This window comes from Oncorhynchus gorbuscha, unplaced genomic scaffold (genome assembly GCF_021184085.1).
Source record: "Oncorhynchus gorbuscha isolate QuinsamMale2020 ecotype Even-year unplaced genomic scaffold, OgorEven_v1.0 Un_scaffold_969, whole genome shotgun sequence".
Classification (NCBI taxonomy): domain Eukaryota; kingdom Metazoa; phylum Chordata; class Actinopteri; order Salmoniformes; family Salmonidae; genus Oncorhynchus; species Oncorhynchus gorbuscha.
The window spans coordinates 93,289-237,467 of NW_025745709.1; the positions used below are offsets into that span (position 1 = coordinate 93,289).

General features: G+C 42.8%; 5 protein-coding genes, 1 long non-coding RNA gene and 2 pseudogenes across 6 annotated transcripts; 4 read left to right on the top strand and 4 right to left on the bottom strand.

The window, feature by feature from the left end:
* Window positions 1-5,237: 5,237 nt before the first annotated feature.
* LOC124019441 lies at window positions 5,238-5,993 on the bottom strand. The gene is made up of 2 exons (XR_006835780.1): window positions 5,608-5,993; window positions 5,238-5,547 (listed from the first exon to the last, which is right to left on the bottom strand). It is a non-coding gene; the product is annotated as an uncharacterized LOC124019441 (long non-coding RNA).
* A 79-nt stretch (window positions 5,994-6,072) lies between these two features.
* On the bottom strand, window positions 6,073-9,077 carry LOC124019447 (zinc finger protein 189-like; the record flags this gene model as incomplete). The annotated part of the gene is made up of 2 exons (XM_046334791.1): window positions 8,620-9,077; window positions 6,073-6,542 (listed from the first exon to the last, which is right to left on the bottom strand). Coding segments are annotated over exons 1-2 (780 nt in total), but the record flags the coding sequence as incomplete, so codon positions are not given.
* Window positions 9,078-14,939: 5,862 nt separating this feature from the next.
* LOC124019450 (zinc finger protein 501-like) lies at window positions 14,940-20,424 on the bottom strand. The gene is made up of 2 exons (XM_046334797.1): window positions 19,990-20,424; window positions 14,940-16,189 (listed from the first exon to the last, which is right to left on the bottom strand). Exons 1-2 carry the CDS (start codon window positions 20,300-20,302, stop codon window positions 15,273-15,275), a joined length of 1,230 nt encoding a protein of 409 aa, XP_046190753.1. The 5' UTR covers window positions 20,303-20,424; the 3' UTR covers window positions 14,940-15,272.
* Window positions 20,425-27,694: 7,270 nt separating this feature from the next.
* Window positions 27,695-35,897, top strand: LOC124019445 (zinc finger protein 135-like). Its single transcript, XM_046334790.1, has 3 exons — window positions 27,695-27,755; window positions 30,572-30,749; window positions 34,596-35,897. Exons 1-3 carry the CDS (start codon window positions 27,753-27,755, stop codon window positions 35,492-35,494), a joined length of 1,080 nt encoding a protein of 359 aa, XP_046190746.1. The 5' UTR covers window positions 27,695-27,752; the 3' UTR covers window positions 35,495-35,897.
* A 9,501-nt stretch (window positions 35,898-45,398) lies between these two features.
* LOC124019451 (zinc finger protein 501-like) lies at window positions 45,399-88,211 on the top strand. Its single transcript, XM_046334798.1, has 4 exons — window positions 45,399-45,417; window positions 45,553-45,730; window positions 80,433-81,150; window positions 87,863-88,211. Exons 1-4 carry the CDS (start codon window positions 45,415-45,417, stop codon window positions 88,209-88,211), a joined length of 1,248 nt encoding a protein of 415 aa, XP_046190754.1. The 5' UTR covers window positions 45,399-45,414.
* A 2,534-nt stretch (window positions 88,212-90,745) lies between these two features.
* LOC124019446 lies at window positions 90,746-116,107 on the top strand (annotated as a pseudogene).
* A 10,830-nt stretch (window positions 116,108-126,937) lies between these two features.
* LOC124019452 lies at window positions 126,938-132,671 on the bottom strand. Its single transcript, XM_046334799.1, has 5 exons — window positions 132,156-132,671; window positions 131,155-131,252; window positions 130,692-130,869; window positions 129,201-129,315; window positions 126,938-127,067 (listed from the first exon to the last, which is right to left on the bottom strand). The coding sequence occupies exons 1-5, from the start codon at window positions 132,364-132,366 to the stop codon at window positions 126,938-126,940; spliced, it is 732 nt and encodes a 243-aa protein (XP_046190755.1). The 5' UTR covers window positions 132,367-132,671.
* A 6,697-nt stretch (window positions 132,672-139,368) lies between these two features.
* The window catches only part of LOC124019444, a 12,347-nt pseudogene continuing 7,536 nt past the window's right edge, over window positions 139,369-144,179 (top strand).

Consider the following 144,179-nt stretch of genomic DNA (forward strand, 5'->3'; position numbering starts at 1 on the left):
ACCTGGTTAAATAAAGGTGTTCTCAACTAGCCTACCTGGTTAAATAAAGGTGTTCTCAACTAGCCTACCTGGTTAAATAAAGGTGTTCTCAACTAGCCTACCTGGTTAAATAAAGGTGTTCAACTAGCCTACCTGGTTAAATAAAGGTGTTCTCAACTAGCCTACCTGGTTAAATAAAGGTGTTCTCAACTAGCCTACCTGGTTAAATAAAGGTGTTCTCAACTAGCCTACCTGGTTAAATAAAGGTGTTCTCAACTAGCCTACCTGGTTAAATAAAGGTGTTCTCAACTAGCCTACCTGGTTAAATAAAGGTGTTCTCAACTAGCCTACCTGGTTAAATAAAGGTGTTCTCAACTAGCCTCCCTGGTTAAATAAAGGTGTTCTCAACTAGCCTACCTGGTTAAATAAAGGTGTTCTCAACTAGCCTACCTGGTTAAATAAAGGTGTTCTCAACTAGCCTCCCTGGTTAAATAAAGGTGTTCTCAACTAGCCTACCTGGTTAAATAAAGGTGTTCTCAACTAGCCTACCTGGTTAAATAAAGGTGTTCTCAACTAGCCTCCCTGGTTAAATAAAGGTGTTCTCAACTAGCCTACCTGGTTAAATAAAGGTGTTCTCAACTAGCCTACCTGGTTAAATAAAGGTGTTCTCAACTAGCCTACCTGGTTAAATAAAGGTGTTCTCAACTAGCCTACCTGGTTAAATAAAGGTGTTCTCAACTAGCCTACCTGGTTAAATAAAGGAGTTCTCAACTAGCCTACCTGGTTAAATAAAGGTGTTCTCAACTAGCCTACCTGGTTAAATAAAGGTGTTCTCAACTAGCCTACCTGGTTAAATAAAGGTGTTCTCAACTAGCCTACCTGGTTAAATAAAGGTGTTCTCAACTAGCCTACCTGGTTAAATAAAGGTGTTCTCAACTAGCCTACCTGGTTAAATAAAGGTGTTCTCAACTAGCCTACCTGGTTAAATAAAGGTGGTGGAAAAAAATAAAGAATTTGAGAATGGTTAAATACCGGCGTCTCCAGCCCCCATCCCGTAGCTGTTTACCAAAACAAGCTTTGGGCCAGTAACTGAAACGTCGCTGGTTCGATTCCCTGAGCCAACTAGGTGAAACATCTGTCGATGTGCCCGTGAGCAAGTCACTTAACAATAATTGCCCCTGTCAGTGGTTCTGGATAAGAGCCTCTGCTAAATGACTCAAATGTTGTTTTTTTAAGTGTCATGGCGGCCATTTTGTTGTTGTTTGACAAGGTTTTGCTCCAGTTTTTAAGATAGTACTCACTGGTGTTAATCAGATCTCCAGTCTCGTCCTCTTTCACTCTGGAAGCTTCTTCATCGCCTTTCACTGTGACATCCTTCTCTTCCTCCTCTTCTTTCACGACAATATTAAGCCACAGACCCTGTTTCTCGGTCCAGCAGACGTCCTCTTCTTTAGCAGGCGGGGAGTACCTTGGTGAGCTCATGGTCAGGGATTTTAGCTAGCTAGTTAGCATTAGCGACTGGCCTTGTGCTAAGTTAGCTAACTAACAATGTAAATACGGGGTGGGGGAATTGGTTGACTAGTAGATACGACAGACGTGTGTTTAAAACACAATGACTAATATACACCGAAAACGTCTAAAGAGCTCCAATATGTTGGCTAGTAAGATACGGAGATGGCTGATTAGCTGTTGAAGAAGCGTCCCGTCCACTACGTTTAATGCCACGTCACACTCCGGCAGCATCGCCTGTAAAAACGCATATCGCCATCTGCTGACTGGAGTGAGACGGGTAATGCAGTTTAAGGAAATATTTCATTTAATTTTTCATGTTGGTCTTTTGATCAATCACATGTAATATTTTAAGAATGATATTTTTCAGAGCTGATTTGTTAGGTCCCCCCAAAATATCTGAAATGGTCTCTGCCTTTGTAAACAGCCTACTGATCCTGCATGGTGTAACAATACATCATGTAGCTGTATATAATGAACAGACTAATATATGCCATTTAGCAGACGCTTTTATCCAAAGCGACTTACAGTCATGTGTGCATACATTCTACATATGGGTGGTCCCGGGAATCGAACCCACTACCCTGGCGTTAAAAGCGCCATGCTCTACCAACTGAGCTACAGAAGGACCAGACTAGGTCTATACTGGTCCTACATGGTGTAACAATACATCATGTAGATGTATATAATGAACAGACGAGGTCTATACTGCTCCTACATGGTGTAACAATACATCATGTAGATGTATATAATGAACAGACTAGGTCTATACTGCTCCTACATGGTGTAACAATACATCATGTATATAATGAACAGACTAGGTCTATACTGCTCCTACATGGTGTAACAATACATCATGTATATAATGAACAGACTAGGTCTATACTGCTCCTACATGGTGTAACAATACATCATGTAGATGTATATAATGAACAGACTAGGTCTATACTGCTCCTACATGGTGTAACAATACATCATGTATATAATGAACAGACTAGGTCTATACTGCTCCTACATGGTGTAACAATACATCATGTAGATGTATATAATGAACAGACTAGGGCTATACTGCTCCTGCATGGTGTAACAATACATACAGCCACTGCAAAATGTTCAGTTTCTCTGGTTTTACTATTTATAGGTTCGTGTTTGGGTAAAATGATTTTTTAGTTTTATTCTATAAACTACTGACAACATTTCTCCCAAATTACAAATAAAAATATTCTAATTCAGAGCATTTATTTGCAGAAAATGATAACTAGTCAAAATAACAAAAATAAAGATGCAGTGTTGTCAGACTATATAATAACGCAAAGAAAATAAGTTCATATTCATTTTTAAAACAACACAATACTAATGTTTTCACTTAGGAAGAGTTCGGAAATCAATATATATTTTTTCTCCAATATTTGGTGGAATAACCCTGATTTTCAATCACAGCTTACATGCGTCTTGGCATCCAGGTCGCAATTGTAAATGAGAACTTGTTCTCAACTTGCCTACCTGGTTAAATAAAGGTGTAATAAAAATAATAATGCTCTCCACCAGTCTTTCACATTGATGTTGGGTGACTTTATGCCTCTCCAGGTGTAAACATTCAAGCAACTCGGCTTTGTTTGATGGCGTGTGACCATCTTCCTCTTGATCACATTCCAGAGGTTTTCAATGGGGTTCAGGTCAGGAAATTGGGCTGGCTATGACAGGGTCTTGATCTGGTGGTTTTCAATGGGGTTCAGGTCTGGAGATTGGTCTGGCTATGACAGGGTCTTGATCTGGTGGTTTTCAGTGGGGTTCAGGTCTGGAGATTGGGCTGGCTATGACAGGGTCTTGATCTGATGGTTTTCAGTGGGGTTCAGGTCAGGAGATTGGGCTGGCTATGACAGGGTCTTGATCTGGTGGTTTTCAATGGGGTTCAGGTCAGGAGATTGGGCTGGCTATGACAGGGTCTTGATCTGGTGGTTTTCAGTGGGGTTCAGGTCAGGAGATTGGGCTGGCTATGACAGGGTCTTGATCTGGTGGTTTTCAGTGGGGTTCAGGTCAGGAGATTGGGCTGGCTATGACAGGGTCTTGATCTGGTGGTTTTCAGTGGGGTTCAGGTCAGGAGATTGGGCTGGCTATGACAGGGTCTTGATCTGGTGGTTTTCAATGGGGTTCAGGTCAGGAGATTGGGCTGGCTATGACAGGGTCTTGATCTGGTGGGTTTCAATGGGGTTCAGGTCAGGAGATTGGGCTGGCTATGACAGGGTCTTGATCTGGTGGTTTTCAGTGGGGTTCAGGTCAGGAGATTGGGCTGGCTATGACAGGGTCTTGATCTGGTGGTCCTCCATCCACACCTTGATTGACCTGGCTGTGTGGCATGGAGCATTGTCCTGCTGGAAAAACAACCCCTCAGAGTTGGGGAACATTGTCAGAGCAGAAGGAAGCAAGTTTTCTTCCAGGACAACCTTGTACGTGGCTTGATTCATGCGTCCTTCACAAAGATAAATCTGCTCGATTCCAGCCTTGCAGAAGCACCCCCAGATCCTCCACCAAATTTCACAGTGGGTGTGAGACCTGGAGAGGCCTACAAGCCAGTGTCTCGCAACCACTGTGAAATTTTGAGGATGATGAGTGATTATCTGGGGGTGCTTCTGCAAGGCTATTGTAATTGAACTTCAGTTCATGAAAAAAACTCACGGGGTTACGTGTTATGAAGTTAGCCACAACAGTGGAATTTGCGGTTTGCCTTCAAGATGAAAGTCCTTCGTTGAAAGTGACGCAGAAGGTTACAATTAGTGGAATCGTGCCATATTTAGACTAGATAATGTCAAACAAGGTTGGATTGCGGACTAATGAAATGGGGTATCAGTCGACTCAGTATCCAAATACTTTTTTCTCAGACTCCAACATCCACGTTGCATAGTTTTTCCTATGGAAAATGTTTCAATATTTATAGGTTGACAATAAATGTGGCTCAATTCACAGTGGTTTGAGTCCCGCAATAAGAGCTACGACACGAATGTTCTCTGGGTGTCACTGAGTAGACTGATGCCCCATGTCATTGATCCACATCCATAGGTAAGGCTGTACAGTGAAATAAGTATGTCCCCAATGCAATTATAAAGTCTAATACATCCAGTGTGATTAAAACAGATTTTTGTCAAATTAAGAAATAGTATTTTGTTGACTTCATATAACATTCTAACTTCGTTTAGCATGATCTATTCAATTACGGCACAATTCCACTATTTGTATTCATTTGCATCACTGTCAATTACATACTTTTATTTTGAAGGTTAACCGCAAAGTCCACTATTTAGCTAATCCTTACTGTGGCTCGCTTCACATAGATGGGTCCGACCACCATTAATCAAATAAAAACTGTCTTATAAATTAGGGTTGTTTTTAGATGATGACACCTAGCTATATAGTTAGCTTGCTAACTATAGCTACTGAAACAGATGTCGTTTTGCTATGTTTTGGGGGGGGAACATTGTTAGCATCCATGAGCGAGCTAGCTTTTTTTAATGACCTGCACTGTTGGTACGCGAGAGAACTTTACCAGCATCATAGCATATGAAATACGAGTGATCATGTAATCAATGTGTAATAACTACGGGGAAAAAATGCGTTAAATTATTATGTGACGTGCAGTCATATTCAGGTCCTGATTGTTCAACAAGCTTATTTGACACGTAAGTGTTTTTTTGACACGCAAAGACCCCAACGGCGTTCCACATCCCCAACACACACAGAAAAGCACACAGAGCCAGAGTAAAAAAAGAAGACTATTTAATCACAGAGATAGTGTAGTGTACACAGAGAGAGTGTAGTGTACACAGAGAGTGTAGTGTACACAGAGAGAGTGTACATAGAATCTACATAAAAACTGACACACTCCATATTCAATTAATATCTTGTGATTTAAAAACATAAAACATACAAATGTATTTTTGAGTAGGTTTTCTCCAATTTGATTTCATATGGAAAAAAGAGCATAAACAAAACCACAAAGCACCACTTTTCAGTATAAGATGAGAAGTGTGTTACCTCGTGAATTGAGGATGAGAAGTGTGTTACCTCGTGAATTGAGGATGAGAAGTGTGTTACCTCGTGAATTGAGGATGAGAAGTGTGTTACCTCAATGTGCGTGTTACCTCATGAATTGTAAGTATGTGAAAAATCACTCTCCACATTGGGAGCATGAGTAAAGCTTCTCCCCTGTGTGTGTAACCTTAGTCTTTCAGGTGCCTGAACTGGGTAAATATCTTTCTACACTGGGAGCATTCGTAACATTTCATGTGTGGATTCTTTCATGTGATTTCAGTTGGCGTAACCAGGTAAATTTAATTCCACACTGGGAGCAGCGGAAAGGCATTTCCCCGGTGTGTCTTTGCTCATGATTCTTCAGAAAGCGTAATGAGGTAAAATTCTTTCCACACTGGGAGCAGTGATGTGGCTCTTCTTCTTTGTGTGTCCTCTCGTGTGATTTCAGGTTACCTAACCGGTTAAAACTCTTTCCACACTGGGAACACCTGTGTGGATTCTCTCATGTATTTTCAAACTGGGTAAAACTCTTTCCACACTGGGAACATTGGTAGGCTTCTCTCCGGTGTGTGTTCTCTCATGCTCTTTCAGTTGCCTTACCCAGCTGAAACGCTTTTCGCAATATAAACAGTAGTAAGGCTTTTCCCCTGTGTGTACTCTTTGATGTTCTTTCAGGTTACTTAACCGCTTAAAAGTATTACCACATTGAGGGCATTTGTGAGGCTTATCTCCTGTGTGCATTCTCTCATGTGATTTCAAGCAACTTAACTGTGAACATCTCTTTCCACACTGGGAGCATTGGTAAGGCTTCTCTCCGGTGTGAATTCTATTATGTATTTTCAGGCTCCCTAACTGGGTAAAACTCTTTCCACACTGGGAACATTGGTAGGGCTTCTCTCCAGTGTGTATTCTTTCATGCACCTTCAGTGTCCGTAACTGGGTAAAAGTCTTTCCACAGTGGGAACAGTGGTGTCGTCTTGCTGGTTCAGACGTCTCTTGCTCTGGATCTTCTGAGTCTGGTGTCTCTCCTACCAAAGACAAACCGTGTGTTTAATTTAACAGTGAGATCAGGGTCGTATTCACTCATAACTAAAACGAAACAGTGTTCACGAATGAATACGACCCTGAATGAAACCTTCACATGATAAAAACTGTCTTCCTATTAGGTTTAATCCAAATCAGATCCTTCAATAAACCTGAGGCCAAGTTCCATAGGTGTTTTTCTGGTGCTCATTATGAAAAAATGAGTCAGTAGCCAACAATCAGACAATAGAAAGGTGGAGTCAATTAGGCCTATTTCATAGGTTCTCATTGGTCAGCATTTGGCTCCTGTTCTGTCTTTCGATGTCCAAATCATTAATTAAACACAGTCCTCGATTAACACAGTCCTCGTCATATTAGCAGCCCAGGCATCTTTAGATCTCTTTCTAAGTTCCTGACAGAGATGTTTAACAATGGTGTTTTCCTGGGAGTTGCATTTTGGCAAATGTTTTAAAAGGATGTTTTTGTTGGCTGCTTCAATACAGGAGTTGCATGTTCTGTTAATATTAATGACCATAATCCCAATCTAAATATGATTTCTGTAATGGCCACATTCATAATTAAGTAGGAAATTGCATGCATTTTGGCCCTTACAGAGTAGGAGGGCAAGTCTCAAAGGTTTTTCAGTCGATCATATTTCATGGCTTTTTGAAAGAGCTCTTGGAGCTTGTTTCTCCACTCACAGCTGTCCCCCGGTGTTAGTTATAACATGGATAGGCATATCGAAGGCAAGGCTTGGCTGAACACAAAGCAGAAACATTTAAGATTGTGATTTTCATTGTTACATCAGAGAGGAAAACAACCGTTATGGACGTTACAGACGGACAGACATTCCGATCTTAAATATTTCTTGATTCAAATCTATCATAACACATTTGGAATATTTTTAAGTAGATGGGCAAAACAAGTGACCTAAGAGACTGAGCGTCTTCGTCAATGCCAGGCGGGCCTGATCCAGTGTCTCAGAAACGGCCTCCTGGGCTTTTCACGCCTGACAGTGTCTAGGGTTTGAGGCAAAGGAGGGTCTGACCTGGTACTAGATGGGTGTACCTAATAAATTAGCCGGTGAGTGTCTCGTAATCGTTCATGTTCTCTCTAAATAAGTTTTGTTGTACAATTAAAAGGTCAAATCCACTGCATGTCAAACAGTCAGCAATAATCTAATGAATTCAGGGCTTGTGAAATTATACCTAGGATAAATATATGCCTTCCACAACCATATGTTTAAATAGTTTAACCTGCTTTTATGCAATAATCTCAATTATAGAAAAATAAATACTACAGGACTATTTCACAGATAGTTGATAAACACCCAACATCTTTCTAAAACAAATAGTACTGACATGTATGAGACACTTATTTCAGCATATGAGAGAGAGAGAGAGAGAGAGAGAGAGAGAGAGAGAAGAGAGAGAGAGAGAGAGAGAGAGAGAGAGAGAGAGAACGAGAGAATGAGAGAACACGAGAACGAGAGAACGAGAACGAGAGAGAACGTTAAAAGGGCTAATTTGTGATTTTGCCACTGGGGCTCTTCAGTTACTTCCCCAGAGTCAGAGAAACTTGTGGATACCATTTGTATGTCTCTGTGTCCTGTATGGAGGAAGTTAGAGGTAGTTTTGAAAGCCAATTGCTAACTAGCGTTAGCACAATGGCTGGAAGTCGACAGGTATCTGCTAGCATATACCCATAGACTTCCAGTCATTTTTGTTAAAGTTCGTTAGCAATCTCGCAAAAAAAGCGTGTAACATGTAACATCCATAAAGCTTCTATTTGTTTGTTTTTTTCTCCAACATGCCAATATTTAGAATTCAGATTTCCTGGGTATACACCCAGGGGTACTACAGACAAACACATCAAACGTTTAATTTATATTTTGTATTACAATTCTGTGAGACGTTAAAGTTGTGATTTTCCGTGCAAATGTAATGTCTATAACGCTGGAATCGCCCATAACTTCGGGAGAATGACCCTTTAAAATCACATCAGTTCAACAGAAATACATATTCAGGGACATCGATTCAACAATTGCAGAAAAGTGCCCCATTTTTTAAAGACACTACTCACTGGTGTTAATCAGATCTCCATTCTGCTCTTCTTCCTCCTCCAATGTGACAGTAATCTCCGCATCCTCCTTCACTCCAAAAACGTCTTCCTCCTCTTTCACTGTAAAAACTGCACCCTCTTGTTTATCTTCCCCCTCCTCTTTCACTGAAACGTCTTTCACTGTAACAGCCTCATCCTTTACTTCTTGTTTAACAGTGACAGCCTCCTCTTCCCTTTCCTCTTTCACGAGAGCGTTTCTCTCCGTCCAGCAGTCCTCCTCTTCAACAGAGGTGTGGTAGCTTTTTGAACTCATGGTCGGGGATGTTAGCATTAGCGATTAGCCTAGTGCTACTGCTACCTTAACCAGACAGCTAGCTGACGTACATATGATATTAAAAGGGGTAACTAGTAGATACGACAGACGTGTGTTTAAAACAGAGTGGCGAATAAACACCGAAAGCATATAAAGAGCTCAAATGTTCCTGCTACCGAGGTCGCAGTTGTGGTTGAACAAACTTCCCGTCCATTAGATTATACGTCACATAGGCACCATTGCCTGAAAGACTCCATTAGCCATCTGCTGACTAGAGTGGGTAACGCAGTTTAGGAAATGAATATGTATTTGATTTATTTTAATTTATTTCGTAAAAGAATAATGTTAAATGAAAACGTACAAACAGAAGCATGTGTTAATCGGTGCCGGTCTTGAGTGACGGCTCCCGAGTGGTACAGCGATCTAAGGCACTCACTCTAGACCAGCACCGATTAACACATGCTTGTGTTTGCACGTTTTCATTTAACATGATTCTTTGGCCGGGGTAGACCGTCATTGTAAAACAATAATTTGTTCTTAACTGACTTGCCTAGTTAAAGAAAGGTTCAATTAAACCATTATAATAATTTAGAAAATCAGTCAAACAAACAGATAATATCACAATAAGCAGAGATGTTTATACTGCTCCTACATGGTGTAACAATACATCATGTATATAATGAACAGACTAGGTCTATACTGCTCCTGCATGGTGTAACAATACATCATGTAGATGTATATAATGAACAGACTAGGTCTATACTGCTCCTACATGGTGTAACAATACATCATGTAGATGTATATAATGAACAGACTAGGTCTATACTGCTCCTACATGGTGTAACAATACATCATGTAGATGTATATAATGAACAGACTAGGTCTATACTGCTCCTACATGGTGTAACAATACATCATGTAGATGTATATAATGAACAGACTAGGTCTATACTGCTCCTACATGGTGTAACAATACATCATGTAGATGTTCAGTGCATTCGGAAAGTATTCAGTATTCAAAGTAATCAGACTCCTTGACTTTTTTTCCCTCCACATTACGTTACAGCCGTATTCTAAAATGGATCAAATATTTATTATTTGATTTATTTATTTATTTATCTACACACAATACCTCATAATGACATCACAATACCCCATAATGACATCACAATACCCCATAATGAGAAAGCGAAAAACAGGTTTTTAGAAATGTTTGATGACAGATTTGCACACTCTTTGAATTCTCTCAACCAGCTTCATATCATGTACTTAAACCTACCCCTAAACCCTTACACTAAACCGAGTTCATATCCTGTACCCAGCCCCTAAACCAGGTTCATATACTGTAATCATTCCTACCCCCTAAACCGGGTTTATATCCTGTACCCAATCCTACCCCTAAACCAGGTTCATATCCTGTATCCAACCCCTAAACCAGGTTCATATCCTGTATCCAACCCCTAAACCAGGTTCATATCCTGTATCCAACCCCTAAACCAGGTTCATATCCTGTAACCAACCCAACCCCTAAACCAGGTTCATATCCTGTAATCAACCCCTAAACCAGGTTCATATCCTGTATCCAACCCCTAAACCAGGTTCATATCCTGTATCCAACCCCTAAACCAGGTTCATATCCTGTATCCAACCCCTAAACCAGGTTCATATCCTGTAACCAACCCCTAAACCAGGTTCATATCCTGTATCCAACCCCTAAACCAGGTTCATATCCTGTACACAACCCCTAAACCAGGTTCATATCCTGTATCCAACCCCTAAACCAGGTTCATATCCTGTACCCAACCCCTAAACCAGGTTCATATCCTGTATCCAACCCCTAAACCAGGTTAATATCCTGTATCCAACCCCTAAACCAGGTTCATATCCTGTATCCAACCCCTAAACCAGGTTCATATCCTGTACCCAACCCCTAAACCAGGTTCATATCCTGTACCCAATCCTACCCCTAAACCAGGTTCATATCCTGTACACAACCCCTAAACCAGGTTCATATCCTGTATCCAACCCCTAAACCAGGTTCATATCCTGTACCCAACCCCTAAACCAGGTTCATATCCTGTACCCAACCCTACCCTCTAAACCAGGTTAATATCCTGTATCCAACCCTACCCCCTAAACCAGGTACATAGACAACAAAAAACCATGAACTACAATGCCCTCACCCTTCTCCAACCACAAACATGATCTGGAAACCCAGAAGACGGAACAAAGCCCTGAGCTGTCCCTACAAGACCTGATCTGGAAACAGAGAAGAAGGATAGAGGAGGGAACAAGATCCTGAGCTGTCCCTACAAGACCTGATCTGGAAACAGAGAAGAAGGATAGAGGAGGGAACAAGATCCTGAGCTGTCCCTACAAGACCTGATCTGGAAACAGAGAAGAAGGATAGAGGAGGGAACAAGCCCTGAGCTGTCCCTACAAGACCTGATCTGGAAACAGAGAAGAAGGATACAGGAGGGAACAAAGCCCTGAGCTGTCCCTACAAGACCTGATCTGGAAACAGAGAAGAAGGATAGAGGGGGGAACAAGATCCTGAGCTGTCCCTACAAGACCTGATCTGGAAACAGAGAAGAAGGATAGAGGAGGGAACAATGCCCTGAGCTGTCCCTACAAGACCTGATCTGGAAACAGAGAAGAAGGATAGAGGAGGGAACAAAGCCCTGAGCTGTCCCTACAAGACCTGATCTGGAAACAGAGAAGAAGGATAGAGGAGGGAACAAAGCCCTGAGCTGTCCCTACAAGACCTGATCTGGAAACAGAGAAGAAGGATAGAGGAGGGAACAAAGCCCTGAGCTGTCCCAAAGTTCATCGTATCTCAGGAAAACGGATTATGGAAAAATAAACACAAAGACTGCATGGGGGGCTTTAAAGCCACATTCTCTAAGATACATATCCATCACATATGTAAACAGTAGATCACCCTTAACAACATATAGCTTTACCTAGCAGGGTCTTGTAGATGACCTGGAGCCAGTGAGTTTCACAACATATAGCTTTACCTAGCAGGGTCTTGTAGATGACCTGGAGCCAGTGGGCTTCACAACATATAGCTTTACCTAGCAGGGTCTTGTAGATGACCTGGAGCCAGTGAGTTTCACAACATATAGCTTTACCTAGCAGGGTCTCGTAGATGACCTGGAGCCAGTGGGCTTCACAACATATAGCTTTACCTAGCAGGGTCTTGTAGATGACCTGGAGCCAGTGGGCTTCACAACATATAGCTTTACCTAGCAGGGTCTTGTAGATGACCTGGAGCCAGTGGGCTTAACAACATATAGCTTTACCTAGCAGGGTCTTGTAGATGACCTGGAGCCAGTGGGCTTCACAACATATAGCTTTACCTAGCAGGGTCTCGTAGATGACCTGGAGCCAGTGGGCTTCACAACATACAGCTTTACCTAGCAGGGTCTTGTAGATGACCTGGAGCCAGTGGGCTTCACAACATATAGCTTTACCTAGCAGGGTCTTGTAGATGACCTGGAGCCAGTGGGCTTCACAACATACAGCTTTACCTAGCAGGGTCTTGTAGATGACCTGGAGCCAGTGGCTTCACAACATACAGCTTTACCTAGCAGGGTCTTGTAGATGACCTGGAGCCAGTGGGCTTCACAACATATAGCTTTACCTAGCAGGGTCTTGTAGATGACCTGGAGCCAGTGGGCTTCACAACATACAGCTTTACCTAGCAGGGTCTTGTAGATGACCTGGAGCCAGTGGGCTTCACAACATATAGCTTTACCTAGCAGGGTCTTGTAGATGACCTGGAGCCAGTGGGCTTCACAACATATAGCTTTACCTAGCAGGGTCTTGTAGATGACCTGGAGCCAGTGGGCTTAACAACATATAGCTTTACCTAGCAGGGTCTTGTAGATGACCTGGAACCAGTGGGCTTAACAACATATAGCTTTACCTAGCAGGGTCTTGTAGATGACCTGGAGCCAGTGGGCTTAACAACATATAGCTTTACCTAGCAGGGTCTTGTAGATGACCTGGAGCCAGTGGGCTTCACAACATATAGCTTTACCTAGCAGGGTCTTGTAGATGACCTGGAGCCAGTGGGCTTAACAACATATAGCTTTACCTAGCAGGGTCTTGTAGATGACCTGGAGCCAGTGGGCTTCACAACATATAGCTTTACCTAGCAGGGTCTTGTAGATGACCTGGAGCCAGTGGGCTTCACAACATACAGCTTTACCTAGCAGGGTCTTGTAGATGACCTGGAGCCAGTGGGCTTCACAACATATAGCTTTACCTAGCAGGGTCTCGTAGATGACCTGGAGCCAGTGGGCTTCACAACATATAGCTTTACCTAGCAGGGTCTCATAGATGACCTGGAGCCAGTGGGCTTCACAACATATAACACTCGATTTAAAAAACCCACAAAAAACCGAGTCAGAGTTTTAAAAAAAAGACTATTTAATCACAGTTTGTGTACATAATCTACATAAAAACTGCCACACTCCATATTCAATTCATGTTTTGGGATTTTAAAAAACAAAACATATTAATGTATTTTGAGTAGGTTTTCTCCAATTTGATTTCATATGGAAATAAGAGCATAAACAAAATGACAAACCACCAATTTTCAGTAAAAGATGAGAACAAGTCTGGGAGCAATGTGTCTGTTACGTCATGAATTGTAATTATGTGTGAAATATCGCTCTCCACACTGGGAGTATCTTCCATTCCTCTCAATTTTTTTTAGAGAAGGCTGTTGCGCAGCAACTCACTGCCTTCCTGAAGACAAACAATGTATACGAAATGCTTCAGTCTGGTTTTAGACCCCATCATAGCACTGAGACGGCACTTGTGAAGGTGGTAAATGACATTTTAATGGCATCGGACCGAGGCTCTGCATCTGTCCTCGTGCTCCTAGACCTTAGTGCTGCTTTTGATACCATCGATCACCACATTCTTTTGGAGAGATTGGAAACCCAAATTGGTCTACACGGACATGTTCTGGCCTGGTTTAGATCTTATCTGTCGGAAAGATATCAGTTTGTCTCTGTGAATGGTTTGTCCTCTGACAAATCAACTGTAAATTTCGGTGTTCCTCAAGGTTCCGTTTTAGGACCACTATTGTTTTCACTATATATTTTACCTCTTGGGGATTTCAATGAAACATGGTGAAGCCCCAAAATTGCCCTCGCTAGAAGCATGTGTTTCAGACATAAGGAAGTGGATGGCTGCAAACTTTCTACTATTAAACTCGGACAAAACAGAGATGCTTGTTCTAGGTCCCAAGAAGCAAAGATATCTTCTGTTGAATCTGACAATTAATCTTAATGGTTGTACAGTCGTCTCAAATAAAACTGTGAAGGACCTCGTTGTTACTCTGGACCCTGATCTCTCTTTTGAAGAACATATCAAGACCATTTCGAGGACAGCTTTTTTCCATCTACGTAACATTGCAAAAATCAGAAACTTTCTGTCCAAAAATGATGCAGAAAAATTAATCCATGCTTTTGTCACTTCTAGGTTAGACTACTGCAATGCTCTATTTTCCGGCTACCCAGGACTACCTGACATGATGACTCCTTGCTGTCCCCAGTCCACCTGGCCATGCTGCTGCTCCAGTTTCAACTGTTCTGCCTTACTATTATTCGACCATGCTGGTCATTTATGAACATTTGAACATCTTGGCCACGTTCTGTTATAATCTCCACCCGGCACAGCCAGAAGAGGACTGGCCACCCCACATATGCTTTCTCTAATTCTCTCTTTCTTTCTCTCTCTCGGAGGACCTGAGCCCTAGGACCGTGCCCCAGGACTACCTGACATGATGACTCCTTGCTGTCCCCAGTCCACCTGACTGTGCTGCTGCTCCAGTTTCAACTGTTCTGCCTTATTATTATTCGACCATGCTGGTCATTTATGAACATTTGAACATCTTGGCCATGTTCTGTTATAATCTCCACCCGGCACAGCCAGAAGAGGACTGGCCACCCCACATAGCCTGGTTCCTCTCTAGGTTTTGGCCTTTCTAGGGAGTTTTTCCTAGCCACCGTGCTTTTACACCTGCATTGTTTGCTGTTTGGGGTTTTAGGCTGGGTTTCTGTACAGCACTTTGAGATATCAGATGATGTACGAAGGGCTATATAAATACATTTGATTTGATTTGATTTGAGTATGGGTAAGGCTTCTCCGCTGAGAGGGTAACCTCTGTCTTTCAGGTGCCTAAACTAGGTAAATATCTTTCTACACTGAGAGCATTCATAACATTTCTCTCTCGTGTGGGATTCTTTCATGTGATTTCAGTTGCCTTAACCAGGTAAATGTCATTCCACACTGGGAGCAGCGGAAAGGCTTTGCTCATGAATCTTCAGGAAGCCTGATGAGGTTAAACTATTTCCACACAGATCAGTGATGTGGCTTCTCTCCTGTGTGTCCACTCATGAGATTTCAGGTTACTTAAGCGGTTAAATCGCCTTCCACACTGGGAGCATTGGTAGGGCTTCTCTCCGGTGTGTGTTCTCTCATGCTCTTTTTGTTGCCTTAACGTGCTAAAACTCTTTTCACATTGGAAACAGTGGTAAGGCTTTTCCCCTGTGTGCACTCTTTCATGTTCCTTCAGGTTACTTAGCCGCTTAAAAGTATTACCACATAGAGGGCATTTGTGAGGCTTATCTCCGGTGTGTATTATCTCATGTGATTTCAGGCAACTTAACCGCTTACATCTCTTTCCACACTGGGAGCATTGGTAAGGCTTTTCTCCTGTGTGTATTCTATTATGTATTTTCAGGCTCCCTAGCTGGGTAAAACTCTTTCCACACTGGGAACATTGGTAGGGCTTCTCTCCGGTGTGTGTTCTCTCATGTGCTTTCAGTTGCCTTGACCAGCTAAAACGCTCTTCACAATGGATACAGTGGTAAGGCTTTTCTCCTGTGTGTACTCTTTTATGGTCCTTCAGGTTACTTAACCGCTTGAAAGTATTACCACATTGGGGGCATTTGTGAGGCTTATCTCCTGTGTGTATTATCTCATGCGATTTCAGGCAACTTAACTGTGAAAATCTCTTTCCACACTGGGAGCATTGGTAAGGCTTCTCTCCTGTGTGTATTCTATTGTGTATTTTCAGGCTCTCTAACAGGGCAAAACTCTTTCCACATTGGGAACATTGGTAGGGCCTCTCTCCAGTGTGTATTCTTCCATGCACCTTCAGTGTCCGTAACTGGGTAAAACTTTTTCCACACTGGGAACAGTGGTGTCGTCTTGCTGGTTCAGACGTCTCCGGTTCCTCTGAGTCTGGTCTCTCTCCTGGCAAAGACAGAGTGTTTATTTTAACAGAGAGATCAAGGTTGCATTCACTAGAAACTAAACACAAGCAAACAGGCCGAAATGGGGAGGGACGACTAGCGGAACTTGTCCAATAAGAAATGCTTGTTTCTGCTTTCTATTGCAAAACATTTTGCTACGGTGTGCACAAATGAATATGGCCCTGAATTAAACCGCCATATGATAAAACTGTATTCCTGTGAGGTTGAATATCAGATCCCTCAATAACCTGAGGCCAAGTTAATCACTAGGACAAAGACAAGCAGTACAACAGCTGGAAACAAAGTGTCATCTAGAAAAGTAAGCCGCCTCCCTCCCCCCACACTCTTTGTAGCTTTAAAGGAGGACTGAACGCAGCAATTCCACATGTGTTTTCTGGTGCTCATTATGAAACATGTGATTTGGGTCTTGGGGATGTGGTTGAGGGTGTAATTTCAATGTGGGAGTGTTATGTTGAAAATCATACCCTGGCAGTTACTGTTGCTCCAAATTCACCATAACAACAAGATAGCCACTACCACTTCCTTAAACAGGGAATTTAGCTAGCTAGCAAGGCACTGATAAACAGTGAATTTAGCTAGCTAGCAAGGCACTGATAAACAGGGAATTTAGCTAGCTAGCAAGGCACTGATAAACAGGGAAATTAGTTAGCTAGCAAGGCACTGATAAACAGCGTGTAGCAGCTTGTGCTTTATTAACAGTAGTTTGACAGCTAGCTGGTGATGTTATAAATGTGTTCTCAGAAACCGTCGATACTTACTGTATGCACTGCACTGACTAGTTTTCCATGCACATTTTTTAACATAAGAAATACTGCACCAAACACCTTAGCTGGTTATCTTTAGACCATGTTAATGTACATTATCTAATCTCAGTGTTTTAAACTAATTTTGGTTGATTTATCTAATGGTTAACTTTAACCTAATGTGCTTGTTCAATTTGCAAACGTGTTAAAGATTGATAGTGTCTAGGCTAGTCGCTAATGCTACCTAACTTGCTAACTAACATCCCTGACATTACATTTAAGTCATTTAGCAGACGCTCTTATCCAGAGCGACATGAGCTCACTAAACTTCTCCTCCCTTTCGACCATGTTTGTGTACATTAGCTAATCTGTGTTTTATGTGTACATTGTGTACTTTAGCTAATCTGTGTTGTGGACGCCACACCCTTCGTTATGGACGCCGCACCCTTCGTTACGGACGCCGCACCCTTCGTTACGGACGCCGCACCCTTCGTTACGGACGCCGCACCCTTCGTTACGGACGCCGCACCCTTCGTTACGGACGCCGCACCCTTCGTTACGGACGCCGCACCCTTCGTTACGGACGCCGCACCCTTCGTTACGGCCCTTCGTTACGGACGCCGCACCCTTCGTTACGGACGCCGCACCCTTCGTTACGGACGCCGCACCCTTCGTTGTGGACGCCGCACCCTTCGTTGTGGACGCCGCACCCTTCGTTGTGGACGCCGCACCCTTCGTTGTGGACGCCGCACCCTTCGTTGTGGACGCCGCACCCTTCGTTGTGGACGCTACACCCTTCGTTGTGGACGCCGCACCCTTCGTTGTGGACGCCGCACCCTTCGACGGACGCAGCACCCTTCGTTTCTTCGATTGTGGACGCCGCACACATTTGTTGTGGACGTTTGGACGCCGCACCCTTCGTTGTGGACGCCGCACCCTTCGGTTTGCACCCTTCGTTACGGACGCTACACCCTCGTTACGGACGCTACACCCTCGTTACGGACGCTACACCCTTCGTTACGGACGCTACACCCTTCGTTACGGACGCTACACCCTTCGTTACGGACGCTACACCACCGTTCGGTTCACAAAATTCTTGATTGCGGACGCTACAGACAGTGTTGCGGACGCTACATTTAAAGCGGACGCAGACACCCTTCGTTGCGGATAATGAATTCGTTAGGACGACACCCTTCGTTGCGGACCTACAGACTTTGCGGACGCTACACCCTTTTGCGGACGCGTCACACCCTTCGGGGCGGACGCTACAGTTTTGCGGACGCTACACCCTGTTGCGGACGCTTTTCGGACGCTACACAGTTGCGGACGCTACACCCTGGTGTGCGGACAAACACCCAGTGCGGACGCTACACCCTTCGTTGCGGACGCTACACCCTTCGTTGCGGACGCTACACCCTTCGTTGCGGACGCTACACCCTTCGCTGTGGACGCTACACCCTTCGTTGTGGACGTTACAGACAGACGGACATTCAGATCTTAAATATTTCTTGATTAAAATCTATCATAACACATTTGTTTACATTTGGTGCGTTCAGTAGTAGTACCTTAGGTTTGCATAATTATAGGTAGGGCTCGGCTACATGGCCTAAAAATCACATTAAAAACATTTAACTTATGGGTGTTTTATTATATCACTGGCCAGTTTATTAGGTACACCACCATGTTCACAAAAATTGTTCCTACAGACAGTGTGGCCGTGGCTTACTAGCAGCGTAGCCTAGTGGTTAGAGCGTTGGACTAGTAACCGGAAGGTTGCGAGTTCAAACCCCCGAGCTGACAAGGTACAAATCTGTCGTTCTGCCCCTGAACAGGCAGTTAACCCACTGTTCCCAGGCCGTCATTGAAAATAAGAATATGTTCTTAACTGACTTGCCTGGTTAAATAAAGGTAAAATAAATAAAAATAAAGCAGGCAGACAGGCATCAATGAATTCGTTAGGATGGGAAAACAAGTGACCTAAGAGACTTTGAGCGTCGTTTGGTCGTCAGTACCATGGGGGCCGGATCCAGTGTCTCAGAAACAGCCGCCCTTCCTGGGCTTCTCACGCATGACAGTATCTAGGGTTTACAATAAAATGGTGTGACAAACAAAAACAAAATCCAGTCAGCGGCAGTCGGCGAAAAGAGTTCGTTGATGACTAGTCAAAGTGGGTGGCAGGTAGCCTCATGGTTAGAGCCTTGGACCAGTAACCCAGGTATAAGTGGGTGGCAGGTAGCCTCATGGTTAGAGCGTTGGACTAGTAACCCAGGTGTAAGTGGGTGGCAGGTAGCCTAGTGGTTAGAGCGTTGGACTAGTAACCCAGGTGTAAGTGGGTGGCAGGTAGCCTAGTGGTTAGAGCGTTGGACTAGTAACCCAGGTGTAAGTGGGCGGCAGGTAGCCTAGTGGTTAGAGCGTTGGACTAGTAACAGAAAGGTTGCAAGATCGAATCCCAGAGTAGAAAAGGTAAAAATCTGTCATTCTGCACCTGAACAAGTCAGTTAACCTACTGTTCCCCGGTAGGCCGTCATTGTAAATAAGAGTTTGTTCTTAACTGACTTGCCTCGTTGATGAGGTCAAAGGAGAATGGCAAGAATCGTGCAAGCTAATAGGCGGGCGACAAAGAACAGCATCTCAGAATGCGCAACTTGTCATGGATAGACTATTGCAGCAGACAACCACACTGGGTTCTATTCCTATCAGCTAAAAACAGGAAGACGATGCTAGCAAACACCCACAGACTTGATGTGAAATGGCTAGCTAGTTAGCGGTGTTCGCGCTAAATAGCGTTTCAATCAGTGACGTCACTCAGTTTCAATTGGAAATTAACTTAATTTGTGCATTTCTCAAGTTGACCTTCCCACATAATCGACCACAGACCTATGTTAATTTTCCCCAAAAAATTTCAGGGACATCGGTTCAGCAGAAAGAGATATTCAGGGATCGGTTCAGAAAGAGATATTCAGGGACATCGGTTCAACAGAAAGAGATATTGACATCGGTTCAACAACCAGAGTTTTTGTTTAAAGACAGTACTCACTGGTGTTAATCAGATCTCCATTCTGCTCTCCCTCCTCCAATGTGACAGTAATCTCCGCATCCTCCTTCACTCCAAAAACGTCTTCCTCTTCTTTCACCGTGACAGTCGTCTCCTCTTTCACTGTAAAAACTGCACCCTCTTGTTTATCTTCCTCCTCCTCTTTCACTGAAACGTCTTTCACTGTAACAGCCTCGTCCTTTACTTCTTGTTTAACAGTGACAGCCTCCTCTTCCCTTTCCTCTTTCACGAGAGCGTTTCTCTCCGTCCAGCAGTCCTCCTCTTCAGCAGAGGGGTGGTAGCTTTTTGAAGTCATTGTTGGGGATGTTAGCTAGTTAGCATTAGCGACTAACCTATAGCTACTGCTACCTTAACCAGACAGCTAGCTGACCAACACCAACGTAAATGTGATATTAAAAGAGGTAACTAGTAGATACGACAGACGTGTGTTTAAAACAGTGGCTAATAATGACCAAAAACGTACAAAGAGCTCAAATGTTCCGCTACGCTGGCTAGCAAAGCTACTGAGGTCGCAGTTGTGGTTGAACAAACTTCCCGTCCATTAGATTATACGTCACACAGGCGGCATTGCCTGGAATACGTCATTCGCTTTCTGCTGACTAGAGTGGGTAACGCAGTTTAGGAAAATACAATGCATTTTATTTTCAGACAAAATGTTAATTTGTCATTTATTTATGGAAATAAATAAATGGAAATGTACAAACAGAAGCATGTGTTAATAGGTGCATATATTGAGTGAAAGCTCCCGAGTGGCGCAGCGGTCTAATGCACTGCATCTCAGTGCTCTAGTTCCTGGTTCGATCCCGGGCTGTATCACAATCGGCCATGATCAGGAGTCCCATAAGGCGGCACACAATTGGCCCAGGTCAGGGCAGGGTTTGGCTGGGGTAGGCTGTCATTGGAAAACAAGAATTTGTTCTTAACGGACTTTTGCACAGTCAAATTAAACCATAATAAAACATTTGGAAATCAGTCAAACAAACAGATAATATCACAATAAGCAGAGATGGTAGGTCTATACTGCTCCTACATGGTGTAACAATACATCATGTATATAATGAACAGACTAGATCTATACTGCTCCTACATGGTGTAACAATACATCATGTAGATGTATATAATGAACAGACTAGGTCTACACTGCTCCTGTATGGTGTAACAATACATCATGTAGATGTATATAATGAACAGACTAGGTCTACACTGCTCCTACATGGTGTAACAATACATAATATAGATGTATATAATGAACAAACTATAGTTTTGGCAAGTCGGTTAGGACATCTACTTTGTGCATGACACAAGTAATTTTTACAACAATTGTTTACAGACAGATTATTTCACTGTATCACGATTCCAGAAATTTACATACACTAAGTTGACTGTGCCGTTAAACAGCTGGGAAAATTCCAGAAAATTATGTCATCGCTTTAGAAGCTTCTGATAGGCTAATTGACATCATTTGAGTCAATTGGAGGTCTACCTGTGGATGTATTTCAAGGCCTACCTTCAAACTCAGTGCCTCTTTGCTTGACATCATGGGAAAATCAAAAGAAATCAGCCAAGTCCTCAGCAAAAAAATTGTAGACCTCCACAAGTCTGGTTCATCCTTGGGAGCAATTTCCAAATGCCTGAAGGTACCACGTTCATCTGTACAAACAATAGTACGCAAGCATAAACAGCATGGGACCACGCAGCCATCATACTGCTCAGGAAGGAGATCGGTCCTGTCTCCTAGAGCTGAACGTACTTTGGTGCAAAAGGTGCAAATCAATCCCAGAACAACAGCAATGGATCTTATGAAGATGCTGGAGGGAACAGGTACAAAAGTATCTATATCCACAGTAAAACAAGTCCTATATCAACCGAGTCCTATATTACCTGAAAGGCTGCTCAGCAAGGAAGAAGCCACTGTTCCAAAACCACCATAAAAAAAAGCGAGACTACGGTTTGCAACTGGACATGGGGACAAAGATCGTACTTATTGGTGAAATGTCCTCTGGTCTGATGAAACTGTTTGGCCATAATGTCCATCGTTATGTTTGGAGGAAAACGGGGGAGGCTTGCAAACCGAAGAACACCATTCCAACCGTGAAGCACGGGGGTGGCAGCATCATGTTGTGGGGGTGCTTTGCTGCAGGAGGGACTGGTGCACAACACAAAATAGATGGCATCATGAGGTAGGAAAATGATGTGGATATATTGAAGAAACATCAAGACATCAGTATTGTTAAAGCTTTGTCGCAAATGGGTCTTCCAAATGGACAATGACCCCAAGCATACTTCCAAAGATGTGGCAAAATGGCTTCATGTCTTAAGGACAACAAAGTCCAGGACAACAAAGTCAAGACAACAAAGCCCTGACCTCAATCCTATAGAACATTTGTAGACAAAACTGAAAAAGTGTGTGCGAGCGAGGAGGCCTACAAACCTAACTCAGTTACACCAGCTCTGTCAGGAAGAATGGGCCAACATTCACCCAACTTATTGTAGGAAGCTTGTGGAAAGCTACCTGACCCAAGTCTTTTCTTGCAAAAAATATCTATGGCTAACGATTTGATGTTTTCAATGAGATCAGTATCTTTAAGAAGTGTGTTGTTTAATTTCCAATATCCTCCATCTACCTGTTGATTTTTTAGTAGCTTGTAAATTCAGGGAAATCAAGTGATGATCAGAAAAGGAAGCCAACTGATAATCTACATCTATAACAAATTGTAACATAAAGGGGGAAATTAGGAATAAATCTATTCTAGATTGACGTGACATAGTTTTGTTGGTCCCTTTGCATCCGGAGTGAAATAAAACCAGGCATCATCGACACAGAGAACCATGCATAATGTAGTGATGATATTGCTATTTTGAAGGCTTTGACTCGTTCTAGGAGGAAAACGATCAACAGATGCATCCGGTGTTTCATTAAAATCCCCTGAAATAATTAGAAAAGCCTCTAGAGTATTTGTTGCTTAAATCCTGTACTTTCCTGGTAAATTAGGTAAAAGGGGTCTTATCTGGAGCTCTTGAGTTATTATTATGTCCGTATACATTACAGATGATGAAAATAGCATTGTCGAGTTTAACAGTTACTGTGACCCATCTCCCATCCTGTGAAAATGTGGATTCTAGAACGTCACCTTTAAACTGTGAAGATGTGGATTCTAGAACGTCACCTTTAAACTGTGAAAATGTGGATTCTAGAACGTCACCTTTAAACTGTGAAGATGTGGATTCTAGAACGTCACCTTTAAACTGTGAAGATGTGGATTCTAGAACGTCACCTTTAAACTGTGAAGATGTGGATTCTAGAACGTCACCTTTAAACTGTGAAGATGTGGATTCTAGAACGTCACCTTTAAACTGTGAAGATGTGGATTCTAGAACGTCACCTTTAAACTGTGATGTGGATTCTAGAACGTCACCTTTAAACTTGTGAATAAGTGTCAAAACACCAGCAGAATGATTTGATCCATGACTGAAATAGGCCATGTGTCTCCCCGTTGTGATTTACAACATTTCAAATCACTTTCACCTGAATGAGTTTCCTGAAGAAGGACAACGTCTGCGTTTACAATATAAAAATAAGGCTTTCCTTTTTGTAAGATCTCTCAAACCCCTGGCATTCCGACTAACGATATTGAGTGAGTTGAAAACAAACTGTATAAAAAAAAAGAAATAACACAAACTAGATAACAGAAGTAGTAATGTGGACAATAAAACAAACAGTGAACCTTTAGAGGATTTTACTCCGACGGAAAACTACGCTCAGCTGAGGTAGCGGTGGTTAACCGTATAACAAATCTATTTACTTCCTTTTTTGGGGGCAAATGTTCATCAGTTGTAGTTCGAACAGTACATTTACTTGTGGCAGTACAATAACTGTACTCTTGGCAGTACTCACAGTTCCAGTTTGGTTCATGTCAACAGAGTTACCCAGTAATCATTCTTCCTTCGATAATCGCGTGGGGGCCCTTGAACCCAGCCTTCTTTCCCTCTTGTCGCGCCTTCTGTATAAGCGGCCAACGTTTCTCCCTGCGGAGCTTCTTCTCGTCCAGAAACGTGTTCCCCTTGGCCATTCTCCAGATGATGTCCCTGTAATGGCGCAGAGTTAAGCGCAATATGATATTGCGAGGGGGTCCATCAGATCTTCGTTTCCCATGTCGATGTACCACATCAATCACATCTCTTAGCCTGTCTTTGATGCACAAAGCCACCCTTCCCAGGATATTAATGACTGCATCCCTAATATCCTCTCTCTCTTTTACACCTTGGATTTTCAGATTCTACCTGCGAGAGTACATTTGACGTTCAGCTACATTCTCACACAGCTCATTATTTTGGGATTGCAGTTTCTTCCAACTCATTCTCTAGGAACGTTATATTTTCCTTGTTCTCGCTCACAATTATGAGTAGCGGACTATGATGGACACTTTGGAGAGCGTGGTGTCTATTTTAGTTGACAAGGGACTGGATTGCAGAGAAAAGTTCAGACATGGAAATGGCCTCTTTTTTTCACCGGTGGATTTTTAATTGGGGTCTGAGGTAAAGAGGTTGCAAGGGTTTCATCCTGGTCAGTTTTGTTCTTTCTCTTACTTGAGTTCGCGGCTTCTTGTGTATCCATGCTGATCTGGTTCTCGTTGTGGCTAACTAGCATGTCTGCCGTCTTGTGTGAGCCTTGGATATTCCGTTTACTATTGTCTTTCTGTCGTGTTCTTCCCATTCAACTTTACAAAAACGAACTCTAAACTTATCCTATGTTGCTAAACAAGTTATAGTTCGTTTCTTTCTAAATTGATAGCCAATATTAGACTGTTAACCACCTAACCCTCAATGTTGCCTGGACGAGCGAGATAACGCTCCCCTGTGATGCTTCTTGCGTGACGTATATTTCTAGTGGACGGTACGGGAGGTTTCTTCAACAGCGACAGCAGATTCAACTACGTGGTAGTTCGCAATCGAAAATAAACCGAAACTGTAGTATGATCTAAAATAAAAAAAAACGCGCGACAACGGCAGCAGATTGCAGAGGAGCAACAGCAAGACCACATCTGCCAACAGATAGTGCAGCAGTGCAAAAAGGGATGGCCCAGAATTGCCTCTACTGCTGAAGCCCTATTGGGTGCACCAAAGGGATGGCCCAGAACTGCCTCTACTGCTGAAGCCCTATTGGGTGCACCAAAGGGATGGCCCAGAACTGCCTCTACTGCTGAAGCCCTATTGGGTGGACTAAAGGGATGGCCCAGAACTGCCTCAACTGCTGAAGCCCTATTGGGTGCACCAAAGTGACTTCCACTGTAATGGAGACCTTCTCATGAAAGGACAACGGATAGTGTAGTGGCCAATCAGTTCAAAAATGACACGTCCGAGAACTTTTGAATTCAATGATAGACTTTTAATACACCCTCGTATCGTAAGTCGGAGAGCCCCGCAGGACCCACGGGACTCACAACCTCCAGAGCTCTCGCTCTCCTTTTTATCTCCTTGGATACATTATCAGTTCATCCCCCAATGCAAATCCCCTTACATTCCAATCTGACCGTCCTGCTTGTTCAGCCCAGTAACCCCCACATCTGCTTTCGGCCAGATTATATGATGTCAAGACCTTTCCTTTGACCTAAAGATAATAATTTACATCCCCCCCTTCCTGTGGCCTGTGCTCAGACCCTGTGATTAACTCTGTGTCCCTATTGTATGTGTCCTTCATCTCATGTAGCTTTAGGGTTCCCATCTGTTCTGGTCCCCTGCTCTTCATATGGTTTGTCCAAGGTCCAACAGACTTGTGTTTCCCCTGTGATGTGACCGATGCCTGCAATCCATCAGTTAGTCACCTGGCTGACCCCGTCCCCAGGCAATCCATCAGTTAGTCACCTGGCTGACCCCGTCTTTAGGCAATCCATCAGTTAGTCACCTGGCCGACCCCGTCCCCAGGCAATCCATCAGTTAGTTACCTGGCTGACCCCGTCCCCAGGCCATCCATCAGTTAGTCACCTGGCTGACCCCGTCCCCAGGCAATCCATCAGTTAGTCATTTGGCTGACCCCGTCCTTAGGCAATCCATCAGTTAGTCATTTGGCTGACCCCGTCCTTAGGCAATCCATCAGTTAGTCACCTGGCTGACCCCGTCCTTAGGCAATCCATCAGTTAGTCATTTGACCCCATCCCCGAGGCAATCCCGTCCTTAGGCAATCCATCAGTTAGTCACCTGGCTGACCCCGTCTTTAGGCAACCTCTTTGATCCTTGAATGTTCAGCTAGCCTAAGCGTCTATGTGTCTGCATTTTTAGTGTCCCCTATAACCTTTAACTTCTTCCTGCCCTATACAATACAAAATGCATTTTACCAGAACATGGAATGCACCCATAAGTGTACCTTTTCTCTTTTGTTATCAAATCATGTATATAATTCTACCACAATAGTTACATGGCCAAATGCAGACTGAGGGCCCAACAGTCAGTGTGGTGGCTTGGTCTGAGTACTCAGATTGCCAAGCTTGTGGCCTAGTGTGAGGTCTGTACAAAATGTCAACCTTGTCATCCGGAGCCAATGATGGCAACGGAGCTGCCAAAACGGCCAAGGCAAAAGGATAAGGGCGGAGATGTTCTATTGGAAAAATTACACTTATCTGCTAGTGGTAGATTACTACTCAAGATACATTAAAATAGCAAAGACACCCATAACCACATCAGCTGGTGTCAATGGATTAAAGTACATTTTTTCCAGGCAAGGGGTCGCTGAGGTCCTGGTTAATTGAAGCGTTTAAGACCAACCTTGTGTATATTCATCTTTGTGTTTTGAACGTACTTTTGTTTACCTCATCTAGTTAATTTAAACGTGATTTGCTTGTTAAGCATATACATATTAGCATATGTGTTACATTGATACTTAATCGCCCGGAACATGAGCTCACTAAGCAAGACGGAGAACAGTCTGGTGAAAGGAGAGGAAGAAGCTTTCAGAATGAAAACGGAGGAAGAGGACGCTATCACATTGAAAGAAGAAGAGTATGATATTACAGTGAAAGAGGAAGATGGGAAAGAGGTTGTCAAAGTGGAAGGGGAGGAGGTAGAAGCATTCAGAATTAAAAAGGAGGAAGATGCCGTAACATTGAAAGAAGAGGAAGAACCTTTTGGAGTAAAAGAGGAAGAGGAGGCTATCTCAATTAAAGAGGAGGAGGAGGACGTTTTGGGAGTGAAAGAGGAGGAGACTGAAGATCAGATTAACCCCAGTGAGTATTGTCTTAAAAACAGGGGCACAAACTATGCAGTTGTTGAAATAATGTGGTGTTTCAAAGGGGCATTCTACTGAAGTTCTACACTCGGAATTGTTTAAGGGCCAATCTGCCATTGGTACAAATTTTTAGGACTTTAAATGATTTTGATTGAATTCCCACGTGGTCTATATTAAAGTGCACTTGATCTAATATAACAGGCTTTTAAAATGTAATTTCTACTTAAAATATCACAGGGACGTAAAAGGAACCCATTTTGTGGAACGAAACTTTTACATGGAATCAATCACAAACATTATTTTAAAAAAAAAGCATAATTAACGTGGTCAATTTAGGTCCTTTTTTAGACATATTAATACCTAATGTAAGACCCTGTGATTGTAATAGAAGATCATACGTTTACCATCTGTTTGATGTTCTCATTCACACAGGAGAGAGACACGACTATCGTGGATCCTCTGGGAGCCTCAACAACATCCTGATGCTGACGAGGCAGAGAAGAGTCTCTACAGATCAGAACACCAGATGGTGCAGCTTGGCATGAGAAGGAAAACAACGTGGCTGTTGTTGAAAGTGAACTGTGTTCACGTGTGATCAACGGTGTATTCATGTGCCGATTGTTGTTGACAAAGTTTCTTAAACGGAACAAAACGGGGTTACAATATACCTGAATTTGTCCAATGGAAACTCTTGTTTGCAACTGCTGGATTAATGATTACCCACTATATCAGCTAGAAGCAGGCAAGAGTATGCAAGGTGGTATTGAATGTGTCACTGTCACTGACCTGTGTGCACCTACGTTGTAAACTTCATTCATAGGCTAGGTTGTAGCAACCTCATGATGGGGGTATATGGAACATTTGAGAATCATGTAGTAGCCTAAACCTATCGCTGTTACATTGAACAGGGTGAATCGAATATGAATGACAGTTGAATGACAGTCATCCAACATGCTGTAGTAGAAATAAGGCCATGCTCATGAAAAACAAAATGGTCCTCCCTCATCTGAAACGGCACTGACCGCCACAGTTTGGGTGGTGGACCATTCTTTCTACACTTGGGAAACTGTTGAGCTGAAAACACCAGCAGTGTTGCAGTTCTTGACACAAACCGGTGCGCTTGGCACCTACTACCATACCCCGTTCAAAGGCACTTAAATATTTTGTCTTCCCAATTCACCCCCTGAATGGCACACATGCACAATCTATGTCTCATTTGTCTCAAGGCTTAAAATTCCTTATTTAACCTGTCTCCCTTCCCCTTCATCTACACTGATTGAATTGGATTTAACTACTGACATCAATAAGGGATCGTAGCTTTAGCCTGAATTAATCTAGTCAGTCTAAGTCATGGAAGGAGCAGGTGTTCTTAAGGTTTTGTATACTCAGTGTATAGCACTACAGATAATCAAGTGCTATTTGGCTTTAAGGGAATAGTATGGTAACATCGAGATAAAAACGAATGTGAAAAATGAACAGAGAAAATGTGTATTAACACACTACCTATTAATAGATGTATTTGTTCATCATCCACATATTCATATTAAGATCTACGTCTGTGTACAGGAAATTCTTAAATCAAATATTATTAGTTCTAACACGTGAGTGAAAATATATCAGTTTATTGTTAAATTATTATGACTTTATTTCCAATACAAAAAGTGTAGTAACTATTGTTTCCAAAATGCGTTACCCACTCCAGCCAGCAGATGGCGATGAGCGTCTTTCAGGTGATGCTTCTTGAGTGACGTATAATGGACTGGACGGGACGCTTCTTCAGGAACAACAACACGGCTACTCTTTCAACCACCTCGGTAGCTTGCTAGCCAACATAAAACTGAAAGATTGATTATTTAGACCATGTTAATGTACATTATCTAATCTCAGTGTTTTAAACAAATTTCGGTTGACTTATCTAATGGTTAACTTTAACCTAATGTGCTTGTTCAATTTGCAAACGTGTTAAAGATTGATAGTGTCTAGGCTAGTCGCTAATGCTACCTAACTTGCTAACTAACATCCCTGACCATGAGCTCACTAAACTTCTCCTCCCTTTCGACCATGTTTGTGTACATTAGCTAATCTGTGTTTTAAACACATTTCTGTTGACGGATCAACTGGTCAACTTAATTTGCAAACGTGTTAAAGATTGATACTGAGGTTAGCACTAGGCTAGTCGCTAATGCTAACTAACTATCCCTGACCATGAGCTCACTAAACTACCCCTCCCCTGCTAAAGAAGAGGAGGTCTGCTGGACAGAGAAAGAAGCTCTGGGACTGAACATTGTCGTGGAAGAAGAAGAAGAAGAGGAGGGTGTTGCAGTGAAAAGAGAGGAAGAAGCTTTCAGAATTATAAAAGAAGAGGAGGATATTACAGTGAAAAGTAAGGAAGAATCTTTCAGAATGATAAAAGAAGAGGAGGATATTACAGTGAAAAGAGAGGAAGAATCTTTCAGAATGATAAAAGAAGAGGAGGATATTACAGTGAAAAGAGAGGAAGAATCTTTCAGAATGATAAAAGAAGAGGAGGATATTACAGTGAAAAGAGAGGAAGAATCTTTCAGAATGATAAAAGAAGAGGAGGATATTACAGTGAAAAGAGAGGAAGAAGCTTTTAGAGAGGAAGAGGATGCTGTCTCAAAGGTGAAGGAGGAAGATGTTTTGGGAGTGAAAGAAGAGGAGACAGAAGATCCGATTGACACCAGTGAGTATTGTCTTTAACAGGGGCACAAACTATGCAGTTGTTGAACTAATGTGGGGTTTTTAATGGGCATTCCTACTGTAGGAATTGTTAAATGGTCGATCTGCCATTGGTTCATATACTTTTGGGACTTTTCAATTAGATGTATTGAATTCTCCATGTGGTCGACATTAAAGTTCTCCTCATCTAGTATAACAGTCTTTTAAAATTCAATATTGGTGCATATGTTCTACTTAAAATATAAAAAAGGCACCCATTTTGTGGAACAACCCTTTTACATTTGCATCACAAATATTTTTTTAGGAAATCAAGATGAAAGTGGCCATTTTAGGCCCTTTTTATTAATGCCTCTTGTAAGACTCTGTGATCGCAATAGAAGATCATAGGTTTACCATCTGTTTGATGTTCTCATTCACACAGGAGAGAGACATGACTATTATGGATCCTCTGCGGAGCCTCAACAACATCCTGATGCTGACGAGGCAGAGAAGAGTCTCTCCAGATCAGAACACCAGATGGTACAGCTTGGTCTGGTCTAGCATACAGCTTGCTCTCTCTGGGTCTGGGATGGGTTTCTGTAAAGCACTTCATGACATCAGCATCCATAATGATATGTGTCTGTGTCGCCTCTTTATGGTTACCAGGACAATGCTAGCACTTCCTCCCTCCCGGAGTCCCCGTGTCGTACCTCTCCCGGTAGCACCTTACTGCTGGGTATGAAGAGGTTGTCTGTGCTGCTGGCGGACTGCAGGAAAACAACAGGGCTGAGTGGAACAGTGAGAGGTGGAGAAGAGAAGAAAGGATCAGATTTGACACATCAAAGTAAGTGCTGTAGTTTAGTTTGAGCAAATAAAATAGATCTGCCCACTGGTATCTGTTACCAGGACAACCAGCAGAGTTCTGTTAGTTGACAGGAAGATAGACTGGTGGATATGGATGTTATGAATATCGTAACACTGAAAAAGGATTCTGCCAATGAAAAGAGAGAAACCAAAAGACCATATAAAACCTTGATGAACGTTAGCTTTAGAGAGAAAGTTTCAAGATGATCTGATGTAAGGTTCATGTTTTACAAAACCTTTTCCTAAAAACATTATGGATTTTACATTGCCTGTCCCAGTCAACCACCCTCCTATATCTTTACAAGACTCTACGCAGAAGACACAATACTTCTGGCCCTTATTTGGACACTGTGTTAACTAACCTCCAGACGAACTTCAATGCCATTCATTTATCCTTCCGTGGCCTCCGACTGCTCTTAAATACAAGTAAAACTAAATGCATGCTCTTCAACCGATTGCTGCCTGCACCTGCCCGCCCGTCCAGCATCACTACTCTGGACGGTTCTGACTTAGAATATGTGGACAACTATAAATACCTAGGTGTCTGGTTAGACTGTAAACTCTCCTTCCAGACTAACATCAAACATCTCCAATCCAAAATTAAATCTAGAATTGGCTTCCTATTTCGCAACAAAGAATCCTTCCCCCATGCTGCCAAACATACCCTCCTCGTAAAACTGACCATCCTACCGATCCTCGACTTGCGATGTCATCTACAAAAGAGCCTCCAACACTCAACAAACTGGATGCAGTCTATCACATTGCCATCCGTTTTGTCACCAAAGCCATATACTGCCCACCACTGCGACCTGTACGCTCTCGTTGGTTTGCCCTCGCTTCATACTCGTCGCCAAACCCACTGGCTCCAGGTCATCTACAAGTCTCTGCTAGGTAAAGCCCAACCGTATCTCAGCTCGCTGGTCACCATAGCAGCACCCACCCATAGCAGGCACTCCAGCAGTTATATCTCACTGGTCACCCCCAAAGCCAATTCCTCCTTTGGCCGCCTCTCCTTCCAGTTCTCTGCTGCCAATGACTGGAACGAACTAGAAATATCACTGAAACTGGAGACGCTTATCTCCCTCACTAGCTTTAAGCACCAGCTTTCAGATCAGCTCACAGATCATTGCACCTGTACATAGCCCGTCTACTACCTCATCCCCATACTGTATTTATTTATTTATCTTACTCCTTTGCACCACAGTATTTCTACTTTGCACATACATCTACCATTCCAGTGTTTAATTGCTATACTGTATTTACTTCGCCAGCATGGCCTATTTATTGCCTTACCTCCCTTATCTCACCTCATTTGCACACATTGTACATAGACTTGTTTTTCTACTGTATTATTGACTGTATGTTTGTTTACTCCATGTGTAACTCTGTTGTTGTATGTGTCAAACTGCTTTTCTTTATCTTGGCCAGGTCGCAGTTGTAAATTAGAACTTGTACTCAACTTGCCTACCTGGTGAAATAAAATTTAAAAAATCTAAAAAATAAAATCTGATCTACAGAACTTGTTAAAAATGGCAAATATATATATTTAAAACAAGCTCTGTAAGATTTTTCTAAAAGCCATGAATTATGATTAAATGAAAAGCATTTCTATCTATATATAATAGCTACAGTACACTATATCTAGATTCTTCAAATATTATAGAATCTTAAAGGAGGGCTGTAAAGGGAGGACTGTAGCATCTAATGATGAAACGTCTACTGATGAAACATGATGGAGTCTTAAAAGAGGACTGTAGCATCTAATGATGAAACATTATGGAGTCTTAAAGGAGGACTGTAGCATCTAATGATGAAACATTATGGAGTCTTAAAGGAGGACTGTACCATCTAATGATGAAACATACTACTTGCCGTCGTGGGGATTCGAACCGGAGACCTTTCGGTTACTGGCCCAACATTCTTAACCGTTAGTCTACAAATGTTCCAACTTCAATTCGTTATTTCTCAATGATGCTTTAAAGGAGAAGTTTCCAGAATCTAGAATATCAATTTTAACATAATCACTAGTTAACTACACATAGTTGTACTGCGTTGCATATAATAAATGTGGTGCCTGGTAATTTATTATAGAATCACAGCCTACTTCGCCAAACAGGTGATGATTTAACAAAAGCGCATACGCTTTTGGGCCGCCTGGCTCATTGCGAACTGTGTGAAGACCATTTCTTTGTCTGACTGAGTGATTTGGCTGGCAATACTATAGTGCCTATAAGAACATCCAATAATCAAAAGTATATGAAATACAAACAGTTTAGAGAGAAATAATATCATAATTCATATAATAACTACAACCTAAAACTTCTTAACTGGGAATATTGAAGACTCATGTTAAAAGGAACCACCAGCTTTCATATGTTCTCATGTTGTTTACATACTCATCTCATATGTATATACTGTACTCGATACCATCTACTGTATGCCGCTCTGTACCATCACTCATTCATATATCTTTATGTACATATTCTTTATCCCCTTACACTTGTGTGTATAAGACAGTAGTTTTGGAATTGTTAGTTAGATTACTTGTTGGTTATTACTGCATTGTCGGAACTAGAAGCACAAGCATTTCGCTACACTCGCATTAACATCTGCTAACCATGTGTATGTGACAAATAAAATTTGATTTGATTTGATGTTCTGAGCAAGGAACTTAAACTTTAGCTTTTTTACATGGCACATATTGCACTTTTACTTTCTTCTCCAACACTTTGTTTTTGCATTATTTAAACCAAATTGAACATGTTTCATTATTTATTTGAGACTAAATGGATTTTTATAAATGTATTATATTAAGTGAAAATAAGTGTTCATTCAGTATTGTTGTAATTGTTACAAATCTGCGTTGAAAAATCCAAATCGGTCGACCTCTACTTTACATGTTGCGTTTATATTTTTGTTCAGTAGAATTACTATCAGATGTGCTATATATAGTTACTAACAGATGTACTATATATAGTTACTATCAGTTTTAGGAACATATGATGATGTCATAGTGAATTCATGTGACTGACCAAGCCCTTTCAGACTTTATAATATGGCTATATATATATATAGATGTACTATATATAGTTACTAACAGTTTTAGGACATTTCCCAAAAATATTTCACCTTATTTTTTTACTTTACCCAAAATGTTGTGACTTCAGTGACAGTCAAAGTGTTGAAAATGTGTTAACGTCTAAATGAATTGGGCCATTTAAATAGCGTGTCGAAACCCTTCCACGTAAATACATGTTTTGGATTTTCACATAAAATGACTTCTTTACTTATTTTAGGTTCAAGGAAGTGTGTAGGTCGCATTCTGTTCATACAACTATGAATGTTATATATTTTATATATATTTATTTATTTTATATTTATTATACAACTATGAAGGTTATTTATTCAGAACCACCTGCTCGATTGGAATCCAGTGATGTCTGTGTCTTCAGTGTCACAGAACTGTAGAACATAGAATCCAATTATGTCTTGAGTGATCTAGAACTGTCTAGTTCTTTGTGTTCTGACTTCTAAAACAGAAAGAATAATAAGTAATGTAAACATATTATCAGTGTCCTAGAACTGTTTAGTTTTTTTTGTGTTCTGACTTGTAAAAACAGTATTTATAAAATAAGTAATGTAAACATATTATCAGTAATTACCAGGAAGCTCTACAACATAATTTGTTTTAACATCACAACAAGATTGTTAATACTGGCTATAGGTTATTGAGGGATCTGATTAGGATTTTCCCTCATTGCAAGGCTATTTTATCATGTGGAGGTTTCATTCAGGTCTATTTAAATAAACAATCTGTTTTTGGCAGGAGAGAGACCAGACTCGGAGGAACCAGAGCCAGGTATGTCCAAACCAGCAAGACGACACCAGTGCTCCCAGTGTGGAAAGAGTTTTAACCAGAAAGGACACCTGAACCAACATGAGAAAATACACACAGGGGAGAAGCCTTACCACTGCTCCCAGTGTGGAACGGGTTGTAACGGGTTAAGGGACCTGAAACAACATGAGAGGATACACACAGGGGAGAAACCTTACCTCTGCTCCCAGTGTGGAAATACTTTTACCCTGTTATGTAACCTGAAAACACACGAGAGAATACACACAGGGGAGAAGCCTTACCACTGCTCTCAGTGTGGAAAGAGTTTTAACCAGAAAGGACACCTGAAGCAACATGGGAGAATACACACATGGGAGAAGCCTTACCACTGTTCCCAGTTTGGAACCGGTTGTAACCAGTTAAGGGACCTGAAAGGACCTGAGAGATTACACAAAGGTGAGAAGCCTTACCATTGCTCCCGGTGTGGAAAGAGTTTTACAACGATAGGGACACTGAAAATTCACGAGAGAATACATACAGGAGAAAAGCTGTACCACTGCTCCCAGTGTGGAAAGAGTTTTACAACATTATGGAGCCTGAAAATACACGAGAGAATGCATACAGGAGAAAAGCCGTACCACTGCTCCAAGTGTGGAAAGCGTTTTGCCCACTTAAGTAATCAGAAAAAACACGAGGGAATACACACAGGGGAGAAGCCTTACCGCTGCTCCCAGTGTGGAAAGAGATTTAGCGAGTTAGGAAGCCTGATGTCTCATGAGCGAATACACACAGGGGAGAAGCCTTACAAATGCTCAGACTGTGGGAAGACATATTACTCATCACGGTCACTTAAAAGACATGTGAGAGTCCACACAGGGGAGAAAACATGAATTGAATATGGAGTATGTCAGTTTAAATAAAGAGTAGATCAGATTCCTTGTGTTTAAATGGTCAGATAATCAAGTGATATTTGGATGTGATGCATTTGCTCCATTGTTTACATTTGCATTGTGGCCCACTGATGATTTAATTAACTGAAATGTATCACTGACTCTGTAATGTAAATTGTTAATTGTATGTGTCCACATATCTGAGTATGTGACTAACCTTGTGAAACTCCTATTATAATCTCCTGTTCCTGGGAGTATCGTCCTGCGTTGCAAACCAGCTGCACCTTGTCACGCCTTGGTCATTGTATTTTGTGTTTTTGTTATATGTTTGGGTAGGCCAGGGTGTGACATGGGTTTATATGTTGTTTTTCGTATTGGGGTTTGTAGTGGGATCGCGGCTGATTAGGGGTGTTGTGTAGGCTTGACTGCCTGAGGCGATTCTCAATCAGAGTCAGGTGATTCTCGTTGTCTCTGATTGGGAACCGTATTTAGGTAGCCTGAGTTTTGCTTTGTATTTTGTGGGTGATTGTTCCTGTCTCTGTGTTGTTTCACCAGATAGGCTGTAATTAGATTTCACGTTCCGTTTGTTGTTTTTGTATTGAGTTATTTCATGTATCGTTCCGTTTTCATTCATTAAAGATCATGAGTAACAAACACGCTGCATTTCGGTCCGACTCTCTTTCGACAAACGAAGAACGCCGTTACACACCTGTGTCCTTGTATGAATAAAGTCCCTCCCAGGAACAGGAAACTATAAAGATATGTGCTAATCACCCAATGCTTCAGGAACTCAGACTGTCTACACTGCGCCGTGTAACTCTGTTATTCTCTCTGAGCTCAGAAATAAAGAATCTTGGTTTGACTTGGACTCCAGCAGATCCTTATTTTATAATATCCACCACAACTCTCCCACAGATTGCTGTTTATCATTGTCTCAATGAAGAGTTCTTTGTTTTATTTTTCTGGGGTCATTTACAAGCCTCCCACTGGTTGAATTAACTTTGTTTCCACGTCATTTCAACAAAACAAATCCATGTAATGGTGTTTGATGTATGTGATTTAAACTTTGAAAAGTGTTTGTCAGAACCAACCTTCTGGACATGTGTAATATTTAAGAAATCGGGGACTCGCTGATCTCTCTCTCTCTCTCCGGCCTCTAGGTCGTCTGTCTCTCTCTCTCTCTCTCTCTCTCTCTCCGGCCTCTAGGTCGTCTGTCTGTCTCTCTCTCTCTCTCTCTCTCTCTCTCTCTCTCTCTCTCTCTCTCTCTCTCTCTCTCTCTCTCTCTCTCTCTCTCTCTCCCTGATTCACCAAAGGTTCTTGTTCTCTACAGTTTAACATAAACAGTATTTCCCTCCCCTCTAAAAACATACTTTTGGATTAAAAACGTGTCATTAAAAAAGATGCCTAAAGTAGCCAGTGTATCTTGTCATGTTATATACATCATAACCCAGGGTGGTCAAATTGTTGTTAGAATGTTATATACATCATAACCCAGGGGTGGTCAAATTGTTGTTAGAATGTTATATACATCATAACCCAGGGGTGGTCAAATTGTTGATCAAATGTTTCATATAAAATCTTGTGAACAGGCAGTGGCTCGGGTGGTTGATGTCCTTGATGATCTTTATGGCCTTCCTGTGACATCGGGTGGTGTAGGTGTCCTGGAGGGCAGGTAGTTTGCCCCGGTGATGCGTTGTGCAGACCTCACTACCCTCTGGAGAGCCTTACGGTTGAGGGCGGAGCAGTTGCCGTACCAGGCGGTGATACAGCCCGCCAGGATGCTCTCGATTGTGCATCTGTAGAAGTTTGTGAGTGCTTTTGGTGACAAGCCGAATTTCTTCAGCCTCCTGAGGTTGAAGAGGCGCTGCTGCGCCTTCTTCACGACGCTGTCAGTGTGAGTGGACCAATTCAGTTTGTCTGTGATGTGTATGCCGAGGAACTTAAAACTTGCTACCCTCTCCACTACTGTTCCATCGATGTGGATAGGGGGGTGTTCCCTCTGCTGTTTCCTGAAGTCCACAATCATCTCCTTAGTTTTGTTGACGTTGAGTGTGAGGTTATTTTCCTGACACCACACTCCGAGGGCCCTCACCTCCTCCCTGTAGGCCGTCTCGTCGTTGTTGGTAATCAAGCCTACCACTGTTGTGTCGTCCGCAAACTTGATGATTGAGTTGGAGGCGTGCATGGCCACGCAGTCGTGGGTGAACAGGGAGTACAGGAGAGGGCTCAGAACGCACCCTTGTGGGGCCCCGTGTTGAGGATCAGCGGGGAGGAGATGTTGTTGCCTACCCTCACCACCTGGGGGCGGCCCGTCAGGAAGTCCAGTACCCAGTTGCACAGGGCGGGGTCGAGACCCAGGGTCTCGAGCTTGATGACGAGCTTGGAGGGTACTATGTTGTTGAATGCCGAGCTGTAGTTGATGAACAGCATTCTCACATAGGTATTCCTCTTGTCCAGATGGGTTAGGGCAGTGTGCAGTGTGGTTGAGATTGCGTCGTCTGTGGACCTATTTGGGCGGTAAGCAAATTGGAGTGGGTCTAGGGTGTCAGGTAGGGTGGAGGTGATATGGTCCTTGACTAGTCTCTCAAAGCACTTCCTGATGACGGAAGTGAGTGCTACGGGGCGGTAGTCGTTTAGCTCAGTTACCTTAGCTTTCTTGGGAACGGGAACAATGATGGCCCTCTTGAAGCATGTGGGAACAGCAGACTGGTATAGGGATTGATTGAATATGTCCGTAAACACACCGGCCAGCTGGTCTGCGCATGCTCTGAGGGTGCGGCTGGGGATGCCATCTGGGCCTGCAGCCTTGCGAGGGTTAACACGTTTAAATGTCTTACTCACCTCGGCTGCAGTGAAGGAGAGACCGCATGTTTTCGTTGCAGGCCGTGTCAGTGGCACTGTATTGTCCTCAAAGCGGGCAAAAAAGTTATTTAGTCTGCCTGGGAGCAAACTATCCTGGTCCGTGACTGGGCTGGGTTTCTTCTTGTCGTCCGTGATTGACTTTTAGCAGATGTTATTGGTCACATACACATGGTTAGCAGATGTTATTGGTCACATCCACATGGTTTGCAGATGTTATTGGTCACATACACATGGTTAGCAGATGTTATTGGTCACATGGTTAGCAGATGTTATTGGTCACATACACATGGTTAGCAGATGTTATTGGTCACATACACATGGTTAGCAGATGTTATTGGTCACGTACACATGGTTAGCAGATGTTATTGGTCACATACACATGGTTAGCAGATGTTATTGGTCACGTACACATGGTTAGCAGATGTTATTGGTCACATACACATGGTTAGCAGATGTTATTGGTCACGTACACATGGTTAGCAGATGTTATTGGTCACATACACATGGTTAGCAGATGTTATTGGTCACGTACACATGGTTAGCAGATGTTATTGGTCACATACACATGGTTAGCAGATGTTATTGTTCACATACACATGGTTAGCAGATGTTATTGGTCACATACACATGGTTGGCAGATGTTATTGGTCACATACACATGGTTAGCAGATGTTATTGGTCACATACACATGGTTGGCAGATGTTATTGGTCACATACACATGGTTAGCAGATGTTATTGGTCACATACACATGGTTAGCAGATGTTATTGGTCACATACACATGGTTATCAGATGTTATTGGTCACATACACATGGTTATCAAATGTTATTGGTCACATACACATGGTTAGCAGATGTTATTGGTCACATACACATGGTTAGCAGATGTTATTGGTCACATACACATGGTTAGCAGATGTTATTGGTCACATACACATGGTTAGCAGATGTTATTGGTCACATACACATGGTTAGCAGATATTATTGGCCACATACACATGGTTAGCAGATGTTATTGGTCACATACACGTGGTTAGCAGATGTTATTGGTCGCATACACATGGTTAGCAGATGGTATTGGTCACATACACATAGTTAGCAGATGTTAATGCGAGTGTTGCGAAATGCTTGTGTTTCTAGTTCCGACAATGCAGCAATAACCATATCTGACCCAGTACTGCTTTCTTCTTTTTTAAATCCCATAGCCATTTGTGTGATGTGGATACTTTTGTTTCACGGTAGATTTGTTTAAGACTACCAAGAAAACTCTGGGCGTGCCACTGATTCAGCCCCCTGCAGTAAAAGGTTATTAATGGGGGTAAAATTACCTTTTTCTTGTTTTGTGTTCTATATCCTGCCAATCATGTATTCCTCGTGTTGTCACGTGTCTCTCTCTCTCCGGCCCCGTTACGCACACCTGCTCGTCATCAGACTCACCTGGACTCCATTACCTCCCTGATTACCTTCTCTCTCTCTCTCTCTCTCTCTCTCTCTCTCTCTCTCTCTCTCTCTCTCTCTCTCTCTCTCTCTCTCTCTCTCTCTCTCTCTCTCTCTCTCTCTCTCTCTCTCTCTCTCTCTCTCTCTCTCTCTCTCTCTCTCTCTATATATATATATATATATATATATATACATGATATATACATGATATCATTCTGCCAGGGAGACATAGACTACTTTGTAGTTAACATTTAATTGACAAGGTTTTTGGGAAAGCTTTTCCATCAACCAGAAGATAGTTGTCATTAGCATCATCGCTAACAGCTACACATAGTGGATCATTAGCATCATCTCTAACAGCTACACATAGTGGATCATTAGCATCATCGCTAACAGCTACACATAGTGGATCATTAGCATCATCGCTAACAGCTACACATAGTGGATCATTAGCATCATCACTAACAGCTACACATAGTGGATCATTAGCATCATCACTAACAGCTACACATAGTGGATCATTAGCATCATCGCTAAAAGCTACACATAGTGGATCATTAGCATCATCTCTAACAGCTCCACATAGTGGATCATTAGCATCATCGCTAACAGCTACACATAGTGGATCATTAGCATCATCACTATCAGCTACACATAGTGGATCATTAGCATCATCGCTAACAGCTACACATAGTGGATCATTAGCATCATCACTAACAGCTACACATAGTGGATCATTAGCATCATCGCTAACAGCTACTCATAGTGGATCATTAGCATCATCGCTAATAGCTACACATAGTGGATCATTAGCATCATCGCTAACAGCTACACATAGTGGATCATTAGCATCATCACTAACAGCTACACATAGTGGATCATTAGCATCATCACTAACAGCTACTCATAGTGGATCATTAGCATCATCGCTAACAGCTACACATAGTGGATCATTAGCATCATCGCTAACAGCTACACATAGTGGTAGACAAATGTACTCAGACAAGGGCATTTCTGGGCTGTTTCCTCTTCAGAAACTTGAAGGAAAATAATGACCGCTTTGCAGGCAGAGGGTTTAGAATAGTATCAATTTTGGTTAAGGGCTTGTCAGTGAGCATTTCACAGTAAGGTCTACACTTGTTGTATTCAGCATTTCACAGTAAGGTCTACACTTGTTGTATTCAGCATTTTACAGTAAGGTCTACACTTGTTGTATTGATGTGACAAATATAATTTGATTTGAACTAAATATGGAGTATGTCAGTTTCAATGTTACGGTCTTTGATTACCTTTTTCAAACTCAGGCTGTGTGTGTGTGTGTGTGTGTGTGTGTGTGTGTGTGTGTGTGTGTGTGTGTGTGTGTGTGTGTGTGTGTGTGTGTGTGTGTGTGTGTGTGTGTGTGTGTGTGTGTGTGTGTGTGTGTGTGTGTGTGTTTATCGCCATCATTCCTTGGTCTTTCCTTGTGGTCCTGGAGCTCAGTTGGTAGAGTATGGTGCTTGTAAAACCAGGGCAGTGGGTTTGATTCCTGGGACCACCCATATGTAAAGTGTTTGCACACGACTGCAAATCACTTCGGATAAAAGTGTCTGCTAAATGGCAGATATATCCACTGATTATACCAAACATTTGGAACACCTTCCTAATATGGAGTTGGACCCTCCCCTTTCTCCCCCAGAACAGCTTCAATTCGTCGAGGCATGGACTCTACAAGGTGTCGATAGCTTTCCACAGGAATGCTGGCCCATGTTGACTCCAATGCTTCCCACAATTGTGTCAAGTTGGCTGGATGTCCTTTGGGTGCAGTGGAGGCTCCTCAGAGGAGGAAGGGGAGAACTGTCGTCCTCAGTTATTTTACAAAAAATAAAAATTGTAAAACATTTCAAAAGTTATCCTTTTTAGATAAAACTATACTAAATATAATCACGTAACCAATTACTTGATTAAAACAGACTATTTTGCGTCCTCCTCTGGGTACATTGACTTCAATACAAAACCTAGGAGGTTTATGGTTCTCAAGGCTTCCATAGACTTACACAGTTATTATGACAACTTCCGGAGGACATCCTCCAACCTATCAGAGCTCTTGCAGCATGAACTGACATGTTGACTTACTTAGCTAGCAAATGCAGCTATCTAGTTTAGCCTACTGAAACACCCTGCTCAAACAGAGGGATGCTATGTTAGCTAGCTGGCTATGACTATCCAACACAACACTGGAACTCTTCCAAGTCAAGGTCAGCTTTTGGTTTTATAAATGTATTGCCACCGGGGCCCACCAAGGAAAGTGCTAAACTGCTTACTGACTGTACACTGTGACGTTACTGCATGATTGTAGCAGGTTTACTAACGAGTTAGATCTATTAGCTCTGTTGACTATGATGTTATTTTAGCTAATATGGTGACAACAATGTAAGCTGTGTGTTTCAGTTATGAAATGGTTTGGCTTGGAAAGGTTTTTTCTCCTGGTGACATACAGCTGATGTGTTGTGCATTGAAGTCCAGAAGCAAAGGGAGAAGGTGAGAGGAGGAGAGAAAGAATATAATGTGGCTGTAATGAAAGTGAACTGTGTTTACACGTGATCAGGGGTGTATTCATTCCCGCCGATTCTATTGACAAACGTTACTTAAACGAAACAAAACCGGAATGAACATACCTGAATTTGTCCAATAGAATCTCTTGTTTGAAACTGTTTGACTAATGGTTACACCCTATATTTCAGCAAGATGCAAGAAAGAGTGTGCAAGGCAGAATGGAAATGTTTCTCTCGACCTGTGTGCATATACAGTATATCACAAAAGTGAGTACACCCCTCACATTTTTGTAAATATTTGAGTATATCTTTTCATGTGACAACACTGAAGAAATGACACTTGGCTAAAATGTAAAGTAGTGAGTGTACAGCTTGTAAAACAGTGTAAATTTGCTGTCCCCTCAAAATAACTCAACACACAGCCATTAATGTCTAAACCGCTGGCAACAAAAGTGAGTACACCCCTAATATTTCACAAAATAAAAAAAAAAAACTTTTGTGATATACTGTATGTTTTAAACTTTCATTCATAGGCTAGGTTGTAGCTACCTCATGATGGGGATAGGGAACATCTGAGAATCACGGAGTAGTCTAAACCTATCGCTGTTACATTGAACTGGGTGAATGGAATATGAATGACAGTCATCCAACATGCTGTAGTCTGTACATCTGAGAATCACGGAGTAGTCTAAACCTATCGCTGTTACATTGAACTGGGTGAATGGAATATGAATGACAGTCATCCAACATGCTGTAGTCTGTACATCTGAGAATCACGGAGTAGTCTAAACCTATCGCTGTTACATTGAACTGGGTGAATGGAATATGAATGACAGTCATCCAACATGCTGTAGTCTGTACATCTGAGAATCACGGAGTAGTCTAAACCTATCGCTGTTACATTGAACTGGGTGAATGGAATATGAATGACAGTCATCCAACATGCTGTAGTCTGTACATCTGAGAATCACGGAGTAGTCTAAACCTATGCTGTTACATTGAACTGGGTGAATGGAATATGAATGACAGTCATCCAACATGCTTATCTGTACATCTGAGAATTAGTCTAAACCTATCGCTGTTACATTGAACTGGGTGAATGGAATATGAATGACAGTCATCCAACATGCTGTAGTAGAAATAAGGCGTTGCTCATGATAAACAAAATGGTCCTCCCTCATCTTAAACGGCACTGACCGCCACTGTTTTGGTGGTGGACCATTCTTGGTACACATGGGGAACTGTTGAGCTAAAAAACCCAGCAGTGTTGCAGTTCTTGACACAAACCGGAGCACCTGGCTCCTATTACCATACCCCGTTTATCCTCTGAATGGCACACATGCGCAATCCATGCCTCAATTGTCCCGAGGCGTAAAAATCCTTATTTAACCTGTCTCCTCCCCTTCATATACACTGATTGAATTGGATTTAACTACTGACATCAATAAGGGATCGTAGCTTTAGCCTGAATTAATCTAGTCAGTCTAAGTCATGGAAGGAGCAGGTGTTCTTAATGTTTTGTCTACCCAGTGTAAAGCACTACAGATAATCAAGTGCTATTTGCATGTGATGCATTTGTTCTGTTGTTTACAGGATGATTTGTATCGTATAGCGCGTGGCTTTAAGGGAAAAGTATGGTCACATCTAATAAAAACAAATGTGAAAAATGAACAGAGCAAATGTATATTAACACACTACCTATTAAGCGTCTACGTCTGTGTACAGGAACGTATTATTTGTAAGACGTAAGAGAAAATATATCAGCTTATTGTTAAATTATTATAACGTTCTTTCCAATACAAAAGTGTAGTAACTATTGTTTCCAAACTGCGTTACCCACTCCAGCCAGCAGATGGCGATGGGCGTCTTTCAGGTGATGCTTCATGCGTGACGTATATTGGACTGGACGGGACGCTTCTTCAGGGACAGGCGCCAACTCTTTCAACCACCTCGGTAGCTTGCTAGACAACATAAAACTGAACGATTCACGCTTTAGACCATGTTATTGTACATTAGCTAATCTCTGTGTTTTAAACACTTTTCTGGTGACGTTTCAACTGGTTAATTTTAACCTAATTTGCATTCATTTTGCAAACGTGTTGAATATAACGTCACTGAGGTTAGCACTAGGCTACTCGCTAATGCTAACTAGCTAGATAACATCCCTGACCATGAGCTCACTAAACTACTCCTCCCCTGGTAAATAAGAGGAGAAATAATCTTTCAGAATGAAAAAGGAGGAAGAGGAGGTTGTTATAGTGAAAGAAGAAGAGGATGTTATTGGGAAAGAAGAAGATGTTATAGTGAAAAAAGAGAAAGCACCTTTTAGAGAGGAAGAGGATGCTGTCTCAATAAAGGTGAAGAAGGAAGACGTCTTGGGAGTGAAAGAGGAGGAGACAGAATATCAGATTAACACCCGTGAGTACTGTCTTAAACAGGGACACAAACTATGCCGTTGTTGAACTAATGTGGGGTTTGAAAGGGGCATTCTGCTGAAGTTCTACACTTGAACATGTTCAGTACTGTAGGAATTGTTAAAGGGTCAATCTGCCATTGGTACATATATTTTTGGGTCTTTTAAATGAGATGTATTGAATTCTCCATGTGGTCTACATTCAAGTTCTCCCCATCTTTTATTTTATTTGACCTTTTCTTTAACTGGGCAAGTCAGTTAAGAACTAATTCTTATTTTCAATGAGGTCCTAGAAACAGTGGGTTAACTGCCTTGTTCAGGGGCAAAACAACAGATTTTTTTTACCTTGTCAGCTCTGGGATTCGATCTTGCAACCGTTGATCTTGCAACCTAACCACTAGGCTGCCAACAGGCTTTTAAAATTCAATATTGGTGCGTAATTTCTACTTAAAATATTTTTTAAACGTAAAGGCACCCATTTCGTGGGACGACCCTTTTTGTGGCATTTTTAGATATGAATGTCTATGATTGTAATAGATGGTCGTAGGTTTACCATCTGTTTGATGTTGTCGTTCACACAGGAGAGAGACATGACAATTGTGGATCCTCTGGAGAGCCTCAGCAACATCCTGATGCTGACGAGGCAGAGAAGAGTCTCTCCAGATCAGAACACCAGATGGTACAGCTTGGTCTGGTCTAGCATACAGCTTGCTCTATCTGGGTCTGGGCTGGGTTTCTGTAAAGCACTTCATGACAACAGTGACATCAGCATCCATAATGATATGTGTCTGTGTCCCCTCTTTATGGTTACCAGGACAACGCTAGTCCCTCCGCCCTCCCGGAGTCCCTGTGTCGTGCCTCTCCTGGTAGCACCTTACTGCTGGGTATGAAGAGGTTGTCTGTATTGCTTGTTGACTGCAGGAAAACAACGGGGCTGAGTGGAACTGTGAGAGGAGGAGAAGAGATGAAAGGATCAGATTTGACTCATCAAAGTAAGTGCTGTAGTTTAGTTTGAACAAATAAAATAGATCTGTCCACTGGTATCTGTTACCAGGACAACCAGTGGAGTTATGTTAGTTGACAGGAAGATAGACTGGTGGATATGGATGTTATGAATATCATAGCACTGAAAAAGGATTCTGCCAATGAAAAAAGAGAAACCAATAGACCATATAAAACCTTGATGAAAGTTAGATTTAGAGAGAGTTTCAAGATGATCCATTGTAAGCTGCTTGTTTTACAAAAACTTTTCCTTAAAACATTATGGATGTTACATTGTCTGTCCCAGTCAACACCCCCCCTGTCTTTACTAGACTGTAGAACATACAAACTAAACTCCAGACACTTCAATGTGGCCTGTATTGCTTCATTAACATCTGATCTACAGAACTTGTTAAACATGGCAAATATATGTATTTTTAAAACAAGCTCCGTAAGCCCTTTCTAAAAGCTTGGCAATATGATTGAATGAAAAGCATTTCTTGTGAGACTTGGCCTCCATCTCTGTAATGGACAAAATTAAATTCATTTCCTCTAACAGGTCAAATAAAGCCTGAACTCCAACATACAGACCTTAATGAACATGGTTTAATATATATATACTATATAGACCTTAAAGAACATGGTTTAATATATATATACTATATAGACCTTAAAGAACATGGTTTAATATATATATACTATATAGACCTTAATGAACATGGTTTAATATATATATACTATATAGACCTTAAAGAACATGGTTTAATATATATACTATATAGACCTTAAAGAACATGGTTTCATTTGGAAATGACTCACTTTATTGATTTAATATGTAACCGACGCCAGTGTGCTGCTACCAGTTTAGTTTCCTCCTCTGTCCCCATACTGGGCTCAAACTAGTGATCCTCTGCTTCTCATCACATGTGACCACTCTCCTTGACAATGAACCGATGGAGCGATACAAAAGGTACCAGTTGGACAGCTCCATCTGTGACGTTTCAAGCTGTGGAGTGAGTTTAAAAGGTACCAGTTGGACAGCTCCATCTGTGACGTTTCAAGCTGTGGAGTGAGTTTAAAAGGTACCAGTTGGACAGCTCCATCTGTGACGTTTCAAGCTGTGGAGTGAGTTTAAAAGGTACCAGTTGGACAGCTCCATCTGTGACGTTTCAAGCTGTGGAGTGAGTTTAAAAGGTACCAGTTGGACAGCTCCATCTGTGACGTTTCAAGCTGTGGAGTGAGTTTAAAAGGTACCAGTTGGACAGCTCCATCTGTGACGTTTCAAGCTGTGGAGTGAGTTTAAAAGGTACCAGTTGGACAGCTCCATCTGTGACGTTTCAAGCTGTGGAGTGAGTTTAAAAGGTACCAGTTGGACAGCTCCATCTGTGACGTTTCAAGCTGTGGAGTGAGTTTAAAAGGTACCAGTTGGACAGCTCCATCTGTGACGTTTCAAGCTGTGGAGTGAGTTTAAAAGGTACCAGTTGGACAGCTCCATCTGTGACGTTTCAAGCTGTGGAGTGAGTTTACGGCACGTTCTCACCTCCGTTACACATGTTCAGGTTGACTTTCCCACGGAATCGATCATATACACTACCAGTCAAAAGTTAGGACACACAACTTCTCATTCAAGGGTTTTTCTTTATTTTTTTACTATTTTCTACATTGTAGAATAATGGTGAAGACATCAACTATGAAATATCATGGAATCATATAGTAGCGAAAAAAGTGTTAAACAAATTCTTCAAAGTAGCCACCCTTTTCCTTGCACACTCTTGGCATTCTCTCAACCAGCTTCATGGGGAAGTCACCTGGAATGCATTTCAATTAACATATGTGCTCTGTTAAAAGTTGATTTGTGGAATTTATTTCCTTCTTAATGTGTTTGAGCCAATCAGTTGTTGTGACAAGGTAGGGGTGGTATACTGAAGATAGCCCTATGTGGTAAAAGTCCACGTACATGTTATGGCAAGAACAGCTCAAGTAAGCAAAGAGAAACGACAGTCCATCATTACTTTAAGACATGAAGGTCAGTCAATTCGGAAAATGTTAAGAACTTTTAGTTTCTTCAAGTGCAGTCGCCAAAACCATCAAGCGCTATGATGAAACTGTCTCTCATAAGAACCGCCACAGGAAAGGAAGACCCAGAGTTACCTCTGCTGCAGAGGATAAGTTCATTAGAGTTGCCAGCCTCAGAAATTGCAGCCCAAATAAATGCTTCACAGACACATCTCAACATCAACTGTTCAGAGGAGACTGTGTGAATCAGGCCTTCAAGGTTGAATTGCTGCAAAGAAACCACTACTAAAGGACACCAATGAGAAGAAAAGCCTTGTTGGGCCAAGAAACACGAGCAATGAACATTAGACCGGTGGAAATCCTTTTGGTCTGGAGTCCAAATTGGAGATTTTTGGTTCCAACCGCCATGTCTTTGTGAGATGCAGAGTAGGTGAATTAGAGGATCTCCGCATGTGTGGTTCCCACCGTGAAGCATGGAGGAGGAGGTGTGAGGGTGCTTTGCTGGTGACACTGTCAGTGAATTATTTAGAAGTCAGGGCACACTTTACCAGGTTGGCTACCACAGCAGTCTGCAGCGAGACGCCATCACATCTGGTTTGGGCTTAGTGGGACTATCATTTGTTTTTCATCAGGACAATGACCCAAAACACACCTCCAGGCTGTGTAAGGGCTATTTGACCAAGGAGAGTGATTGAATGCTGCATCAGATGACCTGGCCTCCACAATCACTCGACCTCAACCCAATTGAGATGGTTTGGGATGAGTTGGACCACAGAGTGAAAGAAAGCAGCCAATAAGTGCTCAGCATATGTTGGAACTCCTTCAAGACTGTCCAATGCACGGGACCGCAGTGGAGAAGGTGGAAAGCTTAAAGTTCCACGGCGTACACATACTTCACTGACAATCTGAAATGATCCACCCACACAGACAGTGTGGTGAAGGAATTTCACGTGAAGCTGGTTGACAGAATGCCAAGAGCGTGCAAAGCTGTCATCAAGGCAAAGGGGGGCTACATTGAAGAAGCTCATATATAAAATATTTTTGGATTTATTTCTTTTTTTTTTTGGTTTCTACATGATTCTATACGTGCTATTTCATAGTTTTGATGTTTTCACTATTATTCTACAATGTGGAAAATAGCAAAAATAAAGAAAAACCCTTGAATGAGTAGATGTGTCCAAACTTTTGACTGAACAGAAATATCAATGCAGCCTCCCGAGTGGCGCAGCGTTCTAAGGCACTGCATCGCAGTGCTAGCTGCGTTACTACCGATTCTGGTTCAATACCCAGCTGTGTCGCAGCCGGCCACGACCGGGAGAGCCATGAGGTGACGCACAATTGTCCCAGCGTCATCCGGGCTGGGGGAGGTTTTGGCCGGTCGGTCCTTGTCCCATCGCTGTAGTGACTCCTGTGGTGGGCCGGACGCATGCACGCTGACACGGTTGCCAGGTGTACAGTGTTTCCTCCGACACCTTGGTGCGGCTGGCTTCCGGGTTGGCTCTTGATGTTCGCCTCTCCCGAATCCGTACGGGAGTTGCAGCGATGAGACAAGACTGTAACCACCAATTGACAAAAATTGGGGAGAAAATGGGGGTAAAAAATATTAATATTTTTCTTTTATATACATCAAATATTTCATTATTTTTACCCAAAATATCATGACATTAGTGATTATTCAAAATGTTAAACATTTGTGAACAGCGTTGTGCAGCATTGTGTCAAACCCTTGAGACAACAGGGAGATGTTACTGACTTCCGGCGCCGACTGAGATGGCCGCCTCGCTTCGCGTTCCTAGGAAACTATGCAGTTTTTTGTTTTTTTTTACGTGTTATTTGTTACATTAGTACCCCAGGTCATCTTAGGTTTCATTACATACAGTCGAGAAGAACTACTGAATATAAGATCAGCGTCAACTCACCATCAGTACGACCAAGAATATGTTTTCCGCGACGCGGATCCTGTGTTCTGCCTTACAAACAGGACAACGGAATGGATCGCATGCAGCGACTCAAAAAAACGACTCCGAAAAAGAGGGAAACGAGGCGGTGTTCTGGTCAGACTCCGAAAAAGGGCACATCGCGCACCACTTCCCAGCATTCTTCTTGCCAATGTCCAGTCTCTCGACAACAAGGTTGACGAAATCCGAGCAAGGGTGGCATTCCAGAGGGACATCAGAGACTGCAACGTTCTCTGCTTCACGGAAACATGGCTTACTGGGAAGACGCTATCCAGGGCGGTGCAGCCAACGGGTTTCTCCACGCATCGCGCCGACAGAAACATACATCTCTCTGGTAAGAAGAGTGGCGGGGCGTATGCCTCATGACTAACGGGACATGGTGTGATGAAGGAAACATACAGGAACTCAAATCCTTCTGTTCACCTGATTTAGAATTCCTCACAAACAAATGTAGACCGCATTATCTTCCAAGAGAATTCTCTTCGATTATAATCACAGCCGTATATATCCCCCCCCAAGCAGACACATCGATGGCTCTGAACAAACTTTATTTAACTCTTTGCAAACTGGAAACCATTTATCCGGAGGCTGCATTCATTGTAGCTGGGGATTTTAACAAAGCTAATCTGAAAACAAGACTCCCCAAATTTTATCAGCATATCGATTGCGCAACCAGGGGTGGTAAAACCTTGGATCATTGTTACTCTAACTTCTGCGACGCATATAAGGCCCTGCCCCGCCCCCCTTTCGGGAAATCTGACCACGACTCCATTTTGCTGATCCCTGCCTACAGGCAGAAATTAAAACAAGAGGCTCCCACGCTGAGGTCTGTCCAACGCTGGTCAGACCAAGCTGACTCTACACTCCAAGACTGCTTCCATCACGTGGACTGGGACATGTTTCGTATTGCGTCAGATGGAAATATTGACGAATACGCTGATTCGGTGTGCGAGTTCATTAGAACGTGCGTCGAAGATGTCGTTCCCATAGCAACGATAAAAACATTCCCAAACCAGAAACCGTGGATTGATGGTAGCATTCGCGTGAAACTGAAAGCGCGAACCACTGCTTTTAATCAGGGCAAGGTGTCTGGTAACATGTCCGAATATAAACAATGCAGCTATTCCCTCCGCAAGGCTATTAAACAAGCTAAGCGTCAGTACAGAGACAAAGTGGAATCTCAATTCAATGGCTCAGACACAAGAGGCATGTCAATCACGGACTACAAGAAGAAACCCAGCCCAGTCACGGACCAGGATGTCTTGCTCCCAGGCAGACTAAATAACTTTTTTTGTCCGCTTTGAGGACAATACAGTGCCACTGACACGGCCTGCAACGAAAACATGCGGTCTCTCCTTCACTGCAGCCGAGGTGAGTAAGACATTTAAACGTGTTAACCCTCGCAAGGCTGCAGGCCCAGACGGCATCCCCAGCCGCGCCCTCAGAGCATGCGCAGACCAGCTGGCCGGTGTGTTTACGGACATATTCAATCAATCCCTATACCAGTCTGCTGTTCCCACATGCTTCAAGAGGGCCACCATTGTTCCTGTTCCCAAGAAAGCTAAGGTAACTGAGCTAAATGACTACCGCCCCGTAGCACTCACTTCCGTCATCACGAAGTGCTTTGAGAGACTAGTCAAGGACTATATCACCTCCACCCTACCTGACACCCTAGACCCACTCCAATTTGCTTACCGCCCAAATAGGTCCACAGACGATGCAATCTCAACCACACTGCACACTGCCCTAGCCCACCTGGACAAGAGGAATACCTATGTGAGAATGCTGTTCATAGACTACAGCTCGGCATTCAACACCATAGTACCCTCCAAGCTCATCATCAAGCTCGAGACCCTGGGTCTCGACCCCGCCCTGTGCAACTGGGTACTGGACTTCCTGACGGGCCGCCCCCAGGTGGTGAGGGTAGGCAACAACATCTCCTCCCCGCTGATCCTCAACACGGGGGCCCCACAAGGGTGCGTTCTGAGCCCTCTCCTGTACTCCCTGTTCACCCACGACTGCGTGGCCACGCACGCCTCCAACTCAATCATCAAGTTTGCGGACGACACAACAGTGGTAGGCTTGATTACCAACAACGACGAGACGGCCTACAGGGAGGAGGTGAGGGCCCTCGGAGTGTGGGGTCAGGAAAATAACCTCACACTCAACGTCAACAAAACTAAGGAGATGATTGTGGACTTCAGGAAACAGCAGAGGGAACACCCCCCTATCCACATCAATGGAACAGTAGTGGAGAGGATAGCTAGTTTTAAGTTCCTCGGCATACACATCACAGACAAACTGAATTGGTCCACTCACACTGACAGCGAGCCTCAGGAGGCTGAAGAAATTCGGCTTGTCACCGAATTTTAAGGAAGTGTGTAGGTCACATTCTGTATCATACAGCTATGAAAGTTATATATTTAGAACCACCTGCTTGATAGGAATCCGGCTATGTCTGTGTCTTGAGTGTGATAGAACTGTGTTTTGTGTTATAACTACTGAAACAGAATGAGTAATGTAACTATATTACCAGGAAGCTCTTCAACATGATTTGTTTTAAAATCACACAAAGATTGTTTTAAATGATGAAATGTTTGAAAACTGGCCTCATGTTATTGAGGGATCTGATTTGGATTACACCTCATAGCAAGGCAGTTTTATCATGTGGAGATTTCATTCACGTCTCTCTTTAAATAAACACTGTCTTTGGCAGGAGGAAAACCAAACTCGGAGGAACCAGAGATGTCCAAACCAGCAAGACGACACCTCTGCTCTCAGTGTGGAAAGAGTTTTATCAAGTTAGGAAGCCTGAAAGCTCATGAGCGAATACACACAGGGGAAAAGCCTTACCATTGCTCCAATTGTGGAAAGAGTTTTAGCCAGTTAGGAAGCCTGAAAGCTCATGGCCGAATACACACAGGGGAGAAGCCTTACCACTGCTCACATTGTGGAAAGAGTTTTAACCGCTTAGGAAGCCTAATTGCTCATGGGCGAATACACACAGGGGAGAAGCCATACCATTGTGAACAGTGTGGAAAGAGTTTTAACAAGTTAGATAACATGAAATCTCATGAACAAATACACACAGGGGATAAGCCTTACCACTGCTCCCAGTGTGGAACTAAGTTTACCAAGTTAGGAAGCCTGAAAAGACATGAGAGGACACACACCGAAGCAAAGCCTTTCCATTGCGCCTTGTGTGGAACGAGTTTTAACCATTTAGGAAACCTGAAAAGACACGAGAGAATACACACAGGGGAGAAGCCTTTCCATTGCGCAAAGTGTGGAAAGAGTTTTAGCTTGTTAGGAAACCTACAATCTCATGAGCGAATTCACACAGGGGATAAGCCATACCATTGCACCCATTGTGGAAAGAGTTTTAACCAGTTAGGAAACATGAAATATCATGAGCGAAATACACACAGGGGAGAAGCCATACCATCGCGCTCAGTGTAGAAAGAGTTTTACGGAGTTAGGAAAGCTGAAAGCTCATGAGCGAATACACACCTTTACAAATGTCACCTAAAAGGCATGTGAGAATCCACAGAAAAATAACTTCTCCTAGTGTGATATTTCACATCACCTTTAAAGTTCATCAGAGAACACAGTGCTCCCAGTGTCTTCTATTGTTGACTGAGAATGTGTTTACTTGTTTATACCATATAAAATGAAATCCAATTGTAAAAAATATACTCTAAAATATATTTGTATGTCTCTGTTAGAAAATATGAATTGAATATGGAGTATGTCAGTTTCGAATACAGAGTAAATCAGATTCCATGTGTCCAATGGTCCTTTTTTAAACTCTGTGTTTATCTGACTGTGTGTGTTTATCTGACTGTGTGTGTTTATCTGGGTGTGTCATTCCTCCAGCACTACAGATAATCAAGTGATATTTGGATGTGATGCATTTGTTCCATTGTTGACATTTACATTGTTGGCCCACTGATGATTTAATGACATGAAAATGTTCACTGACTCGCCCGCGGATTAAATAAATAAAGAATCTTGGTTTGACTTGGACTCCAGCAGATCCTTATTTTATAATATCCACCACAACTCTCCTACTGATTGCTGTTTCATCATTGTCTCAATGAAAAGTTTTTTGTTCGACTTTCCCGAGGGCTTTTACAAACCTCCCACTGGTTGAATAAACTTTGTTTCCACATTTCAACAAAATAATTCCATGTGATGTTTGATCAATGTGGAAAACTGATTGGATTTGTGAAAAGACATCAACATCAGGTATTTATATTTATTTTTCACCCAACTGGCAACCTAAATCCAATGACATGTGACATTTAGTGTTTCACCCAACTGGCAACCTAAATCCAATGACAGGTGACATTTAGTGTTTCACCCAACTGGCAACCTAAATCCAATGACAGGTGACATTTAGTGTTTCACCCAACTGGCAACCTAAATCCAATGACAGGTGACATTTAGTGTTTCACCCAACTGGCAACCTAAATCCAATGACAGGTGACATTTAGTGTTTCACCCAACTGGCAACCTAAATCCAATGACAGGTGACATTTAGTGTTTCACCCAACTGGCAACCTAAATCCAATGACAGGTGACATTTAGTGTTTCACCCAACTGGCAACCTAAATCCAATGACATGTGACATTTAGTGTTTCACCCAACTGGCAACCTAAATCCAATGACAGGTGACATTTAGTGTTTCACCCAACTGGCAACCTAAATCCAATGACATGTGACATTTAGTGTTTCACCCAACTGGCAACCTAAATCCAATGACATGTGACATTTAGTGTTTCACCCAACTTGCAAACTAAATCCAATGACTGGTGACAGAATTTCATGTTGAATTCACTTTAGTTGAGGACTCAAAAAAATGTAACGAGAAACTAGATGTTGAACTGATGTCTGTGCCCAGTGGGCTGGTTTGAATATACGGCAGGTGTTGGATCAATATCCACCTTAGTTGCTAAATTTCCACGCAATTTGCGACAGATTTTCATGTGAATAATCTCCAATCTGCTTCAAACAATATATGCATGTTTCCATCAGACTTATTGTGGATAAAATGCTGAGCGTGATGACGTAGTGCACAACAAAATAACGTCTGTTGTTAAATTCCCCTGTGCATTAAACAATATACGCATTTTCCCATCGGAAATGTTTGCATCAAACAGATTTATTGCGGATAAAAGTATTTGCGTGATGACGTAGTGCACGGAAAAAAATGTTTTCCTGTTGAATTCCCATGTACTGAATGAAAAATACAAGTTAAATGGGTTTCCATCACATTGTCAACTCTACTGATGGTTTTGATAAACTGTTGAGTTATATAGAAAATGTGCTCTTGTCCCGTGCACTGTAGCCAGCAGCTCACAGATACAGTGTTAGTAGGCTACCTACATGATGAGATTATTATGGATAAGAGAGATATTATTTTATTTGTCAAATGGCAGCCAAGCATCGATCATCACGTCACCAGAATAAGACCATCAAAATGTATTGGAAAGGAGCATCAAGCTCATCACATGCAGTTTCACCACCCTGTGAAGTTCATAACTTATTTAATTTGTAGCCTAATAAACTGCATGGTTTCCCAAGTCATAGTGGGAGGACCACACAACATATCATCACGTGACTCCAAGTTTAACTTCGAGATGATGGTTATTATATAAATACTTGGCATAAAGGAGTTTCCACTGCCATTTATCACTTATTCATGTTTACTGACACAAAAAGACCCACCATGTAAAACAAACCAACAAATCGTCTGTCTTCATTTATAAAAGTGTTCAGGCATATCCTGTTTCCATCAGCCCGGTCATTACTTTGGAAATGGTTGGATCAATATCCACCTTCATGATATGGATGAAGCCTGATTTGGAATGTCTGAGTAGTTCTATCTGATGTCATAATACACCCCTCTGATAATGAAGTGATATTTGGAATGTCTGAGTTGTTCTATCTGATGTCATAATACACCCCTCTGATAGTGATACATTTGCTCCATTGTTTCCATGTCAGTTGGTTTCCCACTCTGATGGTTTATATCTGACAGAGGGGCTTTAAAGTAATAGTATGGGGACATCTTAGTGTGGCTTGAAATAAATAGGATTATTAATCATAAACTCCTATAAAAACAATGCACTGCAGCTTTGACATCAAGAAGAGAATGGGCTGATGGGTGGTGGTGCTACTCTATAGGTAAGGCTGTTCAATATGAATGTTCAATACACACAATAGGTTGATCAGTAGCCAGTTAGCTAGCTGCTACAGTCCAATATGAATGTTCAATACACACAGTAGGACTGTTGACCAATATGAATGTTCATAATGAGGGAGAAATAAAGGTGGGGTCTCCTGTCAACATGGGACTCCTGCTGCAGGTAGCCTAGTGGTTAAGGGTGTCGGGCCAGTAACTGAAAGATCCCTGGTTTGAATCCCAGAGACGACTTGGTGTTACATTCCCCAGTTTCTGTGTGTTATGGGTTTGTATTTCAGGAAATGGCTTCCTGGATTCTTCGAAGCAGCTGATTGGTCGGCCCCATTGATGATTGGCGCTGACATTTACATTTACATTTAAGTCATTTAGCAGACCAATGACCCCGCCCTCTCGTCAGAAACAGCTGTCTACAATTACAGATTCCTTCTGAAGCTAGAAAAGCAAGTGTTCCTTTGTTAGGAGAGAGCTGATTGATATGTCTTGTGTTGGTTGTTGCTGATTGATATGTGTTGGTTGTTGCTGATTGATATGTCAACTTTCCCCCTTCTGATGACCAGGTGGCGAATCGCATCTCTGCATGTCTGGCAGACATATCAGTGTGGATGACGGATCACCACCTGCTGAATTGATAGCTGCTCTTCCTCCCGGGGAAGGACTTGTTCCATGATTGCCATCACGGTTGACAACTCATTGTGTCCTCCTCCCAGAGCGCTAAGAACCTTGGTTGATCCTGGACAACACCCTGTCGTTCTCAACTAACATCAAGACGGTGGCACGTTCCTGAGGTTCATGCTCTACAACATCCGTTGGTTGTTGCCTGACAGGATATGCGTTGGTTAATCCTGCACTTGTCATCTCCCGTCTGGATTACTGCTGCTGATTGGCTTGGCTTGCCTTGCCATTGAAACCCCTACAACTCATCCAGAATGCAGTTGGTTGTGTTCAACCTTCCCAAGTTCTCTCACGTGTTGCTCCTTGCTGATTCCACTGGCTTCCAGTTGGTTGCATCCGCTATTGATATGTCTTGTGTTGGTTGCTGTGATTGATATGCACCTTGTACCTCCAGGTTGTTGCCCTACACCCAAATAAGGGCACTGCGTTCATCCACCTCTGGCCTGCTCGTCTCCCTACCACTGAGGAAGTACAGTTCCTGATTGATATGCCAGCCCAGTCAAAACTGTATCGCTGCTCTGGCTTGGTGGAACAAACTGCCAGGATTGAGTCAATCACCACCTTCCGGAGACACCTGAAACCCCACCTCTTTAAGGAATACTTAGGATAGGATAAAGTAATCCTTCTCACCCCCTCCCCCCTTAAAATATTTAGATGCACTATTGTAAAGTGGCTGTTCCACTGGATGTCATAAGGTGAATCAATTTGTAAGTGGTCTGATTGCGTCTGCTAAATGACTTAAATGTAAATGTAAATATGTGTTGGTTGTTGCTGATTGATATGTCTTGTGTTGGTTGTTGCTGATTGATATGTCTTGTGTTGGTTGTTGCTGATTGATATGTGTTGGTTGTTGCTGATTGATATGTGTTGGTTGTTGCTGATTGATATGTGTTGGTTGTTGCTGATTGATATGTGTTGGTTGTTGCTCATTGATATGTGTTGGTTGTTGCTCATTGATATGTGTTGGTTGTTGCTCATTGATATGTGTTGGTTGTTGCTCATTGATATGTGTTGGTTGTTGCTCATTGATATGTGTTGGTTGTTGCTGATTGATATGTGTTGGTTGTTGCTGATTGATATGTCTTGTGTTGGTTGTTGCTGATTGATATGTGTTGGTTGTTGCTGATTGATATGTGTTGGTTGTTGCTCATTGATATGTCTTGTGTTGGTTGTTGCTCATTGATATGTCTTGTGTTGGTTGTTGCTGATTGATATGTGTTGGTTGTTGCTGATTGATATGTGTTGGTTGTTGCTCATTGATATGTCTTGTGTTGGTTGTTGCTGATTGATATGTGTTGGTTGTTGCTGATTGATATGTGTTGGTTGTTGCTCATTGATATGTCTTGTGTTGGTTGTTGCTCATTGATATGTCTTGTGTTGGTTGTTGCTGATTGATATGTCTTGTGTTGGTTGTTGCTGATTGATATGTCTTGTGTTGGTTGTTGCCGATTGATATGTGTTGGTTGTTGCTCATTGATATGTGTTGGTTGTTGCTCATTGATATGTGTTGGTTGTTGCTCATTGATATGTCTTGTGTTGGTTGTTGCTCATTGATATGTGTTGGTTGTTGCTCATTGATATGTGTTGGTTGTTGCTCATTGATATGTCTTGTGTTGGTTGTTGCTCATTGATATGTCTTGTGTTGGTTGTTGCTGATTGATATGTGTTGGTTGTTGCTGATTGATATGTCTTGTGTTGGTTGTTGCCGATTGATATGTGTTGGTTGTTGCTCATTGATATGTGTTGGTTGTTGCTCATTGATATGTGTTGGTTGTTGCTCATTGATATGTGTTGGTTGTTGCTGATTGATATGTCTTGTGTTGGTTGTTGCTCATTGATATGTCTTGTGTTGGTTGTTGCTGATTGATATGTGTTGGTTGTTGCTGATTGATATGTGTTGGTTGTTGCTGATTGATATGTGTTGTGTTGGTTGTTGCTGATTGATATGTGTTGTGTTGGTTGTTGCTGATTGATATGTCTTGTGTTGGTTGTTGCTCATTGATATGTGTTGGTTGTTGCTGATTGATATGTGTTGTGTTGGTTGTTGCTGATTGATATGTCTTGTGTTGGTTGTTGCTGATTGATATGTGTTGGTTGTTGCTGATTGATATGTGTTGTGTTGGTTGTTGCTGATTGATATGTCTTGTGTTGGTTGTTGCTGATTGATATGTGTTGGTTGTTGCTCATTGATATGTGTTGGTTGTTGCTCATTGATATGTGTTGGTTGTTGCTGATTGATATGTCTTGTGTTGGTTGTTGCTCATTGATATGTCTTGTGTTGGTTGTTGCTGATTGATATGTGTTGGTTGTTGCTGATTGATATGTGTTGGTTGTTGCTGATTGATATGTGTTGTGTTGGTTGTTGCTGATTGATATGTGTTGGTTGTTGCTGATTGATATGTCTTGTGTTGGTTGTTGCTGATTGATATGTGTTGGTTGTTGCTGATTGATATGTGTTGGTTGTTGCTGATTGATATGTGTTGTGTTGGTTGTTGCTGATTGATATGTGTTGGTTGTTGCTGATTGATATGTGTTGGTTGTTGCTGATTGATATGTCTTGTGTTGGTTGTTGCTCATTGATATGTCTTGTGTTGGTTGTTGCTGATTGATATGTGTTGGTTGTTGCTGATTGATATGTGTTGGTTGTTGCTGATTGATATGTGTTGTGTTGGTTGTTGCTGATTGATATGTGTTGGTTGTTGCTCATTGATATGTGTTGGTTGTTGCTCATTGATATGTCTTGTGTTGGTTGTTGCTCAGAGGTTTTTGTTAAGTATTTTGTAGCTGCTGATCTATATGTATATGTGTGCCAATAGGGCGCAGTGTTTTTGATTCTTGAAATGGTTTCCTTACGTTTGTATTATTCTGTTTCATGTGTTCCCAGGGGGGAAGACACCTAGGAAGTGCTTAGGCAAGAGGCCTATGGGCATACATAACCTGTAGTATTTACTGTCTATGCAGGGGGAAGACACCTAGGAAGTGCTTAGGCAAGAGGCCTATGGGCATACATAACCCATAGTATTTACTGTCTATGTTCCCAGGGGGGAAGGCACCTAGGAAGTGCTTAGGCAAGAGGCCTATGGGCATACATAACCTGTAGTATTTACTGTCTATGCAGGGGGACGGCACCTAGGAAGTGCTTAGGCAAGAGGCCTATGGGCATACATAACCTGTAGTATTTACTGTCTATGCAGGGGGGAGACACCTAGGAAGTGCTTAGGCAAGAGGCCTATGGGCATACATAACCTGTAGTATTTACTGTCTATGTTCCCAGGGGGGAAGACACCTAGGAAGTGCTTAGGCAAGAGGCCTATGGGCATACATAACCTGTAGTATTTACTGTCTATGTTCCCAGGGGGGAAGACACCTAGGAAGTGCTTAGGCAAGAGGCCTATGGGCATACATAACCTGTAGTATTTACTGTCTATGCAGGGGGAGACACCTAGGAAGTGCTTAGGCAAGAGGCCTATGGGCATACATAACCTGTAGTATTTACTGTCTATGCAGGGGGAAGACACCTAGGAAGTGCTTAGGCAAGAGGCCTATGGGCATACATAACCTGTAGTATTTACTGTCTATGCAGGGGGAAGACACCTAGGAAATGCTTAGGCAAGAGGCCTAGTGGGTTCGATCCCCGGGACCACCCATACGTTAGAATGTATGCACACATGACTGTAAGTCGCTTTGGATAAAAGCGTCTGCTAAATGGCATATATTATTATTATTATTATAAGATAGTATTTACTGTCTATGCAGGGGGAAGACACCTAGGAAATGCTTAGGCAAGAGGGGTATGGGCATACATAACCTGTTAGTATTTACTGTCTATGCACACTAGGTAAGACCTGGGTGGATAACCCCCTGTATTTTGGTGAGTGGGCACCAGGTGGTGCTAGGTTAGGTAAGTAGTGGGTAGGCAGGTAAGGTAGGAGAGGGTAGGTTAGGTAAGTAGTGGGTAGGCAGGTAAGGTAGGAGAGGGTAGGTTAGGTAAGTAGTGGGTAGGCAGGTAAAGTAGGAGAGGGTAGGTTAGGTAAGTAGTGGGTAGGCAGGTAAAGTAGGAGAGGGTAGGTTAGGTAAGTAGTGGGTAGGCAGGTAAGGTAGGAGAGGGTAGGTTAGGTAAGTAGTGGGTAGGCAGGTAAAGTAGGAGAGGGTAGGTTAGGTAAGTAGTGGGTAGGCAGGTAAGGTAGGAGAGGGTAGGTTAGGTAAGTAGTGGGTAGGCAGGTAAGGTAGGAGAGGGTAGGTTAGGTAAGTAGTGGGTAGTCAGGTAAGGTAGGAGAGGGTAGGTTAGGTAAGTAGTGGGTAGTCAGGTAAGGTAGGAGAGGGTAGGTTAGGTAAGTAGTGGGTAGGCAGGTAAGGTAGGAGAGGGTAGGTTAGGTAAGTAGTGGGTAGGCAGGTAAGGTTAGGAGTAGGGTAGGTTAGGTAAGTAGTGGGTAGGCAGGTAAGGTAGGAGAGGGTAGGTTAGGTAAGTAGTGGGTAGGCAGGTAAGGTAAGAGAGGGTAGGTTAGGTAAGTAGTGGGTAGGCAGGTAAGGTAGGAGAGGGTAGGTTAGATAAGTAGTGGGTAGGCAGGTAGGAGAGGGTAGGTTAGGTAAGTAGTGGGTAGGCAGGTAAGGTAGGAGAGGGTAGGTTAGGTAAGTAGTGGGTAGGCAGGTAAGGTAGGAGAGGGTAGGTTAGGTAAGTAGTGGGTAGGCAGGTAAGGTAGGAGAGGGTAGGTTAGGTAAGTAGTGGGTAGGCAGGTAAGGTAGGAGAGGGTAGGTTAGGTAAGTAGTGGGTAGGCAGGTAAGGTAGGAGAGGGTAGGTTAGGTAAGTAGTGGGTAGGCAGGTAGGAGAGGGTAGGTTAGGTAAGTAGTGGGTAGGCAGGTAGGAGAGGGTAGGTTAGGAGTAGTGGGTAGGCAGGTAGGAGAGGGTAGGTTAGGTAAGTAGTGGGTAGGCAGGTAGAGAGAGGGTAGGTTAGGTAAGTAGTGGGTAGGCAGGTAAGGTAGGAGAGGGTAGGTTAGGTAAGTAGTGGGTAGGCAGGTAGGAGAGGGTAGGTTAGGATAAGTAGTGGTGGGTAGGCAGGTAGGAGAGGGTAGGTTAGGTAAGTAGTGGGTAGGCAGGTAGGAGAGGGTAGGTTAGGTAAGTAGTGGGTAGGTTAGGTAAGTAGTGGGTAGGCAGGTAGAAGAGGGTAGGTTAGGTAAGTAGTGGGTAGGCAGGTAAGGTAGGAGAGGGTAGGTTAGGTAAGTAGTGGGTAGGCAGGTAGGAGAGGGTAGGTTAGGTAAGTAGTGGGTAGGCAGGTAGGAGAGGGTAGGTTAGGTAAGTAGTGGGTAGGCAGGTAAGGTAGGAGAGGGTAGGTTAGGTAAGTAGTGGGTAGGCAGGTAAGGTAAGAGAGGGTAGGTTAGGTAAGTAGTGGGTAGGCAGGTAGGAGAGGGTAGGTTAGGTAAGTAGTGGGTAGGCAGGTAAGGTAGGAGAGGGTAGGTTAGGTAAGTAGTGGGTAGGCAGGTAGGAGAGGGTAGGTTAGGTAAGTAGTGGGTAGGCAGGTAAAGTAGGAGAGGGTAGGTTAGGTAAGTAGTGGGTAGGCAGGTAAGGTAGGAGGGGGTAGGTTAGGTAAGTAGTGGGTAGGCAGGTAGGAGAGGGTGGGTTAGGTAAGTAGTGGGTAGGCAGGTAAGGTAGGAGAGGGTAGGTTAGATAAGTAGTGGGTAGGCAGGTAGGAGAGGGTAGGTTAGGTAAGTAGTGGGTAGGCAGGTAAGGTAGGAGAGGGTGGGTTAGATAAGTAGTGGGTAGGCAGGTAGGAGAGGGTAGGTTAGGTAAGTAGTGGGTAGGCAGGTAAGGTAGGAGAGGGTGGGTTAGATAAGTAGTGGGTAGGCAGGTAGGAGAGGGTAGGTTAGGTAAGTAGTGGGTAGGCAGGTAAGGTAGGAGAGGGTAGGTTAGGTAAGTAGTAGGTAGGCAGGTAGGAGAGGGTAGGTAGGCAGGTAGGAGAGGGTAGGTTAGGTAAGTAGTGGGTAGGCAGGTAAGAGAGGGTAGGTTAGATAAGGTGGGTAGGATAGGAGAGGGTAGGTTAGGGTAGGCAGGTAAGGTAGGAGAGGGTAGGTTAGGTAAGTAGTGGGTAGGCAGGTAAGGTAGGAGAGGGTAGGTTAGGTAAGTAGTGGGTAGGCAGGTAAGGTAGGAGAGGCAGGTAGGTTAGGTAAGTAGTGGGTAGGCAGGTAGGAGGAGGGTAGGTTAGGTAAGTAGTGGGTAGGCAGGTAGGAGAGGGTAGGTTAGGTAAGTAGTGGGTAGGCAGGTAGGAGAGGGTAGGTTAGGTAAGTAGTGGGTAGGCAGGTAAGGTAGGAGAGGGTAGGTTAGATAAGTAGTGGGTAGGCAGGTAGGAGAGGGTAGGTTAGGTAAGTAGTGGGTAGGCAGGTAGGAGAGGGTAGGTTAGGTAAGTAGTGGGTAGGCAGGTAGGAGAGGGTAGGTTAGGTAAGTAGTGGGTAGGCAGGTAGGAGAGGGTAGGTTAGGTAAGTAGTAGGCAGGCAGGTAGGAGAGGGTAGGTTAGGTAAGTAGTGGGTAGGCAGGTAGGAGAGGGTAGGTTAGGTAAGTAGTGGGTAGGCAGGTAGGAGAGGGTAGGTTAGGTAAGTAGTGGATAGGCAGGTAGGAGAGGGTAGGTTAGGTAAGTAGTGGGTAGGCAGGTAGGAGAGGGTAGGTTAGGTAAGTAGTGGGTAGGCAGGTAAGGTAGGAGAGGGTAGGTTAGGTAAGTAGTGGGTAGGCAGGTAGGAGAGGGTAGGTTAGGTAAGTAGTAGGTAGGCAGGTAAGGTAGGAGAGGGTAGGTTAGGTAAGTAGTGGGTAGGCAGGTAAGGTGGAGAGGGTAGGTTAGGTAAGTACCTCCAGACAGGTACCTGTGTATTCAGGTTAGGTGTTCCTGTCTTTGTGGTTGTCTCCACCCCTCTCCAGGTGTTTCCCATTGTCCCTGGTCCTACCTGTAAGTAGTGGGTAGGCAGGTAAGGTAGGAGAGGGTGGGAGAGGGAGGGTAGGTTAGGTAAGTAGTGGGTAGGCAGGTAAGGTAGGAGAGGGTAGGTTAGGTAAGTAGTGGGTAGGCAGGTAAAGTAGGAGAGGGTAGGTTAGGTAAGTAGTGGGTAGTCTCTGTCTTTGTGGTACCCTCTCCAGGTGTTGCAGGTAAGGTAGGAGAGGGTAGGTTAGGTAAGTAGTGGGTAGGCAGGTAAGGTAGGAGAGGGTAGGGTAGGTAAGTAGTGGGTAGGCAGGTAAGGTAGGAGAGGGTAGGTTAGGTAAGTAGTGGGTAGGCAGGTAGGAGAGGGGACTTTGACATTTACTTTCTTTGATTCAGTTCAGCCCCAATAAATGATCTGCCTTTGTCATCCTGGCACCTACAGTCCCCTTTTCACTCCACAGGGAGTTGCGTTCCCTCTTCCAAGAGACGTAACACGAGGTGAAAAATCTGTCCATGGTAGGAGGCTCATGTTGGACAGGAGAGCCCACCTGCACTCAGCTGGCCAGGTGTCTTAACAGGAACAGGATGTGCCTGTCCAACACTCTTCCCCACATCAAGGATGGTGTCACATGGTCACGCAGCTCTCTTCATTGAGGAGACACACTAGAAGCATCAGTAAGTCATCACAAATGGCTATTTCTAAACAAAGATAATAGACGAGTGGAAAGGGACAGGTTTCTTATTGGTTACACATTACTGCACATAGTGACATGAACGTTGTGCTGTTGATATTGCTGTCACACCTGATCTGGTTCACCTGTCTGTCACACTCCAGGTGTTGCCCATTGTCCCTGGTATTCATACCTGTCTTTGTGGTTGTCTCCACCCCTCTCCAGGTGTTGCCCATTGTCCCTGTGTATTCATACCTCTGTCTTTGTGGTTGTCTCCACCCCTCTCCAGGTGTTGCCCATTGTCCCTGTGTATTCATACCTGTGTTCTTTGTGGTTGTCTCCACCCCTCTCCAGGTGTTGCCCATTGTCCCTGTGTATTCATACCTGTGTTCTTTGTGGTTGTCTCCACCCCTCTCCAGGTGTTGCCCATTGTCCCTGTGTATTCATACCTGTGTTCTTTGTGGTTGTCTCCACCCCTCTCCAGGTGTTGCCCATTGTCCCTGTGTATTCATACCTGTGTTCTTTGTGGTTGTCTCCACCCCTCTCCAGGTGTTGCCCATTGTCCCTGTGTATTCATACCTCTGTCTTTGTGGTTGTCTCCACCCCTCTCCAGGTGTTTCCCATTGTCCCTGTGTATTCATACCTGTGTTCTCTGTCTTTGTGGTTGTCTCCACCCCTCTCCAGGTGTTGCCCATTGTCCCTGTGTATTCATACCTCTGTCTTTGTGGTTGTCTCCACCCCTCTCCAGGTGTTGCCCATTGTCCCTGTGTATTCATACCTGTGTTCTCTGTCTTTGTGGTTGTCTCCACCCCTCTCCAGGTGTTGCCCATTGTCCCTGTGTATTCATACCTGTGTTCTCTGTCTTTGTGGTTGTCTCCACCCCTCTCCAGGTGTTTCCCATTGTCCCTGTGTATTCATACCTGTGTTCTCTGTCTTTGTGGTTGTCTCCACCCCTCTCCAGGTGTTTCCCATTGTCCCTGTGTATTCATACCTCTGTCTTTGTGGTTGTCTCCACCCCTCTCCAGGTGTTTCCCATTGTCCCTGTGTATTCATACCTGTGTTCTCTGTCTTTGTGGTTGTCTCCACCCCTCTCCAGGTGTTTCCCATTGTCCCTGTGTATTCATACCTGTGTTCTCTGTCTTTGTGGTTGTCTCCACCCCTCTCCAGGTGTTGCCCATTGTCCCTGTGTATTCATACCTGTGTTCTCTGTCTTTGTGGTTGTCTCCACCCCTCTCCAGGTGTTGCCCATTGTCCCTGTGTATTCATACCTGTGTTCTCTGTCTTTGTGGTTGTCTCCACCCCTCTCCAGGTGTTTCCCATTGTCCCTGTGTATTCATACCTGTGTTCTCTGTCTTTGTGGTTGTCTCCACCCCTCTCCAGGTGTTGCCCATTGTCCCTGTGTATTCATACCTGTGTTCTCTGTCTTTGTGGTTGTCTCCACCCCTCTCCAGGTGTTGCCCATTGTCCCTGTGTATTCATACCTGTGTTCTCTGTCTTTGTGGTTGTCTCCACCCCTCTCCAGGTGTTGCCCATTGTCCCTGTGTATTCATACCTCTGTCTTTGTGGTTGTCTCCACCCCTCTCCAGGTGTTTCCCATTGTCCCTGTGTATTCATACCTCTGTCTTTGTGGTTGTCTCCACCCCTCTCCAGGTGTTGCCCATTGTCCCTGTGTATTCATACCTCTGTCTTTGTGGTTGTCTCCACCCCTCTCCAGGTGTTTCCCATTGTCCCTGTGTATTCATACCTCTGTCTTTGTGGTTGTCTCCACCCCTCTCCAGGTGTTTCCCATTGTCCCTGTGTATTCATACCTCTGTCTTTGTGGTTGTCTCCACCCCTCTCCAGGTGTTGCCCATTGTCCCTGTGTATTCATACCTCTGTCTTTGTGGTTGTCTCCACCCCTCTCCAGGTGTTGCCCATTGTCCCTGTGTATTCATACCTCTGTCTTTGTGGTTGTCTCCACCCCTCTCCAGGTGTTTCCCATTGTCCCTGTGTATTCATACCTCTGTCTTTGTGGTTGTCTCCACCCCTCTCCAGGTGTTTCCCATTGTCCCTGTGTATTCATACCTCTGTCTTTGTGGTTGTCTCCACCCCTCTCCAGTAGGTGTTTCCCATTGTCCCTGTGTATTCATACCTCTGTCTTTGTGGTTGTCTCCACCCCTCTCCAGGTGTTTCCCATTGTCCCTGTGTATTCATACCTCTGTCTTTGTGGTTGTCTCCACCCCTCTCCAGGTGTTTCCCATTGTCCCTGTGTATTCATACCTCTGTCTTTGTGGTTGTCTCCACCCCTCTCCAGGTGTTGCCCATTTTCCCTGTGTATTCATACCTGTGTTCTCTGTCTTTGTGGTTGTCTCCACCCCTCTCCAGGTGTTTCCCATTTTCCCTGTGTATTCATACCTGTGTTCTCTGTCTTTGTGGTTGTCTCCACCCCTCTCCAGGTGTTTCCCATTGTCCCTGTGTATTCATACCTCTGTCTTTGTGGTTGTCTCCACCCCTCTCCAGGTGTTGCCCATTTTCCCTGTGTATTCATACCTGTGTTCTCTGTCTTTGTGGTTGTCTCCACCCCTCTCCAGGTGTTTCCCATTTTCCCTGTGTATTCATACCTGTGTTCTCTGTCTTTGTGGTTGTCTCCACCCCTCTCCAGGTGTTGCCCATTGTCCCTGTGTATTCATACCTGTGTTCTCTGTCTTTGTGGTTGTCTCCACCCCTCTCCAGGTGTTGCCCATTTTCCCTGTGTATTCATACCTGTGTTCTCTGTCTTTGTGGTTGTCTCCACCCCTCTCCAGGTGTTGCCCATTTTCCCTGTGTATTCATACCTGTGTTCTCTGTCTTTGTGGTTGTCTCCACCCCTCTCCAGGTGTTTCCCATTTTCCCTGTGTATTCATACCTGTGTTCTCTGTCTTTGTGGTTGTCTCCACCCCTCTCCAGGTGTTGCCCATTTTCCCTGTGTATTCATACCTGTGTTCTCTGTCTTTGTGGTTGTCTCCACCCCTCTCCAGGTGTTTCCCATTTTCCCTGTGTATTCATACCTGTGTTCTCTGTCTTTGTGGTTGTCTCCACCCCTCTCCAGGTGTTTCCCATTGTCCCTGTGTATTCATACCTGTGTTCTCTGTCTTTGTGGTTGTCTCCACCCCTCTCCAGGTGTTGCCCATTGTCCCTGTGTATTCATACCTCTGTCTTTGTGGTTGTCTCCACCCCTCTCCAGGTGTTTCCCATTGTCCCTGTGTATTCATACCTCTGTCTTTGTGGTTGTCTCCACCCCCCCTCTCCAGGTGTTTCCCATTGTCCCTGTGTATTCATACCTCTGTCTTTGTGGTTGTCTCCACCCCTCTCCAGGTGTTTCCCATTGTCCCTGTGTATTCATACCTCTGTCTTTGTGGTTGTCTCCACCCCTCTCCAGGTGTTTCCCATTGTCCCTGTGTATTCATACCTCTGTCTTTGTGGTTGTCTCCACCCCTCTCCAGGTGTTTCCCATTGTCCCTGTGTATTCATACCTCTGTCTTTGTGGTTGTCTCCACCCCTCTCCAGGTGTTGCCCATTTTCCCTGTGTATTCATACCTGTGTTCTCTGTCTTTGTGGTTGTCTCCACCCCTCTCCAGGTGTTGCCCATTTTCCCTGTGTATTCATACCTGTTGCCCATTTTCCCTGTGTATTCATACCTGTGTTCTCTGTCTTTGTGGTTGTCTTCACCCCTCTCCAGGTGTTTCCCATTTTCCCTGTGTATTCATACCTCTGTCTTTGTGGTTGTCTCCACCCCTCTCCAGGTGTTTCCCATTGTCCCTGTGTATTCATACCTCTGTCTTTGTGGTTGTCTCCACCCCTCTCCAGGTGTTTCCCATTGTCCCTGTGTATTCATACTGTGTTCTCTGTCTTTGTGGTTGTCTCCACCCCTCTCCAGGTGTTTCCCATTGTCCCTGTGTATTCATACCTCTGTTCTTTGTCTTTGTCTCCACCCCTCTCCAGGTGTTTCCCATTGTCCCTGTGTATTCATACCTCTGTCTTTGTGGTTGTCTCCACCCCTCTCCAGGTGTTGCCCATTTTCCCTGTGTATTCATACCTGTGTTCTCTGTCTTTGTGGTTGTCTTCACCCCTCTCCAGGTGTTTCCCATTTTCCCTGTGTATTCATACCTGTGTTCTCTGTCTTTGTGGTTGTCTCCACCCCTCTCCAGGTGTTGCCCATTGTCCCTGTGTATTCATACCTGTGTTCTCTGTCTTTGTGGTTGTCTCCACCCCTCTCCAGGTGTTGCCCATTGTCCCTGTGTATTCATACCTGTGTTCTCTGTCTTTGTGGTTGTCTCCACCCCTCTCCAGGTGTTTCCCATTGTCCCTGTGTATTCATACCTGTGTTCTCTGTCTTTGTGGTTGTCTCCACCCCTCTCCAGGTGTTTCCCATTGTCCCTGTGTATTCATACCTCTGTCTTTGTGGTTGTCTCCACCCCTCTCCAGGTGTTTCCCATTGTCCCTGTGTATTCATACCTGTGTTCTCTGTCTTTGTGGTTGTCTCCACCCCTCTCCAGGTGTTTCCCATTGTCCCTGTGTATTCATACCTGTGTTCTCTGTCTTTGTGGTTGTCTCCACCCCTCTCCAGGTGTTGCCCATTGTCCCTGTGTATTCATACCTGTGTTCTCTGTCTTTGTGGTTGTCTCCACCCCTCTCCAGGTGTTGCCCATTGTCCCTGTGTATTCATACCTGTGTTCTCTGTCTTTGTGGTTGTCTCCACCCCTCTCCAGGTGTTGCCCATTGTCCCTGTGTATTCATACCTGTGTTCTCTGTCTTTGTGGTTGTCTCCACCCCTCTCCAGGTGTTTCCCATTGTCCCTGTGTATTCATACCTGTGTTCTCTGTCTTTGTGGTTGTCTCCACCCCTCTCCAGGTGTTGCCCATTGTCCCTGTGTATTCATACCTGTGTTCTCTGTCTTTGTGGTTGTCTCCACCCCTCTCCAGGTGTTGCCCATTGTCCCTGTGTATTCATACCTGTGTTCTCTGTCTTTGTGGTTGTCTCCACCCCTCTCCAGGTGTTGCCCATTGTCCCTGTGTATTCATACCTCTGTCTTTGTGGTTGTCTCCACCCCTCTCCAGGTGTTTCCCATTGTCCCTGTGTATTCATACCTCTGTCTTTGTGGTTGTCTCCACCCCTCTCCAGGTGTTTCCCATTGTCCCTGTGTATTCATACCTCTGTCTTTGTGGTTGTCTCCACCCCTCTCCAGGTGTTTCCCATTGTCCCTGTGTATTCATACCTCTGTCTTTGTGGTTGTCTCCACCCCTCTCCAGGTGTTGCCCATTTTCCCTGTGTATTCATACCTGTGTTCTCTGTCTTTGTGGTTGTCTCCACCCCTCTCCAGGTGTTTCCCATTGTCCCTGTGTATTCATACCTCTGTCTTTGTGGTTGTCTCCACCCCTCTCCAGGTGTTGCCCATTTTCCCTGTGTATTCATACCTGTGTTCTCTGTCTTTGTGGTTGTCTCCACCCCTCTCCAGGTGTTTCCCATTGTCCCTGTGTATTCATACCTGTGTTCTCTGTCTTTGTGGTTGTCTCCACCCCTCTCCAGGTGTTGCCCATTGTCCCTGTGTATTCATACCTGTGTTCTCTGTCTTTGTGGTTGTCTCCACCCCTCTCCAGGTGTTGCCCATTGTCCCTGTGTATTCATACCTGTGTTCTCTGTCTTTGTGGTTGTCTCCACCCCTCTCCAGGTGTTTCCCATTGTCCCTGTGTATTCATACCTGTGTTCTCTGTCTTTGTGGTTGTCTCCACCCCTCTCCAGGTGTTGCCCATTGTCCCTGTGTATTCATACCTGTGTTCTCTGTCTTTGTGGTTGTCTCCACCCCTCTCCAGGTGTTGCCCATTGTCCCTGTGTATTCATACCTGTGTTCTCTGTCTTTGTGGTTGTCTCCACCCCTCTCCAGGTGTTGCCCATTGTCCCTGTGTATTCATACCTCTGTCTTTGTGGTTGTCTCCACCCCCCTCTCCAGGTGTTTCCCATTGTCCCTGTGTATTCATACCTCTGTCTTTGTGGTTGTCTCCACCCCTCTCCAGGTGTTGCCCATTGTCCCTGTGTATTCATACCTCTGTCTTTGTGGTTGTCTCCACCCCTCTCCAGGTGTTTCCCATTGTCCCTGTGTATTCATACCTCTGTCTTTGTGGTTGTCTCCACCCCTCTCCAGGTGTTTCCCATTGTCCCTGTGTATTCATACCTCTGTCTTTGTGGTTGTCTCCACCCCTCTCCAGGTGTTGCCCATTGTCCCTGTGTATTCATACCTCTGTCTTTGTGGTTGTCTCCACCCCTCTCCAGGTGTTGCCCATTGTCCCTGTGTATTCATACCTCTGTCTTTGTGGTTGTCTCCACCCCTCTCCAGGTGTTTCCCATTGTCCCTGTGTATTCATACCTCTGTCTTTGTGGTTGTCTCCACCCCTCTCCAGGTGTTTCCCATTGTCCCTGTGTATTCATACCTCTGTCTTTGTGGTTGTCTCCACCCCTCTCCAGGTGTTTCCCATTGTCCCTGTGTATTCATACCTCTGTCTTTGTGGTTGTCTCCACCCCTCTCCAGGTGTTTCCCATTGTCCCTGTGTATTCATACCTCTGTCTTTGTGGTTGTCTCCACCCCTCTCCAGGTGTTTCCCATTGTCCCTGTGTATTCATACCTCTGTCTTTGTGGTTGTCTCCACCCCTCTCCAGGTGTTGCCCATTTTCCCTGTGTATTCATACCTGTGTTCTCTGTCTTTGTGGTTGTCTCCACCCCTCTCCAGGTGTTTCCCATTTTCCCTGTGTATTCATACCTGTGTTCTCTGTCTTTGTGGTTGTCTCCACCCCTCTCCAGGTGTTTCCCATTGTCCCTGTGTATTCATACCTCTGTCTTTGTGGTTGTCTCCACCCCTCTCCAGGTGTTGCCCATTTTCCCTGTGTATTCATACCTGTGTTCTCTGTCTTTGTGGTTGTCTCCACCCCTCTCCAGGTGTTTCCCATTTTCCCTGTGTATTCATACCTGTGTTCTCTGTCTTTGTGGTTGTCTCCACCCCTCTCCAGGTGTTGCCCATTGTCCCTGTGTATTCATACCTGTGTTCTCTGTCTTTGTGGTTGTCTCCACCCCTCTCCAGGTGTTGCCCATTTTCCCTGTGTATTCATACCTGTGTTCTCTGTCTTTGTGGTTGTCTCCACCCCTCTCCAGGTGTTGCCCATTTTCCCTGTGTATTCATACCTGTGTTCTCTGTCTTTGTGTTGTCTCCACCCCTCTCCAGGTGTTTCCCATTTTCCCTGTGTATTCATACCTGTGTTCTCTGTCTTTGTGGTTGTCTCCACCCCTCTCCAGGTGTTGCCCATTTTCCCTGTGTATTCATACCTGTGTTCTCTGTCTTTGTGGTTGTCTCCACCCCTCTCCAGGTGTTTCCCATTTTCCCTGTGTATTCATACCTGTGTTCTCTGTCTTTGTGGTTGTCTCCACCCCTCTCCAGGTGTTTCCCATTGTCCCTGTGTATTCATACCTGTGTTCTCTGTCTTTGTGGTTGTCTCCACCCCTCTCCAGGTGTTGCCCATTTTCCCTGTGTATTCATACCTGTGTTCTCTGTCTTTGTGGTTGTCTCCACCCCTCTCCAGGTGTTTCCCATTTTCCCTGTGTATTCATACCTGTGTTCTCTGTCTTTGTGGTTGTCTCCACCCCTCTCCAGGTGTTGCCCATTGTCCCTGTGTATTCATACCTCTGTCTTTGTGGTTGTCTCCACCCCTCTCCAGGTGTTTCCCATTGTCCCTGTGTATTCATACCTCTGTCTTTGTGGTTGTCTCCACCCCTCTCCAGGTGTTTCCCATTGTCCCTGTGTATTCATACCTCTGTCTTTGTGGTTGTCTCCACCCCTCTCCAGGTGTTTCCCATTGTCCCTGTGTATTCATACCTCTGTCTTTGTGGTTGTCTCCACCCCTCTCCAGGTGTTTCCCATTGTCCCTGTGTATTCATACCTCTGTCTTTGTGGTTGTCTCCACCCCTCTCCAGGTGTTTCCCATTGTCCCTGTGTATTCATACCTCTGTCTTTGTGGTTGTCTCCACCCCTCTCCAGGTGTTGCCCATTTTCCCTGTGTATTCATACCTGTGTTCTCTGTCTTTGTGGTTGTCTCCACCCCTCTCCAGGTGTTGCCCATTTTCCCTGTGTATTCATACCTGTGTTCTCTGTCTTTGTGGTTGTCTCCACCCCTCTCCAGGTGTTTCTCATTGTCCCTGTGTATTCTGTGTATTCATACCTCTTTGTGGTTGTTCCATACCTCTGTCTTTGTGGTTGTCTCCACCCCTCTCCAGGTGTTTCCCATTTTCCCTGTGTATTCATACCTGTGTTCTCTGTCTTTGTGGTTGTCTCCACCCCTCTCCAGGTGTTGCCCATTGTCCCTGTGTATTCATACCTGTGTTCTCTGTCTTTGTGGTTGTCTCCACCCCTCTCCAGGTGTTGCCCATTTTCCCTGTGTATTCATACCTGTGTTCTCTGTCTTTGTGGTTGTCTCCACCCCTCTCCAGGTGTTGCCCATTGTCCCTGTGTATTCATACCTGTGTTCTCTGTCTTTGTGGTTGTCTCCACCCCTCTCCAGGTGTTTCCCATTTTCCCTGTGTATTCATACCTGTGTTCTCTGTCTTTGTGGTTGTCTCCACCCCTCTCCAGGTGTTGCCCATTTTCCCTGTGTATTCATACCTGTGTTCTCTGTCTTTGTGGTTGTCTCCACCCCTCTCCAGGTGTTTCCCATTTTCCCTGTGTATTCATACCTGTGTTCTCTGTCTTTGTGGTTGTCTCCACCCCTCTCCAGGTGTTTCCCATTGTCCCTGTGTATTCATACCTGTGTTCTCTGTCTTTGTGGTTGTCTCCACCCCTCTCCAGGTGTTGCCCATTTTCCCTGTGTATTCATACCTGTGTTCTCTGTCTTTGTGGTTGTCTCCACCCCTCTCCAGGTGTTGCCCATTGTCCCTGTGTATTCATACCTCTGTCTTTGTGGTTGTCTCCACCCCTCTCCAGGTGTTGCCCATTGTCCCTGTGTATTCATACCTCTGTCTTTGTGGTTGTCTCCACCCCTCTCCAGGTGTTGCCCATTGTCCCTGTGTATTCATACCTCTGTCTTTGTGGTTGTCTCCACCCCTCTCCAGGTGTTGCCCATTGTCCCTGTGTATTCATACCTCTGTCTTTGTGGTTGTCTCCACCCCTCTCCAGGTGTTTCCCATTGTCCCTGTGTATTCATACCTCTGTCTTTGTGGTTGTCTCCACCCCTCTCCAGGTGTTGCCCATTGTCCCTGTGTATTCATACCTCTGTCTTTGTGGTTGTCTCCACCCCTCTCCAGGTGTTGCCCATTGTCCCTGTGTATTCATACCTCTGTCTTTGTGGTTGTCTCCACCCCTCTCCAGGTGTTGCCCATTGTCCCTGTGTATTCATACCATTGTTCCTGTTTCCTGATTTCCCCGGCATTGACCATTCTGCTTGAGCCTGCCTGCCGTTCTGCACCTTTGCCCCACCTATCTGGATTATTGACCTCTGCCTGACCCTCGACCTGTCCTTTTGCCTGCCCATGTTCGAGTAATAAAGGTAATTTCGACACTGTCTGCACCTGGGTCACTGTCTGCACCTGGGTCACTGTCTGCACCTGGGTCACTGTCTGCACCTGGGTTCACTGTCTGCACCTGGGTCACTGTCTGCACCTGGGTCACTGTCTGCACCTGGGTCACTGTCTGCACCTGGGTCACTGTCTGCACCTGGGTCACTGTCTGCACCTGGGTCACTGTCTGCACCTGGGTCTTACCTTTGATCATTTCAGAGAGTCTGAAACTCTGCTCCTAACAAGGAGATGAAGTACAGCTTCTGGAACTCTTCAGAACTTGTCTGATGTGCAGCGAAGAGACTCCAGGGATGGTGATGAAGGCTGTAGGAATGAAGATCAGACAGTGAAGAGACTCCAGGGACGGTGATGAAGGCTGTAGGAATGAAGATCAGACAGTGAAGAGACTCCAGGGATGGTGATGAAGACTGTAGGAATGAAGATCAGACAGTGAAGAGACTCCAGGGATGGTGATGAAGGCTGTAGGAATGAAGATCAGACAGTGAAGAGACTCCAGGGACGGTGATGAAGGCTGTAGGAATGAAGATCAGACAGTGAAGAGACTCAGGGACGGTGATGAAGGCTGTAGGAATGAAGATCACTAGAGACTCCAGGGACGGTGATGAAGGCTGTAGGAATGAAGATCAGACAGTGAAGAGACTCCAGGGACGGTGATGAAGGCTGTAGGAATGAAGATCAGACAGTGAAGAGACTCCAGGGACGGTGATGAAGGCTGTAGGAATGAAGATCAGACAGTGAAGAGACTCCAGGGACGGAGATGAAGGCTGTTGGAATGAAGATCAGACAGTAAAGAGACTCCAGGGATGGTGATGAAGGCTGTGGGAATGAAGCTGGGAATGAAGGTCAGACAGTTTATCTGCGTCATTCCTTGATCATTCATTGTGGTCCTGTAGCTCAGTTGGTGGAGTATAGTGCTTGTAAAACCAGGGTAGTGGGTTTGATTCCTGGGACCACCAATATGTAAAGTGTTTGCAGACGACTGCAAATCACTTTGGATAAAAGTGTTTGCTAAATGGCAGATATGTACACTGATTATACCAAACATTTGGAACACCTTCCTAATATGGAGTTGGACCCTCCCCTTTCTCCCTCAGAACAGCCTCAATTGTCGGGGCATGGACTCTACAAGGTGTCAATCTTTCCACAGGATGCTGGCCCATTGTCTTCAATGCTTCCCAATGATAAATGATGATGATGATGATGATGATAAAACAATGCAAAAACTATAGTAAAGATAATCACGTCACCAAATAAAAATGTAAATGTGAGTATCATGTAGTGGTCTAAACCTATCGCTGTTATATTGAACTGGGTGAATGGAATATGAATGACAGTCATCCAACATGCTGTAGTAGAAATAAGGCATTGCTCATGAAAAACAAAATGGTCCTCCCTCATCTTGAAGGGCACTGACCTCCACTGTTAGGGTGGTGGACCATTCTTGGTACACATGGGAAACTTGAGCTGAAAAACTGTAGCGTTTCAGTTCATGACACAAACTGGTGCCCCTGGAACCTATTACCATCCCCTGTTCAAAAACACTTACACACATTGTCTACATCATTCACCCTCTGAATGGTACACATACACAATCCATGACTCAATTATCTTGGGCCTTAAAATTCCTTATTTAACCTGACCCCCCCCCCCTTCATCTACACTGACTGAAGTGGATTTAACTTGTGGCATCAATAAGGGATCATAGCTTTAGCCTGGATTCACCTAGTCAGTCTATGGTCATGGAAGGAGCAGGTGTTCTTACTGTTTTGTCTACTCAGTGTAAAGCACTACAGATACTGCAGCACCACATATATTCAAGTGCTATTTGCATGTGATGCATTTGCTCTATTGTTTACAGGATGATTTGTATCTTATAGAGCGTGGCTTTAAGGGAATAGTGTCGTCACATCTAGATAAAAAAAAACGAATGTGAAAATGAACAGAGCAAATGTATTTTAACACACTACCTGTTCATAGATGTATTTATTCATCATCCACATATTCATATTAAGCTTCTACGTCTGTGTACAGGAAAGTATTATTTGTAAGACGTAAGAGAAAATGTATCAGTTTATTGTTAAATTATTATGACGTTCTTTCCAATACAAAAGTGTAGTAACTATTGTTTCCAAACTGCGTTACCCACTCCAGCCAGCAGATGGCGATGGGCGTCTTTCAGGTGATGCTTCATGCGTGACGTGTAATGGACTGGACGGGACGGTTCTTCAGGAACAACAACACGGCTACTATTTCAACCACCTCGGTAGCTTGCTAGACAACATAAAACCGATAGATTGACGCTTTACACCGTGTTTGTGTACATTAGCTAATCTCAGTGTTTTAAACGCATTTCTGTTGACTTATCATCTGATGACCTTTAACCTAATGTTCTTGTTAAATTTGAAAACGTGTTGAAGATTGATACTGAGGTTAGCACGAGGCTAGTCGCTAATGCTAACTAACTAGCTAACATCCCCGACCATGAGTTCACTAAACTACTCATCCCCTGCTAAAGAAGAGGAGGTCTGCTGGACGGAGAAAGAAGCTCTGGGACTGAACATTGTCATGGAAGAGGAGGCTGTTACAGTGAAAGAAGAGGAGGCTGTTACAGTGAAAGAAGAGGAGGCTGTTACAGTGAAAGAAGAGGATATTACAGTGAAAGAAGAGGAGGCTGTTACAGTGAAAGAAGAGGCTGTTATAGTGAAAGAAGAGGAGGCTGTTACAGTGAAAGAAGAAATAGAACCTTTTATAGAGGAAGAGGATGGTATCTCAGTAAAGGTGAAGGAGGAAGACGTTTTGGGAGTGAAAGAGGAGGATACAGAATATCTAATTAACACCAGTGAGTACAGTCTTAAACAGGGGCACGAACTATGCCGTTGTTGAACTAATGTGGGGTTTTTAAGGGGCATTCTACTGAAGTTCTTCTACACTTAAATAAGTTTCGTACTCTATAAATTGTGAAATGTTCATTCTGCAGTTGGTTCATATATTTGGGGGACTTTTAAATGAGATGTATTGAATTCTCCATGTGGTCTACATTAAAGTTCTCCATCTGATATAACAGGCTTTTAAAAAATGAATTCTCCATTGGAGCATTAAAGTTCATTTATAACAGGCTTTTAAAAGATCAAAGGGATGGCAAAAGGAACCCATTTCGTGGAACAACCCTTTTACATTTGCATCACAAACAATATTTTATAAAATGATGATGAAAGTTTCCATTTTAGGCCCTTTTAGACATATTCATGCCTCTTGTAAGAGTCTGTGATTGTAATAGTAGATCATAAGTTTACCATCTGTTTGATGTTCTCATTCACACAGGAGAGAGACATGACTATTGTGGATCCTCTGGGGAGCCTCAACAACATCCTGATGCTGACGAGGAAGAGAAGAGTCTCTCCAGATCAGAACACCAGATGGTACAGCATTGGTCTGGTCATTAGCGTTCAGCTTGGTCTGGTCAACAACATCCAGCTTGGTCTGATCAGCATACAGCTTGGTCTGGTCTAGCATACAGCTTGGTCTGGTCTAGCATACAGCTTGGTCTGGTCTAACATACAGCTTGCTCTATCGGGGTCTGGGCTGGGTTTCTGTAAAGCAGTTTATGACAACAGTGACATCAGCATCCATAATGATATGTGTCTGTGTCCCCTCTTTATGGTTACCAGGACAACGCTAGCCCTTCCACCCTCCCGGAGTCCATGTGTCGTGCCTCTCCCGGTAGCACGTTACTGCTGGGTATGAAGAGGTTGTCTGTGCTGCTGGTGGACTGCAGGAAAACAACGGGGCTGAGTGTAACTGTGAGAGGAGGAGAAGATAAGAAAGGATCAGATTTAGCTCATCAAAGTAAGTTTTGTAGTTTAGTTTGAACAAATGAAATAGATCTGTCCACTGCTATCTGTTACCAGGACAACCAGCAGAGTTCTGTTAGTTGACAGGAAGATAGACTGGTGTATATGGATGTTATGAATATCATAACACTGAAAAAGGATTCTGCCAATGAAAAGAGAGAAACCAATAGACCATATAAAACCTTGATGAAAGTTGGTTTTAGAGAGAAAGTTTCAAGATGATCCAATGTAAGGTTCATGTTTTCCTAAAAACATAGATGTTACATTGCCTGTCCCAGTCAACCCCATATCTTTACAAGACTCTAGAACTAAACTCCAGACACTTCAATGTGGTCTGTATTGCTTCATTAACATCTAATCGACAGTTAAAAATGGCAAATGTATATTTTCATCTAGAAGAAAAAGAAACGCACACCTATTTAGGCGAGGTGCTGAGTAGAAAACTTGAAAATAAAGGAGAGCTGCACATTCTCGGAGCTCAGATGCAAAAATATCCAACGTTTTGACAGCCAAGCTGTCTTCATCAAGGTATGTGTATTTTAAAACAAGTTCTGTAATCCTTTTCTAAAAGCTATGAAAATGCATTATTGAATGAAAAGAACATTATTTGAGATTACTAACTTTGGCCTGGGGACTCCAGTGTAACTGATCCAGTGTAACTGACCTTAAACAGAACATGTCTTCATTTTGAAGTTACTAACTTTGACGCCAGTGTAACTGACTCCTGTGTAACTGACTCCCGTGTAACTGACTCCCGTGTAACTGACTCCCGTGTAACTGACGTGTAACTGACTCCCGTGTAACTGACTCCCGTGTAACTGACTCCCGTGTAACTGACTCCAGTGTAACTGACTCCCGTGTAACTGACTCCCGTGTAACTGACTCCCGTGTAACTGACTCCCGTGTAACTGACTCCAGTGTAACTGACTCCCGTGTAACTGACTCCCGCAGTGTAACTGACTCCCGCAGTGTAACTGACTCCAGTGTAACTGACTCCAGTGTAACTGACTCCCGTGTAACTGACTCCCGTGTAACTGACTCCCGCAGTGTAACTGACTCCCGTGTAACTGACTCCAGTGTAACTGACTCCAGTGTAACTGACTCCCGTGTAACTGACTCCCGCAGTGTAACTGACTCCCGTGTAACTGACTCCCGCAGTGTAACTGACTCCCGTGTAACTGACTCCCGTGTAACTGACTCCAGTGTAACTGACTCCCGTGTAACTGACTCCAGTGTAACTGACTCCAGTGTAACTGACTCCCGCAGTGTAACTGACTCCGTGTAACTGACAGTGTAACTGACTCCAGTGTAACTGACTCCCAGTGTAACTGACTCCAGTGTAACTGACTCCAGTGTAACTGACTCCAGTGTAACTGACTCCCCAGTGTAACTGACTCCCGTGTAACTGACTCCCCGTGTAACTGACTCCCGTGTAACTGACTCCCCGTGTAACTGACTCCAGTGTAACTGACTCGTGTAACCGCTGTGTAACTGTAACTGACTCCGTGTAACGCTGTGTAACTGACTCCCGTGTAACTGACTGTGTAACTGACGCAGTGTAACTGACTGTGTAACTGACAGTGTAACTGACTCCAGTGTAACTGACTCCAGTGTAACTGACTCCAGTGTAACTGACTCCAGTGTAACTGACTCCAGTGTAACTGACTCCGTGTAACTGCAGTGTAACTGACTCCGTGTAACTGACTCCCGTGTAACTGACTCCCGTGTAACTGAGTGTAACTGTAACTGACTCCCAGTGTAACTGAGTGTAACTGACTGACTCCAGTGTGACTGACTCCAGTGTAACTGACTCAGTGTAACTGACTCCGTGTAACTGACTCCAGTGTAACTGACTCCAGTGTAACTGACTCCTGACTCCAGTGTAACTGCAGTGTAACTGACTCCAGTGTAACTGACTCCAGTGTGACTGACTCAGTGTGACTGACTGTAACTGACTCCCTGTGTAACTGACTCCAGTGTGACTCCCAGTGTAACTGACTCCCGTGTAACTGCTGCAGTGTGACTGACTCCAGTAACTGAGTAACTTCCAGTGTAACTGACTCCAGTGTGACCTCCTCTGTCCCCATACTGGACTCAAACTAGTGATCCCCTACTACTTCTCAACACACAAAAAAGGTTAAATAAATACAAATAAAAAAATACCTTGATGAGGTTCTATAGCAGCAAGGATCTGACACCTCCAGAGGGCTTGATGGCTCAATCCACCAGAGGTATGGCTACATCATAGGCCTTGTTCAAAGGCATCTCTCTGTTCAAGAGATCTGTAATGCAGCATATTGTGGTGATGTACCTTCATGAGGTTCTACTGACTGGACATCACTACACATACGGTGAGTAGAGTGGGGACCTCTGAGCGATGGTCCTGTCTAGACTTGGCATCGGAAAATATATGAGCTCTATGGTAGTTGACTCTATCCCCAAAGTGAAAGACTAACGAGTCATTGAAATAGAACTTAAAACAGATTCTATGATATTCACCATGTTCCCTTTCACACATGGAAGACGGGAGCGACCATGTCCCTTATAGGGAAGTGGAGTCGTCTGCTATTGGCCGTTGCTCGATTGACATTGTTTGATTGGATCTCCCTAGACTCCGCCCCTAACGAGGTTTATAATATCATAGAACAGGGGTTATGTTAGGTAACCTTAAGTTACATGTCCTACTATGCTAATCTCTCTGTATTAAATGGCCCATAACTTTAACACTGGCAGAGATCCTGGAACTAATATACCCTTAAAGTATATTATGTTCAACTATTTAAAAATAATGCAAACATTTGTTTTCAATATTCATGTAGTAAAAAATAAATGAAGGTTTTGGACACAATAATTAACACTGTCTTTGGCAGGAGGAAAACCAAACTTGGAGGAACCAGAGACGTCCGAACCAGCAAGACGACACCTCTGCTCCCAGATTGGAAAGAGTTTTACCAAGTTAGGAAGCCTGAAAAGACACAAGCGGACACACACAGGAGCGAAGCCACACCATTGCTCCCAGTGTGGAAAGAGTTTCAAATTGTTACGAACCCTTAAAGGTCACGAGCGAATACACACAGGGGAGAAGCCATACCATTGCACCCAGTGTGCAAAGCGTTTTACCCATTTAGGAAGCCTGAAAGCTCATGAGCGAATACACACAGGGGAGAAGCCTTACCGCTGCTCCCAGTGTGGAAAGAGTTTTACCCAGTTAGGAAACCTGAAAGCTCATGAGCGAGTACACACAGGTGAGAAACCTTACAAATGCTTAGACTGTGGGAAGATATATTACTCATCACAGTCACTTAGAAGCCATGAGAGAATCCACACAGGGGAGAAGCCTTACCACTGCTCCCAGTGCGCAAAGCATTTTACCCATTTACGATGCCTGAAAGTTCATGAGCGAATACACACAGGAGAGAAGCCTTACTGCTGCTCTCAGTGTGGAAAGCGTTTTACCCAGTTAGGAAACCTGAAAGCTCATGAGCGAATACACACCGGGGAGAAGCCCTACCACTGCTCCCACTGTGGAAAGAGATTTAACCATTCAGGAAAGTTGAAAGAACACATGAAACTGCACACAGGTGAGAAGCATTACAAATGCATGTCCAATATGAATGTTCAATACACACAATAGGTTAATTGCTAGCCAGTTAGCTAGCTGCTACGTCTTTGTCCGCACAGCAGCTAGCTATCAACAAAGTCAAAATGGACTCCAGGCCTGGTGGTGGCAGCAGTGCACTACAACCACTGTTTACCGGAGCTTCCTGATGGGGAAATAATTAGGCTGTTTACAGATTGATTAACCACGTTTCCATCCAAAGTTTTTATTTGAGTCAAGTCATACCGTATAAAAAAACTCAAGACAGATGTGATGGAAACAGGTTTTCAGAAGACTGAGGTGGGTTTCCCTCTAACTTTTTACCTGGGCTTTGCTCCTTTCATATGTATTTTGATCCTGACAAACCCCAATCCCTGCCAGTGACAAGGATACTCATAACATGATGCTGCCACCACAATACTTATTGTGTGGTTAATATGTGGTCTATCTCCAGGTCATCAGACTGTTAAATAGTCACCTCAAGCCGGCCTCCTCACAGTACCCTGTCCTGAACTTTACTCACTGTTACTAGCTGTCAACCACCCAGTACTCCACCCTGTATTCTAGTCAAGGCTCATCCTATATAACTACTACTGTACACACCTTTTATATTCATATACAGTCCATAATGTCTAGACACACCATCATATATTAAATCAAATGTATTTATAAAGCCCTTCGTACATCAGCTGATATCTCAAAGTGCTGTACAGAAACCCAGCCTAAAACCCCAAACAGCAAGCAATGCAGGTGTAGAAGCACGGTGGCTAGGAAAAACTCCCTAGAAAGGCCAAAACCTAGGAAGAAACCTAGAGAGGAACCAGGCTATGTGGGGTGGCCAGTCCTCTTCTGGCTGTGCCGGGTGGAGATTATAACAGAACATGGCCAAGATGTTCAAATGTTCATAAATGACCAGCATGGTCGAATAATAATAAGGCAGAACAGTTGAAACTGGAGTATACATTGTAAACAAACTGTATATTTATATTCCGGACTCTGACATTCCTCGTTCTACCATTTCTCAATATTTCTTCATCCATTTCTTCAAAGAAATTGTGGGGATTTGCATGTTTTGTTAGATATTACTGCACTGTTTCGCTACACCTGCGATAACATCAGATAAATGTGTGTAGGAGACCAATAACATTTAATTTCATTTGATTTGATCTGTGGTCAGAGGTGTACAGACAACAGATGGTGTTTATGGTGGAGAGGACTGTGGACTCAGTGGAGGACATCTCAGCCACTTGGCAGTGTTGACACTGCTACTTCCTACCTGACTGGTAATAGGACTTCACTGCTACTTCCTATCTGACTGGTAATAGGACTTCACTGCTACTTCCTATCTGACTGGTAATAGGACTTCACTGCTACTTCCTATCTGACTGGTAATAGGACTTCACTGCTACTTCCTATCTGACTGGTAATAGGACTTCACTGCTACTTCCTATCTGACTGGTAATAGGACTTCACTGCTACTTCCTATCTGACTGGTAATAGGACTTCACTTCTACTTCCTATCTGACTGGTAATAGGACTTCACTGCTACTTCCTATCTGACTGGTAATAGGACTTCACTGCTTTTTCATAGTTTTGATGTCTTCATCTATTATGCTACAATGTAGAAAATAGTAAAAAATAAAGAAAAACCCTTGAATGAGCAGGTGTGTCCAACGTTATGCTACTGTCACATAACAGAATACAATGTCAGAGTCAGTGTTCGCGTCCTTAGATGCTTTGGTAATGTGTTATATTGTGTACATGTTCCACCTGTAGATATTCCTTATCCTCTTAGATACTAGTACATTAGTAGTACATAAGTGTAATACCACAGTACGGTCCTGTCTTGACAGACATTAGTAGTACATAACAGTGTAATAGTGTAGTACCACAGTACGGTCCTGTCTTGACAGCCTCGTTTGAAACCTTAAAAGTGTATTGTTTATTGACAGAACCAGACTTCTGGACATGTGTAGTATATAAAATATCAGGGACTCCTTGATTCACCAAAGGTTCTTGTTCTCTACAGTTTAACATAAACAGTATTTCCCTCCCCTCTAAAAACATACTTTTGGATTATAAACATGTCATTAAAAAAGATGCCTAAAGTAGTCAGTGTATCTTGTCATGTTATATACATCATAACCCAGGGGTGGTCAAATTGTTGTTAGAATGTCATGTACATCATAACCCAGGGGTGGTCAAATTGTTGTTAGAATGTCATATACATCATAACCCAGGGTGGTCAAATTGTTGTTAGAATGTTATATACATCATAACCCAGGGTGGTCAAATTGTTGTTAGAATGTTATATACATCATAACCCAGGGTGGTCAAATTGTTGTTAGAATGTTATATACATCATAACCCAGGGTGGTCAAATTGTTGTTAGAATGTTATATACATCATAACCCAGGGTGGTTAAATTCTGATCAGGCTCTATCTGAACTACAGTCTGCTGATCGGGCTCTATCTGAACTACAGTCTGCTGATCGGGCTCTATCTGAACTACAGTCTGCTGATCAGGCTCTATCTGAACTACAGTCTGCTGATCGGGCTCTATCTGAACTACAGTCTGCTGATCGGGCTCTATCTGAACTACAGTCTGCTGATCGGGCTCTATCTGAACTACAGTCTGCTGATCAGGCTCTATCTGAACTACAGTCTGCTGATCTGGCTCTATCTGAACTACAGTCTGCTGATCGGGCTCTATCTGAACTACAGTCTGCTGATCAGGCTCTATCTGAACTACAGTCTGCTGATCAGGCTCTATCTGAACTACAGTCTGCTGATCAGGCTTTATCTGAACTACAGTCTGCTGATCGGGCTCTATCTGAACTACAGTCTGCTGATCGGGCTCTATCTGAACTACAGTCTGCTGATCGGGCTCTATCTGAACTACAGTCTGCTGATCGGGCTCTATCTGAACTACAGTCTGCTGATCGGGCTCTATCTGAACTACAGTCTGCTGATCGGGCTCTATCTGAACTACAGTCTGCTGAATCTACAGTCTGCTGATCGGGCTCTATCTGAACTACAGTCTCTGATCGGGCTCTATCTGAACTACAGTCTGCTGATCGGGCTCTATCTGAACTACAGTCTGCTGATCAGGCTCTATCTGAACTACATTATTTTACAGAACCTTTACTGACCTTCAATTATTATTCATCTGCACCTGGTGTTGTTTTAACCCCCCAACCCGGTTGTAGGTTTTTATCAGTAAGTCATGAATCAATTGTCAGCTCAAGCTCCAGAGGCCCAACTCAGACCCATAGACACTGATGAGAGAGTACCCATCAAAGCTATTTGATGGCTAAACAGTATTAATACAATCTTGTAATTTCTCTGTGTCCACCCTATCGACAACGGGGAAATGTTACTGATGTGCTTCGTGTCTGTCTCCAATGTAAAGAATATATAAAAATGGACAGTCCTGCAGTCAGCATGCCAATTGCACGCTTCCTCTGAGACATCTGTGGCATTGTTGTGTGACAAAACTGAACATTTTAGAGTGGCCTTTTATTATCCCCAGCACAAGGTGCACCTGTGTAATAATCAAGCTGTTCAATCAGCTCCTTCATATGCCACAACTGTCAGGTGGATGGATTATCTTGGCAGAGAATAAATGTTAACTAACAGGGATGTAAAAAATTCTGCTTTCTTTTTTTTCAGCTCATTAAACATCCAACATTTTACATGTTGCATTTATATTTAGTTTATTATAGTTACTATCAGTTTTAGGAACATCTTACCCAAAATATTTCACCTTATTTTTTACTTTACCCAAAATATGACATCAGCGATAGTCAAATGTAGAAAATCTGTGAATGTCTAAATAAGAAATTGGGCCATTTAAACAGCAGGTGTTGAACCCTTTCAACAACGGGGAGATTTTACTGATGTGCTTTGTGTCTTCAACTTAAAAACAAGTTTTGGACTTCCACTTAAAATGACTTATTTACTTATTTTGTGTTTAATGAAGTGTGTACAGTCGTGGCCAAAAGTTTTGAGAATAACACAACTGTTAATTTTCTAAGTTTGCTGCCTCAGTTTGTATGATGGCAATTTGCATATACTCCAGAATGTTATGAAGAGTGTTCAGATGAAGTCCCTCTTTGCCATGCAAATGAACCCCCCACCCCCTCCAAAAAACTGGAAGCTTCAAAAGGAGGGTGGTGCTTGGAATCATTGTTCGTCATCTGTCACCCATGGTTACCTGCAAGGAAACACGTGCCGTCATCATTGCTTTGCACAAAAAGGGCTTTGCAGGCAAGGATATTGCTGCCAGTAAGATTGCACCTAAATCAACCATTTATCGGATCATCAAGAACTTCAAGGAGAGCGGTTCAATTGTTGTGAAGAAGGCATCAGGGCACCCAAGAAAGTCCAGCAAGTGCCAGGACCGTCTCCTAAAGTTGATTCAGCTGCGGGATCGGGGCACCACCAGTACAGAGCTTGCTTAGGAATTGCAGCAGGCAGGTGTGAGTGCATCTGCACGCACAGTGAAGCGAAGACTTTTGGTGTCAAGAAGGGCAGCAAAGGAGCCACTTCTCTCCAGGAAAAACATCAGGGACAGACTGATATTCTGCAAAAGTTACAGGGATTGGACTGCTGAGGACTGGGGTAAAGTCATTTTCTCTGATGAATCCCCTTTCCGATTGTTTGGGCCTTCCGGAAAAAAAAGCATGTCCGAAGAAGACAAGGTGAGCGCTACCATCAGTCCTGTGTCATGCCAACAGTAAAGCATCCTGAGACCATTCATGTGTGGGGTTGTTTCTCAGCCAAGGGTGTAGGCTCACTCACAATGTTGCCTAAGAACACAGCCATGAATAAAGAATGGTACCAACTCATCCTCCGAGAGCAACTTCTCCCAACCATCCAGGAACAGTTTGGTGATGAACAATGCCTTTTCCAGCATGATGGAGCACCTTGCCATAAGGCAAAAGTGATATCTAAGTGGCTCGGGTAACAAAACATCAATATTTTGGGTCCATGGCCAGGAAACTCTCCAGACCTTAATCCCATTGAGAACTTGTGGTCAATCATCAAGAGGTGGGTGGACAAACAAAAACCCACAAATTCTGACAAACTACAAGAATTGATTATGCAAGAATGGGCTGCCATCAGTCAGGATGTGGCCCAGAAGTTAATTTACAGCATGCCAGGGCGGATCAAATCAAATCAATTTATATAGCCCTTCGTACATCAGCTGATATCTCAAAGTGCTGTACAGAAACCCAGCCTAAAACCCCAAACAGCAAGCAATGCAGGTGTAGAAGCACGGTGGCGAGGAAAAACTCCCTAGAAAGGCCAAAACCTAGGAATAAACCTAGAGAGGAACCAGGCTATGTGGGGTGGCCAGTCCTCTTCTGGCTGTGCCTGGTGGAGATTATAACAGAACATGGCCAAGATGTTCAAATGTTCATAAATGACCAGCATGGTCGTATAATAATAAGGCAGAACAGTTGAAACTGGAGCAGCAGCATGGTCAGGTGGACTGGGGACAGCAAGGAGTCATCATGTCAGGTAGTCCTGGGGCATGGTCCTAGGGCTCAGGTCAGTTGAAACTGGAGCAGCAGCATGGCCAGGTGGACTGGGGATAGCAAGGAGTCATCATGTCAGGTAGTCCTGGGGCATGGTCCTAGGGCTCAGGTCAGTTGAAACTGGAGCAGTAGCATGGTCAGGTGGACTGGGGATAGCAAGGAGTCATCATGTCAGGTAGTCCTGGGGCATGGTCCTAGGGCTCAGGTCCTCCGAGAGAGAGAGAGAAAGAAAGAAGGAGAGAATTAGAGAACGCACACTTAGATTCACACAGGACACCGAATAGGACAGGAGAAGTACTCCAGATATAACAACCTGACCCTAGCCCCCCGACACATAAACTACTGCAGCATAAATACTGGAGGCTGAGACAGGAGGGGTCAGGAGACACTGTGGCCCCATCCGAGGACACCCCCGGACAGAGCTAAACAGGAAGGATATAACCCCACCCACTCTGCCAAAGCACAGCCCCCACACCACTAGAGGGATACCTTCAACCACCAACTTACCATCCTGAGACAAGGATTGCAGAGGTCTTGAAAAAGAAGGGTCAACACTGCAAATATTGACTCAACTTTTTTATATTGACTCAACTTTTTTTTATATATATTGCATCAACTTCATGTCATTGTAAATAAAAGCCTTTGACACTTATGAAATGCTTGTAATTATACTTCAGCATTCCATAGTAACATCTGACTAAAATATCTAAAGACAATGAAGCAGCAAACTTTATGGAAAGTAATATTTTTCATTCTCAAAACTTTTGGCCATGACTGTAGGTCGCATTCTGTATCATACAACTATGAAAGTTATATATTTAGAACTACCTGCTCGATTGGAATCCAGTGACGTCTGTGTCTTGAGTGTCCTAGAACTGTTTCGTTTTTTGTGTTCTGACGAAAACAGAATGAATAAATAAGTATTGTAAACATTATCAGTAATTACCAGGAAACTCTACAACATTTGTTTTCAAATCACACTAAGATTGTTAACACTGGCCTTAGGTTATTGAGGGATCTGATTAGGTTTTACCCTCGTAGCAAGGCCGTTTTATCATGTGGAGGTTTCATTCGGGTCTCTATTTTAAAGAAAACTGTCTTTGGCAGGAGAAAGACCAGACTCAGAGGAACCAGAGCCAGGGACGTCCAAACCAGCAAGACGACACCAGTGTTCCCACTGTGGAAAGGGTTGTAACCACTTATGTGAGCTGAAACAACACGAGAGAATACACACCGGGGAGAAGCCTTACCACTGCATGCAGTGTGGAAAGAGTTTTAACCAGAAAGGAAACCTGAAAGCTCATGAGAGATTACACACAGGGGGGAATCCTTACCACTGCTCGCAGTGTGTAAAGAGTTTTAACCAGAAAGGAAACCTGAAAGCCCATGAGAAAATTCACACAGTGGAGAAGCATTACCACTGCTCCCAGTGTGGAAAGTGTTTTAACCAGTTAGGGCCCCTGAAACAACAGCAGAGAATACACACAGGAGTGAAGCCTTACCACTAATGTGTTTCCCTGTTTTTACCAGATGAAATTGCTTCTTCCAATTATTGATAAACATGTACCTGTTAAGAAACTGACTGTTAGATATCTTAAGGCTCCATGGATTGATGAGGAATTTAAAAACTGTATGTTTGAAAGAGATGGGGCAAAAGGAGTAGTGAATAAGTCTGGCTGCACATCTGGCTGGTTTACATACTGCAAACTGAGAAATGATGTGACCAAACTCAACAAAAATAATAAACTTTATTAGGAACCCAAGATCAATGATATAAAGAATTATTTTAAAAAATGTTTAAAAAGAAGGGCACAAATACAATGCTATTTCTCTATAAACAAATGAATAACAGACTTTCAGGATGCTTATAGAGAAGGGCACTCAACATGTACTGCACTGACACAAATGACTGATGATTGGTTGAGAGAAATTGATAACAAGAATATTGTGGGAGCTCTATTGTTAGATTTCAGTGCAGTCTTTGATATTATTGACCAAAACCTGTTGTTTAAGAATGTTTGTGCTATGGCTTTTCAACCTCTGCCATAATGTGGATTCAGAGCTGTCTATCTAATAGAACTCAGAGGGTTTTAATGGAAGCTTCTCTAAACTTCCGGCGCCGACTGAGATGGCCGCCTCGCTTCGCGTTCCTAGGAAACTATGCAGCTTTTTTTTTTTTTTACGTGTTATTTCTTACATTAGTACCCCAGGTCATCTTAGGTTTCATTACATACAGTCGAGAAGAACTACTGAATATAAGATCAGCGTCAACTCACCATCAGTACGACCAAGAATATGTTTTCGCGACGCGGATCCTGTGTTCTGCCTTACAAACAGGAATGGTAATGTTTCCCTCGACCTGTGTGCATATACAGTATATCACAAAAGTGAGTACACCCCTCACATTTTTGTAAATATTTGAGTATATCTTTTCATGTGACAACACTGAAGAAAGGATACTTTGCTAAAATGTAAAGTAGTGAGTGTACAGCTTGTAAAACAGTGTAAATTTGCTGTCCCCTCAAAATAACTCAACACACAGCTATTAATGTCTAAACCGCTGGCAACAAAAGTGAGTACACCCCTAAGTGAAAATGTCCAAATTGGGCCCAATAAGCCAACCTCCCCGGTGTCATGTAACTCGTTCGTGTTACAAGGTCTCAGGTGTGAATGGGGAGCAGGTGTGTTAAATTTGGTGTCATCGCTCTCACACTCCCTCATACTGACTGGTCACTGGAAGTTCAACGTGGCACCTGTAGGCAAAGAACTCTCTGAGGATCTGAAAAAAAAGAAGGCCTGGGCTATAAGAAGGTTGCCAAGACCCTGAAACTGAGCTGCAGCGCGGTGGACAAGACCATACAGAGGTTTAACTGGACAGGTTCCACTCAGAACAGGCCTCGCCATGGTCGACCAAAGAAGTTGAGTTCACGTGCTCAGCGTCATATCCAGAGGTTGTCTTTGGGAAATAGACGTATGAGTGCTGCCAGCATTGCTGCAGAGGTTGAAGGGGTGGGGGTCAGCCTGTTCATGCTCAGATCATACGCTGTACACTGCATCAAATTGGTCTGGTGAGAGGAGGAGAGAAGGAATACAACGTGGCTGTTATGAAAGTGAACTGTGGTGTATTCATTCTGACGATTCTGTTGACAAAGGTTTCTTAAACAGAAAAAAACGGGATAAACATACTTGAATTTGTCAAATAAAATCAAAATGTATTTGTCATATGCGCCAAATACAACAAGTGTAGACCTTACCGTGAAATGTTTACTTACAAGCCCTTTAACTAACAATAGAGTTCAAGAAGAGTTAAGAAAATTTGAGCAAATGAACTAAAAAGTAAAAAATAATAAAAGTAACACAATAAAATAACAATAACAAGGCTATATACAGGGGCTACTGGTACCGAGTCAATGTGCGGGGGTACAGGTTAGTCGAGGTAGTTTGTACATGTAGGTAGGGGTGAAGTGACATTTCATAGATAATAAACAGTGAGTAGCAGCAGTGGACAAAACAAATGGAGGGGTCAATGTAAATAGTCTGGTGGCCATTTAATTAATTGTTCAGCAGGCTTATGGCTTGGGGGTAGAAGCTGTTCAGCAGGCTTATGGCTTGGGGGTAGAAGCTGTACAGGATGATTTGTATCTTAAAGAGCGTAGCTTTAAGGGATTAGTACCGTCACATTTAGATAAAAACGAATGTGAAAAATGAACAGAGCAAATGTGTATTAAAACACAGTATTTATTCATCATTTACAAATTCATTAAGCTTCTACTTCGGTGTACAGGAAATAATTATTTGTAAGACGTAAGAGAAAATATATCAGCTTATTGTTAAATTATTATGATGCTCTATCCAATGCAAAAAGTGTAGTAACTATTGTTTCCAAACTGCGTTACCCACTCCAGCCAGCAGATGGCGATGAGCGTCTTTCAGGTGATGCTACTTGCGTGACGTATAATGGACTGGACGGGACACTTCTTCAGGAACAGGCGCCAACTCTTACAACCACCTCGGTAGCCTGCTAGACAATATAAAACTGAAAGATTGATTCTTTAGACCATGTTATTGTACATTAGCTAATCTCTGTGCTGTTAACGCAGTTCATTTGACATATCAACTGGTTAACTTTAACCTATTTTGCTTGTTCAATTTGCAAAGTTGTTAAATATTGATACTGAGCCTAGCACTAGGCTAGTCGCTAATGCTAACTAGCTAACATCCCGGACCATGAGTTCACTAAACTACTCCTCCCCTGCTAAAGAAGAGGTCTGCTGTATGCAGAATGAAGCTTTGGGGCTAAACATTGTCGTGAAAGAAGAAGATGATGTTATTGAGGAAGAACATTTTAGAGAGGAAGAGGATGCTCTCGCAGAAGAGGTGAAGAAGGAAGACGTTTTGAGAGTGAAAGAGGAGGAGACAGCATATCTGATTAACACCAGTGAGTACTGTCTTCAACAGGGACACAAACTATGCAGTTGTTGAACTAATGTGGGGTTTTAAGGGACATTCTACTGAAGTTCTACACTTGAATATGTTATTCAGTACTTTATAAATTGTTAAAGGGTCAATCTGCCTTTGGTACATATATTTTTGGATCTTTTAAATTAGATTTATTAAATTCTCCACGTGGTCTACATTAAAGTGCATCTCATCTAGTATAACAGGCTTTTAAAATGCAATATTGGAGCATAATTTAAACTTTAATTATCAAAGGGACGCAAAAGGCACCCATTTTGTGGAACTACCCTTTAACATTTGCATTTTAGGGCCTGTTTAGAGCGACTAATGCCTCGTCTAAGACCCTATGATTTTAATAGAAGGTCATAAGTTCACTATCTGTTTGATGTTCTTGTTCACACAGGAGAGAGACATGACTATCGTGGATCCTCTGGGGGGCCTCAACAACATCCTGATGCTGACGAGGAAGAGAAGAGTCTCTCCAGATCAGAACACCAGATGGTACAGCTTGGTCTGGTCTAGCATACAGCTTGGTCTGGTCTAGCATACAGCTTGCTCTCTCTGGGTCTGGGCTGTGTTTCTGTAAAGCACTTTATGACAACAGTGACATTAATGATATGCGTCTGTGTCCCCTCTTTATGGTTACCAGGACAACACTAGCTCTTCCTCTCTCCCGGAGTCCCCATGTCGGGTCTCTCCCAGTAGCAACTTACTGCTGGGTATGAAGAGATTGTTTGTGCTGCTGGTGGACTGCAGGAAAACAACGGGGCTGAGTGGAACTGTGAGAGGTGGAGAAGAGAAGAAAGCATCAGATTTGACTGATCTAAGTAAGTGCTGTAGTTTAGTTTGAACAAATAAAATAGATCTGCCCACTGGTATCTGTTACCAGGACAACCAGCAGAGTTCTGTTAGTTGACAGGAAGATAGACTGGTGGATATGGATGTTATGAATATCATAACACTGAAAAAGGATTCTGCCAATGAAAAGAGAGAAACCAATAGACCATATAAAACCTTGATGAAAGTTAGTTTTAGAGAGAAAGTTTCAAAATGAACCAATGTAAGGTGCTTGTTTTCCAGAAACCTTCCCTAAATACATTATGGCTGTTACATTGCCTGTCCCAGTCATCCCCCCTCTCTTTACTAGACTCTAGAAGAGGCAAACTAAACCCCAGACACTTCAATGTGGTCTGTATTGCTTCATTAACATTTGATCTACAGGACTTGTTAAACTGGCAAATATATATTTTAAAACAAGCTTCTTTTTTTTGTTGTCTTGGCCTCCATCTCTGTAATGGACAAAATTAAATTAATTTCCTACTTTATCAGGTCAAATGAAGCCTGAACTCCAACATACAGACCTTAACAGAACATGGTTGAATATATATATACTATATAGACCTTAAAGAACATGGTTTAATATATATATACTATATAGACCTTAATGAACATGGTTTAATATATATATACTATATAGACCTTAATGAACATGCTTTAATATATATATACTATATAGACCTTAATGAACATGCTTTAATATATATACTATATAGACCTTAAAGAACATGGTTTAATATATATATACTATATAGACCTTAAAGAACATGGTTTAATATATATATACTATATAGACCTTAAAGAACATGGTTTAATATATATATACTATATAGACCTTAAAGAACATGGTTTAATATATATATATACTATATAGACCTTAAAGAACATGGTTTAATATATATATATACTATATAGACCTTAAAGAACATGGTTTAATATATATATATACTATATAGACCTTAAAGAACATGGTTTAATATATATATATACTATATAGACCTTAAAGAACATGGTTTCATATATATATATACTATATAGACCTTAATGAACATGATTTAATATATATATATATATACTATATAGACCTTAATGAACATGGTTTAATATATATATACTATATAGACCTTAAAGAACATGGTTTAATATATATATACTATATAGACCTTAAAGAACATGGTTTAATATATATATATATATATATATACTATACAGACCTTAAAGAACATGGTTTAATATATATATACTATATAGACCTTAAAGAACATGGTTTAATATATATATACTATATAGACCTTAAAGAACATGGTTGAATATATATATACTATATAGACCTTAAAGAACATGGTTTAATATATATATACTATATAGACCTTAAAGAACGTGGTTTAATATATATATACTATACAGACCTTAAAGAACATGGTTTAATATATATATATATATATACTATATAGACCTTAATGAACATGGTTTAATATATATATATACTATACAGACCTTAAAGAACATGGTTTAATATATATATATACTATATAGACCTTAAAGAACGTGGTTTAATATATATATATATATATACTATATAGACCTTAATGAACATGGTTTAATATATATATATACTATATAGACCTTAAAGAACATGGTTTAATATATATATATACTATATAGACCTTAAAGAACATGGTTTAATATATATATATACTATATAGACCTTAATGAACATGGTTTAATATATATATATACTATATAGACCTTAAAGAACATGGTTTAATATATATATATATATACTATATAGACCTTAAAGAACATGGTTTAATATATATACTATATAGACCTTAAAGAACATGGTTTCATTTGGAAATTATTAACTTTATTGATTTCATGTGTAAATGACGCCAGTGTGCTGCTAACAGTTTAGTTTCCTCCTCTGTTCCCATACTGGACTCAAACTAGTGATCCTCTACTTCTCAACACACGTGACCGTCCTCCTTGATAATGAACTCTATTCAGAGTGCTAGAGCCACACACTCACTACAGCACAATAAGGGGTCTGTGTATTTAACAGATGCTGAGATCAGAAACAAATCAGTCCCTTTGTTGCTCTGTTTCAGAGCTGCTTTCTGAGGAAGGGAAGCCTTTTCAACTCTAAAGGTGTGTTTGGCCATTTAGGCTGCAACAACGATACAGTGGAACCCCCTGATCTGTTGTTTTATGAAGGGTCACCTCCCGGTACCCAAACAGCTCGTCCCATCCTGGGATTTTTATCTTGTGCTTGAGGCCATTTCTGCTGTTGGAGCCGCTGGAAAGAATAGAAATGAGATTTATCTTGTTTAAAACCTTTTACTTTAGCCATTACATCCGTATAATGAGTTCCACCCCGTACCTTCATGAGGTTCTACAGCAAGGATCTGACACCTCCAGAGGGCTTGATGGCTCAATCCACCAGAGGTATGGCTACATCATAGGCCTTGTTCAAAGGCATCTTTGTTCAAGAGATCTGTAATGCAGCATGTTGTGGTGATGTACCTTCATGAGGTTCTACTGACTGGACATCACTACACATACGGTGAGTAGAGTGGGGACCTGCGGGATGATCCTGTCTAGACTTGGCATCAGAGAGTATATGAGCTCTATGGCTGTTGACTATATCCCCAAAGTGAGAGACTAACAAGTCATTGAAATAGAACGGAAGGTTACCTAACAGAACCCTGATTCTATGATATTCACCAGGTTACCTAACAGAACCCTGATTCTATGATATTCACCAGGTTACCTAACAGAACCCTGGTTCTATGATATTCACCAGGTTACCTAACAGAACCCTGATTCTATGATATTCACCAGGTTACCTAACAGAACCCTGGTTCTATGATATTCACCAGGTTACCTAACAGAACCCTGGTTCTATGATATTCACCAGGTTACCTAACAGAACCCTGGTTCTATGATATTCACCAGGTTACCTAACAGAACCCTGATTCTATAATATTCACCAGGTTACCTAACAGAACCCTGATTCTATAATATTCACCAGGTTACCTAACAGAACCCTGGTTCTATGATATTCACCAGGTTACCTAACAGAACCCTGGTTCTATGATATTCACCAGGTTACCTAACAGAACCCTGATTCTATGATATTCACCAGGTTACCTAACAGAACCCTGGTTCTATGATATTCACCAGGTTACCTAACAGAACCCTGGTTCTATGATATTCACCAGGTTACCTAACAGAACCCTGGTTCTATGATATTCACCAGGTTACCTTTCACACATGGAAGACAAACATGTACTTAGATGTGAAGATGGGAGCGACTATGTCCCTTATATAGGAAGTGGAGTCGTCTGCTATTTGCTGTTTCGTGACAGATGTTGTTTGATTGGATCTCCCTAGACTCCGCCCCTAACGAAGAGAGTACAGTGCCTCCGGAAAGTATTCAGACCCCTTGACTTTTTCCTCGTTTTGTTAGATTACAGCCTTATTCTATAAACACAATACCCCATACTGACCTTATTCTATAAACACAATACCCCATACTGACCTTATTCTATAAACACAATACCCCATACTGACCTTATTCTATAAACACAATACCCCATACTGACCTTATTCTATAAACACAATACCCCATACTGACCTTATTCTATAAACACAATACCCCATACTGACCTTATTCTATAAACACAATACCCCATACTGACCTTATTCTATAAACACAATACCCCATACTGACCTTATTCTATAAACACAATACCCCATACTGACCTTATTCTATAAACACAATACCCCATACTGACCTTATTCTATAAACACAATACCCCATACTGACCTTATTCTATAAACACAATACCCCATACTGACCTTATTCTATAAACACAATACCCCATACTGACAAAGCAAAAACATTTTTGTTTGATATTTTTGCTAATTATTATTTTTTTTTAAATACAAAACTGAAATATTACATTTACCTAAGTATTCAGAACCTCTACTCAGAGCTCTGTTCAAGCAGCAGGTTCTGCTCTGGAGCAGGTTTTCATCAAAGATGCCAACGACATTTGAGTAAAGCCAGTGTGTCTGTATGCGGATGACTCAACACTGTACACGTCTGCTACCACGGAAACTGAAATGACAGCAACACTTACAAAGAGGTGCAGTGAGTTTCAGAATGGGTGGCAAGGAATAAGTTAGTCCTAAATATTTCAGATTACCTTAAATTACATGGCCTACTATGCTAATTCTGTAGCAGGTATTGTTAGAGGGGGGTAAAGAAATATTTTGTTGGGGCGCCAGGCAGGTATTAACCCTAGTTATTAAAGTTAGTTATTACCTATTATAACATTATTATTATTAAATATTATTAAAACTGAAAGGATGAGAGTAGAATAGAGTAGCGCTTCCAGACACATTTTAAACATGGAGTATAAAGGAGGCCTGTAGCATCTAATGATGAAACATTATGGAGTCTTAAAGGAGGCCTGTAGCATCTAATGATGAAACATTATGGAGTCTTAAAGGAGGCCTGTAGCATCTAATGATGAAACATTATGGAGTCTGAACTTCTTATGGCTAACATTCCGCTGAAAAGGCAGAGCGCGAAATTCAACAATATTTTTTGAAATATGTAACTTTCATGCATTCACAAGTGCAATACACCAAATTAAAGCTTAACCTGTTGTTAATCTCCCCATCGTGTCCGATTTCAAAAAAGCTTTACAGCGAAAGTACACCATATAATTATGTTAGATCAGAGCCTCGTCACAAAAACACACACAGCCATATTCCAGCCAAGGAGAGGAGTCACAAAAAGCAAAAATAGAGAAAATTAATCACTAAACTTTGATCTTCATCAGATGGCACTCATAGGACTTCATGTTACACAATACATGTATGTTATGTTCAAAAAAGTTCATATATATATATCCAAAAATCTCAGGTTACATTGGCGCTTTATGGTCAGTTATGTTGTGCCTCGAAAATATCCGGCGAATTTTTCAGAGAGCCACATCAAGTTAGAGAAATACTCATATTAACTTTAATAAAAGATACAAGTATTATGCACAGAATTGGATGGAAACGTGGTTAACAAAATTTCTCCGCCATGGAGTCAACAGAAATACGAAATTACGTCATAAATATTCCCTTACCTTTGATATTTCATCAGAATGCAGTGCAAGGAGTCAGAGTTCCACAATAAATCATTGTTTTGTTCCATAATGTCCATTACTAGTGTCCAATTAGCTACTTTTGCTAGCACGGTTAGTTCACATGTCCAAAAGCTGGCGCTGGTCCAGGCGAACTCGGACAAAAACTTCAAAAAGTTATATTCCAGGTCAAATAAACTGGTCAAACTAAGTAGAGAATCAATCTTCAGGATGTTATTATCATATATATCCAATAACGTTCCAACCAGAGCATTCGTTTTTTGTCTGCAGAGTAATGGAACGCGATATCAACAGTAATGTGCGCAACCAGGAACGGGCATTCTGACAGACCACTGACTCATTCCCCTTCCATCAAGTCCCACATCACACGAGAGGCTTCATTCCACGTTCTACTGACTGTTGACATCTGTTTTCTATCCAATAGTAATAATAATATGCATATATTAGCATCTAGGACAGAGTAGGATGCAGTTCATTATGGGCACGCAATTAATTCAAGTGAAAATGCTGCCCCTTATCCCTAACAGGTTTAAACGCTGTTTCCCGTGCTTGTTCAATGAACCATAAACAATTAATGAACATGCACCTGTGGAACGGTCGTTAAGACACAAACAGCATTGCAGATGGTAGGCAATTAAGGTTACAGTTATGAAAACTTAGGACACTAAAGTGGCCTTTCTACTGACTCTGGAAACACCAAAAGAAAGATGCTCAGGATCCCTGCTCATCTGTGTGAACGTGCCTTAGGCATGCTACAAGGAGGCATGAGGACTGCAGATGTGGCCAGGACAATAAATTGCAATGTCCGTACTGTGAGACGCCTAAGACAGCGCTACAGGGAGACAGGATGGACAGCTTATCATCCTCGCAGTGCCAGTGTAATAACACCTGCCCCGGCTCTGTACAACCGAACATCACACTTGCGGGACAGGTACAGGATGGCAACAACAACTGCCCAAGTTACACCAGGAATGCACAATCACTCCATCAGTGCTCAGACTGTCCGCAATAGGCTGAGAGAGGCTGGACTGAGGGCTTGTAGGCCTGTTGAAAGGCAGGTCATCACCAGACATCACCGGCAACAACGTCACCTCTGGGCACAAACCCACCGTCACTGGACTAGACAAAACTGGCAAAAAGTGCTCTTCACTGACAAGTCACGGTTTTGTCTCCAGGGGTGATGGTTGGATTCGCGTTTATCGTCGAAGGAATGAGCATTACACCGAGGCCTGTACTCTGGAGCGGGATCGATTTGGAGGTGAAGGGGCGGTGTGTCACAGCATCATCAGACTGAACTTGTTGTCATTGCAGGCAATCTCAACGCTGTGTGTTACAGGGAAGACATCCTCCTCCCTCACGTGGTACCCTTCCTGCAGGCTCATCCTGACATGACCCTCCAGCATGACAATGCCACCAGCCAAACTGCTCGTTCTGTGTGTGATTTCCTGCAAGAGCGGAATGTCAGTGTTCTGCCATGGCCAGCGAAGAGCCCGGATCTCAATCCAATTGAGCACGTCTGGGACCTGTTGGACCGATCTTAAGTTTGCTGAAAATAAACGCAGTTGACAATGAGAGGATGTTCTTTTTTTTGATGAGTTTAGTTTGGCGAGGGGGATTTTTTTTTTGAATTTTAGAATAATGCTGAAATATAACAAAATTTGGAAAAGTTGAAGGGGTCTGGATCCTTAATGAATGCACTGTGTGTGTATACTGAACGAAAATATAAACAACAATTTCAACAATTTACAGTTATTTTGAGTCAGTCATTGTAAAGGAATAAATTAGGCCATAATCTATGGACTTTACATTTACATGCCACACCTGTCAGGTGGATTAATTATCTTGGCAAAGGAGAAATGTTCACTAACAGGAATGTAAACAAATTTGTGCACAATATTTTTGAGAAATAAGCTCCTTTGCTTATGGAAAAATTCTGGGGTCTTTTATTTCAGTTCATGAAACATGGGACCAACACTTTACATGTTGTGTTTTATATATTTTGTAGCAACATCTACCACAAAATTATTTTTTTCTTTACACAAAATATCATGACATTTGTGATAGTCAAAATGTACAAAATTTGTGAACGTCTAAATAAAATAAATTGTCGCAGCGGGCATTGCCATGGAAATTCATCATACTGAGAGAGACTTTGTTATTTCTTCAAACAATCATTTTTTATTTAATATTGATTAATTATTGAAATAATGAAGCTGTTGACCCCACACTCTTGAGTATGTTGCTGAGAGCTTAACCTTGAATGAAAAACAGAGCTCTTATAAATGCTTAGTCAGGGCTGGTTCCACCCCTCCCATGCTGATTGGGGGGCATCACAACCCATCCTGGGTTCATCCTGTGGTCATCTGCACCTGGTGTTGTTTTAACCCCTCAACCTGGCTGTAGGTTTTTTATCAGTAAGTCATGAATCAATTGTCAGCTCAAGCTCCAGAGGCCCAACTCAGTCCCATAGACACAGATGAGAGAGTACCCATCAAAGCTGTTCGATGTTCGATAAAAAGTATTACAAGGTGCACCTGTGTAATAATAAAGCTGTTCAATCAGCTTCTTGATATGCCACACCTGTCAGGAGGATGGATTATCTTGGCAGAGAATAAATGTTAACTAACAGGGATGAAAAAATTATGCTTTCTTTTGTTTCAGCTCATTAAACATCCAACACTTTACATGTTGCGTTTATAATTTGTTTATTGTAGTTACTATCAGTTTTAGGAACATCTTTCCAAATATTTCACCTTATTTTTTACTTTACCCAAAATATGACATCAGCGATAGTCAAAATGTTGAAAACCTGTGAACGTCTAAATAAGAAATCGGTCCATTTAAACAGCAGGTGTCAAACCCTTTCAACAACTGAGAGATGTTACTGATGTGCTTTGTGTCTTTGATGTAAAAACCAAGTTTTTGACTATCACACAAAATTACTTCTTTAGTTATTTTATGTTTAACTTCTTGCGTCGAGCAATCCCGTATCCGGGAGCATAATCACAGCCTCAAGCTCATTACCATAACGCAACGTTAACTATTCATGAAAATCGCAAATGAAATGAAATAAATATATTGGCTCACAAGCTTAGCCTTTTGTTAACAACACTGTCATCTCAGATTTTCAAAATATGCTTTTCCACCATAGCTACACAAGCATTTGTTTAAGAGTATTGATAGCTAGCACATCATTAAGCCTAGCATTCAGCAGGCAACATTTTCACAAAAACAAGAAAAGCATTCAAATAAAATCATTTACCTTTTCACCAAGCGGGCACCTGGTAAATGTAGTCTCTTATGGTCAATCTTCCAATGATATGCCTACAAATACGTCACAATGCTGCAGACACCTTGGGGAAACGACAGAAAGTGTAGGCTCATTCCTGGCGCATTAACAGCCATATAAGCGCCCCTATATCGAAGAAGTTAAGGAAGTGTGTAGGTCGCATTCTGTATCATACAGCTATGAAAGTTATATATTTAGAACTTCCTGCTCGATTGGAATCCAGCGACGTCTGTGTCCTAGAACTGTTTAGTTTGTGTTCTGACTTGTAAAACAGGATGACTAAAATAAGTAGTGTAAACATATCAGTAATTACCAGGAAGCTCTACATTTGTTTTAAAATCATACTAAGATTGTTAAAACAGAGAGATCTGATTCGGATTTACTCTCGTAACACTGTTGTTTCATCATGTGGAGGTTTCATTTGGGTCTCTATTTTTTTTAACACTGTCTTTGGCAGGAGAAAGACCAGACTCAGAGGAACCAGAGCCAGGGATGTCCAAACCAGCAAGAAGACACCAGTGTTCCCAGTGTGGAAAGCGTTTTAATGATTTGGGGAAGCTGGAACGACACGAGAGAATACACAGAGGGGTGAAGCCTTACCACTGCTCCCAGTGTGGAAAGGGTTGTAACAATTTGGGGGCGCTGAAACTACACGAGAGAATACACACAGGGGAGAAGCCTTACCACTGTTCCCAGTGTGGAAAGAGTTTTAGCCAGGCAGGTAACATGAAAATACACGAGAGAATACACACAGGGGAGAAACCTTACCGTTGCTCTCAGTGTGGCAAGTGTTTTATCCTGCTAGGGGCCTTGAAGCAACATGAGATAATACACACCGGGGAGAAGCCTTACCACTGCTCCCAGTGTGGGAAGAGTTTTAATCGGTTACACTCCCTCAAATATCATGAGCGTATACACACAGGGCAGAAACCTTACCACTGCTCCCAGTGTGGAAAGACTTTTAACCATTTAGGGGAATTCAAAAATCATGAGAGAATACACACAGGAGAGAGACCTTACCACTGCTCTCAGTGTGGCAAGTGTTTTAACCTAATAAGGTCCCTGAAACATCACGAGAGAATACACACAGGGGAGAAGCCTTACCACTGCTCCCAGTGTGGGAAGAGTTTTAACCAGTTAGGGAGTCTGAAAAGACACGAGAGAATACACACAGGGGAGAAGCCTTACCACTGCTCCCAGTGTGGAAAGTGCTTCAACCAGTCAGGGGATCGTAAAAAACATGAGAGAATACACACAGGGGTGTTGCCAGTGTGAAAAATGTTTTAAACAGAAAAGTTTCTTGGAACAAAAATGAGAGAATACACACAGGGTAGAAGTTTTACAAATGCTTAGACTGTGGGAAGACATATTTCTCATCACAGTCACTTAAAAGTCACGTGAGAATCCACACAGGAGAGAATAATTACTTCTCCCAGTGTGAATATTGATATTTAACATCACATTATTCTGGTGTGTAGATTTATATTTTACATCACATTGACTTAAAATTCATCAGAGAACGTACACAGTGCTCCAATTGTCTTATATTGTTGATTGAGAATGTGTTTACCTGTTTTTAACGTATGAAATTGAATTGTACAAAGTATACGTAAACATATAGTTGTATGTTTTTATTGGAAAATATGAATTGAATATGGAGTATATAGAGTAAATCAGATTCCATGTGTTTAAATGGTCCTTTTTTAAACTCTGACTGTGTGTGTTTATCTGGGCTGTGTCATTTGTCCAGCACTACAGATAATCAAGTGATATTTGGATGTGATGCATTTGCTCCATTGTTGACATTTACATTGTTGGCCCACTGATGATTTAATGACATTAAAATGTTCACAGTGTCTGTAATGCAAAATGTTAATTGTATGTGTCCACATATCTGAGCACATATCTGAGTATGTGACTAACCTTGTGAAACTGACCTATTATAATCTCCTGTTCCTGGGAGTATCATCCTGCGTTGCAAACCAGCTGCATCTCCGTCTTTTGTATGAATAAAGTCCCTCCCAGGAACAGGAAACTATAAAGATATGTGCTAATCACTCAATGCTTCAGGAATTCAGACTGTCTACACTGCGCTGTGTAACTCTGTTATTCTCTCTGAGCTCAGAAATAAAGAATCTTGGTTTGACTTGGACTCCAGCAGATCCTTATTTTATAATATCCACCACAATTCTCCCACGGATTGCTGTTTATCATTGTCTCAATGAAGAGTTCTTTGTTTTATTTTCCTGGGGTCATTTACAAGCCTCCCACTGGTTGAATTAACTTTGTTTCCACGTCATTTCAACAAAACAAATCTATGTGATGTTTGATTATTGTGGAAAACTGATTGGATTTGTAAAAAGCCATGAACACAGGTATTTTTTATTTTCACCGAACTGGCAACCTAAATCCAATGACAGGGGACATTTTGTGTAGTAGTAGGACTGCTACTTCCTACCTGACTGGTAATAGGACTTCACTGCTACTTCCTACCTGACTGGTAATAGGACTTCACTGCTACTTCCTATCTGACTGGTAATAGGACTTCACTGCTACTTCCTACCTGACTGGTAATAGGACTTCACTGCTACTTCCTATCTGACTGGTAATAGGACTTCACTGCTACTTCCTACCTGACTGGTAATAGGACTTCACTGCTACTTCCTACCTGACTGGTAATAGGACTTCACTGCTACTTCCTATCTGACTGGTAATAGGACTTCACTGTTACTTCCTACCTGACTGGTAATCGCCTTCCGGTTCCGGTTGGAGCGAGTGGTCGCATCTGCACTTCGCTCCCGCGGGTAGTATAACTTTTTCATTATATTTCATTATAGCACAACGGTTTGATTTGTCTAATCTTAGCAATTTCTTCTCAGCTAGCTACATAGCCGTCTTTGTATCAAAGATAATTGCGTAATTATCGTATTTCGCCGTCCTAACGTAGTCTTCACTAGCCAGCTAGCTAACGTCCACTGATTAGCTGCACTGGAGAAACTATTACACTCAACTGAACGACTTGATTAGTGTAGTGTTAGCTAGCTACATAGCTGTCTTTGCTGCCTTCGTATCATCGTATCCAAGATAATTGTGTTGTTTAGGTTTAGAGTGTGTAGAGTGTGTAGTCTTAGAGTGATTATCTTAATTTACCGAGGTTAGCTAGCCAGCTATTTGTCGTCCTTAACGTAGGAGACTCTGCTAGCTAGCCAACGCTAGCCAACGTCTTCTGTATAGAACTCAACTACCCGGTCGCATTCACAGGTAGTATCACATTTTCACTTCATTTCATTACAGTACAACGGTTTGATTTGTTTGATCGTAGCTAGCTACATAGCTAGCTACATAGCCGTCTTTGTATCAAAGATAATTGTGTAGTCTAGAGCGATTTTCTAGGTTCGCTAGCCAGCTATTTGTCGTTCTGTCTCCTCACCACGCGCTCTTCACCACTGGTGTCCCCCAGGGCTCTGTTCTTGGCCCTCTCCTATTCTCGCTATACACCAAGTCACTTGGCTCTGTCATAACCTCACATGGTCTCTCTTATCATTGCTATGCAGACGACACACAATTAATCTTCTCCTTTCCCCCTTCTGATGACCAGGTGGCGAATCGCATCTCTGCATGTCTGGCAGACATATCAGTGTGGATGACGGATCACCACCTCAAGCTGAACCTCGGCAAGACGGAGCTGCTCTTCCTCCCGGGGAAGGACTGCCCGTTCCATGATCTCGCCATCACGGTTGACAACTCCATTGTGTCCTCCTCCCAGAGCGCCAAGAACCTTGGCGTGATCCTGGACAACACCCTGTCGTTCTCAACCAACATCAAGGCGGTGGCCCGTTCCTGTAGGTTCATGCTCTACAACATCCGCAGAGTACGACCCTGCCTCACACAGGAAGCGGCGCAGGTCCTAATCCAGGCACTTGTCATCTCCCGTCTGGATTACTGCAACTCGCTGTTGGCTGGGCTCCCTGCCTCTGCCATTAAACCCTTCAACTCATCCAGAACGCCGCAGCCCGTCTGGTGTTCAACCTTCCCAAGTTCTCTCACGTCACCCCGCTCCTCCGTTCTCTCCACTGGCTTCCAGTTGAAGCTCGCATCCGCTACAAGACCATGGTGCTTGCCTACGGAGCTGTGAGGGGAACGGCACCTCAGTACCTCCAGGCTCTGATCAGGCCCTACACCCAAACAAGGGCACTGCGTTCATCCACCTCTGGCCTGCTCGCCTCCCTACCACTGAGGAAGTACAGCTCCCGCTCAGCCCAGTCAAAACTGTTCGCTGCCCTGGCCCCCAATGGTGGAACAAACTCCCTCACGACGCCAGGACAGCGGAGTCAATCACCACCTTCCGGAGACACCTGAAACCCCACCTCTTTAAGGAATACCTAGGATAGGATAAGTAATCCCTCTCACCCCCCCCCTTAAGTTTTAGATGCACTATTGTAAAGTGACTGTTCCACTGGATGTCATAAGGTGAATGCACCAATTTGTAAGTCGCTCTGGATAAGAGCGTCTGCTAAATGACTTAAATGTAAATGTAATAGGACTTCACTGCTACTTCCTACCTGACTGGTAATAGGACTTCACTGCTACTTCCTATCTGACTGGTAATAGGACTTCACTGCTACTTCCTACCTGACTGGTAATAGGACCTCACTGCTACTTCCTACCTGACTGGTAATAGGACCTCACTGCTACTTCCTACCTGACTGGTAATAGGACCTCACTGCTACTTCCTATCTGACTGGTAATAGGACTTCACTGCTACTTCCTACCTGACTGGTAATAGGACTTCACTGCTACTTTCTACCTGACTGGTAATAGGACTTCACTGCTACTTCCTACCTGACTGGTAATAGGGCCTCCCTGCTACTTCCTATCTGACTGGTAATAGGACTTCTATTTATACAATCAATCAAGCACATTTTTATGGCCTTTAAAAAAAATCTCAGCAGTGGTCACAAAGTGCTTTTACAGTAATCTGGCCCAGAGAATCCTTGGACATACAGGGCACCATTGCTCCTGCCATCTCATTCTCCCTGTGTGATGTCATATCCTTTTCCTGTTAAGGCACTTGACCAGCTGAGTGCAGGTGGGCTCTCCTGTGAACATGGGTAAGATAGCATAACGTCCTGTAGGCAGTATAGCATAACATTCTGTAGGCAGTATAGCATAACTTCCTGTAGGCAGTATAACATAACTTCCTGTAGGCAGTATAACATAACGTCCTGTAGGCAGTATAGCATAACGTCCTGTAGGCAGTATAGCATAACGTCCTGTAGGCAGTATAGCATAACGTCCTGTAGGCAGTATAGCATAACGTCCTGTAGGCAGTATAACATAACATTCTGTAGGCCGTATAACATAACTTTCTGTAGTCAGTGTAGGCAGTCTCCACAGACGACCCTGGGTCTCGACCCTGCCCTGTGCAACTGGGTCCTAGACTTCCTGACCGGCCGCTCCCAGGTGGTGAGGGTAGGTAACATCATCTCCACCCCGCTAATCCTCAACACTGGGTCCCACAAGGGTGCGTTTCTCAGCCCTCTCCTGTACTCCCTGTTCACCCACAACTGAGTGGCCATGCATGCCTCCAACTCAATCATCAAGTTTGCAGACGACACTACAGTGGCCTACAGGGAGGAGGTGAGGGCCCTTGGTGTGTGGTGTCAGGAAAATAACCTCACACTCAATGTCAACAAAACAAAGGAGATGATCGTGGACTTCCGGAAACAGCAGAGGGAGCAGCCCCGTATCTACATTGACGGGACAGTAGTGGAGAGGGTGGAGAGTTTTGAGTTCCTCAGCGTACACATCAAGGACAAACTGAAATGGTCCACCCACACAGACAGTGTGGTGAAGAAGGCGCAGTTCAGGAAGAAGAAATTCGGCTTGCCACCAAAAACACTCACACACTTTTACAGATGCACAATCGAGAGCATCCTGTCGGTCTGTATCACCGCCTGGTACGACATCTGCTCCGCCCATAACCGGAAGACTCTCCAGAGGGTAGTTCACCCCGCTATCATCCAGAAGGCGAGGTCAGTACAGGTGCATCAAAGAGGGGACCAAGAGACTGAAAAACAGCTTCTATCTCAAGGCCATCAGACTGTTAAACAGCCATCACTAACATTGAGTGGCTGCTGCCAACATAATGACTCAGCTCCAGCCACTTTAATAATTGAAAAATGGATGTACACATCATTACCACTTTATATATAATGTTTACATACCCTACATTACTCATCTCATATGTATATACTGTACGCTATACTATCTACTGCATCTTGCCACCTTGATGTAATTAAATGTATCACTAGCCACTCTAAATAATGCCACTTTATATAATGTTCTCATACCCTACATTACTCATCTCATATGTATATACTGCACTCTATACCATCTACTGCATCTTGCTATGCCGTTCGGCCATCACTCATTTATGTAATTTTATGTGCATATTCGTATTCATTCCTTTACACTTGTGTGTATAAGGTAGTTGTTGTGGAATTGTTAGGTTATATTACTTGTTAGATATTACTGCATGGTCGGAACTAGAAGCACAAGCATTTCGCTACACTCGCATTAACATCTGCTAACCATGTGTATGTGACCAATAACATCTGCTAACCATGTGTATGTGACCAATAACATCTGCTAACCATGTGTATGTGACCAATAACATCTGCTAACCATGTGTATGTGACCAATAACATCTGCTAACCATGTGTATGTGACCAATAACATCTGATAACCATGTGTATGTGACCAATAACATCTGATAACCATGTGTATGTGACCAATAACATCTGCTAACCATGTGTATGTGACCAATAACATCTTATTTTCACACAACTGGCAACCTAAATCCGTTTCAAAGAAATGTAACGAGAAACTAGATGTTGAACTGAGGTCTGTGCCCAGTGGGCTGGTTTGAATAAGCGGCAGGTGTTGGATCAATATCCACATTAGTAGCTAAATTCCATATGTAATTTGCGACAGATTTTCATGTGAATATTCTCAAATCTGCATAAAACAATATACGCATTTTCCCACGGGAAATGTTTGCATAAAACAGGTTTATTGCGGATAAAAGTTTTTGCGTGATGACGTAGTGCACGGGAAAAAAATGTTTTCCTGTTGAATTCCCATGTACTGAATGAAAAATGCAAGTTTAAATGGGTTTCCATCGCATTTTCAACTCTACTGATGGTTTTGAAAAACCGTTGAGTTATATAGCAAAAGTCCTCTTGTCCCGTGCACTGTAGCCAGCAGCTCACAGATACAGTGCTAGTAGGCTACCTACATGATCAGATTATTATGGATGAGAGCGACATTATTTTATTTGTCAAATGGCAACCAAGCATCAATCATCATCATGTCACCAGATGAAGACCCTCAAAATGTATTGGAAAGGAGCATCAAGCTCAACACATGCACTTTCACCACCCTGTGAAGTTCATCATTTATTTAATCTGTAGCCTAATAAACTGCATGGTTTCTCAAATCGTAGTGGGAGACCACACAACATATCATCACGTGACTCCAAGTTAACTAAGATATTATCGTTATTAAATCAATATTTGCGCATAAAGGACCGCCACTTCTCGTTTATACATTTTTTACTGAAACAAAATGACCCCACCATGTCAAACGAAGTAACAAATCGTCTGTCGGCATTTAGAAAAGTGTACAGGCATATCCTGTTTCCATCAGCCCGGTCATTACTTTGGAAATGGTTGGATCAATATCCACCTTCATGATGTGGATGAAGCCTGATTTGGAATGTCTGTGTAGTTCTATATGATGTCATAATACACCCCTCCGATAATCAAGTGATATTTGGAATGTCTGAGTAGTTCTATCTGATGTCATAACACACCCCTCTGATAATCAAGTGATATTTGGAATGTCTGAGTAGTTCTATCTGATGTCATAACACACCCCTCTGATAATCAAGTGATGTTCACATGTGATGCATTTGCTCCATTGTTTACATTTAAATGGGAGGCCCACTCTGATGATGTATGTCTTACATCGTGGGGCTTTAAAAGAATAGTATGGTGACATCTTAGTGGGGCTTGAAATGAATAGGATTATTAATCAAAAACTCCGATAGCAACAATACACTGTGGCTTTGACTTCAAGAGAATGGGTGGTGGTGCTACTCTATAGGTAAAACTGTCCAGTATGAATGTTCAATACACACAATAGGTTGATCCGTTGGTGTAACGGATGTGAAACTGCTAGCTTAGTTAGCGGTGCGCGCGAAATAGCGTTTCAATCGGTGACGTCACTTGCTCTGAGACCTTGAAGTAGTGCTGATGAACAGAGTATTAACAGAAATGTGTTTTAACACGCTACCTATTCGTAGAAGTATTTATTCATCATCCACATATTAATTTTAAGCTTCCACGTCTGTGTACAGGAAAGTATTATTTGTAAGACGTAAGAGAAAATATATCAGTTTATTGTTAAATTATTATGACGTTCTTTCCAATACCAAAGTGTAGTACCTATTGTTTCCAAACTGCGTTACCCACTCCAGCCAGCAGATGGCGATGTGCGTCTATCAGGTGATGCTTCTTGATGACGTATAATGGACTGGACGGGACACTTCTTCAGGAACAGGCGCCAACTCTTACAACCACCTCGGTAGCTTGTTAGACAACATAAAACTGAAAGATTGATTCTTTAGACCATGTTATTGTACATTAGCTAATCTCAGTGTTTTAAACAAATTTCGGTTGATGTATCTACTGGTGAACTTTAACCTAATGTGCTTGTTCAATTTGCAAACTTGTTAAAGATTGATACTGAGGTTAGCACTTGGCTAGTCGCTAATGCTAGCTAGCTAGCTAACATCCCTGACCATGAGCTCACTGAACTACTCCTCCCTTGCTAATGAAGAGGAGGTCTGCTGTACGGAGAAAGAATCTTTCAGAATTAAAAAGGAGGAAGAGGAGGCTGTTATAGTTAAAGAAGAGAAAGAACCTTTTAGTGAGGAAGAGGATGCTATCTTAATAAACGTGAAGGAGGAAGACGTTTTGAGAGTGAAAAAGGAGGAGACAGAAGATCCGATTGACACCAGTGAGTACTGTCTTAAAAACAGGGACACAGACTATGCAGTTGTTGAACTAATGTGGGGTTTTTAATGGGCGTTCTTACTGTAGGAATTGTTAAATGGTCGATCTGCCATTGGTTCATATACTTTTGCGACTTTTCAATTAGTATTAGTATTGAATTAGTATTGAATTCTCCATGTGTTAGACATTAAAGTTACATTTACATTACATTTAAGTCATTTAGCAGACGCTCTTATCCAGAGCGACTTACAAATTGGTGCATTCACCTTATGACATCCAGTGGAACAGTCACTTTACAATAGTGCATCTAAATCTTAAAGGGGGGGGTGAGAAGGATTACTTTATCCTATCCTAGGTATTCCTTAAAGAGGTGGGGTTTCAGGTGTCTCCGGAAGGTGGTGATTGACTCCGCTGTCCTGGCGTCGTGAGGGAGTTTGTTCCACCATTGGGGGGCCAGAGCAGCGAACAGTTTTGACTGGGCTGAGCGGGAACTGTACTTCCTCAGTGGTAGGGAGGCGAGCAGGCCAGAGGTGGATGAACGCAGTGCCCTTGTTTGGGTGTAGGGCCTGATCAGAGCCTGGAGGTACTGAGGTGCCGTTCCCCTCACAGCTCCGTAGGCAATCACCATGGCCTTGTAGCGGATGCGAGCTTCAACTGGAAGCCAGTGGAGAGAGCGGAGTTCCCCTCATCTAGTATAACAGTCTTTTAAAATTCAATATTGCTGTGTATGTTCTACTTAAAATATAAAAAAAGGCACCCATTTTGTGGAACAACCCTTTTACATTTGCATCACAAGTATTTTTTTAGGAAATCAAGATGAAATTTGCCATTTTAGGCCCTTTTTAGACATATTAATGCCTCTTGTAAGACTCTGTGATTGCAATAGAAGATCATAAGTTTACCATCTGTTTGATGTTCTCATTCACACAGGAAAGAGACATGACTATTATGGATCCTCTGGGGAGCCTCAACAACATCCTGATGCTGACGAGGCAGAGAAGAGTCTCTCCAGATCAGAACACCAGATGGTACAGCTTGGTCTGGTCTAGCATACAGCTTGGTCTGGTCTAGCATACAGCTTGCTTTATCGGCTTGGGCTGGGTTTCTGTAGAGCACTTTATGACAACAGTGACATCAGCATCCATAATGATGTGCATCTGTGTCCCCTCTTTATGGTTACCAGGACAACGCTAGCCCTTCCAGCCTCCCGGAGTCCATGTGTCGTGCCTCTCCCGGTCGCACCTTACTGCTGGGTATGAAGAGGTTGTCTGTGATGCTGGTGGACTGCAGGAAAACAACGGGGCTGAGTGGAACTGTGAGAGGAGGAGAAGAGATGAAAGGATCAGATTTGACTCATCAAAGTAAGTGCTGTAGTTTAGTTTGAACAAATACAATAGATCTGCCCACTGGTATCTGTTACCAGGACAACCAGTGGAGTTCTGTTAGTTGACAGGAATATAGACTGGTGGATATGGATGTTATGAATATCATAACACTGAAAAAGGATTCTGCCAATGAAACGAGGGAAACCAATAGACCATATAAAACCTTGATGAAAGTTAGCTTTAGAGAGAGTTTCAAGATGATCCAATGTAAGGTGCTTGTTTTACAAAAACTTATCCTTAAAACATTACATTGCCTGTCCCAGTTAACCCCCCTATCTTTACAAGACTGTTGAACAGGCAAACTAAACTCTAGACACTGTTAATTAATTAACTAATGCTGAGGAAAGCTGTGATCAGGGAAGGATATTCAATAAACACAGCACTTAAAAATGACTGATTGGCTGAGAGAAATTGATGACGATAAAAATATTGTTTGGGCTGTTTTGTTAGACTTCAGTGCGGCTTTTGACATTATCGATCGTAGTCTGCTGCTGAAAACATGTATGGCTTTACACCCCCTGCTATATTGTGGATAAAGAGTTTTAAAAAAGCTAACCTTTATTTAACTAGGCAAGTTGGTTAAGAACAAATTCTTATTTTCAATGACTGCCTAGGACTGCCTTGTTCAGGGGCCGAACGACAGAGTTTTACCATGTCAACTCGGGGATTCGATCCAGCAACCTTTTGGTTACTGGCCTACCGCTCTAACCACTAGGCTACCTGCCGCCCCAGAGCTACCTGTCTAACAGAACACAGAGAGTGTTCTTTAATGGAAGCCTGTACAACACAATCAAGGTAGAATCAGGAATTCCCCAGGGCAGCTGTTTGGCACCTACCTTTTTCAATCTTTCCCAACGACATGCCAACAACATTTGAGTAAAGCCAGTGTGTCTGTATGCGGATGACTCAACACTGTACACGTCAGCTACCACGGAAACTGAAATGACAGCAACACTTTCAAAGAGCTGCAGTGTGTTTCAGAATGGGTGGCAAGGAATAAGTCAGTCCTAAATATTTCAGATTACCTTAAATTACATGGCCTACTATGCTAATTCTGTAGCAGTAATTTTAGAGGGGGGTAAGGATAAAGTTTGTTAGTGCGCCAGGCAGGTATTAACACTAGTTATTAAAGTTAGTTGAATAGAATCCCTGTAGTGCTGTCCCGAAACAGCTGCAAAACATGACTAGTGACGTTGTGTGTGTTTTGTGTGACAAAACTGCATATTTGAGTGGCCTTTTATTTTCCCCGGCACAAGGTGCACCTGTGTAATAATCAAGCTGTTCAATCAGCTCCTTGATATGCCACACCTGTCAGGTGGATGGATTATCTTGGCAGAGAATAAATGTTAACTAACTAATGTTAACTAACAGGGATGTTAAAAATTATTGTAGTTGCTATCAGTTTGAGGAACATCTTTCCAAATATTTCACTTTATTTTTTACTTTACCCAAAATATGACATCAGCGATAGTCAAAATGTTGAAAATCTGTGAACGTCTAAATAAGAAATTGGGCCATTTAAACAGCAGGTGTCGAACCCTTTCAACAACGGGGAGATTTTACTGATGTGCTATGTGTTTTCAACGTAAAAACAAGTTTAGGACTTCCACTTAAAATGACTTATTTACTTATTTTATGTTTAAGGAAGTGTGTACAGTCGTGGCCAAAAGTTAATTTTAATTTTCACCAAATCTGCTGCCTCAGTTTGTATGATGGCAATTTGCATATACTCCAGAATGTTATGAAGAGTGTGCAGATGAGTTGCAATTAATTGCAAAGTCACTATTTTCTATGCAAAATATCAGAATCTCCCCAAAACTGGAAGCTTCAAAAGGAGGGTGGTGCTTGGAATCATTGTTCTTCATATGTTACCCACGGTTACCTGCAAGGAAACACGTGCCGTCATCATTGCTTTGCACAAAACGGGCTTCACAGGCAAGGATAAGCTGCCAGTAAGATTGCACCAAAATCAACCATTTATCGGATCATCAAGAACTTAAAGGAGAGCGGTTCAATTGTTGTGAAGAAGGCTTGTTGATTCAGGTGCGGGATCGGGGCACCACCAGTACAGAGCTCAGGAATGGCAGCAGGCAGGTGTGAGTGCATCTGCACGCATAGTGAAGCAAACACTTTTGGTGTCAAGAAGGACAGCAAAGAAGCCACTTCTCTCCAGGAAAATCATCAGGGACAGACTGATATTCTGCAAAAGTTACATGGATTGGACTGCTGAGGACTGGGGTATTCATGTGTGGGGTTGCTTCTCAGCCAAGGGTGTGGGCTCACTCACAATGTTGGAACACAGCCATGAATAAAGAATGGTACCAACTCATCCTCCAAGAGCAACTTCTCCCAACCATCCAGGTACAGTTCGGTGATGAACAATGCCTTTTCCAGCATGATGGAGCACCTTGCCATAAGGCAAAAGTGATAACTAAGTAATTATTATGCAAGAATGGGCTGCCGTCAGTCAGGATGTGGCCCAGAAGTTAATTGACAGCATGCCAGTGCGGATTGCAGAGGTCTTGAAAAGAAGGGTCAACACTGCAAATATTGACACTGCATCAACTTCATGTCATTGTAAATAAAAGCCTTTGACACTTATGAAATGCTTGTAATTATACTTCATCATTCCATAGTAACATCTGACTAAAATATCTAAAGACACTGAAGCAGCAAACTTTATGGAAAGTAATATTTTTCATTCTCAAAACTTTTGGCCACGACTGTAGGTCGTATTCTGTATCATACAGCTATTAAAGTTATATATTTAGAACTACCTGCTCGATTGGAATCCAGTGACGTCTTGAGTGTCCTAGAACTGTTTAGTTTTTTGTGTTCTGACGAAAACAGAATGAATAAATAAGTAGTGTAAACATTGTCAGTAATTACCAGGAAACTCTACAACATTTGTTTTAAAATCACACTGAGATTGTTAAAACTGGCCTTAGGTTATTGAGGGATCTGATTAGAATTTACCCTCGTAGCAAGGCCGTTTTATCACGTGGAGGTTTAATTCGGGTCTCTATTTTAAAGAACACTGTCTTTGGCAGGAGAAAGACCAGACTCAGAGGAACCAGAGTCAGGGACGTCCAAACCAGCAAGACGACACCAGTGTTCCCACTGTGGAAAGGGTTGTAACCACTTATGTGAGCTGAAACAACATGAGAGAATACACACCGGGGAGAAGCCATACCACTGCTCCCAGTGTGGAAAGAGTTTTAACCAGAAAGGAAACCTGAAAACTCACGAGAGAATACACACCGGGGAGAAGCCTTACCACTGCTCCCATTGTGGAAAGGGTTTTAACGATTTGGGGAAGCTGGAACGGCACGAGAGAATACACAGAGGGGAGAAGCCTTACCACTGCTCCCAGTGTGGAAAGGGTTGTAACGATTTGGGGAAGCTGAAAAGACACGAGAGAATACACACAGGGGAGAAGCCTTACCACTGCTCCCACTGCGGAAAGCGTTTTAACGATTTGTGGAAGGTGAAACAACACGAGAGAATACACACAGGGGAGAAGCCTTACCACTGCACCCACTGTGGAAAGTGTTTCAACCAGTCAGGGGAGCTGAAACGGCATGAGAGAATGCACACAGGGGAGAAGCCTTACCAATGCTCCCAGTGTGGAAAGGGTTGTAACGATTTGGGGAAGCTGAAACGACACCAGAGAATACACACAGGGGAGAAGCCTTACCACTGCTCGCAATGTGAAAAGATGTATAGCGAGAAAGGACACCTGAAAGCTCACGAGAAAATTCACACAGGGGAGAAGCCATACCAATGCTCCCAGTGTGGAAAGTGTTTCGCCTGGGCAGGGGATCTGAAAAAACACGAAAGAATACACACAGGGGAGAAGCCTTACCCCTGCTCCCAGTGTGGCAAGTGTTTCAACGGGACAGGGGACCTGAAAAAACACAAAAGAATACACACAGGGAGAAGCCTTACCCCTGCTCCCAGTGTGGCAAGTGTTTTAACCAGTTAGGGGCCCTGAAACAGCACAAGAGAATACACACAGGGGAGAAGCTTTACCATTGCTCCCAGTGTGGCAAGTGTTTTAACCAGTTAGGGACCCTGAAACAGCACAAGATAATACACACAGGGGAGATGCATTACCACTCCTCCCAGGGCGCAACGCTTTTGCCCATTTTGGAAGCCTGAAAGAACATGAGACACAGAGGAGAAGGCTTACAGAAGATTAGATTTTGGGAAAAGATGTTACTCATAACAATCACTTAAATGTCATTAGAGAATCCACACAGGAGAGAGAAATGACTTCTCTTAGCGTGTATATTGATATTTCACATCTCATTGACTCACATCTTATCAGAGAACATACACAGTGCTCCCATTGTCTTATATTGTTGCCTTATAATGTGTTGACCTGTTTTTACCAGATGAAATTGCTTCTTCCAATTATTGATAAACATGTACTGACTGTTAGAACTGTTCCATGGATTGATGAGGAATTTAAAAACTGTATGTTTGAAAGAGTTGGGGCAAAAGGAGTGGCTAATAAGTCTGGCTGCACATCTGGCTGGTTTACATACTGCAAACTGAGAAATGATGTGAACAAACTCAACAAAAATAATCAACTTTATTAGGAAGCCAAGATCAATGATATAAAGAATGATGGAAAAAAACATCATGAAAGAAAAGCAGTGCAAGTTATGAATTTTGTAAAGTTAGTGTGGGAGAGGTGGAACAATTGTTATCGATCAATAATGACAAACCTCCTGGCATTGACAACTTAGATGGAAAGCTACTGAGGACAGCCTTTACTGGTTCTAACAGCAGACCTATAAGCTGGCAGCAAGCTCTTAGCAACCTGTTGGAAAAAATGGTGTTTTACCAAATGTAATGCTATTTCTCTGTAAACAAATGAACAACATACTTTCAGCATGCTTATAGAGAAGGGCACTCAACATGTACTGCACTAACACAAATGACTGATGATTGGTTGAGAGAAATTGATAACAAGAAGATTGTGGGAGCTCTATTGTTAGATTTCAGTGCAGCCTTTGATATTATTGTCCATAACCTGTTGTTTAAGAATGTTTGTGCTATGGCTTTTCAACCTCTGCCATAATGTGGATTCAGAGCTGTCTATCTAATAGAACTCAGAGGGTTTTTAATGGAAGCTTCTCTAATGTCAAACATATGAAGTGTGATGTACCGCAGGGCAGCTCTCTAGGCCCTCTACTCTTTTCTATTTTTACCAATGGCCTGCCACTGGCATTAAACAAAGCATAAATAAACAGCAAACCTGGTTTCAAAAAACAGATAAAGCAACACCTCTCCCCTATTTGACTTAGGTAGTTTGTGTATATGCATTGATATGTAGTCTACTTGTGCCTTTTAGAAAATGTATGTAGTTCTGTTCTTGTCTATTGATGTTCTGTATTATTGTCATGCCATAGAGAGGCTTTTTATTCTCTATTTTGGTTAGGCCAGGGTGTGACTCGGGTAGGAATTCAAGTTTCTTTATTTCTATGTTTTCTATTTCTTTGTTTTTGGCGGAGTGTGGTTCCCAATCGGAGGCAGCTGTCTATCGTTGTCTCTAATTGGGAATCATACTTAGGCAGCCTTTTTCAACCTGTGTTTTTTGGGTAGTTGTTTTCTGTATAGTTGATTTGCCTTACAGAACTGTTCGTTCTTCTCTTTGTTATTTTGTTTGAGTGTTTTTTGATTAAATAAAAATCATGAACACTTACCACGCTGCGCTTTGGTCCATGCTTTCCGACGAGAGACGTGACAATTATGTGTCATGTTTTGTGTTGACTGTAGGAGGGGTAGCTGCTGCTTTTGCAACAGCTAATGGGGATCCTAGTAAAATACCAAATACCAAACTGTTATTCTCTCTGAGCTCAGAAATAAAGAATCTTGGTTTGACTTGGACTCCAGCAGATCCTTATATTATAATATCCACTACAACTCACCCACAGATTGCTGTTTCATGATTGTCTCAATAAAGAGTTCCTCATTCCACTTTCCTGTGGGCATTTACAAGCCTCTCACTGGTTGAATAAACATTGTTTCCACATCAAATTAAAAACATGCTTAACATTGATGAACCTTCACTATCTTCATCCCTAAACTAGCAACATTAACTATTGTCTATTGTTATTCTCAATGACATTCCTGGCCTTATGAAATCCTAGCTAAATACAATGTTCCCACCCGTTTTCATGTCTTTGGTTATGCAAACATTTGTTTATTCGATTATATTTCTCATTAAGATGAATATTGTTTTAATTCTGCATGGGTCACGCATTGCTTTGGTCATGTGTTCCCTTATGGGTCAATGATTGTAATTAGAATATAGCAATGATGCTCTCTCCTCAATCACTTACAGTTTCTTTGGTAAGTATTCAGACCCCTTGACTTTTAGGTTTAGGTCATCAGTAAAGGGGACATCTTAAATATTACAATAACCCTTTCAAAGACAGACATCCCCCGGACCTCCCCCTATAACTATTTTTAAAAGGGTAAAAATGATCTGTTTTCTATAGCATGAAGGTCAGGGCGTTGTGATGCCCACTCCAATACCTTGACTTTGTTGTCATTAAGCCATTTTGCCACAACTTTGGAAGTATGCTTGGCGTCATTGTCCATTTGGAAGACCCATTTGCGACCAAGCTTTAACTTCCTGACTGATGTCTTGAGATGTTGCTTCAATATATTCACATAATTTTCCTCACCCATGATGCCATCTATTTTGTGAAGTGCCCCAGTCCTTCCTGCTGCGAAGCACCCCACAACATGATGCTGCCACCTGTGTGCTTCATGGTTGGGATGGTGTTCTTCGGCTTGCAAGAATCCCCATTTTTCCTCCGATCATAACGATGGTCATTATGGCCAAACAGTTCTATTTTTGTTTCATCAGACCAGAGGACGCCTTCAGGCATTTGGAAATCGCTCCCAAGGATGAACCAGACTTGTGGAGGTCTACCATTTTTTTCTGAGATCTTGGCAGATTTGTATTTATTTTTCCATGATGTCTAGTAAAGAGGCACTGAGTTTCAAGGTAGGTCTTGAAATACATACACAAGTGCTCTTCCAATTGACTCAAATGATGTCAATTAGCCTATCAGAAGCTATGAAAGCTATGACATAATTTTCTGGAATTTTCCAAGGCTGTTTCAAGGCACAGTCAATTTAGTGTATGTAAACATCTGACCCACTGGGATTGTGAAATAATCTGTCTGTAAACAATTGTTGAAAAATGACTTGTGTCATTAACACAGATGCCCTAACCGACTTGCCAAAACTATAGTTTGTTCACAAGAAATGTGTGGAGTGGTTGAAAAATGAGTTTTAATGACTCCAACCTAAGTGTATGTAATCTTTAGCCTCAACTGTAAATACTGTATCCTTCACTATCTATTCTTCACTATATATTGCATCTTAGCTGCTGTGTTTCATAAGCATTTCACTACACTCACATTAACATCTGCTAACCATGTGTATGTGACCAATAACATCTGCTAACCATGTGTATGTGACCAATAACATCTGCTAACCATGTGTATGTGACCAATAACATCTGCTAACCATGTGTATGTGACCAATAACATCTGCTAACCATGTGTATGTGACCAATAACATCTGCTAACCATGTGTATGTGACCAATACCATCTGCTAACCATGTGTATGTGACCAATAACATCTGCTAACCATGGGTATGTGACCAATAACATATGCTAACCATGTGTATTTGACCAATAACATTTGATTTGATTTGATTTCAACAAAACAAATCCATGTGATGATGATTATTCAATGTGGAAAACGGATTGGATTTATACAAGGTATTTTTATTAATTTTCACACAACTGGCAACCTAAATCCGTTTCAAAGAAATGTAACGAGAAACTGAATGTTGAACTGAGGTCTTTACCAAGTGGGCTGGTTTGAATAAGCGGCAGGTGTTGGATCAATATCCACCTGAATAGGTGAATTTCCAAGTAATTTGCGACAGATTTTCATGTGAATATTCTCAAATCTGCATGAAACAATATACACATTTTCCAACCGGAAATGTTTGCATCAAACAGGTTTATTGCGGATAAAAGTCTTTGCGTGATGACGTAGTGCACGGAAAAAAAAGAAAAATCCTGTTGAATTCCCATGTACTGAATGAAAAATGCAAGTTAAATGGGTTTCCATCGCATTTTCAACTCTACTGATGGTTTTGATAAACTGTTGAGTTATATAGCAAAAGTCCTCTTGTCCCGTCCACTGTAGCCAACAGCTCAAAGATACAGTGTTGGTAGGCTACCGACATGATGAGATTATTATGGAATAGAGCGACATTATTTTATTTGTCAAATGGCAACCAAGCATCAATCATCATCATGTCACCAGAAGAAGACCCTCAAAATGTATTGGAAAGGAGCATCAAGCTCATCACATGCACTTTCACCACCCTGTGAAGTTCATCATTTATTTAATCTGTAGCCTAATAAACTGCATGGGTTCCCAAGTCGTAGTGGGAGGACCACACAATATATCATCGCGTGACTCCAAGTTAACTAAGATAGCATAAAGGATTAATGCCGCCATTTCTCGTTTATACATTTTTACTGACACAAAAAGACCCCACCATGTCAAACGAACTAACAAATAGTCTGTCGGCATTTAGAAAAAGTATACAGGCATATCCTGTTTCCATCAGCCCGGTCATTAGTTTGGAAATGGTTGGATCAATGATGAAGCCTGATTTGGAATGTCTGAGTAGTTCTATCTGATGTCATAATACACCCTCTGATAATCAAGTGATATTTGGAATGTCTGAGTAGTTCTATCTGATGTCATAATACACCCCTCTGATAATCAAGTGATATTTGGAATGTCTGAGTAGTTCTATCTGATGTCATAATACACCCCTCTGATAATCAAGTGATGTTCACATGTGATGCATTTGCTCCATTGTTTACATTTAAATGGGAGGCCCACTCTGATGATGTATGTCTTACATCGTGGGGCTTTAAAAAAATAGTATGGTGACATCTTAGTGGGGCTTGAAATGAATAGGATTATTAATCATAAACTCCTATAGCAACAATACACTGTGGCTTTGACTTCAAGAAGAGAATGGGCTGATGGGTGGTGGTGCTATTCTATAGGTAAGGCTGTCCAATATGAATGTTCAATACACACAATAGGTTGATCAGTAGCCAGCTAGCTGCTACGTCTTTAGCCGGACAGCTAGCTAACACGGCTAGCACGGCTAGCTATCAACAAAGTCAAAATGGACTCCAGGCCTGGTGGTGGCAGTAGTGCAAATACAACCACTGTTTATCCGAGCTTCCTGAGTGAAAAATAATTTGGCTCTATATACGACAAACCCTATTCCCCCTCAGGAGACTGAAAAGGTTTGGCATGGGTCCTCAGATCACAACGCAGGGCCAGACGGATTACCAGGACGTGTACTCCGAGCATGCGCTGACCAACTGGCAACTGTCTTCACTGACATGTTCAACCTCTCCCTGTCTGTAATACCAACATGTTTCAAGCAGACCACCATAGTCCCTGTGCCCAAGAACACCAAGGTAACCTACCTAAATGACTACCGACCCATGTCACTCACGTATATAGCCATGAAGTGCTTTGAAAGGCTGGACATCTCTGTGAAGAGATGCTCTGCAGCACTCTACCAATCAGGCCTTTATGGTAGAGTGGCCAGACGGAAGCCACTCCTCAGTAAAAGGCACATGACAGCCCACTTAGAGTTTGCCAAAAGGCACCCAAATGATTCTCAGACCATGAGAAACAGGATTCTCTGTTCTGATGAAATCAAGATTGTACAATGGCCTGAATGCCAAGTGTAACGTCTGGAGGAAACCTGGCACCCTCCCTACGGTGAAGCATGGTGATTGCAGAATCATGCTGTGAGGATGTTTTTCAGCGGCAGGGACTGGAAGACTAGTCACAATTGAGGCAAAGATGAACAGAGAAAAGTACAGAGATCCTTGATGAAAACCTGCTCCAGAGATCTCAGGACCTCAAACTGGGGTGAAGGTTCACCTTCCAACAGGACAACGACCCTAAGCACACAGCCAAGAAAACACAGGAGTGACTTCAGGACAAGTCTCTGAATGTCATTGAGTGGCCCAGCCAGAGCCCGGACTTAAACCTGATTGAACATCTCTGGAGAGACCTGAAAATAGCTGTGCAGCAACATTCCCAACCTGACATAGTTTGAGAGGATCTGCAGAGAAGAATGGGAGAAGCTACCCAAATACAGTTGTGCCGAGCTTGTGTTGTCATACCCAAGATGGCTTGAGGCTGTAATCACTGCCAAATGTGCTTCAACAAAGTACAGAGTAAAGGGTCTGAATACTTATGTAAATATAGTGTTTCAGTTCAAATTCCTAAAAACATGTTTTTGCTTTGTCATTATGGGTTATTGTGATGACGGAAAAACTTAATTTAATACATTTTAGAATAAGGCTGTAACGTAACAAAATCTGGAAAAAGTCAAGGCGTCTGAATATTTTCCGAATGCTGTCCTCTCCAAATGTAGCTGTATTTTATTGGTTGGAATTGTTTTAAGATGGCCATACTGTGGATTATTTAGCTGTTTGATTTTTAATTCTAGGACCCCTTTAGGTATAAATATATATAATACCAGACAAAAGTTTGGACACTTCAAAACCTTAGTCCTTAAAAAAGAAGAAGAATCCAGTTATAAATGCATTTCTATGGGCAATATTAGTAAAGCCCAAATTCAATATCTAATTTATTTATTTATATATATATACAGTACCAGTCCAAAGTTTGGACACAGTTACTCATTCCAGAGATTTTCATTATTTTTACTTTTTTCTGCTTTGTAGAATAATAGTGAAGACATCAAAACTATGAAATAACATATATACATTTACATTTAAGTAATTTAGCAGACGCTCTTATCCAGAGCGACTTACAAATTGGTGCATTCACCTTATGACATCCAGTGGAACAGCCACTTTACAATAGTGCATCTAAATATTTTAAGGGGGGGGGGGGTGAGAAGGATTACTTTATCCTATCCTAGGTATTCCTTAAAGAGGTGGGGTTTCAGGTGTCTCCGGAAGGTGGTGATTGACTCCGCTGTCCTGGCGTCGTGAGGGAGTTTGTTCCACCATTGGGGAGCCAGAGCAGCGAACAGTTTTGACTGGGCTGAGCGGGAACTGTACTTCCTCAGTGGTAGGGAGGCGAGCAGGCCAGAGGTGGATGAACGCAGTGCCCTTATTTGGGTGTAGGGCCTGATCAGAGCCTGGAGGTACTGAGGTGCCGTTCCCCTCACAGCTCCGTAGGCAAGCACCATGGTCTTGTAGCGGATGCGAGCTTCAACTGGAAGCCAGTGGAGAGAGCGGAGGAGCGGGGTGACGTGAGAGAACTTGGGAAGGTTGAACACTAGACGGGCTGCGGCGTTCTGGATGAGTTGTAGGGGTTTAATGGCACAGGCAGGGAGCCCAGCCAACAGCGAGTTGCAGTAATCCAGATGGGAGATGACAAGTGCCTGGATTAGGACCTGCGCCGCTTCCTGTGTGAGGCAGGGTCGTACTCTGCGGATGTTGTAGAGCATGAACCTACAGGAACGGGCCACCGCCTTGATGTTAGTTGAGAACGACAGGGTGTTGTCCAGGATCACGCCAAGGTTATTAGCGCTCTGGGAGGAGGACACAATGGAGTTGTCAACCGTGATGGCGAGATCATGGAACGGGCAGTCCTTCCCGGGAGGAAGAGCAGCTCCGTCTTGTCGAAGTTCAGCTTGAGGTGGTGATCCGTCATCCACACTGATATGTCTGCCAGACATGCAGAGATGCGATTCGCCACCTGGTCATCAGAAGGGGGAAATATAGAATCATGTAGTAACCAAAAAAGTGTTAAACAAATCTAAATATATTTTATGTTTGAGAGTCTTCAAAGTAGCCACCCTTTGCCTTGATGACAGCTTTGCAACACTCTTGGCAATGTAGAAAAAAGTTAAAATAAAGAAAACCCCTGCAATGAGTAGGTGTGTCCAAACTTTTGACTGGTACTGAATATATATTTATATATATATATTTAAATCAAATATTGAATTTGGGCTTTACTAATATTGCCCATAGAAATGCATTGAAAAACATGTTTAATAACTGGGAAAAAATACATATATATTTGTTTTAAGTAATAAGGTTTTGAAGTGTCTGTCCTATATCTAGGCGATATAAGAAAGCTCAGGTAATAGCTCAGGTAATATTTTATATTGTTTTACATATATTTAACCCCTTATTTTTGGGGGCACAAAACTACCTCCATACTTCCATTTGTGTGTATAGGTTACCTTCAAATGAGTTCCAATGATCAACATAGAGAACACACTTTCACAACCCTCTCTACAACATCCCCAGCAAACACCTTCACAACCCTCTCTACAATATCCCCAACAAACACCTTCACAACGCTCTCTACAATATCCCCAACAAACACCTTCACAACCCTCTCTACAACATCCCCAACAAACACCTTCACAACCCTCTCTACAACATCCCCAACAAACACCTTCACAACCCTCTCTACAACATCCCCAACAAACACCTTCACAACCCTCTCTACAACATCCCCAACAAACACCTTCACAACCCTCTCTACAACATCCCCAACAAACACCTTCACAACCCTCTCTACAACATCCCCAACAAACACCTTCACAACCCTCTCTACAATATCCCCAACAAACACCTTCACAACGCTCTCTACAACATCCCCAACAAACACCTTCACAACCCTCCCAAACCTCTCTACAACATCCCCAGCAAACACCTTCACAACCCTCCCAAACCTCTCTACAATATCCCCAACAAACACCTTCACAACCCTCTCTACAATATCCCCAACACCTTCACAACCCTCTCTACAACATCCCCAACATCCCCAACAAACACCTTCACAACCCTCTCTACAATATCCCCAACAAACCCTCTCTACAATATCCCCAGCAAACACCTTCACAACCCTCCCAAACCTCTCTACAACATCCCCAAACACCTCCACAACCCTCTCTACAACATCCCCAACAAACACCTTCACAACCCTCTCTACAACATCCCCAACAAACACCTTCACAACCCTCTACAACAAACACCTTCACAACCCTCTCTACAATATCCCCAACAAACACCTTCACAACGCTCTCTACAACATCCCCAGCAAACACCTTCACAACCCTCCCAAACCTCTCTACAACATCCCCAAACACCTCCACAACCCTCACAACATCCCCAAACACCTCCACAACCCTCACAAACATCTCTACAACATCCTGACATCTGGAGATATCAGTGGTCACTCTTCGTCAAGAGCAGGTATGATGAATCTCTCATCTCAGACATTACAACTAATGTGCTGTGAGATTAAATGCTGGAGGAAATCAATTGTAACTGTTCATGCAATGGAAAAATCTTTCTCTCTCTAGATTCTCCTCCATTAGACTCTCCTGGTGCAGGACAGAGTCAGAGTGCTGGTAATTTTCATGTCTACTGATTTCAATGGTGTCAGATGTCTCAGAAGTGAGAAGTGATGCGTAGCACCAGATTTAGCCAACAGCTCATTTACATCTGTCCAAGGGAAGATTTGAGGCCATCTAGATGTGTCTCTCTGAGGCCCACCGGAAGTGATGCAACATTTGAGGTTTTGTAGAGAGCTGCTGCTGACACCATGTCCTCTGTTGCTATGGTTACTTTCTTACTCAGTCTCTCCTTTACCACACCTTTATTATGCATCTTCTCTGTCTGTCAGCTGCCAGACCCGACCAACCAACTGACCGATCAAACAACTGACCAACCTTTCAACCTACCTTACCTTATTAAAAAGCTCTTCGGGTTACTTTGTGCAATTTCCACCTGAAGACATACCCTAATCTAACTACCTGTAGCTCTGGCACAGAAGCAAGGATATGCATATTCTTGGTACCATTTGAAAGAAAACACTCTGAAGTTTCTGTAAATGTGAATTTAATGCAGGAGAATATAACACCATAGATCTGGTAGAAGAAAATACAAGGAAATAAACATACGTTTTCTGTTTTTATTGTTGCTGCATCATCTTTCAACTGAAACAAGAACATCCAAACATACAGATAGGATGCTGGGGTGGTTTGAATGGAGAACATAAGATGGCAACAGTATCTGAAAAAGTTTCAGAAAGAATGAGTGAGCTACATGACATTGAGCATATAGTCACCCAGGTGTCCCACACAAGTTTCCCAAATGTACCCAAGTGGCCGAATTGGTACAGTGATACATTTTTAAGTAAATTACTATATACAAAACACTCAAATGCCATTCTAACATACCACCCCCCCCAAAATGAACATTTGAAAAAATGTAAAATAACAAGGGTAACTATTTACGCACATTCAATGTATAATGTACAATATTGTGAAGACCCTCAGTCCTCTACACAATATTGTTCTTCTGATGCCATGCCCAATAGCAGTCTCTTTCTGCTGTAAAGCAGAGGGTTACTGAACAGCTGGTGCAGGTGATGGGGCATTTCCTGTGACACAGAACACAACGACGTCTCCCTACTGTGCCCTTTTTGCCCCGAGGCACATTCATGTCTGCAGAGATGAATCTGGGCAGGTGAACACTACTAGTTGGAGCAGAGAGGACAGAAGGTGCTACAGTGGACTTGCTGTAGCTAGCAAGCTCCTGGATGAGCAGCTCTCTGAAGGCTAGCTGTGAGATGGGGGGCTGTCCACAGCTCTTAGCCATTTCCTTCTGGAGGATGAAGGCATTCACCACAGCAATGTCAATGAAATGATAGAAAAATGTCTTGTACCATTTCATTGTCTTGTGGAGAACATTGTAGTATCCTATAAGAGCGTCTGACAAGTCTACACCTCCCATGCTCTGGTTGTAGTCCTTGATGGCTGCAGGAATGGGGACATTTTTGGTGGTCCATGCCCCAGTAGCGTCCTTCACACGCCTGATGACGTGATCGCCACTGAAGGACTTGTGGATAGTGGAGCACATCGCCACCTCTCTGGTGTCCATCCACTTCACAAACAGCAGGCCATCTTCACGGACCCATCGCATGGTCCCCGCTCAGCCCGCTTAGGCATGTCATTCACCTTTGTTTTCGGGAAGCCCACTCTGTTGGTCCGAATGGTGCCACAGGCCCACACATCCCGCTTCCTTAGGTCTGTGAACAGGGTAGGGCTTGTGTAGAAGTTATCCACAAACAGTTTGTAGCCCTTCCCTAGCAGCTGAAAATCTAATAACTGCATAACGGAGTCATAGCTAAGTCCCTTACCGGTCGCACAACTGCTCTTCCCTTCATAAACAAAAACATTGCACGTGTATGCACACGCAGAATCGGCCAAAACAAACAGTTTGTAACCCCATTTAGTTGGTTTGTTACGCATGTAGTGTTTTTGGCCAATTCTGGCCTTTGAAGCTACCGTCCTCTCATCGATGGAAATGTTCTGGGCAGGCTGAAAATAGGTTTTGCAAGCCTCAACGATGCTGGTGTAGAGAGGTTTTATTTTGCACAGCCTATCAAACCTTGCTGTGCCTCTCATCTTCTCATTGTCCTCATCAACTTTCGGGTCACTGATATGAAGCGCCTGTGAGATTGTCAGAAACCTTTTGCATGATATGACAGTGGATGGGAAAGGCAGTTGATAGAGGGGAGCAGTTTTCCAGTAGTCTTTCAGGGTTTTTAGCTTCACAAGACCCATGTACATGACCATTGACATGAAACAAAAAGATCTGACCTGGAAATGGGCTTCCATCCCTCCTTCTTGCCTGCCTGCTTCTTAGCTCCATACTTATTTGTGTTCGACACCAAGGAATCAACAACTGCCGAGGTGAAAAACAGATGAAAAAGTTGCATGGGGCTGTACTTAGAGGTCATGTCCAGCTGAGGTCCTGATGGCCTCTTCGGTCTGAATACTGGAGGTGTAGGCAACACATCCTCCTCCAGCACAGAGTGCCAACGACCCTCCTCCTCTCTGATTGCTCTTCCCCACCTCCACTTCTTTGTCACAGACTTCCCACCTGGCAGGGCGGGGTAGGTGTGGAGCCGGAGACAGCAGGGGTCCGGCTAGATGATCCAGCTCCTGTCGGGGATGGGCACCTTGGCAGTGGGGGCTCCCAATCAGAATCGGAGGGACTGTGAAATAAAGACACAGAAACACAGATTATATTAGAGTAGGGAACGTAAATCACTCAGGTGAGGTTCTGTTCCGTTCCATGATCAAAAATGATCTCGACTCAATACTGCTTCACGCAAAGAAAATGTCTCCTTCTGGTGGAAATTCCAATGGCGAATGGCTGCGTTACGCTCAAATTTCATTCAAGAGTCTTCCTGGATAAAAACAATAGATAATTCCATTTACCTCAGCCCATTGGCTGTCTACCAAGCGAGGTTTCAAGTGGTGACTATTTCTGCCCACAGTCATTCAAAGAAGCACTGGTGATATCATTGGCGCGCAATGAGGTCATTGTTTGCCGTGTTCAAATCAGTACGCCCGTAACAAGAATAATCAAGTATGGTTGTGTTACTAACAAACAGAGGATTTCAATGAAACCAACCATGACTAGATAAACGTCAACGCTGTGACTAATTGCATCGAATGTATCGTTGAAAGTTGAAGGATACGGAATTCATGACACAAGCCTTTTACAAAATGTGTCGTTTTATGCTATAAAAATGGATTTAATCGAACAAAACCATTTATTGTATAATATAATATAATAATAATATAATAATAATATATGCCATTTAGCAGACGCTTTTATCCAAAGCGACTTACAGTCATACATTCTACGTATGGGTGGTCCCGGGGATTGAACCCACTACCCTGGCATTACAAGCGCCATGCTCTACCAACTGAGCTACAGATTGGACCTTTTGTATTGCCAAAAGAAGAAGATCTTCAAAGGTAATTTATTATTTTAGTGCTATTTCTGGCTTTTTGTGGCGCTAGTGCTTGGTTGGAAAATGCTAGTAATACTTGTGTGTGTGGCGCGCTGTCGTCAGATTATCGTAAAATTGCTTTCGCCGAAAGCATTTTAAAAATCTGACACTGTGGTTGGATTAAGAGGAAGTAAAGATTTTAGATGTTAGATACATGTATTTACAAGAACGTTTAATATTACGAATTGTGCATTTAGTATCTTTGCGCTATGCTATTTCACCAGATGTTAGCCTATGCGGGACGCTAACGTCCCACATAGCCTAAAGAGGTTAACCTCTTAACTTCTTCGATATAGGGGGTGCTCTTTTAATTTTTGGATGAAAAACACACCCCAGAGCTCTTCCAGATCTACCAGCCACACAGACTGAGGCTACAGAAAATGCACAAAGAGGGTGAAGGAGAGAGAATGCTCACAGAGCCAAAAGCGCACCCAGAAAGGGATGTGAAGCCACCAGTGGCTGAAAGACTATGTTACGTGGAGAAAACATACTGCTGGGGAACATACCCAGAAAAAAGAGACTGTACCTAAGTTAATGTTCATACTGTGTGATTGAATGCTTTCATACGGTTTCAGGATGGGAATTAGCATGTTAGAGAATAATACTGGTTTCCAAATTGCATTTCAGTTATGCTTCAGTGGTTATGCATGTTGAGTTCTTGTTCATGGGAGAGGGGAAGATGTAGTAGGATGTCCCTTGGGGTATCCGTACCTATGTAGGACATGCGAGGGTTAGGTTAATAAACAGGCTGGAGCTAGAACCTCGTTGTCGCGCATCCTTATTTTAGATCATACTACAGTTTGACATGTTTCTACAAACTTTTATTGTACTTCATGGAGACTTGGGAGTGCCACCAGATGATGAGAGGTAAGTGATTCATTTTAAAATCGCTATTTCTGACTTTTGTGACACCTCTCCTTGGTTGGAAAATGGCTGTATGGTTTTCTGTGGCTAGGGGCTGACCTAACAACTGGTTGGTGTGCTTTCACCGTAAAGCCTATTTGAAACAGGACAATATGGCTGGATTTACAACAAGTTTATCTTTAAAATGGTGTATAATACTTGTATGTTTGAGGAATTTTAATTATGGGATTTCTGTTGTTTTTAATCTGGCGCCCTGCAATTTCACTGGCTGTTGTCGAGGCGGGACGCACTTGTACCAGAGAGGTTAACAAGAAATTTGTGGAGTGGTTGAAAAACGAGTTTTAAGGACTCCAAACTAAGTGTATGTAAACTTTGACTGTGTGTGTGTGTGTATATATAAATAAATATGCAACCATTTAAACAACTGCATTAGCATGAGAAGTAAAAACTTGTTTTACTTACTGATCTAAAAGTGGATCTTTTCCTTCCAAAAACATTTCTTCCGCGCTGGAATCAAAACTCTGGTCACTCACAGAGTCCTCATCCATTCCTTCTGTGTCACTCTCCTGGTCAATTTCTGCAATAATATCATCAAAATGATTATACTTGGACTGAGATTGAGCTTTTCCACTCTTAGTAACCATGTTTAACTTTTTCAGACTTCAGAAGTCTGTAGAAGAGAACGAACTGCTGTGAAATGTAAACTATCGTGCATCTGCTTTCCTTTCACCAGAGAATGAACTCTGTTGTGCACAGCTCTAGCATGATGGCTGTTTGTCCTACAAACGGTGTTCACATACTGCTGGAAATCCCAGCTCATTGGCTATCTAGCTAGGTTTCAAAACGATAGGTGGTCATTGGTCCAAGAACCTTCATGGGCTAATTCAGGTCTTGTATAGCCAATACGTAATGTAGAATTATGAAACATGTTTGGTTGCCTTCTAGAGTGTCTGAGGATTGCACAGAAACCGAACTTGACCGTGTTAAGCTATGTTTGATTGCTGACAAAATTTGATTTCATAAAATTGTTTTGTTGCAAGTTGAAAGAGTCGTAATTCATGCAGAATGCTGTTTACAACACGGATCGTGTTAGGATATACATGTCCTTTTGTCAGTTAAAATAACAAATTGATCATAAATACAGTGCAGACATTGTTAATGTTATAAATTACTATTTTAGCTGGAAATGGCTGATTATTTGTGGATTATCTATATAGAGGCCCATTATTATCTACATGGAGGCCCATTATTATCTACATAGAGGCCCATTATTATCTACATGGAGGCCCATTATTATCTACATAGAGGCCCATTATTATCTACATAGAGGCCCATTATTATCTACATGGAGGCCCATTATTATCTACATAGAGGCCCATTATTATCTACATAGAGGCCCATTATTATCTACATGGAGGCCCATTATTATCTACATGGAGGCCCATTATCAGCAACCATCAGTCCTGTGTTCCAATGGCACGTTGTGTTAGCTAATCCAAGTTTATCATTTTAAAATCCGAATCGAACCTTAGAAAACGCTTTTGCAATTATGTTAGCACAGCTGAAAACGGTTGTTCTGATTAAAGAAGCAATAAAACTGGCCTCCTGTAGACTGAGTATCTGTAGCATCAGCATTTGTGGCTTTGATTGTCGATGTTATTTTAATGGACCAAAAAAATTATTACCTTTCAAAAACAAGGACATTTCTAAGTGACCCCAAACTCTTCAACGGTAGTGTATATATAGAAATACATGTTTAACATTTGCACCAATTGATTGGTGAAAAGAACAGGTGGCTAAGTCAAACAAGATTTTATTAGTCGGGGACAGCCCCACTGGTAAAAGATACTAGTCCATCTTCACGTCAACTAACAGAACTCTGCTGGTTGTCCTGGTAACAGATACCAGTGGGAAGATCTATTATATTTGTTCAAACTAAACTACAGCACTTACTTTGATGAGTCAAATCTGATCCTTTCTTCTCTTCTCCTCCTCTCACAGTTCCACTCAGCCCCGTTGTTTTCCTGCAGTCCACCAGCAGCACAGACAACCTCTTCATACCCAGCAGTAAGGTGCTACCGGAAGAGGTACGAAACGGGGACTCCGGGAGGGAGGAGGGGCTAGTGTTGTCCTGGTAACCATAAAGAGGGGACACAGACGCATATCATTATGGATGCTGATGTCACGGTTGAAAAAGTGCTTTACAGAAGCCCAGACCAGACCCTGAGAGCAAGCTGTATGCTAGACCAGACCAAGCTGTATGCTAGACCAGACCAAGCTGTATGCTAGACCAGACCAAGCTGTATGCTAGACCAGACCAAGCTGTATGCTAGACCAGACCAAGCTGTATGCTAGACCAAACCAAGCTGTATGCTAGACCAGACCAAGCTGTATGCTAGACCTGACCAAGCTGTACCATCTGGTGTTCTGATCTGGAGAGACTCTTCTCTGACTCGTCAGCATCAGGATGTTGTTGAGGCTCCCCAGAGGATCCACAATAGTCATGTCTCTCTCCTGTGTGAATGAGAACATCAAAAATATGGTAAATTTATCAACTTCTATTGCAATCAGAGAGTCTAACAGGAGGAATGAATACATATCTAACAGGGGACTAAATTAGACACTTTAATTATGTTTTTTAAATATTGTTTGTGATTAGTGGTGTAAAGTACTTAAGTAAAAATACTTTAAAGTACTATTTAAGTAGCTTTCCGGGGAATCTGTACTTTACTATTTTTGACTAATTGTACTTTTACTTCACTACATACATAAAGAAAATTTTCCCTGACACCCAAAAGTACTCATTACATTTCGAAGGCTTAGCAGGAAAATGGTCCAATTCACTCACTAATCAAGAGGACATCCCTGGTAATCATTACTGGCTCTGATCTGGCGGACTCACTAAACACACGTTTCAATTGTAGATTGTCAGAGAGTTGGAGTGTGTCCCTGGCTATCCGTCAATAAAATAAAAACAAACAAGAAAATGGCACCATCTGGTTTGCTTAATATAAGGAATTTGAAATTATTTATATACTTTTGATACTTCAGTATATTTTAACTTTTACTCAAGTAGTATTTTACTGGGTACTTTTCCCACCACTGTGATGCAAATGTAAAAGGGTCGTTCCACAAAATGGGTGCATTTTGCGTCCACTTGATATTTTAAGTAGAAATGCACTGTATATTATATTTTTAAATCCGGCTATACTAGAATACGTGCACTTTAATATAGACCACATAGAGAATTCAATAAATCCATTTTTGAAGTTCCAAAAATATATGTACCAATGGCAGATTGCCCCTTAATAAACAATTCCTATAGTACTGAACAACATATTCAAGTGTAGAACTTCAGTATAATGCCCCTTTAAAAACAACTGCATAGTTTGTGCCCGTTTTTAAGACAGTACTCACTGGTGGTAATCGGATCTTCAGTCTCATTTTTCACTCCCAAAACGTCTTCCTCTTTTATTGAGATATCCTCCTCTTTCAATTTTACGGCATCTTTCTCCTTTTTGATTCTGAAAGCTTCTACCTCTTTTTCCACTTTGACAACCTCGTTCCCATATTCCTCTTTCACTGTAATATCATCCTCTTGTTTCAATGTGACAGCCTCCTTATTCATTCTTCAAGCCTCTTTGCCTCCTTTCACCAGTTTCTTTCTCCGTCTAGATTAGTGAGTTTATGCTCCGGGAGATTAGCCTAGTGCAGTATCAATGTAACACATTTGCCAATTTAACAAGCAAATTACGTTTAAATGAACCCGTAGATATGTAAACAGAATTATGTTGAAAACACTAAGAGTAATATACACAAGAACGGTTTAAAGAGCTCCAATGTTTCGGTTTTAGGTTTGCTAGCAAAGCACAGCGTGGTTAAATCAGAAGCCTTTTGTCGCGGTTGAAGAAGCTTCCTGTCCCGTCCACTAGATTATACGTCACGCAAGAAGAATCACCTGAAAAATTCATATCGCCATCTGCTGACTGGAGTGGGTAACGCAGACTGGAAAATATGAATTACAATGTTCAGTCTGGACAGCAATGTCATAAGAAGTCATTTAAAAATAACCAGATGTTATGTTCTTACTTCTTACAGCCAATACTTTCCTCCAGGATTGGCCTGCCTGTTAGGCAGGATTAGGTATGTATATAGACTCTTTTTTTTCTACTGTGTTATTGACTTGTTAATTGTTTAGTCCATGTGTAACTCTGTGTTGTCTGTTCACACTGCTATGCTTTATCTTGGCCAGGTCGCAGTTTTAAATGAGAACTTGTTCTCAACTAGCCTACCTGGTTAAATAAAGGTGAAAAAAATAATTTAAAAAAGGTGACAGATAGAATAGGGTGGCATACTCTGAGCTAAATTGTCAAAGGCTCATCGCGAACAACACATAACACTTCCTATGGTGGCATATGGGCTATTTAGGCAAGTGTTGGTGTCTCCCATCTCCACAGAGGAACTCTATATCTCTGTCAGAGTGACCATCAGGTTCTTGGTAACCTCCCTGACCAAGGCCCTTCTCCCCTGATTGCGCAGTCTGGCCAGGCGGCCAGCTCTAGGAAGAGCCTTGGTGGTTCCAAACTTTTCCTTTTAAGAACGATGGAAGCCACTGTGTTCTCTGGAAACTTCAATGCGGCATATTTTTTGTTGTTGTCTCCCTTCCCCATATCTGTGCCGGCGCTCTACGGACAATTCCTTCCACATCATGGCTTGTTTTTTTTGCTCTGACTTGCGCTGTAAACTGTGGGACCTTATATAGACAGGTGTGTGCCTTTCCAAATCATGTCCAATCAATTGAATTTACCACAGGTGGACTCCAATCAAGTTGTAGAAACATCTCAAGGATGATCAATGGAAACAAGATGCACCTGAGCTCAATTTCGATTCTCATAGCAAAGGGTCTGAATACTTATGTAAATAAGTTATTTCTGTTTAAAAATACATATACATTTGTAATACTTTTTAAAGGCACTGTATGTATGAACATATATTTTCCTTTGTTTTCCACTAACCCTATCACCCCTCCCTAATTGTAGGAAACTAATGAACAACAACTTTCAGGCTTCTATGTCCAGCTTATTCATAATATGTACATTTTACAGACAATGTGTTATACAATAGTTATATTTAGTTTGTTTTTAATCCTATCCTTCAGTTACCCTAAACCTCTCCCATCTATCTCTGAAGACCATCCAGTCCTATCCTTCAGTTACCCTAAACCTCTCCCATCTATCTCTGAAGACCACCCAGTCCTATCCTTCAGTTACCCTAAACCTCTCCCATCTATCTCTGAAGACCACCCAGTCCTATCCTTCAGTTACCCTAAACCTCTCCCATCTATCTCTGAAGACCACCCAGTCCTATCCTTCAGTTACCCTAAACCTCTCCCATCTATCTCTGAAGACCACCCAGTCCTATCCTTCAGTTACCCTAAACCTCTCCCATCTATCTCTGAAGACCATCCAGTCCTATCCTTCAGTTACCCTAAACCTCTCCCATCTATCTCTGAAGACCATCCAGTCCTATCCTTCAGTTACCCTAAACCTCTCCCATCTATCTCTGAAGACCATCCAGTCCTATCCTTCAGTTACCCTAAACCTCTCCCATCCAGCTCTGAAGACCATCCCGTCCTATCCTTCAGTTACCCTAAACCTCTCCCATCTATCTCTGAAGACCATCCAGTCCTATCCTTCAGTTACCCTAAACCTCTCCCATCTATCTCTGAAGACCATCCAGTCCTATCCTTCAGTTACCCTAAACCTCTCCCATCTATCTCTGAAGACCATCCAGTCCTATCCTTCAGTTACCCTAAACCTCTCCCATCTATCTCTGAAGACCACCCACCATCCTTCAGTTACCCTAAACCTCTCCCATCTATCTCTGAAGACCATCCAGTCCTATCCTTCAGTTACCCTAAACCTCTCCCATCTATCTCTGAAGACCATCCAGTCCTATCCTTCAGTTACCCTAAACCTCTCCCATCTATCTCTGAAGACCATCCAGTCCTATCCTTCAGTTACCCTAAACCTCTCCCATCTATCTCTGAAGACCATCCAGTCCTATCCTTCAGTTACCCTAAACCTCTCCCATCTATCTCTGAAGACCATCCAGTCCTATCCTTCAGTTACCCTAAACCTCTCCCATCTATCTCTGAAGACCATCCAGTCCTATCCTTCAGTTACCCTAAACCTCTCCCATCTATCTCTGAAGACCATCCAGTCCTATCCTTCAGTTACCCTAAACCTCTCCCATCTATCTCTGAAGACCATCCAGTCCTATCCTTCAGTTACCCTAAACCTCTCCCATCTATCTCTGAAGACCATCCAGTCCTATCCTTCAGTTACCCTAAACCTCTCCCATCTATCTCTGAAGACCATCCAGTCCTATCCTTCAGTTACCCTAAACCTCTCCCATCTATCTCTGAAGACCATCCAGTCCTATCCTTCAGTTACCCTAAACCTCTCCCATCTATCTCTGAAGACCATCCAGTCCTATCCTTCAGTTACCCTAAACCTCTCCCATCTATCTCTGAAGACCATCCAGTCCTATCCTTCAGTTACCCTAAACCTCTCCCCATCTCTGAAGACCATCCAGTCCTATCCTTCAGTTACCCTAAACCTCTCCCATCTATCTCTGAAGACCATCCAGTCCTATCCTTCAGTTACCCTAAACCTCTCCCATCTATCTCTGAAGACCATCCAGTCCTATCCTTCAGTTACCCTAAACCTCTCCCATCTATCTCTGAAGACCATCCAGTCCTATCCTTCAGTTACCCTAAACCTCTCCCATCTATCTCTGAAGACCATCCAGTCCTATCCTTCAGTTACCCTAAACCTCTCCCATCTATCTCTGAAGACCATCCAGTCCTATCCTTCAGTTACCCTAAACCTCTCCCATCTATCTCTGAAGACCATCCAGTCCTATCCTTCAGTTACCCTAAACCTCTCCCATCTATCTCTGAAGACCATCCAGTCCTATCCTTCAGTTACCCTAAACCTCTCCCATCTATCTCTGAAGACCATCCAGTCCTATCCTTCAGTTACCCTAAACCTCTCCCATCTATCTCTGAAGACCATCCAGTCCTATCCTTCAGTTACCCTAAACCTCTCCCATCTATCTCTGAAGACCATCCAGTCCTATCCTTCAGTTACCCTAAACCTCTCCCATCTATCTCTGAAGACCATCCAGTCCTATCCTTCAGTTACCCTAAACCTCTCCCATCTATCTCTGAAGACCATCCAGTCCTATCCTTCAGTTACCCTAAACCTCTCCCATCTATCTCTGAAGACCATCCAGTCCTATCCTTCAGTTACCCTAAACCTCTCCCATCTATCTCTGAAGACCATCCAGTCCTATCCTTCAGTTACCCTAAACCTCTCCCATCTATCTCTGAAGACCATCCAGTCCTATCCTTCAGTTACCCTAAACCTCTCCCATCTATCTCTGAAGACCATCCAGTCCTATCCTTCAGTTACCCTAAACCTCTCCCATCTATCTCTGAAGACCATCCAGTCCTATCCTTCAGTTACCCTAAACCTCTCCCATCTATCTCTGAAGACCATCCAGTCCTATCCTTCAGTTACCCTAAACCTCTCCCATCTATCTCTGAAGACCATCCAGTCTATCCTTCAGTTACCCTAAACCTCTCCCATCTATCTCTGAAGACCATCCAGTCCTATCCTTCAGTTACCCTAAACCTCTCCCATCTATCTCTGAAGACCATCCAGTCCTATCCTTCAGTTACCCTAAACCTCTCCCATCTATCTCTGAAGACCACCCCATTTGATTTCTATTTGCCATATATTATTAACTGTGATGTTTCACAAAAGTTAATGACCTTTATATTCTCATAGTTTCTGCAGATAGTAAATTAAAAATAAACATGTTTGCTAAATGTATTATTATATTATTGATCAATTGACTATGACTTTTCAAATCCCCCAGTAGTGCTGTCTGCAGAGTTAGCTCCAGGTAAATGTTGCCATTCCTTCACCTGCGACCAAAAACAAGCTACATATGGACAGTACCAAAACAAATGATCTAAAATGATCAAATGATTCTGTCTCTTTGTAGCTAAATCTGCAGAGGTTCATAATTTTCTTTAACCAATTTTGGTCTTTTTTTCACCTTTATTTACCAAGGTATGGAAGTTGAGAACAAGTTCTCATTTACAATTGCGACCTGTCCAAGATAAAGCAAAGCAGTTCCACACATACAACAACACAGAGTTACACATGGAGTAAAACAAACATACAGTCAATAATACAGTAGAAGAATAAGTCTATATACAATGTGAGCAAATGAGGTGAGAAGGGAGGTAAAGGCAAAAAAGGCCATGGTGGCAAAGTAAATACAATATAGCAAGTAAACCATTGGAATGGTAGATTTGCAGTGGAATAATGTGCAAAGTAGAAATAGAAATAATGGGGGTTTTATTATTATTATTATTATTTTTATCAATTAGTAACCAGAATGTTCTGTATTTTCTGGTGGATTAAACTGAAATTGCAACCAACTTCCTATGGCTACTCTTGTCTCATTTGTACAAAAATAGATTTGTGCTTTTGGTCGTGCAATATTTTCTTTATATATGTACACTGATCTTGCCAAACATTTGGAGAGAAAAAGCGTCCTAATATGGACTAGGAACCTCCTCCTTTTCCTTCAGAAGAGACTCAATTAGTCTCTTCTGAGGGAATGTGTTGTGTTGTGCAATTGAAGTCCAGAAACAAAGGGCGAAGGTGATAAGAGGAGAGCACATAGATGCAAGAAGGAATACAACGTGTCTGTAATGAAAGTGAACTGTGTTTATGCATGATCAGGGGTGAATTCATTCAGCCGATTCTGTTGACAAACGTTTCTTAAACAGAACACAACCAGGATAAACATACGTGAATTTGTCCAATAGAACCTCTATTTCAGCTAGATGCAGGCGACAGTGTGCAAGGCGATATTGAATGTGTCACTGTTTGTCACCTCAAAATTTTCTCTCGACCTGCGTGAACCTACATTCTAAACTTTCATTCATTTGTTACCTCATGATGGGTATAGGGGAAATGTTAGTATTATGTAGTATCGGTGTTACATGAATGGAATATGAATGACAGTCGTCCAATATGCTGTAGTAGAAATAAGGCCATGCTCATGAAAATACAAATGGTCCTCCCTCATCTTAAACGGCACTGACCGCCACTGTTTGGGTGGTGAACCACTCTTGGTACACATGGGAACTGTTGAGCTGAAAAACCCAGCAGCGTTGCAGTTCTTGACACAAACCAAGGCGCCTTGCACCTACTACAATACCCGTTCAAAGTAACTTAAATATTTTGACTTCCCCATTTACCCTCTGAATGGCACACATGCACAGTCCATGTCTCATGTCTCACGGCTTAAAATTCCGTATTTAACCTGACTCCCCCCCTTCACCTACACTGACTGAAGTGGATTTAACTTGTGGCATCAATAAGGGATCGTAGCTTTAGTCTGGATTCACCTAGTCTTTCTAAGTCATGGAAGGAGCAGCTGTTCTTAATGTTTTGTCTACCCAGTGTAAAGCACTACAGATAATCAAGTGCTATTTGCATGTGATGCATTTGTTCTGTTGTTTACAGGACGATTTGTATCTTATAGAGCGTGGCTTTAAGGGAATAGTATGGTCACATCAAGATTAAACCTTATGTAAAAAATGTTTATTAACACACGACCTATTCATAGATGTATTTATTCATCATCTACATATTCATATTAAGATCTACGTCTGTGTACAGGACAGTATTATTTGTAAGAGAAAATATATCAGCTTATTGTTAAATTATTATGACATTCTTTCCAATACAAGAGTGTAGTAACTATTTTCCAAACTGCGTTACCCACTCCAGTCAGCAGATGGCGATGAGCGTCTTTCAGGTGATGCTTCTTGTGTGACGTATAATGGACTGGACGGGACCCTTCTTCAGGAAAAACAACACGGCTACTCTTTCAACCACCTCGGTAGCCTGCTAGACAACATAAAAACGATAGATTGACGCTTTACACCGTGTTTGTGTACATTAGCTAATCTCAGTGTTTTAAACGCATTTCTGTTGACTTATTTACATTTACATTTAAGTCATTTAGCAGACTTATCATCTGATGACCTTTAACCTAATGTTCTTGTTAAATTTGACGTGTTAAAGATTGATACTGAGGTTAGCACGAGGCTAGTCGCTAATGCTAACTAACTAGCTAACATCCCTGACCATGAGTTCACTAAACTACTCCTCCCCTGCTAAAGAAGAGGAGGACTGCTGGACGGAGAAAGAAGCTCTGGGACTGAACATTGTCGTGGAAGATGAGGGTGTTACAGTGAAAGAAGAGGAGGCTGTTATAGTGAAAGAAGAGGAGGCTGTTATAGTGAAAGAAGAGGAGGCTGTTACAGTGAAAGAAGAGGAGGCTGTTACAGTGAAAGAAGAGGAGGCTGTTACAGTGAAAGAAGAGGAGGCTGTTACAGTGAAAGAAGAGGAGGCTGTTACAGTGAAAGAAGAGGCTGTTACAGTGAAAGAAGAGGAGGCTGTTATAGTGAAAGAAGAGGAGGCTGTTATAGTGAAAGAAGAGGAGGCTGTTATAATGAAAGAAGAGGAGGCTTTTATAGTGAAAGAAGAGGAGGCTGTTATTGTGAAAGAAGAAGAGGAGGCTGTTATAGTGAAAGAAGAAGAGGAGGCTGTTATAGTGAAAGAAGAGAAAGAACCTTTTAGAGAGGAAGAGGATGCTATCTCAATAAAGGTGAAGGAGGAAAACGTTTTGAGAGTGAAAGAGGAGACAGAATATCAGATTAACACCAGTGAGTACTGTCTTAAACAGGGGCACAAACTATGCCGTTGTTGAACTAATGTGGGGTTTTTAAGGGGCATTCTACTGAAGTTCTACACTTGAATAAGTTTTGTACTCTATAAATTGTTAAATGTAAAATCTGCATTTGGTACATATATTTTCGGGACTTTTAAATTAGATTTATTGAATTCTCCATGTGGTCTACATTAAAGTGCACCTCATCTAATATAACAGTCTTTTAAAATTCAATATTGGTGCATATTTTCTACTTAAAAGATCAATGGGACGCAAAAGCCAACCAATTTGTGGAACGAGCCTTTTACATTTGCATCACAAACAATATTTTCGGAAATCATGATGAAAGTGGCCATTTTAGGCCCTTTTTAGACATATTAATGTCTCTTGTAAGACCCTATGATTGCAATAGATGATCATAAGTTTACAATCGGTTTCATGTTCTCGCCCACACAGGAGAGAGACATGACTATCCTGGATCCTCTGGGAAGCCTCAACAGCATCCTGATGCTGACGAGGCAGAGAAGAGTCTCTCCAGATCAGAACACAAGATGGTACAGCTTGGTCTGGTCTACCATACAGCTTGCTCTATTGAGGGCTGGGCTGGGTTTATGTAAAACACTTCGTGACATCAGCATCCATAATGATATGTGTCTGTGTCCCCTCTTTATGGTTACCAGGACAACGCTAGCCCTTCCATCCTCCCGGAGTCCCCGTGTCGTGCCTCTCCCGGTCGCACCTTACTGCTGGGTATGAAGAGGTTGTCTGTGCTGCTGGTGGACTGCAGGAAAACAACTGGGCTGAGTGGAACTGTGAGAGGAGGAGAAGAGAAGAAAGGATCAGATTTAACTCATCAAAGTAAGTGCTGTAGTTTAGTTTGAACAAATAATATAGATCTGCCCACTGGTATCTGTTACCAGGACAACCAGCAGAGTTCTGTTATTTTTTTATTTTACTAGGCAAGTCAGTTAAGAACAAATTCTTATTTATTTTTATTTTTTTGTTGTTGAATTTTACCCCTTTTTCTCCCCAATTTCGTGGTATCCCATTGTTGTAGTAGCTACTATCTTGTCTCATCGCTATAACTCCCGTACGGGCTCGGGAGAGACGAAGGTTGAAAGTCATGCGTCCTCCGATACACAACCCAACCAAGCCGCACTGCTTCTTTACACAGCGCACATCCAACCCGGAAGCCAGCCACACCAATGTGTCGGAGGAAACACCGTGCACCTGGCCACCTTGGATAGTGTACACTGCGCCCAGCCCGCCACAGGAGTCGCTGGTGCGCGATGAGACAAGGACACCCCTACCGAACAAGCCCTCCCTAACCCGGGCGACGCTAGGCCAATTGTGCGTCGCCCCACGGACCTCCCGGTCGCGGCCGGTTACGACAGAGCCTGGGCGAACCCAGGGACTCTGCCTAGGAACAGTGGGTTAACTGCCTGTTCAGGGGCAGAACGACAGATTTATACCTTGTCAGCTCGGGGATTTGAACTTGCAACCTTTTGGTTACTAGTCCAACGCCCTAACCACTAGGCTACCCTGTTAGTTGACAGGAAGATAGACTGGTGGATATGGATGTTATGAATATCATAACACTGAAAAAGGATTCTGCCAATGAAAAGAGAGAAACCAATAGACCATATAAAACCTTGATGAAAGTTAGCTCTAGACATCATCCAAGGCTGTGCAGCAAGCAACAGCAGCCCTGAGACACCAAGACATTGTGGGGAATATCCAGCATGGAAGAGGAGGCTTTGGCCTGGCAGCAAGCAAACCAATGTTCCATAAGGCAACAACATCTGAACGCAGGAAGCTGGTGGTCGAGGAGGTGCGCAGACAGGAGGAGACTGCAAGAAGTGCAAAGGCTGTCTCTCTTGCTAAACAAGGGCAATGGACGTGGTGGGAAGGCCTGGAGAGGAGAAAGATCAACTGGAGTGAGCTTTGGCAAATGGAGGCAAGCAACATCAGCTTCATCATAAGAGCTGTTTATGATGTGCTTCCATCACCAAAAAATCTACATCAATGGTATGGCGAGGACTCGACCTGCCCCCTCTGCCCAGCTCCAGCGACTCTCAGGCATATAATGACAGGTTGCAAGACCTGCCTCTCACAAGGCCGCTACACCTGGAGGCACAATCAGGTCCTCAAGAGCCTGGCTGCAGCACTTGAGACCAAGAGGAGTGCAACCAATTCATTACCTCCAAAAACAAGAAATCCCGTCAAAACAACAACATTCATCCGGGAGGGACAGAAAAGGCCCAAGTATCCTCCTACGAAGCCAGAAACTGGACACCTAGCCATGGCCTGGGACTGGAAGATGCTTGTCGATATTGGCCAGCAACTAATTTTTGCATCTGAGATTGCTTCTACCAACCTTAGGCCAGACATGGTACTCTGGTCCCCTTCACGAAAGGCTGTGTACATCATAGAGCTCACAGTCCCGTGGGAAAACTCTGTTGAAGAGGCCTACGAGCGTAAGAAACTGCGTTACACAGAGTTGGCAGCAGACGCAACTCAGCGTGGCTGGAATGCAAAAGTCTGGCCAGTTGAAGTGGGATGCAGAGGATTCGTGGCTTCTTCCACCATCAGGTTGCTGAAAGAACTTGGAATCCATGGACAGGCTCTGCGGCAGACCGTCAGAGCAGTTTCTCAAGCAGCTGAAAGAGGCAGCCAGTGGATCTGGATCAAACGGAAGGACCCTTGCTGGGCTATAACTTAATGACCCCCCACCCCCACCTGAGAACCCAATTCAGATCCCTCCAACTTGAGGAGGGCATATGAGGTATGCGGTCAGCTGTAGGGCTGGCTCAGGGAAGAGGATGCCCCTGCCTTGCATAGTCCCGTGGGACATCTTAATTGGGCATGGGACACAAGCTAAGGCTTGATCACCCTTTAGCTGGCCACCTTTGATGAGGGTGTTTAGTGATTAAAGGCCGAAACACCCACTGATTCGAAGGCACACTACTGAGGATGTGTCCCAAAATTGACATCTTAACCCAGTCTAAGAAATAAACCTCCCAATCTCATGTGAGTGCATTCCATCTATTGGCACAATGGACAGTTTTTAACATCTCGTCCCGTGTTTTATGATTCTGGATGTTACATTGCCTGTCCCAGTCAACCCCCCCCCCATCTTTACAAGACTTTTGAAGCGGCAGACAAAACTCCAGACACTTCAATGTGTTCTGCATTGCTTCATTAACGTCTGATCTACAGAACGTGGTAAACATGCAAATGTACAGTTGCAGTCGGACGTTTACATACACCTTAGCCAAATACATTTATACTCAGTTTCACAATTCCTGACATTTAATCATAGTAAAATTTCCCTGTTTTAGGTTAGTTCACCATTTTATTTTTAAGAATGTGAAATGTCAGAATAATAGTAGAGAGATTTATTTCAGCTTTTATTTCTTTCATCACATTCCCAGTGGGTCAGAAGTTTACATACACTCCATTTGTATTTGGTAGCATTGCCTTTAAATGATTTAACTTGGGTCAAACGTTTCATCTCTAGGAGACAGAACGCGTCTCCTTCCTGAGCAGTATGAAGGCTGCGTGGTGCCATGGTGTTTATACTTGCGTACTATTGTTTGTACAGATAAACGTGGTACCTTCAGGCGTTTGGAAATTGCTCCCAATGATGAACCAGACTTGTAGAGGTCTACATTTTTTTTCTGATGTCTTGGCTGATTTCTTTTGATTTTACCATGATGTCAAGCAAAGAGGCACTGAGTTTGAAGGTAGGCCTTTGAAATACATCCACAGGTACACCTCCAGTTGGCTCAATTGATGTCAATTAGCCAATCAGAAGCTTCTAAAGCCATAACATAATAATTTTCGGGAATTTTCCAAGCTGTTTAAAGGCACAGTCAACTTAGTGTATGTAAACTCCTGACCCACTGGAGTTGTGATACAGTGAATTATAAGTGAAATAAGACATTTGTGGAGTGGTTGAAAAACTAGTTTTGATGACTTAACTTTATTGACATCGGTGTGTTGCTTACAGTTTAGTTTATTCCACTGTCCCCATACTGGACTCTAACTAGTGATCCTCTGCTTCTCATCACATATGACCACTCTCTTGACAATGAACCGATGGACCAAAAGGTACCAGTTGGACAGCTCCATCTGTGACGTTTCAAGCTGTGGAGTGAGTTTAAAAGGTACCATGACAGCTCCATCTGAACGTTTCAAGCTGTGGAGTGAGTTTAAAAGGTACCAGTTGGACAGCTCCATCTGTGACGTTTCAAGCAGGTACCAGTTGGACAGCTCCATCTGTGACGTTTCAAGCTGTGGAGTGAGTTTAAAAGGTACCAGTTGGACAGCTCCATCTGTGACGTTTCAAGCTGTGGAGTGAGTTTAAAAGGTACCAGTTGGACAGCTCCATCACGTTTCAAGCTGTGGAGTGAGTTTAAAAGGTACCAGTTGGACAGCTCCATCTGTGACGTTTCAAGCTGTGGAGTGAGTTTGGTACCAGTTGGACAGCTCCATCTGTGACGTTTCAAGCTGTGGAGTGAGTTTAAAAGGTACAGTTGGACAGCTCCATCTGTGACCTCAAGCTGTGGAGTGAGTTTACGTTCTCACCTCCGTTAACATGTTCAGGTTGAC

What these genes read in the sequence shown, in the direction of transcription:
- LOC124019452 (XM_046334799.1), bottom strand. Translation starts at nt 132,366, where the DNA reads ATGAATAAGGAGGCTGTCACATTGAAACAAGAGGATGATATTACAGTG. An exon ending in CCAGATCAGAACACCAGATG is followed by an intron (nt 130,870 to 131,154) that starts GTACAGCTTGGT and finishes TATGGTTACCAG; the next exon opens with GACAACACTAGCCCCTCCTC. An exon ending in AAAGATCCACTTTTAGATCA is followed by an intron (nt 127,068 to 129,200) that starts GTAAGTAAAACA and finishes TTTATTTCACAG; the next exon opens with TCCCTCCGATTCTGATTGGG.
- LOC124019445 (XM_046334790.1), top strand. An exon ending in ATCAGATTTGACACATCAAA is followed by an intron (nt 30,750 to 34,595) that starts GTAAGTGCTGTA and finishes TGTTTTTGGCAG; the next exon opens with GAGAGAGACCAGACTCGGAG.
- LOC124019451 (XM_046334798.1), top strand. An exon ending in ATCAGATTTGACTCATCAAA is followed by an intron (nt 45,731 to 80,432) that starts GTAAGTGCTGTA and finishes TGTCTTTGGCAG; the next exon opens with GAGGAAAACCAAACTTGGAG. An exon ending in AAACTGCACACAGGTGAGAA is followed by an intron (nt 81,151 to 87,862) that starts GCATTACAAATG and finishes CAAACCAGCAAG; the next exon opens with ACGACACCAGTGTTCCCACT.
- LOC124019450 (XM_046334797.1), bottom strand. Translation starts at nt 20,302, where the DNA reads ATGACTTCAAAAAGCTACCACCCCTCTGCTGAAGAGGAGGACTGCTGG. An exon ending in TGGAGATCTGATTAACACCA is followed by an intron (nt 16,190 to 19,989) that starts GTGAGTACTGTC and finishes TGTCTTTGCCAG; the next exon opens with GAGAGAGACCAGACTCAGAG.